The following is a 144,179-nucleotide window of genomic DNA, read 5'->3' as shown; positions in this document are numbered from 1 at the left end:
TGAAAAGATGCATACGGCTGCTGCCCACGTGTCAGAGGTAGCGTGGGTTGGCTTCATTCTCCTCAATCAGAGCGGGGATCGGCATTGGTGGAGAGGAAGCGTGATGCAATCGGGCAATTGGACGAGCTAAAAGTCAGAAGAAAAAGGGAGAAAATGCATAAACAAAATACAATAAATAAATAAACGCCTGACATGGCATAAATAAGCCTAAACCTGCTTATATAGGTCATCTTCAGGCATTTATTAAAGCCTCGTGTGGTACCTAGGCCCCCCCCCCCCCCCACACACACGTACGCAGGAGTTCGGACCTGGCGTACGACTCTGGAGGCTCACAGGAACATATGCATTGCAAATTGAAATTACAGACGGATACTCAAAGGTCCCTCCAGCGCCGGGCGCTGAGCACACAAATAAAGGTGCGTGATGAAGAATGAAGGATGGGCTCGTCGTGCGGAAATTAATTAGGGACGTGCAGAGAGACGAGCATATGTTCCGTACGGCGGACCAGAGGAGGCGCCACGAGGAGGCAGTTCGAAGTCGATCCGACGTTCAATACGGACTTCTGATTATTGAATTGATGTGTTACAGCTATAACAGTTGCTAACAGGTGTAATGAGTCAATTATAGAAAGGACATTGCAGCAAGAGTTTAGGGAAGGCCGTTTCCTTTTCCTGTTCCAGCATGACTGCGCCCCTGTGCACCAACTCCAGTGACCTGCATAGAGCTCCGACCTGAGCACCAACTGACCAGCTTTGGAATGAACTGGAACAAGCTTTCTTGACCAGGCGTACAAATGCTCTATTAGAATTCCCACAGACCTTAGACCACAGAATTTAGACATGCCCTCTTCTCGGGAGTGTAGGATGACCTAAAATGCGTCTATGTAGAGAGATCACTAGGTTTTCGGACAGACCCTTGTGCTTAGCATTTCCCAGAGGAACTGTTCCTGTAACTATCTCGACCAGGATAAAGCGGTTGATGGAAATGAAACAAGGTAACATACAGTTAATTTGGATGGCACATGGGTGGCACAGCAGTCTAAACCTGAGTGATTATAAGCCTTAAAAAGGTCATGAAGGGATCGAGGTTTGTGGACGTCTCAGAGATTCAGAACTCTGAAGGCGATTGCAAAAATGACGTCTGTTGCGACCAATGTCAACAAACCTAAGTGATCATATGTGAGAGGCAGAATGCCAGCAATGACTTTCTATTACTAGTTAGCACTCAAGGTGCTGCATTTTAAACCAAGTGGAGCTTGTTTATGGATCTATTCGATCAGGTTTTTTTTCAAGCAACCCACATTTTGTCCGTGATTTTTACCGCAATCTGGTCCCACTGTGTTGAGGGTCTTGAGAGTGTTGAGGGTCTTGAGAGTCTTGAGGGTTCTGAGAGTGTTGAGTCTTGCGGGTCTTGAGAGTCTTGAGGGTCTTGAGAGTCTTGAGTTTTGAGTGTTGAGAGTCTTGAGGGTCTTGAGAGTGTTGAGGGTCTTGAGAGTCTTAAGGGTCTTGAGAATGTCGCGCAAGTACAGCTTGTCTTCTTTATGCGAGTCTTCTCTCTACGCATCTGCATCCTTTCCTTTCCAGATGATAGCAGAGCAGGCTGGCATATATCTTCAGCTAGGCCTCACGTCCTGTACGCCGCAGTGTCACTCACCCCCTTCCTTGTTTACTCCGAATCCGTCAACCCTCACCTCAACCCGGCCCTAGAAATCTGCGCTCGCTCTCTAGGACGCGTGATGTACATCGTTGGTAATCAGACAAGTTGGGTAACGTTGTCGTCGGTCTGCTATCGGTCTGAGAAACAAAACCATCCGGAAACAAGAAAAGAGTGAAAAAAGCTAAACAGGCTAATCTAAGCGAAGGCTGCAAGATCTAACGAGCGATGAGCGATCCGTTAGCCGCTTCAACTCTTTAACCAATTAAAACAGCAGATTGGAGGGCATATTTTAACATGCATGAAGTATAGCGGATTACGCAGGGCCAGACAAAATACCACGGCTAATTATGCGGTCGGCCACGCACCGCGTGCCGTGTCGCCGTCCTACCTTCTTCCATTTCATTTGCACATAAAACCCTGCCTTCATGACGGCGACACTTTTCATCTCGCGGTCAGAAACCCAAAGCTTTCAAGTGTATCGTTTTAATGAGGACAGCCAACGTTTGGAGCCATTTTTTGGACACGGTAACGAGCAAATCTAATTATTATGTCTGTTTTGTGATGTGTTTACTTGCTGTTAAGTTCCTCCCTGTAGCTAAGATCATGTGCAGCGCCGAGCGCTTCATATCGCTAAATCAAGATTTGGCTTCCAGGGTTGCGAGAAATCGCCAATTATTGGTGGACTTGCAGATTTTCAGGCTCAGATCACAAACAAACAAAAAACAACCAAGGATGGACTGTAGATCTGATCATCTGAAAGGAATTCTATTCTATTCTATACAATATATGGACAAAAGTATCGGGACATCACTTGTAATTACTGAATCCATTTGTTTCATTTACATTTACATTTAGCAGACTCCTTTATCCAAAGCGACTTACATTACAGATACAGTATACAGTCTGAGCAATTGAGGGTTAGGGGCTTGCTCAAGGGCCCAACAGCAGCAACCTGAACCTGGCAGTGGTGGGGCTTGAACCAGCGACCTTCTGATTACTAGTCCAGTACCTTAACCGCTAGGCTATGGCTTGGTTAAGCCACAACAACTGCTAACAAGTGGGCAGTTGTAGCCTAGTGGTTAAGGTACTGGACTAGTAATTGAAACCTCACTGGTTCAAGCCCCACAACTGCCAGGTTGCTGCTATTCTATTCTATAGAATTCTATTCTATTCTATACACTATATGGACAAAAGTATTGGGACGTCGCTTGTAATTACTGAATCCATTCGTTTCATTTACATTTACATTTGGCAGACGCCTTTATCCAAAGCGACAGATACAGATTACAGGTACATTATACAGTCTGAGCAATTGAAGGTTAAGGGCCTTGCTCAAGGGCCCAACAGCAGCAACCTGGCAGTGGTGGGGCTTGAACCAGTGACCTTCTGATTACTAGTGCAGTACCATAACCGCCAGGCTACGATTGCTTAGACAACATACTAACACATTACTGTGAGTCGCTCGGATTAAAGCGTCCGCTAAATGCCAAGAATGTAAATGTAGTGAAAATAAACTAATCAAGGTGGCTAACACGGTGCCTCATTTGCCTCACAGCAACAAGGTCCTGGGTTCGAATCCCAGGTGGAACGACCGGGTCATTTCTGGGTGGAGTTTTCTCTGGGTGTTCCGGTTTCCTCCTGGTCAGGTTCATTGGAAATACTAAGTACCAGTACTAGTCATACCAATTACCCTGATCGCATTACGTTTCACCTCTACAAGTATAACCCTCCACCGCTGACTGAGGAACTTCGCCTCTCCGACACGTGTGCAGTACACGTGGATCAGCCTTGTGTACGGAGAGCCACACCCTGATCAATGCATTATTCCTTGACTCAGCCAGTCATGGTGAACCCTGGTCCGGCTCATCCCACCCTGTGAACAACAGCCAATTGTTGTTCATGTACCTGCCCAGCCCAGCCGGATAACAGAGCCAAGATTCTAAACAACGTGTTTCTACTGCTGCACCAGTGTTGGGCCCTTGAGAAAGGCCCTCAACCCTGTCAGCTCGAGGGCTGCCGTACAGCGGCTGACCCTGCGCTCTGACCCCAGCTACCAAACAAGCTGGGATACACGGGATTGTCATTGTACTGTACACATGTATCTGTATATATGACAAATAAAGGTTTTCTTCTTATTATTATTCTAAACACACCCCCGTCCCAACTTTTTTGGAGTGTTTTTTTTTTTCGGGCACTAAATTCAAAATAAGTTTTGTTTCTTCTTTTCTTTCTACATTTATCAGTTAAATAAAGATTCAAGTGAATTAACAAAACACAGATTCTCTTTTTAATGCATTTTACAAAATGTCCCAACTTTTTTTGAGACTGGGTTAGTAAACAAGTAAGTGATGTGTATTATAATTATATTTTGGTTTCCATACAAACACTATTCCCTCACCACTAAAGCAAACGATATAACCTATATCCTACACTCAGTAGTTGAACGTCTCTCCTCCGTCCATCGTTTTTTTTTTTCTTTGATCCATAAATACCGCTGCAGATTCTGCAGCGCTTGCCAAAAGCGCAGCTCATCCAAACTCATTTGCAGCAAAGTCCATTACCATCATCACTTTCGGTGATGAATTCCCCGGGACGGCGGCGGAGCTCGGCGCAGCTTCCGCGCGTAATGACATTCTGCTTCTCTCTGGCAGGACTCCAGAGCAGATAGCTCACCCTAAACCGCCAGCCTGACAGACGACACTGGGGCCGCGGACGCCGCGAAGAGCTTAAAGGGGCGGGGGGTGAATTATTCTGAAAGGTTGATTAGAGACAGAAAAAGACAATTCAGCTTGTAGTGGGTGATTATGGGGTTAAGGTTAGGGTTAGGGTTAAGGTTAGGGTTAGGGTTAGGTGTCAGGGTAGCAATGTGTCAAGGTCAATACAGGGTTGGTTTTATTTCATTTTATTTAAAATGCACCCTGGGAGAATTATTTCAACCATGAGTGCTACCACCCACTGCAGGCCCAGCTTTGAGCCCTAGGCTGTGCCTGTGACCTTAATAGAAAGACATCTTGTACACCTGAAGTGAGAGAACTGAATCTTTCAGAGAAAGGCAAGCAAATCAGAATCTGACTATCACTGATCACTGATGGGAAAAATTTTAATAGAACAACGGACACAAGTGGCCAGACCATTTAGCCCAGTGGTGTCCAAACTTTCTTGTTGGGGGCCACAGACTCTTTAGTAATAAAACAAATAAAAATATAACAGAACTACTTGATTTACATTTACATTTTCGGCATTTAGCAGACGGCATCTTATCCAGAGCGACCTACAGAGGTGCCTCCATAGTAAACATTACTTTACTCTAGTAAAAGTAAACAACAGTCCAAGAACACAAATCTGCTGAAACCCTGATAGAATAAGAGCGTTAGTAAGTAAGTACAAGTCAGCTTAAGTGCTTAGTAAAGAGGTGATGAAGGTTTTTAATCATCTTTTAAAGACAGCAAGAGACTCAGAAGTTCAGAAGACTCAGACAGAAGAAGTTTGTTAAACCACTTAGGTGCCAGTACAGAGAAAAGCCTTAATGCTCGTCTTCCTTGAGATTTTGGTGAGACTAGTGGCTCTGAGGTTGCGTGGTACGGAGCGAGGTTTTATTAGACCTTGAAGGTAGCTTGGAGGGAGTTACAGTATGAGATTACAAGTAACTGGACCAGAATCTGGAACATCTTCCTGATGTAGAGGAGGAACCAGCACGATCTCGTCATGTTGGCTACATGAGAAGAGAAGGTCAGTTGGTTATCCAGGACAACACCAAGGTTCCTTACATTATCAGATGGTCTGATCTGGGAGTCACCAAGAGAGATGACTAGGTCCTGGGTTGGAGATTGATCTTCAGGATTACTAACAATTACTAATGATCCATCTATGAGTAAGATTTTGCCAGTTGCTCTCACCAGTTTATAATCCTAATAGAAAGATCATTAAACTTCTTTAACTTAGACATACCCACTTCCCCCTTTTCTCCCGATCTTTAGCATGTCCAATTTTTACCCAGTTGCATTATGCTTCCTCTCTACTGCTGACACACGCCCCGTCCAAAACGTGAGCAGTACTGGACTGCATCTTTTCACTTGCACGGGGCGAGTTCATATGCGGATCAGCTTTGTGGACGGAGAGCATCACCCTGATCACATTTATTCCTCAAGTCTGTGCAGGCGCAATCAATCAGCCAGGTCGTAGAGGTCGTAATTGCTATAAGATTACGACAGATATAAGGTCAGATATAAGGTCCCTATCCGGCTCCCACCCTGTATGAACAACAAGCCAATCGTCGTTCATGTAGCCGGATGGCAGAGCTGAATTTCAAACCGACAAGTTCGAACTGTCAGCTTGAAATGCTAGCGTGTTTTACCGCTGCGCCACCTGAGCGGCAAAGTTAATGTTTTGAGTCAGGGGGAAAGAAGACGGGGAGAGTTAGATTTGTTTTATGCAATAGCGACACCCAGAGTTCAAACAGTTCAAGCAGTTTTTTTTTAAACCTGCTTAATAGCGGCACGACTTTATTTTATTTTTAATATACCTTGTTTTAAATATGGTAGTTTGGACATCACTGATTCAGCCTGTCCTCAGTTCTTTTAAAGTTCAAACCCTAAAAAGCAGAAATCGGTGTCTCTCTGCCTGTGAAATAAGGTGTAAGGGAAGTTGATGGAATTCCACCCCAAAAAACACCTCTACTAAAATGCATTCTCCAGTAAAACCCGTGAACACAGTGAGTCTTTACCTGCTATCCTCAGGAAAGCAGACTCTACTTTGAGGTAAATGTCGTTACTATGGGTCTGTAGTTATTGAAAACCTAGTGATCTCTCTAGTTAGATGCATTTTACATCATCCTACGCTCCTGAGAAGAAGGCATGTCTCAATTCTCAGATGCCTTCAAATGCTGCCTACTGAGGTGCCCTATTCCAAGTGATATTCTATTTGAATAACGAGGTATCTAAAACTGTAATTTATGCACAATATTAAGTTTTTCATTGATGAAGGGATGAAGACGTTATATTTTTATTTGTTTTATTACAAAGAGTCTGTGGTCCCAAGTTGGCATATTTTTTGTACTCCATCTGGCCACCAACAAGTAAAGTTTGGACACCCCTGGGCTAAACAGACAGGCCACCTGTGTCTGTTGTCTTTTGACATCATAGTACTGGAGCTTTCTGTGACCTTACGTTTCATGGGGATCAATTTTAATTTTTCCCATTAGTGATCATTTTAAAAATGGTAACGGGCCGCAAATGGACATCCCTGATTCAACCTGTCCTCAGTTCTTCCATGGCTCTTACATGTAGGGTGAGTTATTAGCCGAGAAAATCCTAAAAGATAATCCAGAATCTTGGTGTTTCTCAGTGCCTGTAAAATACACGTGTAAGGGAAGTTGATGAACACCTCCACTAAAATGCATTCTCCAGTAAAACCAGTGAACACAGTGGGTCTACAAGTCTTTAGACACCATCCTCAGGAAAGCAGTCTCTAATACGGCTTAAATCTAGTCTCATCTCCAGTAGAATTAGTGCACAAGGGGGGTCTTAAGACGTCATCCACGATTACTTTGAGGTAAATGTAGTTACTATGGGTCTGTAGTTATTGAGAATCTAGTGATCTCTCTAGTTCCTAGAAGAAATCATGTCTCAATTCTCAATTCTAGATGCCTCAAAATGCTGCCTACCGAGGCGCCTCAATTCTAAGCGATCATCTGACTGAATAATCACGGAGCTTTGATTGTAATTTATGTACAATTTTAAGTTCGTCATTGACTGAGGGAGACGTTAGCTCGTCTCAGCCCGTCGGTTTGAACAGCCTGATGCTAACTCTGTTAGCTTAATAAGCTAAAACTGTGGAGTAGGCGGAGACTAAGTAATGTGTCTAAATATTCTGCCTTATGACTTCAATGTCAAATTAGAATCCTCTCTACTGAAGCAGCTGCCCAGGCAGGCAGTAGGCAGCAAGGCAGCTCGCTAGGTCTATATTTCCAACATACTACAAGCTAATAATAGCAGAGAGCTTCTTATGCTGCATTCTGTACCTCACGATAGGCTAGGCTGCACCTGGAAAAAGACAAGGTACTTGAAGGTGATACCTTCTTTCATCGAGGGAGTCTTCCAAGCAGCCAGAAGTGTCCTTTCGCTGGATCTGACAACCAGTGATGGTCACCAGGTGGGACGTGTTACATCCTAACGGTCTGGAACTCTAGTGAATTATTTGCTGATAGATATAAACAGCTGTTATTCTTGGTAATGGGAAGCAATTAGAAACATCTGCACACTTGGCGGTGAGCGATGCCTTCCTGAGCTGCTCGTCTCACAGATGCCGCATGGGAAATACGACGGACACCTGACCACGAGCTCGACGGACATCCTGTTCCAAAAGCGAATGCTAATAAAATAGAGAATAGAGTGACGTCTATGTAATCTTTTGAGATGGAACTACAGCCGCTCCTCTGAGGAAGCTTCTCACAAGACTGTAATAATTTGTCCTCATTCAGCCTAACATTCAGTCTCTATATCTGACCATAATACAGACACTTCTTCATGTGGTGTTCCATAGCTGATCAGCCATAACATTAAAACCACCTCCTTGTTTATACACTCACTGTCCATTTTATCAGCTCCACTTACCATATAGAAGCACTTTGCAGTTCTACAATTACTGACTGTAGTCTATCTGTTTCTTTGCATGCTTTGTTAGCCCCCTTTCATGCTGTTCTTCAATGGTCAGGACCACCACAGAGCAAGTATTATTTTGGTGGTGGATCATTCTCAGCACTGTAGTGACTCTGACATGGTGGTGGTGTGTTCGTGTGTGTTGTGCTGGTATGAGTGGATCAGACACAGCGATGCTGATGGAGTTTTTAAACACCTCACTGTCACTGCTAGACTGAGAATAGTCCACCAACCAAAAATATCCAGCCAACAGCGCCCCGTGGGCAGCGTCCTGTGACCACTGATGAAGGTCTAGAAGATGACCCACTCAAACAGCAGCAATTGATGAGCGATCATCTCTGAATTTACATTTACAAGGTGGACCAACTAGGTAGGAGTGTCTAATAGAGTGGACAGTGAGTGGACACGGTATTTAAAAACTCAAGCACAAGACACACTAACACACCACCTAATGATCCACCACCACTACCTAAATAATACCTGCTCTGTGGTGATCCTGTGTGGGTCCTGAGCACTGAAGAACAGGGTGAAAGCAGGTTAAAAAGCTATGTAGAGAAAACAGATGGACTACAGTCAGTAATTGTAGAAGTAAAAAGTGCTTCTATATGGTAAGTGGAGCTGATAAAATGGACAGTAAGTATACAGTGGGGTCAAAAAGTATTTAGTCAGCCACTGATTGTGCAAGTTCTCCTACTTAGAAAGATGAGAGAGGTCTGTAATTTTCATCATAGGTACACTGAGAGACAAAATGAGAAAAAAAAATCCAGGAAATCACGTTGTAGGATTTTTAAAGAATTTATTTGTAAATTATGGTGAAAAATAAGTATTTGGTCAATAACAAACAAGCAAGATTTCTGGCTCTCACAGACCTGTAACTTATTCTTTAAGAAGCTCTTCTGTCCTCCACTCGTTACCTGTATTAATGGCACCTGTTTGACCTCGTTATCTGTATAAAAGACACCTGTCCACAGCCTCAAACAGTCAGACTCCAAACTCAACCATGGCCAAGACCAAAGAGCTGTCGAAGGACACCAGGAAGAAAATTGTAGACCTGCACCAGGCTGGGAAGAGTGAATCTACAATAGGCAAACAGGTTGGTGTGAATAAATCAACTGTGGGAGCAATTGTAAGAAAATGGAAGACCATTGATAATCTCCCTTGGGGTCAAGATCTCATCCTGTGGGGTCAAAATGATCATGAGAACGGTGAGCAAAAATCCCAGAACTACACGGAGGGACCTGATGAATGACCTGCAGAGAGCTGGGACCAAAGTAACAAAGGCTACCATCAGTATACACACTACGCCGAGAGGGACTCAAATCCTGCAGTGCCAGGCGTGTCCCCCTGCTTAAGCCAGTACATGTCCAGGCCTGTCTGAAGTTTGCCAGAGAGCATATGGATGATCCAGAAGAGGATTGGGAGAATATCATGTGGACAGATGAAACCAAAATGGAACTTTTTGGTAAAAACTCAACTCGTCGTGTTTGGAGGAAGAAGTTTGCTGAGTAAACACCATACCTACTGTGAAGCATGGGGGTGGAAACATCATGCTTTGGGGCTGTTTTTCTGCAAAGGGGACAGGACGACTGATCCGTGTTAAGGGAAGAATGAACGGGGCCATGTATCGTGAGATTTTAAGCCAAAACCTCCTTCCATCAGTGAGAGCATTGAAGATGGAACGTGGCTGGGTCTTCCAGCATGACAATGATCCCAAACTCACCGCTCGGGCAACGAAGGAGTGGCTCCGTAAAAAGCATTTCAAGGTCCTGGAGTGGCCTAGCCAGTCTCCAGACCTCAACCCCATAGAAAATGTGTGGAGTCCGTGTTGCCCAGCGACAGCCCCAAAACATCACTGCTCTAGAGGAGATCTGCATGGAGGAATGGGCCAAAATACCAGCTACAGTGTGTGCAAACCTGGTGAAGACTTACAGGAAACGTTTGACCTCTGTCATTGCCAACAAAGGTTATGTTACAAAGTATTGAGTTGAACTTTTGTTATTGACCAAATACTTATTTTCCACCATAATTTACAAATAAATTCTTTAAAAATCCTACAATGTGATTTCCTGGATTTTTTTTTTCTCATTTTGTCTCTCATAGTTGAAGTGTACCTATGATGAAAATTACAGACCTCTCTCATCTTTCCAAGTAGGAGAACCTGCACAATCAGTGGCTGACTAAATACTTTTTGACCCCACTGTATATATTCAGTCAGATTATCACTTAGAATTAAGGCACCTCAGTAGGCAGCATTTTAAGGAGTCTAAGAATTTAGACATGCCCTCTTCTCAGGAATGTATAGGAAGTTTTAGATATTTCTGTCAGATTTTGGCTGGAGACGTACTTTCTGTGTGTGTTTCGAGAGTCTGTTTGTAATCCGTGGCGCATGGCGGTATTCCAGTTTACCGGGGGACCGGAGTGTGTATGTTTGTGTACATTCGTGTGTGTGTGAATTATAAGTGGACCATCTGCCAGATTCGAGGGAAGTCACAACAACACGCAGGTGCGCCGATATTCAGACAGGACGTGAATTAAAGCGATCGGTAAAGGCGCAGATTTACAAAGCGGCATCCCGGCGGCGGCGGATAAAAAGAGCTAAAGTTGCGCGCGTTGTCACGGATTTGCGGCGTACGACTTTCTCTCGGCGAAGCGAGTCGTTTTAGGGGCTTATTTTATAATCGCAGAAAATCCTGCCGTCCAACTCTTATACACGAAGGAATCGTGTATCTCGCTTGTGCTGTACGGTACGAAAGGCTTTCCGTTTAAACGCGACGTCGGCGCCTTAATATAGACGCATATGGCCGGCGACGTTGCGTTTACCTCCGAAGAATCACTGTTGTGTTTTTTTCCTTCCATAAACTGTCCTGCAGATGTTGGCGTAAATCCACGCCGCTTGACAACGCAATTACTTGCCAATCGGGCGCTGCTGTGTAATCCTACATCCAGAGGAAATCAAATTAAACAGATATGCTTATCTAACATATTCATGAGACAGAGGATAATAAAAAAAACAATAACAATAATAAAAAATACCTCAGATTTAATCCTAATATGCTTTTACAGGAAGGGACATGATTGCGACGTTGCGCTGGAGGTGTACTACAGTACAATACCAGGCCAGAAGTCACAGGATTAGTGGAATTTCATTTATTTATTTATTTATTTATTATTTAAATAACACAAAAGCAGATTTTATTATTGAAGGGCTGACCGTGCCATCTGTGCCGACTTTTTTATGCCTTCTAATACATCTTCCCATATTATAATAATGCGTAATAATGCATTTCATCATCCAGAGCTACCGAACAACTGCGACCGGCTTCTGTGAATTACATCTGAACATGTGTACGAATAAATAAATACATACACGACGGGGTTATGCAGTTTACGTGAGGACGCTTGAATTAAAGTAAAACCTTTTTTTTTAGGACCGTCTGCCTGTCAGGCCAACCAGTATAATTTAATCCACTGCATCTTTTTTAAACAGTTTGACTCTTTGTACCCCTGACATTTCGGATCCTTTATTATGTTTGATTTGATTTTAAATTCATATATTTGCCATTTTAACACATTAAAGTTTGAAAAAATGTAAAATGAGAAATTTTTCCAAAGAATTGCCATCCTGAATACTGTCCACTAAAATTCAGCTGGGTTTACAGTTGCAATCAGACATAACATTAAAACCACCTCCTTGTTTCTACACTCACTGTCCATTTGATCAGCTCCACTTACCATATAGAAGCACCTTGTAGTTCTACAATTACTGACTGTAGTCCATCTGTTTCTCTACATACCTTTTTAGCCTGCTTTCACCCTGTTCTTTAATGGCAGGTATTATTTAGGTGGTGGATCATTCTCAGCACTACAGTGACACTGACATGGTGGTGGTGTGTTAGTGTGTGTTGTGCTGGTGGTTTTTAAATACCGTGTCCACTCACTGTCCACTCTATTAGACACTCCTACCTCGTTGGTCCATCTTGTAGATGTAAAGTCAGAGACGATCGCTCATCTATTGCTGCTGTTTGAGTCGGTCATCTTCTAGACCTTCATCAGTGGGCACAGGACGCTGCCCACAGGGCACTGTTGGCTGGATGTTTTTGGTTGGTGGACTATTCTCAGTCCAGCAGTGACAGTGAGGTGTTTAAAAACTCCAGCAGCGCTGCTGTGTCTGATCCACTCATACCAGCACAACACACACTAACACACCACCACCATGTCAGTGTCACTGCAGTGCTGAGAATGATCCACCACCCAAATAATACCTGCTCTGTAGTGGCCCTGTGAGAGTCCTGACCATTGAAGAACAGGGTGAAAGGGGGCTAACAAAGCATGCAGAGAAACAGATGGACTACAGTCAGTAATTGTAGAACTACAAAGTGTATATATATATATATATATATACACCAACCAGGTATAACATTATGAGCACTGACAGGTGAATTGAATTAGGCAGCAAGTGAACATTTTATCCTCAAAGTTGATGTTTGACAAGGACCAAGTTGTGACGGCTAGATGACTGGGTCTGAGCGTCTCCAAAACTGCAGCTCTTGTGGGGTGTGTCCTGGTCTGCAGTGGTCAGTATCTATGAAAAGTGGTCCAAGGAAGGAACTGTGGTAAACCGGCGACAGGGTCATGAGCGGCCAAGGCTCATTGATGCATGGCTCACCGATCCAACAGACGAGCTACTGTAGCTCAAACTGCTGAAGAAGTGAATGCTGGTTCTGATAGAAAGGTGTCAGAATACGCAGTGCATCACAGTTGCTGGGCTGTTTTGGCAGCAAAAGAGGGACCAACACAATATTAGGAAGGTGGTCATAATGTTATGCCTGATCGGTTCCAGCACACTTGTTTCTCTTTGGACCGAACCAGAGCAGGGAAATGTTTACTGTGGAAGCTCTTCTGTAAGTGGCTTTGGATAAGAGCTGCTAAACACCCTGTTTACTTTATTTTCTGTGCATTTAAAGCCTGTTGGAGCTAAACCGTACACAAACGATGTAAAGTTAACATTCAGTAAAGCTCATTTCTGGATTAAGAAGAGGTCAGGAGGTCAGGCGTACTTGATTTGTAACTGCAACGGCATTTACATCAATCTGTCGCAACTAAACTGCGACTTTTACAGCTCTGTTAAAAATAATAATAATAATAATAAAAGATATACAGCTCTGTCCAGACGAGACCTTTTTCCTTTTAGTGTTTTTGATGTCTGGTTTTATTTCCAGTCGAGATAAAAGTTTATAACATAATATATACAGTATTATATTAGAACTGAATTATTTTCCAACTGAAGTCAAATTTCCAACTAATTCCAAAAATCTTGGGACAACAACAGATTGAGGCTCATAAAAGCAACATAAAATCTTTTACTACCAACTGACATTCTGCTTATAATGAAAATATTTTACAACGGCTCCTGTTTTTAGATCTCGCTCTATTTTATTTCATTTTATTTTATTCAAAAAATAACAATAATAATAATAAAACACCACCAGCGCCAGCAGCAACGCTCCTAACAGCCGTGTATTTACAGCTACAGCTATCTGCTCCCTGAAACAAAACCCCGTCCATATTTAATGCTAAGTTTTTTATTATTATTTCACAAGCATATGCTGGAACAGCTACGAGCGATGAAACCAGTTCCCGGGCGGAGTAATCAGCACCGCTTTGCATCTGCGTTTTGTTAAAAGAATCAGGCAGAGTGAATGTGACCTTAGTCAAGGGCATTAAGAGAACTAGCAGTGGTCATGCTAGCCTCCGGCCATGGCTGTGAATATGCAAAGCGCTCACGTTCTCTCTCTCTGTCTCTTTATATAAGTTTTTAAATCATAAACCGGCGAGAAAACGGTTGAGAAATATCGTAACTCGAGGGGGTGTGAGTGGACAGAGCTGGTTAGCATGTTAGCATATGGTTTGTTGGTGCTAATGTTAGCGTTTTCCACAATTTTTGTGAATTAGTTATTATCCCAAGTGGACTAAAATTATTACTAATGAAAAATGAGTAAAATATACTGTACAGCTTGTACTATCTATCTATCTATCTATCTATCTATCTATCTATCTATCTATCTATCTATCTATCTATCTATCTATCTATCTATCTATCTATCTATCTATCTATTTATATCCATCCATCCATATATCCATCCATATATCCATCTATTCATCCATCCATCCATCTATCCATTCATATATCCATCTATCCATCCATCCATCCATCCATCAACCCAACTATCCATCCATCCATCCATCCATCCATCTATCTATCCATCCATCCATCCATCCATCCATCCATCCATCCATCCATCCATCCATCCATCCATCAACCCAACTATCCATCCATCCATCTATATATCTATCCACTCTTCCATCCATCCATCCATCCATCCATCCATCCATCCATCCATCCATCCATCAACCCAACTATCCATCTATCCATCCATCTATATATCTATCCATCCATCTATATATCTATCCATCCATCTATATATCTATCCATCCATCTATCCATCCATTCATATATCCATCTATCCATCCATCCATCTGTCTATCCATCCATCTATCCATCCATTCATATATCTATATATCCATCCATCTATCTATCTATCCATCCATCTATTTATCCATCCATTCATATATCCATCCATCCATCCATCTATCCGTCCATCTATCTATATATCATTTATCTATCTATCTATCTATCTATCTATCTATCTATCTATCTATCTATCTATCTATCTATCTATCTATCTATCTATCTATCCATCCATCCATCCATCCATCCATCCATCCATCCATCCATCCATCCATCCATCCATCCATCCATCCATATTTATATCCATCCATCCATCCATCTATATTTATATCCATCCATCCATATATCCATCTATTCATCCATCCATCCATCTATCCATCCATTCATATATCCATCTATCCATCCATCCATCCATCAACCCAACTATCCATCCATCCATCCATCCATCTATATATCTATCCATCCATCTATATTTCTATCCATCCATCTATATATCTATCCATCCATTCATATATCCATCTATCCATCCATCCATCTATCTATCCATCCATCTATCCATCCATTCATATATCCATCCATCCATCCATCCATCCATCCATCCATCCATCCATCCATCCATCCATCCATCTATCTATCTATCTATCTATCTATCTATCTATCTATCTATCTATCTATCTATCTATCTATCCATCCATCCATCCATCCATCTATTTATCCATCCATCCATCCATCCATCCATATATCTATTCATCCATTCATCTATATATCCATCCATCCATCTATCCGTCTATCTATCTATCTATCTATCTATCTATCTATCTATCTATCTATCTATCTATCTATCTATCTATCTATCTATCTATCTATCTATCTATCTATCTATCTATCTATCTATCTATTCATCTATCTATATATCCATCCATCCATCCATCCAAGTAAGCAATATGAGGAAAGAGAAATGACTGTTAATGATTGGTTGACCTACTTGCTTTGTAAATGTATTTTGTAAACATAACCAAATTTTGAATTTGATGCCGGCAACACACTCAAAAAAGTTGGGACATGGCAAAATTAAAGTGAATAATTAAAAAAAACCATTCAAGACTGTTGCATTATTCCACAATATCAGGTGAATTGGTAACAGGTAAAAGTGTCATCCTTGGGTATGAAAAAGGATCCACTGAAGGCTCACCACTTTTTGTCAAACCCAAGTTAAAATTTACAATTTCTTAAAGCAAATTTTGAAATGTAGGTGTTTTACCATCTACCGTGACATTTCAGTTCACAGGGCAAGACCGGAGACCAGTGTTAGATGGGCGAGACCTTTGGGCTCTTAAATGGCATCTACGTTCAAAAGTACTTTGGAAAACTGTTGTCACTTAACACAGTCCACAGTCCACATATTACTATTATGCAAACACAATCCTTTAGACCTTGAAGGCTCATCAATCAGACATCCACCTAATCCTCTGTATCGCCCTACGAGATTCAGCACTGGCAGGTTAACAAGGGCATGACTTGCCATCTTTCGTCCACAAGCGTCCATGAAGTGCTTATGAAAGATGATTAAACAGAGGAGGCCGGAGAAGGGGCCAGTACGTGGTTCGAAGGGGTCTTGACAGACATATTTCCGCCCCCTCTGTGTCACGGCAGGATAATCGCACATGATTACAAGAGATCAGCATGATCGGCTGTCGCTGATTTTGCCGGCATCTGTCCGCGAGCCGCCGCGGATATGAATCACGCTACAGATCTACTGCCGCGCTGAAGAATAATCGCCGCACTTTTGACTCATCTTAATTCCGAAGATGATTCGCCATCTGTCGCGAGAACATCCCCGGCATTGTTCTTAAGGTGGGGCGCCTACGCTTGGATGCTTTCAGACTTCTACACTTGGTGCCAGTTTGCATCTTTTATTATTTTAACTGTTTACTAATTACATAAACGGTCGCTCTTCTAAAGAGGGTTCTGTAGGAATTTGGGCTTTCTTGGCCGTTCATGTTCCAGTCCATTCTAGAATTTGTACGCACTTCGTAGATGCTGTTATGTAATGCTTATAGTCAAACTAGCCTTATGTGTATGGGTTGTTGTTATATTTACATGACGAATGGGGTGAGAACACAGGTTAGCGGGTTAGCGGCCTCGTTCAAGGGCTCAGCAGTAGCTGGTTGGCAGAGCCGGGATTCAAACCCTAAGCTTGCAGATTGAGGAACCAGAGACCTAACCACTGAGAACTCCCAAAAACTGGAGCCCAAAACCCAAAAAGAATTCAAATTGTTTTCATTTCAAGGCTGCAGTAACAAACTGGACATGTTTTATACAGGTATGTGTAAAGTTTTCATGTTTTTACCACAGCCTTATGGGTCGCGGTGGGTCAGATTGCCCTGAAATCCCTGGACAGGACGCCAATCCATTGCAAGGCCATGGCCAACCGCCAATTAGTTTTCTCCTGCTGGAGACCCCGATCGCCTCAGAGGGGGGTATATTTGCCGGACATATGCTCCTTCCAATGACCCAATCTTATCTGCCTGTACTTCGGTAAGACCAGTCTCTGGTCTCTGTAGATGGATGGATGGATGGATGGATACTTATTAAGGAAACGACTTACAGTACTGTGACAGTATAGAGTCTAAGCAATTGAGGATTAAGGGCCTTGCTCAAGGGCCCAACAGTGGCAACCTGGCAGAGGTGGGGCTTGAACTGGTGCCCTTTCAATTACTAGTCTAGTACCTTAACCACTAGGCTACACCTGCCCTGTAAAGGCCCTGTTCAGGCTACTTACCAGGGTTCTCACACTGCATCGGAGACCCCACCCCATTTTTAGTCAGTTATTTTCCCACCCAGCAGACTTTAGTGGCTTTAGTATTTTGTCTCCTGCACTGTCTGCACTGCCCATTGGGACAGTGGTAGCCTAGTAGAGCTACCACTATCTAGAGCTTTGGTAGAGCTTTGGACTATCAACTGAAAAGTTGAGAGTTCGAATCCCAGCTCTGCCAGGCAGCCACTGTTGGGCCCTTGAACAAGGCCCTTAACCCTCCTTGGCGCCATACAATGGCTGACCCTGCGCTCTGACCCCAGCTTCCAAACTGGGATATGCGAAAAAAGAATTTCGTTGTACTGTACACCTATGTATATATCACAAATAAGGGCATTCTATTCTACTGTGCCTGCAGGGAGCGCCCAGCCGACCGGTAGCAGAGCTGAGATCCGAACTCGTGGAGTATATCCCGCTAGGCCACCTGCACATGGATTCTACTTAAAGAAATAATGCTACGATAGTACCATAGAAACAAACGTCCTAAATGATACTACTCGCTGAAAGCTCATTGCTAATAAACAGTAAATAAAAACGTTATTATTAAAATCGCTAGGCTTGTTTGTCCTGCGTTTCAGCGTTTTGACTGCGAATGGTCCCTGCATTTCAAGCGCGTTTCTGCATGGTTATTTCTGTTTAAATGTATGTGCGAATCAATTAAACGTGCCATAAAAGGCCGCCATAAACCGTGCGCCCAAGTTAATGAGTCTGACATTATCGCACCATCGCACCAGCTGGCATAATGAAGCATGTGTTGTTTGTCATAATATACGCCGCCACGCTTAGCAAGCCGTTCATTTTGTTTACAGTAGCAAACTTTGTTCCAAACTCTACACACGATGAGGAAGCAATTCACCTAGCTTAGCTTAGCTTAAGAGCATACAGCCTGGGGGTAGTGTCTGACGGTGAGCGCCTGTTGGCTGGGCTCAGCCCAAAAAAGGCAACGTGGGAGGATCGTGCAGACCCATCACCTGCAAGATCCTGGTTAAGGGTGCAGTGCAATACTTGTTGGGCACAGGACAGGGGCAAAAGGGGTCCTTGGTGATATCAACCTTGGCAGCGCAACATGGAATGTAACCTAACCTGTAAAATCACTGGGCTTAACCTCACTGGGGGCGTAACTCAGCCGGGCTCAGCCCAAAGAAAGGCAACGTGGGAAGATCGTGCAGACCCATCACCCACAAGACAAGATCTAGGTTAAGGGTGAAGTGCAATACTAGGGGCATAGGAAGAGGGTGAGGGGGTCCTTGGCGGTATCAACATTGGCAGTGCAAACTGGCTCTTGACATGTGGAATGTAACCTCACTGAGGGTGAAGGAGCTGGACTCAGCTCACTGGGCTCAACCTCACTGGGGCGTGTGGACCCACCACCCGCAAGATCCAGGTTGAGGATGCAGTGCAATTCTCGTTGGGCACAAAAAGGGGGCGAAGGGGTCCTTGACGGTATCAACATTGGCAGCGCAAACTGGCTCTTGACACATGGATAGTAACCTCACTGGGGGCAAAGGAGCTGGGCTCAACTCACTCGGCTCAACCTCACTGGGGGCGTAACTGGGAGGATCGTGTTGACCCACCACCCACAAGATCCTGTTTAAGGGTGAGGTGCAGTGCTTCTTGGGGTCCATGGTGGTATCGACCTTAGCAGGGCAAACTGGCTCCTGGCACGTGGAATGTAACCTCACTGGGGGCAAAAGAACCGGGCCCCTTCAACATCCCCCTCTAAGGGTCCCTCGGCTGTCCCCCTAAATAAGGTCAAACCTAAATTTAAATCTCCAACCAATTCTGCAGCTCATTCATCCCCCCCAGCCGTCGCCTACTCCAAAAGACAAAGTGAACCCTTCCGCACTCGCTCAGCCCCATCAGCGCCCAGCTGGCCACGCCACCCCGCACCACCTCAAGGTCACTACCTCCTTCAGTTTTGAGGGATGATGGGTAAAACCCGGCCGAGATCCCGCCTTCATCCTGGCCTGCTTTATTTTCCTCCCGGATAAGGGGAAGGGCATGGCGGACTCCCCGCCGCTCGGTAACTGCTAGCAAACGTCGCCTACCCTCGGAGGTGCTGACCCAAAGTCCCGGGGCACCTTGCTGCCGAGCCGAGGACAGGCAGACAGCTGTCTTCTGTCAGCCGGATTTGACTCAAAATGAGGGGAAAAGGGTAAGGTGAGTTTTGGTCGTATCTGAAGTAATTCGGTTTCTTTTATATACACGATATTGCCAAAAGTATTCACTCACCCATCCAAATCATTGTATTCAGGTGTTCCAATCACTTCCATGGCCACAGGTGTATAAAACCAAGCACCTAGGCATCCAGACTGCTTCTACAAACATTAGTGAAAGAATGGGTCGCTCTCAGGAGCTCAGTGAATTCCAGCGTGGTATCGTGATAGGATGCCACCTGTGCAACAAGTCCAGTCGTGAAATTTCCTCGCTACTAAACATTCCAACATAACAAAGTGGAAGCGATTGGGAATGACAGCATGAATGACAGCCATCAAGTGTTAGGCCACGTAAAATGACAGAGCGGGCGGGGTCAGCGGATGCTGAGGCGCGTAGTGCGCAGAGGTCACCGACTTTCTGCAGAGTCGATCGCTACCGACCTCCAAACTTCATGTGGCCTTCAGATTAGCTCAAGAACAGTGTGTAGAGAGCTTCATGGAATGGGTCTCCATGACCGAGCAGCTGCATCCTAAGCGCAGTGGTGTAAAGCACGTCGCTACTGGACTCTAGAGCGGTGGAGACGTGTTCTCTGGAGTGACGGATCACGCTTCTCCGTCTGGCGAACCGATGGACGAGTCTGGGTTTGGCGGTCGCCAGGAGAACGGTACTCGTCTGACTGCATTGTGCCGAGTGTAAAGTTTGGTGGAGGGGGGATTATGGTGTGGGGTCGTTTTTCAGGACTTGGTCTCGGCCCCTTAGTTCCAGTGAAAGGAACTCTTAATGCTTCAGCATACCAAGAGATTTTGGACAACTTTGTGGGAACAGTTTGGGGATGACCCCTTCCTGTCCAAGGTACATAAAGACGTAGATTAGCCAGTTTGCTGTGGATGAACTTGACTTGCCTCAACCCGATAGAACACCTTTGGGATGAATCAGAGCGGAGACTGCGAGCCAGGCCTTCTCATCCAACATCGGTGTCTGACCTCACAAACACGCTTCTGGAAGAATGGTCAAAGATTCCCATAAACACATTCCTAAACCTTGTGGAAAGCCTTCTCAGAAGAGTCACAAGACAGTCACAAGACATCAGACCTCCTCAGGAAAATCTAGGGGCAAAAATTAATTAGTCCGAAGGTTTTCGCCAAGCCAGAACATCAGTCTGCATCTCTCCTGCTTTGAAGAAGCTGCATAATTAATTTGTATATTACACAGTGACAGATGTTTGATTTTGGCCATAAAAGTAATTAATAAGCGGAGCAGAGAGAGGCAGATTGCTTAAGGATTATTTATGAAGACCTTAGTCTCCTCGGCGGAGGGCGAGGTTAGGGGAGTGTCGGCTCTACTTCATGCCCCATCTCTTCACCTCCTCTCTATCACAGATTTACTTTATTTAAACGAAGGTTCGTCAGGGGCTGATGACTCCCAAACACTTGCTTAGCCGCCAGATAATAACATTGTGAACTATACCTTTGGCTATATGGCCAACTGGAAGGAGGCCCCGGGGTCGAGGGATTATATCTCCCAGCTGGCATGGGAACACCTAGGGGTCCCACCAGAGGAGCTGGTAGAAGTGGCAGGGGAAAGAGACACCTGGGACACTTTGCTTGCACTGCTGCCACCGCGACCCTGAATGGATAACCCGGAACAGATGATGAAGATGACTATAGCGCACAAATGTACCGCAGTTGATCAACTCCCCCCGGGCTGGGCTCCCCCTAGCGAGCACGACTGGCAGTACCTGCGGCAGATGCTCGGCCACCTCAGTCTGCCGGGTGGGAAAAACCAGACTACAAAAAGTGTGTGGGGTCTTGGACGCTGTACAAGGACCCTGGTTAGTAGCCATACGCGCCTGTACGGAAAGTGTAGGAGCGTGGAGATCGGCGCAAGACTGGCCTCACGTGCGAATCCACCGAAGTACGGCAAATCTGAAGCCTGTACCACTGATATACACACAAGACTGGAATACACCCAGGACAGGGCATATTGTACCCAATCACCGACTCTCATCATCCACAGACGACCACAAGTAGACGACATCGCTCAAAATTTGATTTGCTTTTTGAGGTTCTGTGGCGCACTAGTTCCCAAAACTGAAAATATTTATTTGATTTATAAGACAGACAGACAGACGGATATAAATCTAATCTAATTTATTATATCCACGTGTTCCTACTGACTTTAAATTTTTTAAGGTGAGGAAACACTGAGCTATGAAGGTCTACGACTACAGTACGCAGATCTACACATCGTTACTCCACACTGTACGTAAAATTAATAAAGAGCCGTAAATTACCACATATTTTTACACTTCGGATTCAGAATCAATCTATCCTGCAGATAAATAGAGATATTAAATATAATGGAGGAGGCGATCATAAAAGAATACATTTGCATATTAATTTACACTTACGCTTTGTAATACACTCGTCCGCGTCCCTGTCAAACAACTATTGAGGAGAGTCGTCGATTTTAAAATTAAAGCGAATTTAATTTAATGCTTACTGCTCTTAGTCGACGTCTTTTGGTAAATTTATGACACTGAATTCAGTGGATATCATTTAAAAATCTGTGATTAATGCGATATTGGATTTTAGAGTTAATTTAATAACCAGTTTAACTTTTAATTGACTTTTTTATAATAAGAAGGAACGTTGGTGAGGATTTGATTTAATAAGTTCAATTACAGAGTTTTGACACAAAGTTAGTTGGGAAATGGTTTGGGTCCACTGGATTAGGGACAGTGGTAGCCTAGTGAGTAGTGCTTTGGGCTATCAAAGAATTGCCAACATTGGCATTGTGGTTCTGATTACTAATCCAGTAATTAGTAGGCACCAGACTAAGCATACCACTGGTGGACATATCATTTCCAAACCATGGAGACTCCAAAATCCTGTGGGAATTTGTGCTTATTGAGTCAAAATAGCAAGAGAGCAATCAGGCAATGTTTTTAGATGTGGGCCTGGGTCACAATCAGCACTACAAATCATCCCAAGTCTGTTTATAGTATGTGTTAGCAATGGGTGTGGCCAAAACCCCAGGCATCGTCTTGTATTTCACTGGAAAAGACGTCGCCCTGCAGTGACAGCCTAGTGAGTAGTGCTTTGGGACATCTATTGAAAGTTTGCGGGTTCAAATCCTATAAGTTCAAGGGTTCAAATAAGTGAAAGTTTATAAACTTTGAGAAGAAATGCGTCTGTGATGAAGATGGAGCTAAATATTGCTTTAAAATGGAAGAAAAACCATTAGCAACAACCCTAACCCTAACCCGTGACCATGAGACAAAGTTAGGGAGGAGAGATTGAGATGATCTGAACGTGTGCAGAAGAGGGATGATAGTCAATAGTCAAGTCAAATTTATTTGTATAGCTCGTTTTACGATGGACATTGTCTTAAAGCAACTTGAGACGACGTCGTTTAACAGGAGCAGATGAATATTCTGGGCCCCCCTTGACATGGGTGATATTATTCCTTGTTAATGTTAATGATCATAAGATTATTATGATTACAGTATTGTATGTTAATGAGTTATCAGGATGTTTTGTAGTCACCGTCTAAACTAAGGGTGTGTGGCGCCGGTCCTGGAGGTCTGGTGCTCTTATGTTTGTCGGATTTGCTGGCGTTGCGTGTCGGCCTGGGACCGGAGCTGCCCACCCCAACTATAGACAAAGGCGCAGAGCTTGGGGGTTCCAGGTCATTGAAACTTGTGGTGTTGGATGTTGGGTTGCTGTCGTTCTGCCTCTCTTGTCCGATCACTCAGGTTTTATGACTGTGGAAGAGGTGGGCACTGATATCTTATAATTAGGGGTGCCGGAGTCTTAAGCTACCCTCTGCAGAACTGATATTTTACTCTTAACAAATTCACATTTTAACCCGAGGTGGTTCTGACGGAAATCTGTCTACCCACCCGAGGTTAAATCCTGCAAGTCGAGACTGCTGTGCCAACACTGCTGCTCCTGCTAGATGTGACGAAAACCTGTTTAATTTAATGCTGTGTATGTATGATTCTATTCATTGAAATTATCCTCCAGGTACCCAAGGAGGATGGGGGTTCCTGCTGAGTCTGGTTACGGTTCCTCTCAAGGTTTCTCCCTGTATTTTTAAGTGAGTTTTTTTCTTGCCACTGTCGCCCTCGGCTTGCTCAACAGAATTGTTTGGTCTGTTGGTCCCATGGTTTGGAAAGGTATGTCCACCAATGGTATGCTTAGTCTGGTGTCTTCTTACTTTTGGTGGGTAGCACTGTCGCCTCAAGAGCAAGAAAGTCCTGGGTTCAATCCCCAAGTGGGGTGGTCCATCTCCTTTCTGTGTGGGGTTTGCATGTTAGCCAAGGACCCCTTAATCCCTTTCCTGTGCCCAACGAGTATTCCACCCTTAACCTGGATCTTGCAGGTGGTGGGTCCACACGATCCTCTCATGTTACCTTTTTTGGGCTGTGTTACACCCCCAGTGAGGTTGAGCCCAGCTATTTTGCCCCCATGGAGGTTACATTCCATGTGCCAAGAGCCAGATTGCACTGCCACCAAGGACCTCTTCGCCCCTGTCCTATGACCAACGAGAGTTGCACCGCATCCTTAACCTGGATCTTGCAGGTGGTGGGTCCATACGATGTTCTTACGTTGATAATGTCAAGAACTGACTGTCGCCCTCGGCTTGCTCAACAGGGGTTTTTGGTCTGTTGGTCCTGAGATGATGTCTATTGTAAAAAGCGCTATACGAATAAATTTCTTGATTTCTGGAACTGGACCGCCTGTCCTTCTCTGTCCCACTGCACGTAGCATCTTCATTCGACGCTAATATATTCTCTTATTTGACTTTTTAATAGGCTTTCACCTAATTACGATAACACGGATCCGAACGAGTGCTGAGACAGAGGAGAATCGAAAGGAGGTCATTTCGCGTTCTGCTGGCAGGCGGCCCGTTCCCGGGCGCCCACCGTCCCGTCGTCCCGCGCTAAATCCTTTCCCCTCGAACACGACGTCAATATGTTGATGCGCCTGCCTTTATTAAGACACTTTCCAACTGATAACAGGTCCTGCTGCGTGTTACCAACATAAATAATTAGTGTGGAGACCGAGGAACGGCAGGTGGCTTTTGGCACGGAGGAATAATCATACTTGATGTGGAGAATAAAGTAAAAGGAGCCATCTGTTCCCGGCGGGGAGACGGAACAGATACAGACACCAAAAAAAACACGTTAGCATATTGTCACTAACGTTATGAAATACACAGTTAATAATTTAGTCGTGGCTGCTGATTCGGGCCAGTTGTTTAACTGCTCACCAAACTGAGCCACGATGGTCATGTTGATGTTAGAACTGGGAATTATATGTACACCGACCAGGCATAACATTATGAGCACTGACAGGTGAAGTGAATAACACTGATTATCTCTTCATCACGGCACCTGTTAGTAGGTGGGATATACTGTATTACACAGCAAGTGAACATTTTAAGTTGATGTTAGAAGCAGGAAAAATGGACGAGCGTGAGGATTTAAACGAGTTTGACGAGGGCCAAATTGTGATGGCTAGACGACTGGGTCAGAGAATCTCCAAAACTTCAGCTCGTGGGGTGTGTCCCGGTCTGCAGTGGTCAGTATCTATCAAAAGTGGTCCAAGGAGGGCCGCTCAGGTGACGCAGCGGTAAAAACACACGCTAGCACAACGGAGCTGGGATCTCGAATACATCATTTCGACCACACGAACGACGATTGGCCTGTTGTTTATTTAAGGGCGGGGGAGTAGTAAGCTGGATAGGGTCTCCTCGTAACTGATGCAACTGCGACCTCTGCTGGCTGACTGATGTGTGATTGGGGTGTGTCTCTCCGTACACAGTGCTGATCCGCATCAGCACTCGCCTAGTGCAGGTGGAAAGATGCATACGGCTGCTGCCTACGTGTCAGAGGGGGCGAGGGTTAGCGTCGTTCTCCTCGATCAGAGCGGGGATCGTCATTAGTAAAGAGGAAGCGTGATGCAATCGGGCAATTGGACGTGCAAAAAAGGGAGAAAAAGCATAAACAAAATACAAAAAAAAGTGGTCCAAGGAAGGAACGGTGGTAAACCGGCGACAGGGTCATGGGTGGCCAAGGCTCACTGATGCACGTGGGGAGTGAAGGCCAGTCTGTGTGGTCTGATCCAACAGACGAGCTACTGTAGCTCCAATTGCTGCAGAAGTTAATGCTGGTTCTAATAGAAAGGTGTCAATACACAGAGCATCACAGTTTGTTGCGTATAGGAAGGTGGACGGTGGTCATAATGTTATGCCTGATCGGTGTATATGCTAATAACGGAAAATAAAAACCAAGGTCGTTGAGTTAGGATGATACTATAGACTGCAGTTAGCATTAAAATTCCGTACATTCCATACTGCACACGTGTCGGAGGGGGCGTGTGTCAATTGCGGCTCTCCTCAGTCAGGAGTGGAGGTCAACATCAGTAGAGAGGAAGCGTAATGCAGTTGGGTAATCGGACATGAGTAGATTGGGTGGAAAATTGTCTTTCCAAAAGTGGCAAGATGGCAGTAGGGGGGCTTGAACCAGCAACCTTCCAGTCAGAAGTCCAACACCAAGGAGCCGGCTAAAGTTTTTGTTCTGGTGGACACTGGGGTAAGAGTCAACCGAAGTTCCCAGTTACAGTTTGTAAAACCTCCACTACCTGATCCTGATCTGGGAACAGATCCCGCAGGTCCTTGGAGGCGTCCTTCCAGCCGAAAGGAAACCCTCCTTCGCCTCGGAGCAAAGAATCCATTACAGTCTGTAGCGGAAGATTTAATGGGCGTCATAATTTATCATGTAAACCCAAAAAGTGCTTCTTAATTAAGTACGAGCCCTAATGAATTTTTTAATTTGATCCCTGTAAGTACTTGGCTATGCTAATTGCAATATTCCACACATTAGTTATCAGCTATTGCCCTTGGCCATTTGCTTCACTCGGGAAGACGGGTTTTTTTTTTTACCTTGATACTAATCTAAAGTTCATTAACTCATCAAACCCAACTGAGCCGGATTTGAGCACGAGGGTGCGGTCGAGACCTTTTTTCCCCTGCTTTCAGTTCTTACCATACTTTTTTCTGGGATTTGCTAAGCTTTGACAGGTCAAATCCCAGTTAATATTGGTATTTACTGGTATAAGTGTAGAATGATGGCTCATGAGTAACCTTTACTAGGTTAATTGAACTTATTATAGACTTATCAGCCATAACATTAAAACCACCTCCTTATTTCTACACTCACTGTCCATTTTATCAACTCCACTTATCATATAGGAGCACTTTGTAGTTCTACAATTACTGACTGTAGTCCAGCTGTTTCTCTGCATGCTTTGGTAGCCCCCTTTCATGCTGTTCTTCAATGGTCAGGACCCCCACAGGACCACCACAGAGCAGGTATTATTTGGGTGGTGGGTCGATCTCAGTGGTGTGTTAGTGCGTGTTGTGCTGGTATGAGTGGATCAGATCTCACTGTCACAGCTGGACTGAGAATAGTCCACCAACCTAAAACATCCAGCCAACAGCGCCCCTTGGGCAGCATCCTGTGACCGCTGATGAAGGTCTAGAAGATGACCGACTCAAACAGATGAGCAATTGTCTCTGACGTTACATCTACAAGGTGGACCAACTAGGTAGGAGTGTCTAATAGAATGGACGGTGTCTGATCCACTCATACCAGCACAACACACACTAACACTTAGTGTCACTGCAGTGCTGAGAATGATCCACCGCCTAAATAATACCTGCTCTGTGGGGGTCCTGACCATTGAAGAACAGGGTGAAACAGATGGACTACAGTCAGTACAGGTTCTATATGGTAAGTGGAGCTGATAAAATGGACAGTGAGTGTAGAAACAAGGAGGTGGTCATATAATGTTATGCCTGATCGGTGTATTAATTATGAAAGAGTTCTGTATATTTATCATCATCCTCTTTACCCCAGTGTTACCTGGTTAGCACCGATCGCGAATTCTCCAAGACAAAACACATAATGCGACTATCTCTGGATCACGTCATGGGAGCATCAGCAGACAGATATATCTAATGCTCACTGAGAGATTGGACTTTGTCGAGATTACAGAGTTATAATCTCCTGTGAGTAAAATTACATGTATTTAGGCTGGGCTATTATTGTCATCGGAGCTTAAAACATGGTCGTCGTATGGAGCCGTTCTTAGCTTTAACCCCGGGATGAGAAGTAATTCCGCCGCGTATAATCCCCAGACAGCAGGTTAGCATAGCAGATTGTAACGACTTTTCACTTAATGGTACTTTAATACACTGTTTAATACACAATAAATCGTCTATTAAAACGGGAGCAGAAGGTGCATTACACTTACACTGAAAACCTCCTGGCCGGTGTCACGTTGAGTAGGACTCGTGATTTGGGACTCTGGATTAAATTTATTCAGCTGAATTTCTTATTGACGTTTCCTTCGGATGAAAAGTAAAGTCTACAAATGTCACATATGTCACACACAGATGGACTTGGATTCTGGCATATGGGTCAAAGGAAAACACCACATTGCTGGGAAATGATTTAATATTAAAACGATTAATTACTGCTATGATTTTATAGGGTGGAAACGTGAAGAATCATCATTCATTATACTATTCAAAAATGCAAGAAATAATATTTAGAATTAACAGAATTTCTGCATTAATTATTCAAAAATATGGTCTGGTATTTAATTCCTAATTAATTCCTAATTATAAAAGAAACATTCTCCCTAAATGAACACATTAAATTTGACAAAACATCTTTACTGAATATTAAATGCAATAATTAATACCAGATCGATCTGCAAATATATACATATACAGCTTCTATTATCCAAACTTCATGTGGCCTTCAGATTAGCTCAAGAACAGCATGTAGAGAGCTTCATGGAATGGGTTTCCATGGCCGAGCAGCTGCATCCAAGCCTTACATCACCAAGCGCAATGCAAAGCGTCGGATGCAGTGGTGTAAAGCACGCCACCAATGGACTCTAGAGCAGTGGAGACGTGTTCTCTGGAGTTCTCTTGTCTGACTGCATTGTGCAGAGTGTAAAGTGTGGTGGAGGGGGGATTATGATGTGGGGTCGTTTTTCAGGAGTTGGGCTCGGCCCCTTAGTACCAGTGAAAGGAACTCTTAATGACCCCTTCCTGTTCCAACATGACTGCGCACCAGTGCACAAAGCAAGGTCCATAAAGACGTGGATGAGCGAGTTTCGTGTGGAAGAACTCGACCGGCCTGCACAGAGTCCTGACCTTAACCCGACAGAACACCTTTGGGATTAATTAGAGCGGAGACTGTGAGCCAGGCCTTCTCGTCCAACATCAGTGTCTGACCTTACAAACACGCTTCCGGAAGAATGGTCAAAAATTCCCATATACACTCTCCTAAAACTTGTGGAAAGCCTTCCCTGAGAAGTTGAACCTGTTATAGCTGCAAAGGTTGGGCCGACATCATATTAAACCCTATGGATTTAGAATAGGACGTCACTCAAGTTCATATGCGTGTGAAGGCAGACGAGCGAATACTTTTGGCAGTATAGTGTAGTTAGCCAGGCAGCGTTAGCTTGACAGTGTTAACAGATTTTCTCAATATGGTAAAAAAAGAGGAACAAAAACAGATGGAGGATGAAGAGAGGAAGACCAAATATGCACTGGAAGAGCCAGCCAAAGAAATTAGGCATGTGGGCACTTTAGAACAGACTAAAACACTACACATGTACTGTTCCATCATATAGTGTGTCATTTTGTGGGGCCAAGCAAAGCTTATAGTACTCAAAACCTTCATTATATACTGTACATGGTGACATTCAAACTTTCTATATTCTATGTACTTGTGACAGTAGAATAAGTCTCAGAATTATAAAAAGTCCCATCCTTTTACCTCAGGGGACGACAGTTGCATCTCAATGGTAGACGGGCTTGAACAAGCAACCTTCACTTGTTTAGTTTGTTATCTATTAAGCTAATAGTGCCCATTAGTACAACACATTATACTGACATTACTAAGAAACGGGCGACACGGTAATACTGTGGGGTTTGATTCCTTGTCCAGGATGCCAGGGTCCTTTCTGTGGGCTGTGAAGTTGGTTTCATCTGGAGTGTCCAGTTTCCCCACACAAGTCCAAACACAAGCAGTTTGGCTACCAGTTGGAGCTACTAAAATTGCCCTAATTGTGTGATGGACTGACGGGTTAGGGTTAGGGTTAGGGTTAGGACCCTTGTCCGGGGCGTTTCCTGCCTTTAAGCCAATGGATCAGACCCACTGCGACCCTGACCTGTACAAAGCAGTGGTAAATACAGATATTTCTGACCAATTATATTTTTATTTTGCTCGTGCGTTAAAGTAATTGACAGATTCGTTTATGTTTAATTACCATTATCGTACTTATCATGGTCCACCCGGGGTCCAGCACCCACACGGAGTCATGTTTGCAAGCAAAACCCAGCTCTCAGCAGGGCCCGGTGTGCCTGATCAAGCTGTTCAAACAACTGGAAGACATCACAAGTTAAACACTCATTATTTTAATTCGATGCTAATCATGTGTTAATGAGACTAATCCTTGCAATGATTCAGGTAATTTGCTTAATGGCTGCCCTGAGTACAGATTACCACAATCAGTCACGTCTGATAAGACGCCTGTTGTCGCGCCGGGGAAGATGGAGAGGGGGGTTCTCAGGTAGTAAAGGGAAGAAAAGAAGTCCCTCGTCTCCTCTCAAGATGTCCACCGTTTGTCCTTTGTGTAGCCGGATACGTAACTAGTTCATTATCATTTCAGCGCACATACAGTATTTTAATCACATTTTACACCAGGCTGGTTTATCAAAGTTGGCTTTCTTTTATACATTCTTTAGTATGCAAAATCATTCTGACTCAAGGCCAGATTGTATTTGAATATTTTACATCTACATTGTAAATGTTACTGCAATAGGACGAAGAATTTACACAGTCGTCCTCCTGTATTGTGTCTTTTTTTGGTCAATACTGTCACTGTATAAATAAAGGTAATACAAGTGGTAATTTCAAGTGGTACCTTGAAACTCAACGTCAATTGGTTTTGGGACTAGCATTGTGTTTAAAAGGCATTAAAAGGTGAGTTTCAAGGTATTTTTTCCCATAAGGATGTATGAGAAACCCGTTAATGCGTTCCATGGTCCCATATATTCTAAGCATATGTAAAATAATGGGGTTGTTTTTGAGACTTATACACTGAAAATAACACAAATATAATATAAAAACGATAATTCTTACAATTTCTCAGAACCTTGAGCTGTAACACAAGTTTAAAAGTGAAACAGTGAGGAAAATCCAGGTAAACACAGATACATGTAAAGCTTTTAGAGTGAATCTGACCATTATTCCACACAAATGCAGATTTGTCTCATATTCACACTTTGATGACGTTTTACCGCACCGCTCAAAAAACAAACTGAACACATCGAGTTTAAGGATACACATTTCTCGACAAAGAGCGTTGAGTTTCAAAGATTTTGAGTTTAGGGGACGTCGAGTTACAAGGCACCGCTGTACTTACTTTAGTATTTTTGGCCAAAGAATCCAAGCAATTGAGGGTTCAAGAGTGGAAACCTGGCAGTTGTTGGGCTTGAACCAGCAATCTAGATGACTAGTACCCACCTTACCTTCCTTTCTGTTCCATGACCTTCCCCATACCCACACATCTTTCCCTTCCCCATACCCACTTTACCTTCCCTTCCCCATACCCACCCAACCTTCCCTTCCCCATACCCCCCACCCAACCTTCCCTTCCCCATACCCCCCACCCAACCTTTCCTTCCCCCCACCCCCCACCCAACCTTCCCTTTCTCATACCCACCTTCACTTCCCTTCTGTTCCCTTCCCCATACCACCCAATCTTCCCTTCCCTTACCAATACCCACTATATCCTTCCTACCTTACCTTACTCATACCCACCCAACATTCCCCATCTCATACCCACCCATCCTTCCCTTCTATTCCCTTCCCCATACCCACCCAACCTTCTATTCCCCTCCCCATACCACCCAATCTTCCCTTCCCTTACCCACCCAACCTCCCCTTCCTCATACACACCTTCCCTTCTGTTCCCTTCCCTTGCCCATACCCACCCAACCTTCCCTTCCGCATACCCACCTTACCTTCCCTTCTACTCCCTTCCCTTGCCCATACCCACCCAACCTTCCCTTCCGCATACCACCCAATCTTCCCTCACCCACCCAACCTTCCCTTCCGCATACCACCCAATCTTCCCTCACCCACCCAACCTTCCCTTCCCCATACCCACCTTCCCTTCCCTTCTATTCCCTTCCCCTCCCTTCTATTCCCTTCCCTTCCCCATACCACTCAATCTTCCCTTCCCTTATCAATACAAGTCAAATTTATTCATACAGCGCTTTTTACAATGGACATTGTCTCAAAGGAACTTTACAGAATTCAGGACCAACAGACCAAAAACCTCTATTGAGCAAGCCGAGGGCAACAGTGGCAAGAAAAAAACTACTAAAATACAGGAAGAAACCTTGAGAGGAACCAGACTCAGCAGGGACCTCCATCCTCTTCGTGTGACCTACTTTACCCTTCCTTCCCCTACCATCCCTTACCTTCCCCATACCCACCCAACCTTCCCTTACCTTCCCCATACCCACTTTACCATTCCTTCCCTTACCTTACTCATAACTTGATTTTTCCTATTTACCAAGAGGGTAGCCATGAATTGAACTATACAGCTATACGGCTACCAGGTTTATAAAACAGCTACTTGTTTTACTACTAAAAGCAGCACTGCTAACTCGCTAACTGCTAACCGAAACTAATTCCCTATAATAACTTAATAATACATCAGTGTTTATTTACAGGCATAACAGACGACTTTTTACTTTAGTAAAGTTCAATTTCCTCTTCTGAGGAGTCTACAAGAAAAGTCCCTTACGTTGACTAATTAGCGTGGCGTAATGACTCGCACGCGCTAACAAATACAAATGAGTTTTGCTTACATTTAACTGCCTCGAAAACAAATGCTCATTAGCGTCTTATGAGGGGTTGTTTGAATAATGCATAGATCTTGATTAACACATTGCAGCAACAAATTGATCATAATAAACAGCTCCTTAGTAATCTGTTTACTGCCTTCGTCGCGGCTTTACAACATAATTGTGATAATAATGAGAGCGACTACAAAAGCCGTTCGTTAAACGAGAGAACAAAAGAACACGGAGTCATCGGCGTCGACTGTCGTGAGCCGTATTAGCGTGAAATAAAGACCAGACCAGACCAGACTAGAGTAGATCGTTAAAAAAGTAAGAGTGCGGGGTTTATTGTAGGATAACCTATATTTCCATCTGTTAATCTGGCCCGAAACATGTTAAATACCCCTGCGACATCTTAGGGACACCTTTTAAAAGGATATTCTGCTCTAATACTCGTGCTTTGTGCTGGGCCGCGGCTTATAATTGTTTAGCGTGGTGAGTGACAATGGACTTATGTGGCGGATATGTCTGCCAAAGAAGCTTTAGCACCACAGATTGCCGCCCAGCTTACAGCTTGCAATTTTCTCCCAGTTGCCAGGGCTAAATCAAAATTTTTTTTAAAAGAGGGAGACATGATGCTATTAAATAAGTATATATATAATTTTTTTACATTTATTATCACTTTTAGTGTGACTGTTGGAATCATATTGGGTCTGATACCAATCTGGAGACACTGGGTGTAAGAAGGGAATGCCAGGGTATGCACTAGAGAGCTAGTCAATTAACTTAGGGTCCCAGTGACCTGGGTTCCATACTTTTTAGACGTTCTGGGTTTTTGTGTGTCCACATGGCTGTGGGAAATCTGATTTCCTCCCACCAAACACCCAAAAAATGGAATGAGTGGTGTTTGTTCCCCTACTGTTGACCAAATCCTATCATATATACAATAGCGGTGTAATTAGTAATCTGCATCATATGCAGCATCCTTCTAGCATTTGACGTTAGGAGGATGAACCCAAAGCTCTATTTTAATCTGCTCTAATAATGCCATGATGTGATTACTACATTGAGATCAAGATGCAAGGAAGACAGAGCATCACTGACCTTACCTTCCCTTCCCCATACCACCTTACCTTCCATTCCTTACCCTCCCTATACCCAACCAACCTTCCCTTCCCTATACCCTCCTTGCCTTCCCTTCCATTTCCTTACCCTCCCTTTACACACCCAACAACCCCTTCCCTTACATTCTACGTATTCACTTCCCCATACCCACCCAACCTTTCCTTCCCTTACATTCCATTCCCTTCCCCATACCCACCTTACCTTCTATTCCTGACATTCCCCATATCCATCCAACCTTCCCTTCCCTATACCCACCTTACCTTCCCTTCACTTCCCCATACTCACCTTGCCTTTCCTTCCATTCCCTTACTCTCCCTATACACACCCAACCTCCCCCTCCCTTACATTCCATTCCCTTTCACATACCCACCCAACCTTCCCTTCCCCATACCCACCTTACCTTCTATTTCCTGACATTCCTCTTATCCACCAACCTTCCCTTCTATTCCCTTTACTTCCCGATACCCACTTTACCTTCCCTTCCCTTCCATTCCCTTACCCTCCCTATATCCACCCAACCTTCCCTTCCAGTCCCTTACCCTCCCTATACACACCCAACCTCCCCTTCCCCATACCCACCTTACCTTGTATTTCCTGACATTCCTCATATTCATCCAACCTTCTTTTCTATTCCCTTCACTTTCCCATACCCACTTTACCTTCCATTCACTTGCCCATACCCACCTATTCTCTTATCTTCCAGTCCCTTTCCTCCCTATACCAACCCAACCTTCCCTTCCCTATACCCACCTTGCATTCCTTTCCATTCCCTTACCCTCCCTTTACACACCCAAACTCCCCTTCCCTTACATTCCATTCCCTTCCACATACCCACCCAACCTTCCCTTCCCCATATCCACCCAACCTTCCTTTCTATTCCCTGACCTTCCCCATACCCACCTTACCCTATCTTCCATTTCCTTACCCTCCCTATACTAACCCAACCTTCCCTTCTATTTCCTGACCTTCCCCATATCTACCCAACCTTTCCTTCGCCATACCCACCCAACCTTCCCTTTTGTTCCCTACCAAAGTTCCATACCCTAAAGTTCCATACCAACTTTACCTTCACTTCACTTCCCCATACTCACCTTACCCTATCTTCCATCCCTTACCCTCCCTATACCCTCCTTGCCTTCCATTCCCTTACCCTCCCTATACCCACCCAACATTCCCTTCCCTATACCCATCCACCCAACCTTCCCTTCCCTTCCCTTCCCTATACCCACCCAACCTTCCCTTCCCTATACCCATACCTTACCTTCCCTTCTATTTCCTGACCTTCCCCATACCCACCCAACCTTCCCTTTAATTTCCTGACCTTTTACATACCAACTTTACCTTCACCTCACTTCCCCATACCCACCTTCCTTTCTCTTACCTTCCCCATACCCACCTTACTATCCCTTCCATTTCCTTTCCCTCCCTATACACACCCAACCTTCCATTCACCTTACCTCCCTATACCCACCCAACCTTCCCTTCCTTTACCTATACCCACTTTATCGTCCCTTCCCTTACCTTTCTTTACTCATACCCACCTTACCTTCCGTTAACTTACCCATACCTACATTTTTCCCATTTACCAAGGCTGTAACCATAAATTAAACTTCAGGGGGGCAAAACTACCAGGGAATGAGGTGCGTCCTAAATTCTAAAACATTACCATTACTGAGCTATAAACAACTGATGGGAACACTGACGGATCCTAACATTATGCAAAGCTATTGAGGGGATTTTTACACCAGCATATTGCGTGGGGGCTGGGGGAATTTTGAGCATATCTGAATATTGGAGGGGACATATATATATATTGTGATTAAGTCTTTGCCGTCTCCCCACCAACCTACCTAGAGCATTTCTTCTCAATAATTAGAAAACCTAATTTTTAAAGAAGTCACGGCCCAGCGCTTTACATACAACAGATAATTTAACCCAACCTAATTACTCCCTTATACCTAGTAAATACTGCAGCTCATCAGTACATGACAACCTCATAGAGGAACAAGCCTCAGGGAAACACTGTAGTTCGTTTGTCAGAAACGAGAAAGTACCAGAGCTTCAACCTGCGTCACTTTCCATTCTTGCGTCCTCTGCATGATCCTCGCCGTTCCTGACTAGCCCGGAGACAAACGCCTGCTTAAAGAAGCCTGCGATAGCACACAGGCTGGACAAATGATTGATTCCTTTCTAATTCTTTCAAATAAGAGAGTGTGGAAAAGGAGGCCAGTGAGAGTAAGTTAAAGGGGAAAGTGGTTAACTATACCACCCTGTGTCAGGTAATCTGGTTTAGAGCTTAACCGGACGTGTCAGGCTGGATTAATGTTATGCTACACATGCTGGTACATGGGCCACTTTATTAGAAACACCATACTAATATTGTATGGGGTTCAACAGGGTGTTAAACCCTAACCCTAGCCCTAACCTCACCCTCAAACATCTTTTGGATCCACTGGAGGTCCGACTGTAAGCCAGACCTCATCAACCAACATCTGAACTCGCAACTTGCTAAGATGAATCCATGAATCAATAAAAGCAACATAAAGAACAAAAGAGGACAATAGCTAGTGGAAGTGCCAGTCTGCTTCAGTTGGACCCACCATACCCACCCAGGCTTGCCTTTCCTTCCCCATACCCACCCAGCCTTGCCTTTTCTTCCCCATACCCACCTAACCTTTCTTACCCTCCACATACCCACCCAACATTCCCTTCCCCACCCAACCTTCCCTTCCCCATACCCACCCAACCTTCCTTCCCTTCCCCATACCCACCCTACCTTCCCCATACCCACCCAGCCTTGCCTTTCCTTTCCCATACCCACCCAACATTCCCTTTCTTCTTCCATACCCACACAGCCTTCCCTTCCCCATACCCACTCTACCTACCCTTACCTTTCCCATACCCACCCACCCAACTTTGCCTTCCCCATACCCACCCAGCCCTGTCTTTCCTTCTTCATATTCACCCAACCTTCCTTTCCCTTCCCTATACTCACCCAACCTTCCTTACCCTCCACATACCCACCCAACCTTCCCTTCCCTATACTCACCCAACCTTCCTTACCCTCCACATACCCACCCAACCTTCCTTTCCCTTTTCCCATACCCACCCAACCTTTCTTTCCCTTTTCCCATACCCACCCAACCTTCCCTTCCCTTCTCCATACCCACCCAACCTTCCCTTCCCCTCCACATACCCACCCAACCTTCCCTTCCCCTCCACATACCCACCCAACCTTCCTTTCCCTTTTCCCATACCCACCCAACCTTCCTTTCCCTTTTCCCATACCCACCCAACCTTCCTTTCCCTTTTCCCATACCCACCCAACCTTCCCTTCCCTTCTCCATACCCAACCAACCTTCCCTTCCCTTACCCTCCACATACCCACCCAACCTTCCCTTCCCTTCCCCATACCCACCCAACCTTCCCTTCCCTTACCCTCCACATACCCACCCAACCTTCCCTTCCCCATACCCACCCAACCTTCCCTACTCCATACCCACCCAAACTTCCTTACCCTGCCCATACCCACCCAACCTTCTCTTCTCCATACCCACCCAACCTTCCTTACCCTCCCCATACCCACCCAACCTTCCCCATACCCACCCAACCTTGCCTTCCCCATACTCACCCAACCTTCCCTTACATTCCCCATACCCACCCAACCTTTCCTTACCTTTACCATACCCACCCAACCTTCCTTACCCTCCACATACCCACCCAACCTTTCCTTCCCCACACCCACCCAGCCTTGCATTTCCTTCCCCATACCCACCCAACCTTTCCCTACCCTCCCCATACCCACCCGAACAGCCATCAACCTTTTGGATCCACTGGAGGTCCGACTGTAAGCCAGATCTCATCAACCAACATCTGAACCCACAACTTGCTAATCACAGATGAATCCATGAATCAATGAAAGTAACATGAAGAACAAAAGAGGACAATAGCTAGTGGAACTGCCAGTCTGCAACAGGCAACCCACACAACACATGACTGGTACTACCCTGATATTCACACCTCTAATAAAATCCAATGTTATGCTGCCAATTGGGGCCATTTGGGTTCAAAATAAAGTGTAGTCATCATTCTGGTACATGGGCCACTTTATTAGAAATACCATACTGACACTGGATAGGGTTCAACAGGGTGTTAAAACACCCCTGAACAGCCTTCAACCTTGATGAACTGGAGGTCCGACTGTAAGCCAGATCTCATCAACCAACATCTGAACCTGCCACTTGCTAATCACAGATGAATCCATGAATCAATTAAAGCAACATGAAGAACAAAAGAGGACAATAGCTAGTGGAAGTGCCAGTCTGCTTCAGCTGGACCTGGACTGCTGCAATGCCTCCATTTTAACAGGCAACCCACACAACACATGACTGGTACTACCCTGATATTCACACCTCTGATGAAATCCAAGTGCTTGATTTTCTTAAGTGATTTTTTTTATCATCCCTCACAGATAAAATATATAACAATTATACCCAACAGTAACTCACAGTAATAATGAATTTGCATGTAGGTAATTTAGCAGACTTACAGAAGTGCTCTTATTTTAGTACAAATCTGCCAAAAACTTCATTTTCTGCCAAAAACTTCCCTATACCCACCCAACCTTCCCTTACCTTCCCTATACTCACCCAACCTTCCCTTCCCTATACTGCCAACTGCAAACCTACCTATATCCACCCAACCTTCCCTTACCTTCCCCATACCCACCCAACCTTTCCTTACCTTTACCATACCCACCCTTTCCTTACCTTCCCCATACTCACCCAACCTTCCCTTACCTTCCCCATATCCACCCAACCTTTCCTTACCTTCCCCATACCCACCCAACCTTTCCTTACCTTTTCCATACCCACCCTTTCCTTACCTTTACCATACTTACTCAACCTTTCCTTACCTTCACCATACCCACCCAACCTTTCCTTACCTTCCCCATACCCACCCAACCTTTCCTTATCTTTTCCATACCCACCCTTTCCTTACCTTTACCATACTCACCCAACCTTTCCTTACCTTCTCCATACCCACCCAACCTTTCCTTAGCTTCTCCATACCCACCCAACCTTTCCTTACCTTCTCCATACCCACCCAACCTTCCCTTACCCTCTACATACCCACCCAACCTTCCAGTTGAAAGATTGCATAGAGAGGATGTCCATGCCCTTCAGGACACCTGGTAAGAACGTCCCTCGAGGTAGGAAGCCATCCATCGCCATGCTGATCCAGTTATTTTGATGGCAAATGCCTTTTGTTAGGCCAAGAATTGTTCACTTGGACCAAGGATGGAGGACCAAGTATAGTGGCATATTAGCCAATTAAGAAATAAAAAGCGCCCAGGAGGTGTATAGCTAGCACACCAGTGCTGGGATTCTGAACTCTCAGAGTCGGCTGGGCGCACCCAGTAGGCACAATTGGCAGTGCCACTAATCTGCTGGGTAGAAAAAGACCTCCTTAAAAAGGGTGCAGGGTCTTTTGCGCTGTGTAAGGACCCTGGTGAGTAGCCCAAGGCACCGGTACAAGTGGAGGAAGCATGTGTCAGGCAAATATACCTTCCTTGGAGATTTTGCTTGCATACTGTGTACTTCATAGTACTCATACTTAACGTATTATAAAGTATGTAGAGTATGCCAATTTGAACACAGCCGGAATGGCATTTATAGCTCGATTGGAACCACAGTTAAACCTAAAAATCAACGCCACCCAAATCAATAGCCCTGCCCCCTATCATCCCATCTTCACCTTCACCTAACAAGTGTCTCCTCCGGTAAACGGCACTTTTTGTTTACAAATTAACACAATTTAGGTTGTGCCAGGTCCGATTCATCGTCCCGGGCGATATTTCTGAATTGGTTAAGTATCCAGTCATTCTAAGGGAATGAGGTGAAGGCGCGAGCTAATAGTTCATTTCTGGAGTCTCTTAACAGGGAAGCCAGAGCCTGGGCAAACAGCAGATGTGATGGACCAGTTTCAAATTGCACATGATAGATGCAAATTGCCGGCTTTGATCGCCTTCCAGCGTCCAATCCGAGTGCGAGAGAGGTCTTGATTTTCCTCTTCAAAACGTCGTATGAGCTCATTTTCCCACATGTGACAATTTCGTATAGATTACGACACTCTTGAAGACTAATTGTCTTATATATATAACATTAAAACCACCTCCTTGTTTCTACACTCACTGTCCATTTTATCAGCTCCACTTACCATATAGAAGCACTTTGTAGTTCTACAATTACTGACTGTAGTCCATCTGTTTCTCTGCATGCTTTGTTACCCCCCTTTCATGCTGTCCTGCAATGGTCAGGACCCCCACTGGACCACCACAGAGCAGGTATTATTTGGGTGGTGGATCATTCTCAGCACTGCACTGACACTGACATGGTGGTGGTGTGTTAGTGTGTGTTGTGCTGGTATAAGTATGATGGAGTTTTTAAACACCTCACTGTCACTGCTGGACTGAGAATAGTCCACCAACCAAAAACATCCAGCCAACAGCGCCCCGTGGGCAGCGTCCTGTGACCACTGATGAAGGTCTAGAAGATGACCGACTCAAACAGCAACAACAGATACGCGGTCGTCTCTGACTTTACATCTACAAGGTGGACCAACTAGGTTGCAGTGTCTAATAGAGTGGATAGTGAGTGGACACAGTATTTAAAAACTCCAGGAGCGCTGCTGTGTCTGATCCACTCATACCAGCACAACACACACTAACACACCACCACCATGTCAGTGTCACTGCAGTGCTGAGAATGATCCACCACCTAAATAATACCTGCTCTGTGGGGGTCCTGACCATTGAAGAACCATTGAGAAACAGAGGGACTACAGTCAGTAATTGTAGAACTTCAAAGTCCTTCTATATGGTAAGTGGAGCTGATAAAATGGACAGTGAGTGTAGAAACAAGAAGGTGGTTGTAATGATTATATATATATACACACATATATACTTCCTTACGCCGTGTAAGACCCCATGCCCTGGTCTTTTCCAGCCCAGCAGACTAGTGGTTGATTTTGTCTGCTGCAGCCATTGCCAATTGCGGCTGCTAGGGGGCGCTCAGCCTGAGATTCGAACTCTATGAGTTCAGAATATCGCACTGCACCACTGGGCGCCACGGATTCTGACAATTTAATCAGAATCTGCGTCAAAGAAAGTTTATCTACAGCCACCGATGTCCTATCCCAAAGGAGTCCTGTCCTGGGTCGTTCTCCATTAGCCGAACATCTCGAACAGCGCTCAAGACGAAGGCGTTTTCTAAACGTCAGCGAGCGTAATTACTCCGTTCGCTAATCGGCCTTGCAAAATTGATGCCCTCCTCTCGGTTAGCCAGCCGCGCACCATATCAATTATTTAGGCGGATTTGCCTCCGAATCCGTCACCGGCGCGTAGCTAGCGAGAAGCTTGTAGTGCCGCCTGGAGACACCACGGGGGTCGGCCCCCGGGATAGAGCTACTGTCAGGCTCGCGAGTCTGCTTCTTGCTTCTGTGTTCTGTTAGCATGTCTCTCAGAATTAGAGAGAAGCTTGTTATGGCCTGGATTCCTCCTGCCTCATGGGGTCTGTGTTCCACCTTGAGGTTTTCTGTAGAATAGTAAGTGAAGTGAAGTGAAGGCCTGGTGGAGCAGCAAGTCTTGAAGTAACAGGCATCTTCAGGTCAGGCCTCAACATCTGAATTTCCTTAAAGCTCTGCTTTCGGTTGGCCAAGGGCCCACATGTACCTTATTTGGACGTAGTTTTTTTTACATCAATTTATTACTGTTTTCTTGGTACCCACAGTACTCTCTACTCAACCCATGCAAAGCAGCTTCACAAAACATCTATCGGGCAAGACTAGGCTGACACTAGAATGGAACCCAAAAGGTGTTTCAGCCACCTAACACACACCAAGAAGCCTAAACATTAAGTCCACCTTCCAAATATGCTGACAAAACAACTTTGACCCACTAAGACATGGACTCTGGTGCACCCTGGCGGCATCTCCTCCCAGGTTAAATGACGCATGGTGGATCATTACCAGCACTGCAGTGATAATGACATGGTGGTGGTGTGTTAGTGTGTGTTGAGCTGTGCTGGTATGAGTGGATCAGACACCGTGTCCACTCACTGTCCACTCTATTAGACACTCCTACCTACTTGTTCCACCTTGTAGACGTAAAGTCAGAGACGATCGCTCATCTATTGCTGCTGTTTGAGTCGGTCGTCTTCTAGACCTTCATCAGTGGTCACAGGATGCTGCCCACTGGGCGCTGTTGACTGGATATATTTGGTTGGTGGACTATTCTCAGTCCAGCAGTGACAGTAAGGTATTTAGAAACTCCAGCAGCGCTGCTGTGTCTGATCTACTTATACCAGCACAACACACTGTAATGCTGAGAATGATCCACCACCCAAATAATACCTACTCTGTAGTGGTCCTGGGAGTCCTCACCATTAAAGAACAGCATGAAAGGGGGGTAAACACTATGTAGAGAAACATATGGACTACAGTCAGTAATTGTAGAACTACAAAGTGCTGATAATAAGTGGAGTAAGTGGAGCTGATAATATGAACAGTGAGTGTAGAAACAAGGAGGCTCCTACGGTGTATATGCCAAGGAACCACAAGTCTCCAAAAAAGAAAGGACCCATGTTGATGGATACTCAAGACACTGAAGAGTTCGTTAGTGTCCAAATCAACCTAAAAGTAAGAGAACAGAATAAGGTCAGTGTGTGTGTGTGTGTGTGTGTTGGCAGTAGATCCGTGGCAGCTGTTTTGTTCAATGTTTCATACTCTCAGTCCCAGCTGCCTTAAATAAGAATGAATATTGCAGGGGGTCCTTCGGCTCCGGACAGGCCCTGTCACGTACGCTGAGTATCAGCGCTCCTCCCTACGACACGAACTGTGAGGACGCTTTTTACCCTCTCTCTGCCTCCTGGAGACGTTCCACGGGGGCGCCTGTCCTATCGGATCTGGTCCCGAGAACATACCGAGTACAAACGGCGTCCGACGAGTCTCCGGAAGCTCGGGACTGCTGACATAGGCTCGGACGCTTCGGCCGGTCGGCTCGGGTGTTGGTGTGATGGTAAAACGTGCCCGCTGGCTGACAAGTGTGTGACACACACACACACAACGCTGACAGGAACGGTAGTGCGAGTGGACAGAAGCAACCGGTGCAGGGAGCTGGACTTACTGTTGAAGGACTGGGGGTCAATTTAAAGAGAAAACTGTAACTTCCAAAGATAAAATAAACACAGTATATTAAATATCGCAGACAAAATGCCAGACCTGTCTGCATGAAGCATGTTAAAAATATCACATGTAAGATCCTACTGTTAGGATGCTCCACAGGGTGCACATAACACACACACACACACACACACACACACACACAGCACAGAGTGGGTCTGCTGTGTTTGAAAGTGCTCTGTCCATGTTGGTTCAGCTGTACATGAAAAACAGATGCTGGGCCGTCCCAGGCGCCTCGCCCGTCTCCCGAGATCCATCACGGGAAAGAAAGATGCCATCTAAGCCCGTAGAATCACCGCGGAGACGCTCGGACGAAGACATCCGCAAGACGGCATGGCACGAATTTCCGTCACACACACACGGGCACACACATTCAAGACTACTGAACATGTGTCACATCTGTCCGCTACACAAAAACAGACCCTTAAAATGTTAAATACAGGATAAAATCACAGCACCGGTGCATTTAGATTTGGCTTATGCAACTGGAATAACAACATAGCTTTATTAAAGACTCGGATCATGGATCAATGGATGGATTGTTGGGTTTGGATGGTACGATAAATAATTTGGTGGGTTTGGATGGATGCATAAATCGATGAGTGCAGATGGATTGGTGGGTATGGATGGATGATGGATTGATGGACTGACGGATGAGTGGATGAATGGATTGGTGGGTATGGATGGATGGATTGGTGGGTTTGGATGGATTGACGGATGGATAAATCAATGAGTGCAGATGGATTGGTGGGTATGGATGGATGATGGATGGATGGACTGATGGATGAATGGATGGATTGTTGGGTTCGGATGTATGGACGAACTGCTGGGTTTATATGGCTGGATAGAGGGATGGATACATTGTTGGGTTTGAATGGATGGATGGATAGATTGTTGTTTTTATATGAATGGATGAATTGTTGGGTTCGGATGGATGTATTGGTATGTTTGGATTGTTGGTTTTATATGAATGGATGGATGGATGAATATATTGTTTGGTTCGGTTGTATGGATGGATGGATTGGTGAGTTTGAATGGATGGATGTATAGATTATTCGTTTTATATGGATGGATGGATTGTTGGGTTTGAATGGATGGATGGATGGATTGTTGGGTTTGAATGGATGGATGGATTGGTGGGTTCAGATAGATGAATGGATTGTTGGGTTTGAATGAATAGATAAATTGATGAGTGCAGATGGATTGATGGGTACGGATGCATGATGGAAGGATGGACTGATGGATGGATTGTTGGGTTCGGATGTATGGATGGATTGCTGGATTCATATGGATGGATTAATGAATGGATGGAAGGATGGATGGATTGTTGGGTTTGGAAGGATGGATAGATGGATGAATAGATTGTTGGTTTTATATGATTGGATGGATTGATCGATTGGTGGGTTCAAATGGAAGGATGGATAAATAGATTGTTATATTCATATGGATGGATGGATGAATAGATTGTTAGGTTTGGTTGTATGGATGAATTTTTGAGTTTAAATAGATGGATTAATGGATGGATGAATTGATTGTTGGGTTCGAATGAGTTCGAATGTATGGGCAAGCTGTAGCCTAGCGGTTAAGATACTGGACTAGGAATTAGAAGGTCGCTGGTTCAAGCCCCACCACTGCCAGGTTGACACTGTTGGGCCCTTGAGCAAGGCCCTTAACCCTTAATTGCTCAGACTGTATACTGTCACTGTAATGTAAGTCGCTTTGGATAAAGGCGTCTGCGAAATGTCGTAAATGTAAAATGTATGATGGATGGATGGATTGTTTGGTTTGGATGGATGAATGGATAGATGAATTGATTTTTGGGTTCGAGTGTATGGATGGATTCATGGGTTCAGATGGATGAATGGATGGATTGCTGGGTTTGGATGGATGAATGAATGGATTGTTGGGTTTGGATGGATGGATGGATTGATTGTTGGGTTTAAGTGTATGGATGGATTAATGGGTTCAGATGGATAAATGTTGGGTTTGAATGGATTAATGGATGAACTGATTGTTGGGTTTGGATGAATGGATGGATTGGTGGGTTCAGGTGGATGAATGAATAGACTGTTGACTAGATTGTTTGGTTCATATGAATGAATGAGTTGATTGTTGGGTTCGGATGGATGGATGGATGGTATGTTGGGTTTGGATGGATGGATGAATTGATTGGTTGGATTGTTGGGTTCATATGGATGAATTGATTGTTGGGTTTGGATGGATGGATTGTTGGGTTCATTTGATGGATGGATGGATGCATAAATTGTTGGGTTTGAATGGATGGATGGATGAATGGGTTGGTGGGTTCAAATGGATGGATAAATCGATGAGTTCAGATGGATTGATTGATTTTTGGGTTTGGATGGATGGAAGAATAGATTGTTGAGTTCGGATGGATGGATGGATGGATGGATTGTTGGGTTTAGATGGATGGATGGATGAATGGATTGGTGTGTTCGGATGGATGGATAAATCGATGAGTTCAGATGGATTGATCGATTGTTGGGTTTGGATGAATGGATGTATAGATGGTTGGGTTTGGATGGATAAATCAATGAGCTCAGATGGATTGATTGTTGGGTTTGGATGGATGGATGATTAGATTGTTGGTTTCATATATTTGATGGATTACTGGGTTCAAACAGATGAATGGATTGTTGGGTTTGGATGGATGGATGGAAAGATGGACAGACGCAACATCATGATAACCTGTACTTCATTTTCTTGACAGTAAGTGGTAGTGATGGGTCAGGGTAATTGTTTACAGACTATTAATCTAACACCAGTTTACCAGGAGCTAACAAAGCAAATAATAACCCAAAACATCAGCTACTGCGTGCTGCAAACTACAGTCGTTCTGACTCTAAGTCACAACTGTAGAAACTGTAGAAACTGAGCACCAAGGAGAATATTTCTGAGATTTGGTTTGCACTGTTTGTACTACATCACTTAACTGATAAAAAAGCTCGCGCAGTTCCAATCGCTGGTCTCCATATGCAAATGAACACACTTTCCACGGCCATCACAGATGGTCTGAACCAACAACACCTTCTTCTGACTCAGTCACTCGCGACGGTGTGATATTTCCACAGACAACTAAAATTCAACACCCCATTGGTGCATAAGCCGGTCTCCCTCTACTTCCCTCGCCTCGTCTCGTTCTCTGCCCGAGGAAGCCAGACGGACGTCGCGTATTGGAGAACAATTCGTCTCATGTTGGACGCTTGTACTGCTACATCTCCCATATGGCTGTTCGTAAGAAGATGGGAGGAATCCAGTGGTCCTTCTTTCATCGTTTACTGATTTATTCAGGCTTTGAAATGCTCAGACTATGAAATGAATTAATTATTAATATATATATATACGTATATATATATATATATAAATATATATATACACAGTATATATATATATTGCTGCTCACGCCTCCTCCGACCCATGCACAGCCCTTAATGGAACCCTTTCCCACCCATGCACTCTGCACAGGCACGCAGGGTCCATACGCAGCGTTTGAAGACCCCGTCCACATAGTCCGGACATCCCTCCCTGCAGTTCAGAATCTCAGAGCTGGTGTGCTAACAGAATATCCCGCTGCGCTGCCTGGGCCCCTAACTCGAGAGTTTTAATGTATTTAAGTTTTTATATATATTTATGTTTTTATACATATTTAAGTTTTTATATATATTTAGGTTTTATATATATTTAGGTTTTATATAGATTTGTTTTTATATATATTTATATATTTATATATGTTTTCATATGTATTTTTATGTTTTATGTATATTTATGTTTTTATATATATATTTAGGTTTATATACAGTGTATCACAAAAGTGAGTACACCCCTCACATTTCTGCAAATATTTCATTATATCTTTTCATGGGACAACACTATAGACATGAAACTTGGATATAACTTAGAGTAGTCAGTGTACAACTTGTATAGCAGTGTAGATTTACTGTCTTCTGAAAATAACTCAACACACAGCCATTAATGTCTAAATAGCTGGCAACATAAGTGAGTACACCCCACAGTGAACATGTCCAAATTGTGCCCAAATGTGTCGTTGTCCCTCCCTGGTGTCATGTGTCAAGGTCCCAGGTGTAAATGGGGAGCAGGGCTGTTAAATTTGGTGTTTTGGGTACAATTCTCTCATACTGGCCACTGGATATTCAACATGGCACCTCATGGCAAAGAACTCTCTGAGGATGTGAGAAATAGAATTGTTGCTCTCCACAAAGATGGCCTGGGCTATAAGAGGATTGCTAACACCCTGAAACTGAGCTACAGCATGGTGGCCAAGGTCATACAGCGGTTTTCCAGGACAGGTTTCACTCGGAACAGGCTTCGCCAGGGTCTTTATATTTAGGTTTTATAGATATTTGTTTATATATATATTTAGGTTTTATATATATATAATTTTGTTATATATATGTAGTTATGTTTTATATATATATATTTATTTTGTATATTTAGGTTTTATATATATTTAGGTTTTATATATATTTATGTTTTTATTATAAAAACAGAAATGAAGACGTCAGCCAGAGTTGATTAATGGCATCTTGAAGGAGCACCGTTGGTCTATAGGCTTCACCATAGTACCTCAGTCAGAATTGATGACGGCAACTTCCTTCTAAATGTGAGATGCAAATCAGACAGTTAATTAGAAAGCAGCCTTTGGTTTGGGAGTTAATGAATTTCAAAGTGCATCAATTATAAGCTAATTGGGTTACACGCCTGGATCCAGAGCAGTGCCCGACGAAGGGTACAGGCTTCACCGCATTCGTCTTTTATTCATTCCCTCCTCGTGTTTATAAGCTGCTAATGTATGGGAGGTTTAAGCGTTGGTCATTTTGAAAGCTCTGGTACGGCTTAGAAATAGAACTCATGGGTCATCATTGATGTAATGTTCAGTTACTTGTTTAAATACACAACCCAGTCCACAAATATTGGCAGATTTGGACGCATGAACAACATGGAAAACACTTGGAAGCATGTAAAACACACTAGCCCACCAGCGCTAAGATCCAAACCAAAGCGTATCCCAGCTCTTCTACCAGCCGTACGGCCACCTAGACGCAAACACGACTGACTAACGTCGGCAGAATGGGAGTACAGAAGGGTTTCCTCATCACTAGTGCAGTCATGGAGACGGGGAATAACAGGGATCAGTGCGTGATTCTGTACACAATACTGATTCCTGTATGTGCAGATGAAAAGAAGCGGTTTGCAACTACACATATTATAGAATAATAAAAAAATAATAAAAAATATTTAAAAAATAATAAATAAAATAATAAAAAACAATAAATAAAATAATAAAAACATACAAATTATTAAAAAAGTTATTATAAAATTTAAAATAACATTTCAGGAATTTTCTTCATGAATTACATTTATTTAATTAAATAAGAATTAATTAATTCAGTATTTTTAATTATTTATTAATTTTGATATGCTTGTACATAGGCAACATAAAAAAAAAAAATCTATGAGGAAATTTTTTTATATATATATATATATACTGTATATATATATATATATACTGTGTATATATATATATATATATATATATATATATATATATATATATATATATACTGTATATATATATATAAATATTCTAAAATATTTTGTTATAAATATAAAATATGTCCTCAAGTCTTTATCATGGCTAACATGAAATAATCAGCAGCCTCGGTCATTTCCATCCACCAGACCCATGTTTACATCGCACGCAGACCCGCGCCGACCCCGCCGAACCATCAAGTGGTGTCGGCCAGATGTGGCAGGACAGCCTTTAACATGTCACCGTGTTCTCGTACCAAAAGCATGACCTTCAGATAATGAGAGATGCCCGCGGGGCCCTATCGCATCCGCCACACATGTAAGCGCCTCTCGGTCTGCATCTCACCTGGTGCGCCTCGGGGTTCGGGTGCGAGAGCTATCGAGGGTCTTGCCCACCCCCCGTCTTGAGGATTTGTCTGTTCCAGCTGGTAAACAACACCAGAGTGAAGACGAACAAAAATATGTGGACAGGTAAAATTCACTCAATGTCCATTTAATCAGCTCCACTTACCATACAGAAGCACTTTGTAGTTCTACAATTACTGACTGTAGTCCATCTGTTTCTCTACATACCTTTTTAACCTGCTGTCCACTCACTGTCCACTCTATTAGACACTCCTACCTAGTCGGTCCACCTTGTAGATGTAAAGTCAGAGACGATCGCTCATCTATTGCTGCTGTTTGAGTCGCTCATCTTCTAGACCTTCATCAGTGGTCACAGGACGCTGCCCACGGGCCGCTGTTGGCTGGATATTTTTGGTTGGTGGACTATTCTCAGTCCAGCAGTGACAGTGAGGTGTTTAAAAACTCCAGCAGCGATGCTGTGTCTGATCCACTCATACCAGCACAACACACACTAACACACCACCACCATGTCAGTGTCACTGCAGTGCTGAGAATGATCCACCACCTAAATAATACCTGCTCTGTGGTGGTCCTGACCATTGAAGAACAGCATGAACAGGGGGCTTACAAAGCATGCAGACTTGCATGGACTACAGTCAGTAATTGTAGAACTACAAAGTGCTTCTATATGGTAAGTGGCGCTGATAAAATGGACAGTGAGTGCAGAAACAAAGGTGAACAGACGGCGACTATGAAAGATAGCAGATAATAGGGTGGTCCTATTGTTTTGGCTCATCCCTGTATTTCCTAATGAACCTTCAGCTCTATCATGCCTTATAAAAAAAGACACTTCAAGCCCTTGATCCGTTCTTAAGAGTGCGTCGAAGTTCATAACATTAATGGATGGAAGGAATCCATCAGACCGACGGCAAACATTCTCCGTAATGAAACTGATTGAATTGCAGCACTTTGGGTTTTAATAGAAGGTCCACATCATTAAATGGAAAAATGAAGGCCGTTCTGAGCCCGCTTTATTAAAGCAGCCAGCGCTCGTAGCGTGTGAGTTATGCACCCTGATGTATAAGTTATGCGCTAAAGTGCAGGAGAGGTGGAAAAACGAATAATCCTGCTCCTTGTATTGGGTGGGACGGAAAAGACGTGACCTACTCAGTGTCACTACGGTAAAAATGATTCCAAATTATAAATCAAACAACAAATATGATATCATTATAGATTTATTCACTGTATTAATCTGGTTACAGTCACCGTGGGTCTGGTGCCAGCCGGAAACACTGGGCAGGTGGTAAAAGAAGCAGCCAGTAAACCTTGTGCATGTTTTTGGAAGGTATAGAGGAAAACCGGAGAACCCAGAGGAAAGCCATGTGGACACTGGGACTAAATGCTAGAGTCCTAAAGTCCACTCCTACTTCACCCGGTGCCACCCGGGTCTTTTTTATTACAATAGTTTTCTTTCGCTCTCAATATTCAGCTTATCAGAGATTGATTTAACAATACAAGTGTGTTACAATAACAGTATTTTTATTATTTTTTTAATTATTATTATTTTATGATCAGACTTAATCCAAAACACTTTGAGCGGCTTTCCATCCACAACGTAAACACTAATCCGTTCAGAGCATATTTAACATCACTGTGTTTGTGTCAAAAACACACAGGGTTTGATAATAATTATTATAAATATTTAATCCTCTTCTATCCAGCTGTTTATCAATCTGTTTTAATAATAATAATAATAATAATAATGATAATAATAACAAAAATAAAAAAATTATAAAAATGCTGATAATAATAATAATAATGATAATAATAATATTGATAATAATAATAATAACAATAATAATAATAATGATAATAATAATAAAAAAGATAATATAATAACAATGATAATAATAATAATAATGATAATAATAATAATGATAATAATAACAATAATAATGATAATAATAATAATGATAATAATAACAATAATAATGATAATAATAATAATAACAACGATAATAATAATAATAACAGTAATAATAATAATAACAATAATAATAATAATAATAGTAACAGTAATAAAATAATAGTAATAATAATAATAATAATAATAACAGTAATAACAATAATAATGCAGGGCAGATGGGATACCTTTTTTGTCATATATACACACACACACATGTACAGTACAGTGAAACATTGCATCCATATATCCCAGCTAGTCTGGAAGCTATTGCCAAGTTGACACTATTGGGCCCCTGAGGAAGGCCCTTAACTCTCAATTGCTTGCATGCCATTTGGTCTGAACTAAGCTGCTTTGGATAAAAACATCTGCTTAATGCCATAAATGTATAACTGTAAACATCACAGTGAAGGAATTGTTAAGGCATAGCGGTTAAGGTACCAAACTAATAATCAGAAGGTTGCTGGTTTTAGCCCCACCATCACCACAATGACAATGTTGGGTCCCTTAACCGTCAGGGGATCATATTGTATTCAGTCATAATTGTCACTTATTTGGTCACTAAATGCTATGATATCTAGGGAGTAAAGTTGTCAAATATATTTGGATATGTGTAAATACATTATCATAACTTATATATATAAATATTCTCTACAGCTGCGTAGATCTGGCTATACCGATTACCAGCAGTAGAACTATAGAGGTCACAATATAATCTCAAAACAAAAGATTATCCTTTAGTTTGAATAACAGGGAGTCAGACTGATCAGAAACAACCTATTTTTTTTGTGCTGTGCAGGTATTCAGCTTTATTTCTGCTAATATTTACGTTTCCTCTAACCATACTTGGAAAATCAGTACACAGGGGCGTATCAGCTCTAAGCTCTGTCTGCCAGTGTCCATTCCACTGCTCGCTGACCGAACGTCTGTGCTCTCTCCTATTCACCCAAGATCAAGTATTTATAATCACTGGATTTTATATCCACCAAAACAGCTTGGGCCCATCAGCAAATTGTGACGGCATATGGTATAGGTTTATGATTCATCTGGCACTTGCATAGCAATGAGGGCTCATCATCCGTTGGCAAACAGGGAGAAAATATCATAATGTTCAATGATGCCAGCGACAGGGAAAAGGTGCGTAGGAAGGCTGTGTTTGCTCAAAAAACTTGGAGCAGCTGAGGTAGTAAAGCGCTCGCTCAACTCCAAGAAACCCCAACCCCCCCCCCCCCCCCCCCCCCTCCCCCTCCCCCTCCAAACCTACCACCCCGATCCCACACTCCCGTGGCCAGGCTGGAGTTCGCTCCAGACATCCAGACATCCTGAGCTGGACCAATCTGGGGATGAACGTTCGTGGTTGACACGAATTAACAAAGAAGAAATGGGACGTGCGGTTTTGGATTCCAGCACTAAAATAATATAGAAGCACTTTGTAGTTCGACAATTACTAACTGTAGTCCATCTGTTTCTCTACATGCTTTGTTACCCTCCTTTCATGCTGTTCTTCAATGGTCAGGACCCCCACAGGACCACCACAGAGTAGGTATTATTTGGGTGGTGGATCAATCTCATCACTGCATTGACACTGACATGGTGGTGGTGTGTTAGTGTGTGTTGTGCTGGTATGAGTGGATCAGACACAGCAGTGCTGCTGGAGTTTTTAAATACCGTGTCCACTCACTGTCCACTCTATTAGACACTCCTACCTAGTCGGTCCACCTTGTAGATGTGAAGTCAGAGACGATCGCTCATCTATTGCTGCTGTTTGAGTCGGTCATCTTCTAGACCTTCATCAGTGGTCACAGGACGCTGCACACGTGGCGCTGTTGGCTGGATGTTTTTGGTTGGTGGACTATTCTCAGTCCAGCAGTGACAGTGAGGTGTTTATAAAGCATGCTAGTTAGCCTGAGCTTACTTTAGCTACATTTACCAACAGTTTAGGTTATTTACGTTCAGATTTAACATAGATCTTAAAGTAAATAAATCTAATTAGCGCACTAATTACTAATTACAGTTTAATTAGTAGACATAGCTAGCTAAGCAATGTCAGCAGAAGTTCACAAATAAACTATTATAGATTGAGTAGCTAAACATGTAGCAAAAATATAGCAAATAGAATAATAGCTGTGTTCAACAGCAGCTAAATGAGTAAAAATACACCATAGTAACTTTGTTTTCATGCAGGTAGTGTTAGCAATTAGCTATAGAGTTTTACTTGTTAATTTATTTAACAGTAGTCAAGACATATGAGCTAATTAGCCTAGCTGAAGTTTTTAGTCTCAATCAACACTCAGCAGCTAAATAAGTAAAAAATACCATAATAACTTTGTGTTTTCATGCAGGTAGTGTTAGCAATTAGCTGCCAACCCAATTGGGAGCTTCTGGCTGCATTTAGCAGCTAGCGAACTCTGAAAACTCTGTTTTCCTACAGCAACAAAATCAACTAGTCAACTAATTTGCCACCTGTTTTGGTCATGAAGTAAAACTAGGGAGGTTTTAGTATTTATATATTATTTATTTATCAGTAAGGCAAGTGTGATAGTTAGTCTGAGCTTACCTTACCCACAGATAAAAAGCTAGCTAAGCATGCTAATCAAATATTATAGCTTGAGTAGCTAAACATACAGCAAAAATATAGCGAATACCATAATAGCTGTGACCTTATACTAGATAGAGTTGGCAGTTAGCAAACAAATGAGCAGCAGTCAATATATTAGCATAGCAGGAGTTAGCCCTGGCTAAAAGTTTTACTTGTTGATTTATTCAACAGTAGCCAAAACGTTATTAACTAATTAGCCTAGCAGGTGTTTTTATCCTCACGCAACATTCAACAGCAGCTAAATAAGTAAAAAATACCACAGTAACTTTGTGTTTTCATGCAGGTAGTGTTAGCAATTAGCTATTGAGTTTTACTTGTTAATGTATTTAATACTAATTAGCTTAGCAGATGTTTTAGTCTCAAGCAACACTCAACAGCAGATAAATAAGTAAAAAATACCACAATAACTTTGTTTTCATGCAGGTAGTGTTAGCAATTAGCTGCCAACCCAATTGGGAGCTTCTGGCTGCATTTATGGTCGCATTTAGCAGCTAGCGAACTCTGAATTTACCACCTGTTTTGATCATGATATAAAACTAGGAAGGTTTTAGTATTTATTAGCATCACTGGGTTTTAAAGGACGTTATTGTTTAAGCATTCGTGTCAGCTATGCACCATGTTGCACCAATTATTCTTTTCTTTTAATAATAAATGTTTATTAATGTATTTATTTATTTGGGTATTTACACCATGTTTAACACACACGTGTCATTTAATAGCAAAAGTAGGTCTTTTTAATCATATAAAACAAAAACCTTAAATAAAACCCTAAATAAATAAATAATAAAAAAAAGTCACTTCACGTAAGTCGCACCCAGGATGCGCGACGTTAGCCGACGTTAGCACAAATTTCCATAACATCTGTGCATGAATTCTAAAAGCTGTTCGAGCCTTTTCACCGCGCCGGGCTCTAAAACACGACGACAGGACGATCCCCTCCGGCCGCCGTTCCTCTCCGTGTTCATTAAATGAACTTTCCTGACCGGTGGCAAGGTGACCGCGCGCTCGCGTGTAGAAAGAGCGTAAACGCTCCTCGTTCTGGACTGGCCGAGAGGCTCCTCTGTCATTTTTATTGCCAGGTTGTGTGAAACCGAAGGCTGCGCGGTAGTCTCGCTCTGATGCTAGAGCCTTGGGTGAACAAACACATGTATGTTGGGTTTTTATATTAACAGACGGAGCTCCGAGCCGCCGGCGCTGAGGTGAGCGTGTTGGCGTGTAGGTCAGTCCGCGCCTCTCGGTCTTTTACCGCACGTACCGCGCTAAGCCTTTTTCATGAGGTCTGGTTTGTGTAGTAGGTGCAGGTATTATTACACAGGCTGATTTTACTGGGGTGATACTCATGGGTAAATGAGCAGAACTTGGGTGGGCAATCATGTGCCAACACAGAATACGCTGCAGGTATTGCATCATGCTAACATTAGCGACAAGGATGCTAGCAAAATGCAAAATCTGAGAAGAATCAGTCAGGAAGGACAAAAAGAGAGTAATTAGGCAGTGCTGCACACTGAAGCAGGTACACAATGAAGCAGAAAGTATGTAAAGTCCTGCACGGTGAAGCATTTAAAGTGTAAAGTCCTGCACGGTGAAGCATTTAAAGTGTAAAGTCCTGCACGGTGAAGCATTTAAAGTGTAAAGTCCTGCACGGTGAAGCATTTAAAGTGTAAAGTCCTGCACAGTGAAGCATTTAAAGTGTAAAGTCCTGCACAGTGAAGCATTTAGAGCGTAAAGTCCTGCACAGTAAAGCATTTAAAGTGTGAAGTCCTGCACAGTAAAGCATTTAAAGTGTAAAGTCCTGCACAGTGAAGCATTTAAAGTGTAAAGTCCTGCACAGTAAAGCATTTAAAGTGTGAAGTCCTGCACAGTAAAGCATTTAGGGTGTAAAGTCTTGCACACTAAAGCATTTAAAGTGTGAAGTCCTGCACAGTAAAACATTTAAAGTGTGAAGTCCTGCACAGTAAAGCATTTAGGGTGTAAAGTCTTGCACACTAAAGCATTTAAAGTGTGAAGTCCTGCACAGTAAAACATTTAAAGTGTGAAGTCCTGCACAGTAAAGCATTTAAAGTGTAAAGTCCTGCACAGTGAAGCATTTGGAGCACACATTCCTGCAGAGTAAAGCATTTAAAGTGTAATGTGAAGCATTTAAAGGCATGCACAGTGAAGCATTTAAAGTGTAGTCTTGCACAGTGAAGGATTTAAAGTGTAAAGTCTTGCACAGTGAAGAATTTAAAGTGTAAAGTCTTCTTCTTTTTCTTCTTCCTCGGCATTTGTTCAGTTCGGTTTACACATTTAAAGTGTAAAGTCTTGCACAGAGAAGCATTTAGAGTGTAAAGTCTTGCAAAGCATTTAAAGTGTAAAGTCTTGTATACCAAAGCATTTAAAGTGTAAAGTATTGCAAACCAAAGCATTTAAAGTTTAAAGTCCTGCACACTGAAACATTTAAAGTGTAAAGTCCTGCACAGTAAAGCATTTAAAGTGTAAAGTACTGCACACTAAAACATTTAAAGTGTAAAGTCTGGCACAGTGAAACATTTACAGCATAACATCCTGCACACTGAAGCATTTTAAGTGTAAAGTCTTGCACACAAGCATTTAGATCATAAAAGCTTGCACAGTTAAACATTTAGTGTAAAGTCATACACAGTAAAGCATTTAAAGTGTAAAGTCTTGCATAATAAAGCATTTAAAGTGTAAAGTCCTGCACAGTGAAGCATTTAAAGCGCAAATTCCTGCACAGTAAAGCATTTAAAGTGTGAAGTGAAGCATGTAAAGTGTAAAGTCCTGCACACTGAAGCATTTAAAGTGTAAAGTCTTGCACGTAAAAGTCATCGCTAAAATATAAAAAAACCACTTACCAATTTGCAGATCTGGTTTCTGTTGGTGTTTGAGTGCCAACAAAATATATTTCATTATTTTTTCCTTAAAGTTTACAATTTATTTCAATTTAGCTGCATTTTAAGGTCCTAACTGCTTAATTTTAAAGCCCAGGAAGCATTGAGGTTCTTTTAATGACCCTGCTAATGTTAACCAACAATTTAACTCTTCTTCATTCACATCACTCATGCTATTTTGTATTCCATAACTAGTTGTGGCCTTCTAGTGGTGGGAGGAAAGTATAATGCTGTGCTAGGCTAAGTCTACATCCTATTTCTTGTTTTTTTTTAGCTGTAAAGTAAAATAAAGCTACCAAATAAGTTTTTATTTACTTAAATGTTATGCTAGCTTTGATATGATAGCTTGGCTATTGTTATTAATATTTGCACTTTTTGATTGCCTGCTTTAATGCATAATTGTCACAGCCCAACCATTGTGAGGTGTAATTGGCAGTGCGCTCTTAGTGCTGGTCCCAAGCCTGGAAAGAGTAATAGGAGAGTTGCATCCAGGTCTGGTATGTAAGCCAATTCTTTTAACCCATGTGACCTCTTTTAACCAATGCAACACCTTTTGGGTTCTGTTCTACTTTAAATAGAACTACTAGTACTACTAGAGTAATCCTTCCTACTTTCACTTTTCTAGGGGCCCATTGGCGCAGCAGTGACAGTGAGGTGTTTAAAAACTCCAGCAGCACTGCTGTGTCTGATCCACTCATACCAGCACAACACACACTAACACACCACCACCATGTCAGTGTCACTGCAGTCCTGACCATTGAAGAACAGAATGAATGGGGGCTAACAAAGCATGCAGAGAAACAGATGGACTACAGTCAGTAATTGTAGAACTATAAAGTGCTCCTATATGGTAAGCGGAGCTGATAAAATGGACAGTGAGTGTAAAAACAAGAAGGTGGTTTTAATGTTATGGCTGATGGGTGTATAATCTGATGTATGATAAGCCTAAGGACGAATGTGGGAACGTTTGCAGATTACAGCAGGACGAGTGTTTTAACGAATCATTTTAGACTGAAGCGGGACGAGTTAAAGTCTCGCAGACTGAAGCGGGAAGGTTTAATTAACAGAGCTTAGCGGACTTGGCAGGACGAGTCGTGTTAACAAAGCCGTACAAAGTAAATGAAGAAGTGGGTTAATAAAACTCCAGACCTAAAGAGAAAAACTGTGTTAAAAAGCTTTACTAACAGAAGCAGAATAAGTGTGTTAATTAAACCCTGAAGACTGAAGCAGGACGGAAGCAACTGTACAAAAGACGCAGATGAAGGAAAGAAGAATGCGAACTACAGCGGGGAAACTGTACCAACACAATAGTCTAGTAGAGAGAGAAACAGAGATAGATAGATAGATAGATAGATAGATAGATAGATAGATAGATAGATATAGATAGTTACATAGATAGATAGATAGATAGATAGATAGATAGATAGATAGATAGATAGATAGATAGAGATAGATAGATAGTTACATAGATAGATAGATAGATAGATAGATAGATAGATAGATAGATAGATAGATAGATAGATATTTATAGATAGATAGATAGATAGATAGATAGATAGATAGATAGATAGATAGATAGATAGATAGTTACATAGATAGATAGATAGATAGATAGATAGATATTTAGAGATAGATAGATAGATAGATAGATAGATAGATAGTTACATAGATAGATAGATAGATAGATATTTAGAGATAGATAGATAGATAGATAGATAGATAGATAGATAGATAGATAGATAGATAGATATTTAGAGATAGATAGATAGATAGATAGATAGATAGATATTTAGAGATAGATAGATAGATAGATAGATAGATAGATAGATATTTATAGATAGTTACATAGATAGATAGATAGATATACAATAGATAGATATATAGATAATAGATAGATAGATAGATAGATATTTATAGATAGATAGTTACATAGATAGATAGATAGATAGATAGATAGATAGATAGATAGATAGATAGATAGATATTTATAGATAGATAGATAGTTACATAGATAGATAGATAGATAGATAGATAGATAGATAGATAGATATTTATAGATATTTATAGATAGATAGATAGATAGATAGATATTTAGAGATAGATAGATAGTTACATAGATAGATAGATAGATAGATATACAATAGATAGATATATAGATAATAGATAGATAGATAGATATTTATAGATAGATAGTTACATAGATAGATAGATAGATAGATATTTAGAGATAGATAGTTACATAGATAGATAGATAGATAGATAGATAGATAAATAATAATAATAATAATAAAATAATAAATAAAACATTTAAATAATTTTTTGCATGTTTGCCAGTTAAATAAAGGTTCAGATAAATCAACAAATTCGAGTTTTGTGTTCATTGCATTTTAAAAAATGTCCCAACTTTCCTAAAAATGTAGTTTTGTACTATATTATATTGCCTTAACTGGCAAAAAAGCGCAAAGAAATGTATCAAGTCTATCTGACCTAGAAATTGGCAGGAGGGTACGAATTACAGAATCATGTCCATTTGCCTTGCCACTATGCTGTTGGCTGGATATTTTTGGTTGCTGGACTATTCTCAGTCCAGCAGTGACAGTGCAACCAGCACAACACACACTAACACACCACCACCATGTCAGTGTCACTGCAGTGCTGAGAATGATCCACCACCTAAATAATACCTACTCTGTGGTGGTCCTGACTTTTAAAGAACAGCATGAAAGGGGGCTAACAAAGCATGCAGAGAAACAGATGGACTACAGTCAGTAATTGTAGAACTACAAAGTGCTTCTATATGGTAAGTGGAGCTGATAAAATGGACAGTGAGTGTTAGTTTTAATGTTATAGCTGATCGGTGTATATATACACACAGATAATTTAATATAAATCGGTTTAAATTGGTACAGAATGAGTGACCACAGTCCGGCTAGTGAAAACATACATTTATTTCATACAAACTGATGAACAATAATGAAACATGTACAAAAGCTGCAGAGCATTAAATATTTAGCACAAGGGAAACAATAACTGCATTGAAGAATTAAAGCTGGAGTATTTATGTCTGTTAAAATAAATGCAAAGTTTGTGTACAATAGTTTGTGTCTGCAGTACAATTTCATGGCAAAAATTAAATAATATTAATTAAAAATAATCATATATTTAAAAGCAGTTCAGTCATAATTAAAATCACAGCATTACTAATTACTAATGTGCACTATATGGACAAAAGTATTGGGACACCCCTTTTAATTACTGAAATATTGTGTTCCAGCCACAACAATTGCTAACAGGTGTAATAAATCAATTATACTTTGCAGCAACAGTTTAAGGAAGGTCCTTTCCTGTTACAGCAAGCAAAGCTCAGTCTAAAGAAACTCCTCTCTTGCTGTGAGGCGACAGTGCTGCCCACCGAGCCACCGACACACAGACGTCAGTCTATATTTTATTTTAATACTGTTAGAAGCTTCTGGTCGGGGGTTCAAATACTTTTGGACATATAGTGTGTATTAAGGTCTACTTTAAGGTGCATATTTTGTCAGCATTTATTGCTGTCTTTAAATAAAATTTTTATAATATTAATAACAATATTAACTGATTTATTTATCATTATTATTTATATAAAATATTATACAAAATATAAATTTATTTATATAAAAATATTATACAGAATATTTATTTATTTATATAAAAATATTATATACAATATTTATTTATTTATATAGAAATATATAAAATATAGATTTATTTATATAAAAATATATACAATATTTATTTATTTATATAAAATATATAAAATATTTATTTATTTATATAAAATATTATATCAAATATTTATTTATTTAAACATAATAGAAAATGTATATTTATTTATATAAAAAATTAATGTTTTTGCCATGAATTTTTGCAATTTTGAATTGAAATGGATATAAAATTATTAATCATAAAGCTGAAATTGCATGCTGATGGTGCTCATAAAATTGACACATAAAAACGTTTAAAAATGTGTAAAAAATGTGCAAAATAAAGATAAGCACTTAAATGTACCCACCAAATATATATATATATATATATATATATATATATATATATATATAAACGTGAACAAAAAAAGAGAATTAACACGACTATATAAAAAAAATGTATGTAAAATAAGATGTAAAATAAAAAATATTAATTATTAATAATACCGTATATTTTGTTCTTCTGAACAGTGCATTAAAGAGGCCGGGGAGAGTCTGCGCTGCTGAATGTGACGTGCCGAGAATACGAAAGCTGTTTGTTTTCAGGTGCTGTGCAGAAAGCCGTGTTTTATGTGCCGACTGTGTGAAGAATGTGTGTTAGAAGCTAATTAATGAGGGTTAATTAATGGCAGTTCTACTCTTTTCAGCAGAGATGTTACAGAGTTTAAGAATAATGAATAACTGCACGTCGTACTCTGCTAGTAATAATGATAATAATAATAATAAAATACACAGGTCTGGTGGACGCAAGACGCAAATGTGTTGTTTATTTTGTTTGTTTGGGGTTTGAGGAATTAAATCCCAGCCTGTAAGGTCCAGACGAAGAAGACAAAGGGATAATTAAATCAGCGGGCACGTGCAATACCCCTACCGGATGGCGCGCTGGCCGGGCACTGGCGCGGGCACTGGCGCGGCACCCAAGCCCCTCTTCCGGTCCCCCCTGGAACTTGATGGTTGTTGAACTTATTTTTAGTGTCATTTGATAAGCTTCTCGGCCCGCGCGGAGACATCCCACTGACCCAGCCACTGGTCATTGTCTATACCGCTTCCCGTCAAAGCCGGCGCGCTTTGTCAGATTTCCACTCGAATATCCATTTTGCGTCTGAAGTAGCGGATCGAAAGTGACTGGATCGTTCGAGCCTTTTTTTCCCCTCTTGCTTTTCTCTCCACCCCCCCAAACCCTGCGGCGTTTTCATCCGTACTGGGATCGTTTCTCGAACGGCGTCATGACAGCGCGATGGACGCATGGACGTGGGCATAAAACCTATACGTGTGCTGCTCGATTTCTGTAGGTTGGGCACAGGATCTGATGATATTTGTATATAATAAACCAAAGTTATTCGGTCATAAGTGCTTTTTTATCATTTAAAATAAATGGATGGACGCAGGTAGGGTCACAGGCCTATTAAAGGCAAGCAGAAGCTTCATGCTGATGTCCACCATAGAGATGGGATTGACCTAGCGTTCTAAGAAATCATACTTCTACAATGGAAAAAACCCCCAAAAAACAATGGCACCAAGGTCTGGCAGTGTCTGGAGCTCAACAGTATCTCCGGCGCTTTGCTCCCGGGCGTCTCGGAGTGAATAACGCTCTATTAATTTCCTGGTGATGGAAAGGTGTCTTTACCGAACTAAAAAGCGAAACGGAACTGCGAGCGATAACCTCAGGGCATTCTGTCTACAATTTGTCATGCATGTGCACTCCTGTGCGTTAAAATGACAGGACCGCCGGTCAAAGACGTCCCGCTAGGCATGGGCCCGCAGCGCGAGGTCTGTCCGAGAGGCGCCAGACTTCCTCGCACTCGCCCAGCCGACTGGGATTTTTTTTTTTTACGTGTTTATCATGGGATAAAAGTTCTTTAGATGATCTGAAACCCGAATACTGAAAAACTAGGCACTTTTTACGATCTCAGTCTCAGAGAAAGCATTTTAAGGCAGGTGGGATGGAACCAGCCGATTAAAAACGATCAAAATAACATAAATCAGATACGTGTTGTTTATCGTGTGTATAAAAAAGCAGGAATTCTTGATCTCCTCGCTGATATTGTTGCCGTCCACAGTTTCTGATATCAGTCTGGTTAGCGGTGTTGTACTCGACTGAAATTGATACACCGTCCCTGCAGAAAAACATAAACAAATAAAAATACAATATTAGAAACACAAACCCAGAAATTTTCATATATATATATATATATATATATATATATATATTTTTTTTTTATATTCCATCAGATTTTATTTTTTTTCTAAATAACAGACTAAACAAAACTTTTTGTAACAGGTATTTAAATAAATATTTATAATAATACATAACTTTAGTAATTATTATTGAATTATATAATTAAGTAATACAAAACTGGCCCTATAAATATTAAAAATAATAAAAACAAAATCGTCTGAGATAAACACAGTTTATTTTTTTCATGTAAATATCAAATTTTTTAATTTAAACCTTATCATTTTATTTAAAGTTGCAATAATTTCATTTAATTATTTAAAGTTTCAGATTGTTTTAAAATATTCAATTATTTCCCATTTCAATCATTTCATTTAAATATTTAATTATTTAATTATTTAATATTTAATTACTTTATTTTAATATTCAATTGTTTCTTGTAAAATTGTAATCATTGTAATCATTTGAATCAATTTTCATCAAGTTTTAATTGTTATATTTAAAGTTTCAATAATTTCATTTAAATATTTACATTTTTCTTATTTAAATATTAAATGCATTCTGCTAACCTTTTAAATATATTATTGAAATATATAATTTTTTCACATTTCATTCATTTTATTTAAAGATTTAATTATTAAATTTGAATATTCAATCATTATATTTGAATATTCAATTGTTTCTTTTAAAATTTCAATCATTTGATTTAAAGTTTCAATAATTTTATTTTAAATATTTTATTTTAAACATTTTCATCATTTTAAGATGTAATTATTTAATTAAAATATTTAATCATTATATTTTAATATTCAATTGATTCTTTTAAACTTTCACTCATTTTCCTTAAACATTTTAATTGTTTAATTTAAAGTTTCAATAATTTCATTTAAATATTTAAATATTAAATAGTTTCTTTTAATCTTTTAAATATTTTATTTAAAGTTTCAGTTATTTTATATCAATATTCAATAATTTCTCGGTTCATAATTTTATTTGTAGATTTAATTATTTAATTTAAAATCATTTTATGTTAATATTCAATTGTTAATTTTTAACTTTCAATAATTTCATTTAAATATTTAAATACCTTGTTTCTTTTAAAATTTCAATTATTTTATTTATTGTTTCAATTTTGCTTATTTAATGTCTCAGTTATTTTATTTTAATATTCAATTTTTTCCCATTTCAATATTTTCGTCTGAAGATTTAATTATTTAATCTAAATATTTAATCATTTTATTTTAATATTTAATTGTTTCTTTTAAAATGTTATTTATTTTATTTAAAGTTTTAATTTTTCTGTTTAAATATTTAATGGTATTTTTGTACAACACAAATATGTTTTCTCCAAACAGTAACATAATCTGTTACAAACATCTGACTCTCATTCTGTTCTGTTTTCTGCAGCTATACAGAAGTGAAGATCTAGAGATCTGAAGATCTAGAGATCCGGTGATGTTCTACTGTTATGACCTGCTAACAGAACACAATACAGAGCGCTGGGAAACCTCAACCAGAACTACTGGCACCAAGAGGGAGCTCTCACACTGTTTATGAACTAACCACACACACACACGCACACACACGCACACACACACACACCGCTGTATTGTGGAGATGAGGCCTCACATACTTCTGGTCGTGTTGTGTACACTATTATTCATGTGTTTTGTAAAACCAGTGACTCTAAATCCCAGTGTGGCTCCAAACGTCTTTTGTTTTGATAGTAGAAGTCTGTGCTACAACTGAACAACATCCTGACAGCATTAAATACAGCACATTGCTAAAAGTATTTGGACACCTGTAAAACGGAAATGTACTTAATCTTCCCCAAACCTTCTAAAAGCATGCAAGATGTGCCCTGCCTGCTATAAACAGTCTCTAGGTGTGGGTGAGTGGACGGCTAAGTGTGGGACTTAAGATTTACCCATCTACACAGACTTGACTGGTTATGTCTGAGGTTGGCAGAAGCCCTGTGATAGACTGGCACCTTCCCTGCCTGCAGTGTTTCACAGTGGAACCAGACACGCCGCTACCCTGACCAGGATGAAGCGGGTGAAAAAGTTCTCATAATAAAATTGGCCTGGGGGCTCCGCAGTGGCCCTTGCTGAGGATTCAAACCCTGGATCACAGCAGTAGTGAGTTAGCAGCACTAAAGCCAAAGTTACCAAAGCAGGTCATTCTGGTATTCATATCCGTTTTGGCACCCTAACACAACTCTCATGTAAGTGTTAATAAAACATCTGTTATATGCAACAATTGCTAACCGCCGTAATACATCTGTGATACAAGGGAAATTACATGCTTTTAACTCTGCAGCAACGGTTGCTGCAGGGAAGGTCCTTTCCATTTCCTGTTTCAATTATTTTATGTAAACTTTCAATTATTTCAAGTACTTTATTTGTTTATTATTTCAATTATTCCATTTAAAGCTTCAGTTAATTTAATCAGTTTCAATGATTTCATTAACATTTTTAATTATTTTATTTAAATGTTCAATTTCAATAAATCCATTTAAACTTTCAATTATTTTAAGTTTCAATTATTATATTTAAATATGAATTATTTTAATCATTTAATATAATAGTTTCAATTATTTTAAGTTTCAATTATTATATTTAGATATAATTATTTCAATTAATTTATTTTATTATTAATTATTTTCATTATTCCATTTAAAGTTTCAGTTGATTTATTTAGTTTCAATTATTTCATTAAAATTTTAAATTATTTCCTTTAAATGCTAATTATTCAATTTAAAGTTTCAATTATTTAAAGTTTTAATTATTATACTTATTTATTTCAATTATTTTATTTAATTATTTCCAGTATTCCATTTAGTTTCAATTAATTTATTTAGTTTCAATTATTTAATTCAAATTTCCAATTATTTCAATTATTTCATTCTTATTCTTTTGTTTAATGTTTTAATATTTCAATTACTTTATTTAATTATTAATTATTTTAATTATTCCATTTAAAGCTGCAAATAATGTATTTATTTAATCATTTTATTAGTTATTATTAATTAATTCTTAATTATTTCATTTACATTTTCAATAATTTTATTAAGTTTTATTTATTTCATTTAATTATTAATTATTTCAATTATTCCATTTAAAGTTTCAATCATTTTATTTAAATATTAAATTTTTTCTTTTAAACTTTCAGTTCTTTTAATTAAAGTTTCAATTATTCTATTTGACATTTCAATTCTTTCATTTGAACTTTTAATTATTTTATTTACAGTTTCATTTATTCAATTTAAAGTTTCAATTAAGCAACCATCAAGTGTTATAAAAACATCTGTTTTATATATATATATGTAATTTGGCACAATTTCTTGTCGGATGCCCTTCCTGACACAACCCTTCGATTGTATCCGGGCTTGGGACCAGCACTAAGGGTGCACTGATACATGTCCCCTTAACAGCTAGTTTTATGTAACGCCACACACCTTCTGTATTTGTGAGCCAAGTAGGGATTCAAACCCCCAAACTCACTTTTAGCTTAACGCCACACAAGCTCACTGTTATTATAAGAACTAAAAATAATCATTTTCCTCTAAACTGGTCCTGAAAAGTCGTCTGAAGTTGGACTGAAATTCTGAGTCATAGCAGAAAAAAACCTGCTCGGCTCTTAAAGCCATGAATAAGATGGTTGTGAGATTTGCCGTCGTTTGCCCCACTTTCACAAGCGCAAAAGTACGTTGGAATGAAACTCGGCATCTCCGCCGGCTTCTCCCGTAAGCTGCGCGAGGCGGACCCTCTGCGCTAGCTCTCGCTCTGTCAACAAATAAGGCACGTCAGATGCCGTTTTGGCCGTGGCCGACTGCGCCGTTAAGTTGACTGGATTTCCGGAGCTTTGGTGGAAGCACCGGGTAAAGCCGGCCCCGTCTCCGTGCGCCGGCCGCGAGAGCTGACCAGGTGCGGCGCAATACGGTCAGGCCGGCTCCAAGCCGCTCGCTCCAACGTGGCAGCAGGCTCAGATTTGGCAGGGCCCGGCGTGCTCTGTGCCACGCTGAGCCTAGACGGGCACGGCCCACCTGTGCCAACCGAATAGAAGTGGGTTCAGGATGCCGCGGTGAATTCGTCAGATCGACGACTGAATGGTCGGGTGGGTGGGTTTTGTTTTTATCTTTTTACAGGAGCTTTATCCTGGTCAGGGTTGCACTGACCTGTAATCACACACCCCAAACAGGACGTTTTTCCAGTGTTCCATTTATTTTGTTTCAATTTTTTCATTTAAATTTTATTTTCATTTGTTCACTTTAAAGTTTCAATTATTTTATTTAAATATAATTTTTTTTAATTATTCCATTTAAAATTTGAGTTAATTTATTTAGTTTTTCATTTAAATTTACAACTTTTTTCAATTATTTCATTTAAAATTGTAATTATTTTATTTAATGTTTCAATTATTTCATTTTAAGTTCCAATTATTTCATTTAAATTTACAATTTCCATTTCAATTTATAATTATTTTATTTAATTATATTATTTCAATTATTTAATTTAAATTTTTAATTATTTCATTTAATTTTTTTAACATTTCATTAAAAATTTTAATTATTTTATTTAATGTTTCAATAATTCCAATTAAAGTTCCAATTATTTTATTTAATTATATTAATTCAATTGTTTTATTTAAATATCAATTATTTCAATTTTTTCATTTAAAGTTTCAATAAATTTATTTAGTTTCAATTATTTCATTAACATTTTTAAAAATTATTTTATTTAAATTTTCAATTATTTTGAGTTTCAATGATTTTATTTAAATATTCAATTGTTTCTTTTAAACTTTAAGTTATTTTAATTCAACCCGGTTCCGAGTGTCAATATTTAGGAGGAGTGTCCCAATACTTTCGTCCATATAGAGTAGTGTATATACTACCGGTTCTACCTATGTCCAGTTACCCCTGGGTGTGTTTCCACCTGGACTCCAGTGTTTCCGGGTGGCACCGGACCCACAACAATCCCGACTAGAACAATAACAGTCCAGGGGTGTCGCAGAAGACTTTTATTATGTCGATTTTTGGACTGATCTCTGTGGCATCATGGCACACAGTACTAATGGCCATCAGGCTTCAGCCAGGAAGTCACGCTCTGATTCTGCCCGGCGTTTCGGCGGCGGTCCAACAGACTCCATGTGTGATATTGCATCTCATCTTCCACTAAACCCAGACTGTAGAAAAAAGCTTTGATTTCCCTGACGGTGAGGGTCCCTCTGGAGCTGACTGGCACTTTCTACCCTCTGTAACAGTGAGATGTGGAAGCAGAGGGCAGATCAGGGCTGCTGGTCATGAGCTGGACGATAGCACAAAATCAGACCCTGATTTTAGTTAGAACCTCTTGGTCAGATGATTTTTTCCAGTGTTCCCAGTGTTTTGTGGCTAATCGATGTTTCCCAGATGTCCACATACCAGATTTTGGGTACTGGATGCCCTTCCTGATGCAACCCTCTTTTCTATCCGGGCCTGGAACCAGCACTGAGAGCGCACTGACCTCCTAATGCTTTTCCTAATGGCTCAGCCACCTTCCTCCTCTTTCTCCAGACTTATCCATCATGTCTGTCTAGATACCTGACCAGCCAATAGATTGCTAGCATATTTTACTGATGTGCCAGCTGTGCCACCCTACCCTGACCAATACCCTGACTAATACACTGAGACCAATACCCTGACCAATACCCTCACCAATACCCTGACTAATACACTGAGACCAATACCCTGACCAATACCCTGACTAATACACTGACCAATACCATGACCAATACCCTGACCAATAGTGTACCAATACCCCAGACGGTTCAGTCACAGTATGGCCGCATGACAGCCAGCTAAAGCCTCTAAGCACCGTCCTCTGGTCGTACGAGAGGAAACGCGGGCCGTGTTGGCCGAGCGCGGGCACGCACAGACGGCACGAGCGGGCACAGATGGCACTAATGGACAAGAGGAATCCAACAGAGGGTGCGGGACCGAGCCGCAGAGGAAGCGCCTTTCCAAATAGTTGCAGTGGAAGCCAGACCCCTGTACGGTTCGTCAGCGGGGCTGCTGCAGAGCTTCAAGCATGAAGGATTTAAAGTCATAAAATAATCATGACAAAGGCCGAGACGCTATTTATTAATAATAATAAATAAAAAAGCACTAGTTTAATGTGCCCTATGACTTTTTATTTTTTATTCATTATAAATTTTTTTTGGGACACTGTCATTTTTTGTTTAATTTTCTTTAAATTTTATTTAAAAAAACCTAGTTTAATGTGTCACATGACTATTTTTGGGACACTTAATTATATTTAACTTCCTTTATTCCTTTATTTTTTTATATTTTATATATAAAAAAACTACTTTTATGTGTCCTACAACTGCGTTTTTTGAGACACTATTTTTAGTTTATTATTATTTATTTTTTATATTTGATTTTACTAAAAAAAAAAACTAGTTTAATGTGTAATATGACTATGTTTTTGGGACACTGTTATTTTTATTTTATTATTATTCTATATTTGATTAAAAAAAAAAAAAAACTAGTTTAATGTTTCCTACAAACTGTGTTTTTGGGACACTGATATTTTTATTTATTTATATTATTTTTTATATTTGATTAAAAAAACTAGTTTAATACTTTCAACTTCGTTTTGGGGACAATTTATTTTTATTACATTTTTTTATATTTGATTTACAAAAAAAAAGCATTAATATGACCTGCAACTGTGTTTTTAAAACTGATATTTTTATTAATTTTTTTATATTTGATTATATTTGATTAAAAAAACCTCTAGTTTAATATGACCTACAACTGCGTTTTTGTTTTTACGTTTTTGTTTTTAAGACGCAGTCGTAGGACACATTAAACTAAGGTTTCTTTAATCAAATATAAAAAAAAAAAAATAATAATAATAGTGTCCCAAAACTCTTTTTTTAATTAAATATAAAAATAAATAAAGAAAGAAATAAAAGTAACAGTGTACCCAAAAACGCAGTAGTAGGACACATAAATTTTTTTAAATTAAGTATAAAAAAAAGGGACACATTAAATTATGTTTGTTTAATCAAGTATAAAAAAATAAAGAAATAAAAAGTAACAGTGTCCCAAAAATGCAGTAGTAGGACACAATAAACTAAGGTTTATTTGATCAAATATTAAAAAAAAACAAAAAAAACAGTGTCCTAAAAATGCAACTGTGGGACACATTTAACTAGGTTTTTTTAAATCAAACATAATAAATAAAATAATTAAATAAAAATAAGTGTCCCAAAAACGCAGGTTTTTTAATCAAATAAAAAAATAAAGAAATAAAGAAAACGCAGACATAAGACACATTAAGACACATTTTTTTTTTGTGTGGGGTCACGTGTGATTTGGACTCGGGGAACGAGCGAGTCATGCGACAAGGCCGGTGATAATTGGAGAAAGCTGTCAGGATGGAGCACCGGTGAGTGTTTGCAAGAGTCCTGCCATTTGGATAAGCCAAGCCTCCCGTGGGGTGGAGCGCATTAGAGCCAGTGATGAGACTAAGGTGGGCAGAAATGACCCTGGAAGCAAGCAAATAAAAGGAGGATCCACAAGGCTCGGTCATTTCCAAAGATCGGTCGTGGCTCCTCACTTGGTACCAAACCTCATTAATTGTCAAACATTTCTCAATGCAAGAAGGCAAACAACTGAGGTATTTTACCATCTACCGTACATAATATTGTCAAAAGATTCAGGAAATCCGGAGAAATCTCAGTCTGGGACACTTCAACCTCAAGTGCACCTTGATCACAACATCACAAGCTTGCTAATGACCGGTCGGGCGCCTAGACGGACGATGACTGACTAGTCTGAGGGAGGGAGGGCCGTACGGATTCTACATAGCTGCTGCAATGGGGGATTATGCGTGACTCTCCGTGCGCGATACGGGTCTCCATACGAACCGACCTCATGCAGGTGAAAAGAAGCGGTTGGCTGTCATAGGTGAGGTGTGGAGGTCTGCAGCAGTAGAGACAGAAATACTGTACAATCGGAAACCTGAGGGGGGAATGTTCGCATCCCTACTTCAATAACTCATGCGGCTTGTTTATATACTGGGAACGTTAATGGTGCACTTTATGAAACTGGGCGGTCTTTTAAAGTAGATTAACGCCGTTTGACTGACAAATCTTAAAATTACGACACCGAAAAGTCGGTAACATAAACCGACCTTTCACGGCGACGCTCGGTGGAAAGCACGGACGATAAAACATCTTGTTGCGTCTACCGAGAAAAATATGCTTATGGAGCCGCGTGGTAATTTAAACAGTAAATAACGCCATCGCTGCGCGGCCGCTGCGGGCGGTTCGTTTATGATTATGGAGGAGCTGTGGGGCTTTATGCAGACTACAGCTGTGAGAATTGGGTTAATGTGACCTGAGCTAGTCAGACAACGTACCGGTCGGAGGGTGGAAAGTGCACTTACACACACACACACACACACACACACACACACACACATAATATAGCAGGTGTGAGAGTGTGTGTCGGGCCGGACGACACACTCGCGGAATGGAATCGTGTTAGATGTGGGATAAACATGAGAGAGAGTGTGTGTGTGTGTGTGTAAGTATTACAAGTGACGAGTGTATTACAAGCGCAGGGAATCATCACTTATTTTTATAATGAAAAACATTGTGTCAAAAGTATTCGGACACCTCACTGTGAGTTCAAAACCAATTGTTAATTAGAATTAAAATAGAGTGACATCTGTGTGATCTTTTAGCTAGAACAGGCACTATTCTGAGAGGGCTTCTCACAAGACGTATGTGAAGTATGTGTGTGGGGATTTGTGCCCTTGATTGATGTTACGGTTCATTCCAGAGCTACTCAGTAAGGCTTTTTTCATGTCTTTATAAATCTTGCTGTGCACAGAGGACACAAGGCCACAGTCATGCTGGAACAGGAAAGGACCTTCCCTAAACTGTATAATTTTCTGCATATCATTGGTTGATTACACCTGTTAGGAGTTGTTGTGACTAAAACTCATTAATTCAATAATTAGAAGGGGCGTCCCGATACTTTTGCATATAGAGAGTCACGCACTGCTCTCCGTTATGCACCGTCCCACCTGGCAGACGGGAGCCAATCTAGTGATCTCAGACTGTGGGAGGAAACCGGAGCTCCCGGACGAAACCCACACAGACACAGGGAGAACATGCAAACTCCGCACAGAAAGGACCCGGACCGGTCCGCCTGGGGATCTAACCTAGGACCTTCTCGCTGTGAGGCGACAGTGCTACCCACCGAGCCACCGTGCCGCCCGGGATAAAAATAAATAAAATCATAACATTTAATCAATCATGTGATTCCATTTTTAAATTTTTTAATAATGGTCGATCGATCGATGGATTACTTTATTGATCCCCGAATATTTTCCAGCAAGTAAATTCATCTTATACAGTTTATTACTTTTAATCAGATCTTATTCTTCATTAAAATTCTGTCCTCAATGAAAAACAAAACACGTTATCTTGTGGTACGATGTTTTCATCTGCTGCCGCCGAGCGGGAACACAAACGGTTGCCATGGCAACCGATATTATAAATAAATAAAATGGCCTCGTTGTTGTGTCTAGCAGTGAAAGAATTTTTGAACGTTGATCAACATTCGCCAAAGTTCTGGGTCTCTTTTTTTTTTTGAAGCACAGTCAGTGTATTTTGTGGCAAAATGGTTTCTACACTCACTGTCCATGTTATCAGCTCCGCTTACCATATAGAAGCACCTTGTAGTTTTACAATTACTGACTGTAGTCCATCTGTGTCGCTACATACTTTTTTAACCTGCTTTCGTCCTGTTCTTCAATGGTCAGGACCCCCACAGGACCACTACGGTGTAGGTATTTATTTAGGTGGTGGATCATTCTCAGCACTGCAGTGACACTGACATGGTGGTGGTGTGTTAGTGTGTGTTGTGCTGGTGTGAGTGGATCAGACACAGCAGCGCTGCTGGAGTTTTTAAATATCGTGTCCACTCACTGTCCACTCTATTAGACACTCCAACCTAGTTGGTCCACCATGTAGATGTAAAGTCAGAGACGATCGCTCATCTATTGCTGCTGTTTGGGTTGGTCATCTTGTAGACCTTCATCAGTGTTAACAGGATGGCTGAACTGGCTGAACTGTTGGCTGAATATTTTTGGTTGGTGGACTATTCTCAGTCCAGCAGTGACAGTGAGGTGTTTAAAAACTCCAGCAGCGCTGCTGTGTCTGATCCACTCATATCAGCACAACACACACTAACACACCACCACCATGAGAAAGATCCACCACCTAAATAATACCTGATCTGTGGTGGTCCTGACCATTGAAGAACAGCATGAAAAGGGGTTAACAAAGCATGCAGAGAAACAGATGGACTACAGTCAGTAATTGTAGAACTACAAAGTGCTTCTATGTGGTAAGTGGAGCTGATAAAATGGACAGTGAGCGTAAAAACAAGGAGGTGGTTTTAATGTTATGGCTGATTAGTGTATAAGAGATAATATAATTTTATAATTATATACTGTATAAATATAAATATATAAATGTATATATATATATATATGAGATAATATATATATATATATATATATATTTATTCATAATAAAAGAAAATTCATAATATGGGAATTATAATTTATATATATGTATATATAAATATTAATAATAGTAATAAATAATTTAACGTACATATACAAAACAAAAATATAATAAAACTAAAGGACTACAAGATTAAATTGTGCAATTTAAATATAAATACTCTGCATCTAAAAACAGAACTACATGCAAATACATTCATTATTTCATCATTTCAGGACGATTTGTTTCCTGTTCATTTCAAGCTTACATTAAACACTGACATTAAACTAAAAAGAGAAGCCTGAGGAGAAAGCAGGTCCCCCATTACCCCCCACAGTGGCAGCACAGTCATGGTTTCTCAGAAATGACAACACTTTGGAAAACCCATAGCACGACGGCGTCCGTGCATCCTCTACATGTAATGAAGTGCTTTCTCTGACTGGCGTTACACGAGCCCTAAACGTCTCTATTTGGAGTGCACGGGGGCGCGCTTTCCCCCCTGAACCCAAACATAGGATGAGGTCTCAGTCAATCTCATTATCAAAACACTATTTTTTTTTCCTGGGGGATCTGATGGGCGTCTGACGGCGGGCGAGCGCGTTCGTGTCGGCGTGTGGACGAACGTGAGCGTATATGCTAAATGGAGGAGGGGCGGCTATGAAATAGAGGATGACAGGGAGTAATTATTCTAATGCGCTACATGGCAGACTCGAGCGGAGGGCCAGGTCGTTATGGCTGACACGCGCTGGATTCTGCAGGGGCGGCCGTCTCTCTCGCGCGCGGGTGGGTGACTCGGACCACCGGCGGGGTCACCGCTACGACTGCTAGGATAGGTGATGGATCGCTATGAAGGCTAGGGTTAGAAGTGTTTAGCCTTATTAGAATCCTCTCTACTGAGGAAGCTCCCTAGGTAGGCAGTAGACAGCAAGGCAGCTCACTAGGTTTTAAGACAGACCCATTTTGACTGAAAGTATTTGGACACCTGTTCTTTATCTTGTTGGACGTACCATTTCAAACGCATGGGTATTACTATGGATTTATAAGACCCAATTTTTAACCTTGTGGAATGGCTTTTTGGAGATTTTGGAATGCATCTACTGGGATTTGTAGCCATTCTTGAAATGTGAGCATGCGTGATGTAAGTCTAGCCTGCAAACAACGTTCCAATTCATCCCAAAGGTGTTCAATAGGTTTTTTTTTTTCACATTGGCACAGGAAAGGACCTTCCTTATAACGTTGGCACAAAGTGACACCCCCCCCACACACACACAATTTGCTCCTAATTTAGTCATCTTCAATTCCCTCTTGTTAGAACCACACCCTCCGTGTAGTCACTGGTCACATCTGGACCAGACAGCAGTGGACGCAACTGTACTGTGGGAATGAATTTCCGACCTTTTCCCTCCCTTACGGGCACAGCCAATGGAGCCTGTGTGGGCGAACGCCCGGTCGATAGCACAGCTCAGATAAGAGTTCAGATCTCAGCTTTGGTGGGCTAGTGCAGTTGGCTGAGGGTTAACCCATCAACCTTCTGATTACCAGTCCAATACCTTAACTACTAAGCTGCTACTGCCCTTAAGCTAGAGTCTTGGACCCCAAATATCACAGCAACGACTTATATAAGGAACATACATTAATTTCTACCTACAAATGATACTGTATAATGTAAGATTGTTATTTTTCTAATGACTTCCGGCACTACATCGAATCAGGAAGCTGTTGAAAGACTCGCTTCCGGCCCTGGTTTAACCGTCAACGTTGCTTTTATTTTAAACATCCTCACTGCAGATGCTTCCTCTGTGATTTCCTGCCAACAAATGTGCTTCTGAGAAGAGCGCAGCTAAGCTGTAAGAGCTAAGTGATGGCAACGGAAACTGTATTTTGTTTAGGCAAGCGAGCCAAACGATGATGTTCTACTTTTATTTAATAACCGCAAGTGCGTTTCATCTCAGCAGTGCAAGAAAATTCTACAGCTACCGGTGCAGGTCATGGTCATGATGGTCATGTGAAAAATAAAATAAAAAAGTGTAAAAAAAAATTAATTAATTAAATTAAAAATATATAAATAATAAAAAAAAAACAGGAGAATATATAAAAAAAATAAACAATAATAATAAAAATATTAATTATTTTTATATTTTTATTAATAATTAATTATTAACAATAAAACTAAAGAACTATAAGATTATGAATGTTTTCTATGAAAAAAAAATCACTGATATTAAACTAAACTGGGAAGTCTGAAGAAAAAAGCAGAGGTTTTTTTTGGCAACACGACTGACGACGCTTCGGAAAACCCATAGCGTCTGTAGAGCCTCTACGTGCCAGTATATAGACCTATAAGTGCCCTCTCCGGCATATGTCTCTATTTCGAGTGTACATCACATGATTTTAAATACTGTCTTTATAGCCAAGCAAATGAAGTAAGAGAAAATATTTAGACACACACATACGAGATATACACACATACAAGATATACACACACACACATACGAGATATACACACATACGAGATATACACACATACAAGATATACACACACACACATACGAGATATACACACATACAAGATATACACACACATACGAGATATACACACATACAAGATATACACACATACAAGATATACACACATAGCTGGGGCTAGCAAAACACCAGCCCTGACCAGCTAAGGCCTGACCACCAGTTTTCATGTGTAAATAAATGTGCAGCTATTGTCACCCTCCAGACACCCAAAGTTAGTCCATTTGTCAAAGGAAGCATGTGTTAGCCTGCAAGGTGCCTCACAGTTCTGTACTGGAACTTTGTCAGTTTAGTTCTTGAGGTGGGTAAATGTAGGTAAATAATGGATGCAAATGCAGTGTGATCTAGTAAAAATGATTATCACCAGCGCCTGTGTTTATTATCCCTCATTGAAACCATTATTAATTAATTAATTATTATTATTGTAGTTGTTGATATGATTATTACTATTATTATAATTGTTATTATTATTATAGTTGTTACTATTATTGTTATTACTATTATTTTCTTATCTTTATTATTATTGTAATAATTATTTTATTATTTTTAATTATTAATATATTATTTAATACTATTATTATTATTAATGTTTTTATTTATTTTTTATCATTATTATTATTTTATAAGTAATCTATTATTTATTATTATTATTGTTAATATATTATTAATAATATTATTATTTAACATCATTAATATTGCTGTTGTTATATGACTATTATCATAATTATTATTGTTATTATTATTATTTTATTATGAATAATATTTTTACTGTTATTGTTATTTATTTATCTTTATCATAATTACTATTGTTATTATTATTGTTATTAATAATATATTATTTATTATGATTATTGTTATTCTTTTTGTTATTATAATTATTGTTATTATTAGTATCATTACTACTACCACTACTATTATTATTATTTGTTTTATTATTATTATTATTTATTATAATATTATTATTATTATTATTATTATTAATACTATTATTCTTATTATTGTTATTATTATAACTGTTATCATTATTCTTATTATGTTATTATTATTATTTTCAACAATTGATCTCACTTCCAGGCAACCATATGAGTGTGTTTCTCCAAAACATCCTGTCTCTGTTTGGGACTGCAAGCCGTATTAATGGCTCATGTACTCTTACTCTAACTGTATCTATTTTTGCTGACCGTCCTCCTTCTCTTTTAACTCTTCTAAGCACAATAATCTTTTCCACTGAATCTGCTGGTTCTTCTCATGAAGTTAGACTTGATTTGCTACATGCTGAACATAGCCTGAACACAGACCCAGGTCCTGAACGGAACTAAAGGCAAAAGAACACACTAACACACACTAACACACAACACCAACGATCTCTGTCCTCTGATTCTCTTCTCCTTCATTAGCACTGGTTCGTATCACACTCGGTGAAAGTGCTCACATGTCATCAGTAGTTTCATCTTTTATTGTTTCCTTCAGTACAGACTGAGTAACCTTCAGAAACCTGCTGGCCATGCTCTTACGTCTTAATTAAAGACGCTGATGGTCATGGATAGATTCACTACTTAATTTGAGAAGACAGAGAGGTTAGAATTACAAATCTGCCTCACATACAGCATACATACATTGTGCATTGTTGTGCATTGTGCGCCCTAGACGGGGCGGCAATTAATAGCAGGGCTTCAGCCATGTGTCCCTCAGACACAGCTAGTCCGATAGAATAGAATCTTTATCATCACTATACACAGGTACAATTAAAATAATCCACAGAATCTCTCCGATAGAGGTACACATCTATATCTATATCTGACAACTTTGAGTTAAAGGATAATAAGGTAGCCACTAGTTAATGATCTATGGGACACTTTGACCTATAACTCATTAGGACTCACATCATCGTTACGTTTAGAGTTTAGAGCATTAGCGCCACATCTATTCATTATAATGATGAACAGCATATTGATGAACTGATGACATCTCTTAATAAGCCGTATCGTCACATGCCAGGTTAAAGAGATGAATCTCTAACAGGGCGGTGATGATGAGCTTTTTTAACATCCCTATAAAACACCTTCACTGGGATTCGAACCCTGGATCGAACCAGATCGCCCTGTACAGTTAATACATACACTAATGAATATATTAAAGGCAGTTGCAGTGATCCATCACACTTAGGGCAACTTTTATTATTTATTATTTATTTACTTGTTTTATTTATGTATTTTACTTTTTACATAGTTTATTTTATTTTTTATTTTTTTTAATATTTATTTATTATTACATATGTATTTTTTATTTATTTTGATTGTTTATTTATTATTGATTTTTTATTATTTATGTATTTTAGTTTATTATTTATGTATTTTATTTTTTATTTATTTAGTTATTTATTATTTATTTATTGTTTATTTATTTATTTATTATTATTTATGTATTTTATTTTTATTTATTGTTTATTATTTATGTATTTTGTTTTTATGAATTGTTTATTTATTTATTTATTTTATATTTATTTATTATTATATATGTATTTTATTTTTTATTTATTATATTTATTATTGTTTTTTATTTATGTATTTTATTTTTTTATTTATTGTTTATTTACTATTTATTTATTTATTTATTTATTATTATTTATGTATTTTATTTTTATTTACTGTTTGTTTATTTATGTATTTTATGGTTTTTATTGTTTATTTATTATTATTTATTTTTTATTATTTATGTATTTTATTTCTATAGATATATACTACAGTATATGTAACATGTATAAATAATATGTAGTAATATGTAATAATGAGACCTTTACTTGGACAGCACAAAGATGCAGTGGGTCCGATTCCCTGGCTGTGTGGGGTTTGCATGTTCTCCCTGTGTCTGCATGGGTTTCTACCAGATGCTCCGGTGTCCTTCCACAGTCCAAAGTCTTGTCAGGCCAACTGGAGCAGCTAAAGATTGCCCAAAGTGTGATGAACTGGCAGCCTGTCTGGGGTGTTTCCTACCTGTCGCCCAATGAATCAGACCCACTGCCACCCTAACCAACATCTATCTATCTATCCATCCATCCATCCATCCATCCATCCATTATCTATCTGGATAAAAAAGCAAAGAAGCAAAAGACATCACAATACACAAGCTGAACCCTAAAAACCAAATTCACGCACCAGTCCAGCCCACAAAAAATCTGACATTAACAATAATTCTACTTAATTACGGTCGAGACCCCCGGTTCTGTCCTGGACGGCTTTTTTGATTTTAATAGGTAATGAAGAAACACTGCAGACGGGCCGGAGCACTTAAAACCAGATAAAATCAGATCTGACTGAATCGAATCAGGGAGACACCATGATGTGATGAGAATAACCAGCTCCAACGAGCAGGTACCAGCGCGGTTAGATGTAGCGGTGCGTCACTGCAACGAATTATAATCCTGTTGATGAAACGGACAAAAGTATTGGGACACCCATTGTAATATTTTATTTCATGTGTTGTACTCAGCCATGCCAATTGCTAACAGGGGTAATAAATCAATGATATAAAGGAAACTACATGCATCCAACTTTGTAACAACAGTATGGGGAAAGCCCTTTCCTACTCCAGCACAAAGCAAGCCCCGATCTCGACCCCACTGAACAGCTTTGGAATGAACCAGAACATCAATCGCTTTATTAAAGGCTTTATTGACCATCCAAACAAATGCCCTTTTGACTGAATGGGCACAAATTCCCACAGACATACTTTAAAGTCTTGGGATCACTTAATTTTAAAAGAATATGTGGTTTGGGCACGGACTGGGGTCCGGTATCTAATCCTGTTACCCCTGTGCCGGGCTGTACGAGATGTCTTGCTGCTCGCCACATGTTACCGAATTTACCAAATTTTCTAATTTTTTAAAATGTATTTATGCATTTTGTTTATTTTTTATTATTTATTTGTTATTATTTATGTATTTATTATTTAATTATTTATTATTATTTATGTATTTTATTGTTTATTTATTGTTTATTATTGATGTATTTATTATTTAATTACTTTATATTATTTATGTATTTTTTATTAAATTTTGATTATTTATTTATTTATCATTGATTTTTGTATTATTTATGTATTTTATGTTTTTATTTATTATTTATTTATTATTGAGTTTTTTATTATTTATGTACTTTATTATTTATTGTTTATTTATTATTATTTATATATTTTATTTCTTTATTTAGTTCATTTGTTATTTATTTTTTATTATTTATGTATTTTATGTTTATATTTATTGTTTATTTATTTATTATTATTTATTTTTATAATTTATGTATTTTATTTCTTTATTGACTTTATTTATTTATTCTAATCCTGTTACCCCCGTGCCAGGCTGTGCGAGGTGCCACGCTGCTAAACTCGCCACACGTTACCAAATTTACAACCGGCACCGGCAACCGCACAGACATCTGCCCTACTTTCTGTGACCCGCGTACCCAAATACTTCGAATTAAAGCAAATAAAAAAACTAAAGTGGGCGGAGTAGGTGGAATGTGGTTCAGTGAGCGAGGGGCCGGCTGGTGAAATGAGGAGGCCCGAGCCACCGTTAAAGCTGTCACTTCTGTTCTGGGGCTGAGGGGCCTGAATGGAAGTGTCAGGCCTCGACGTACAGCTTGTTAGAGGAAATAGGGATCGCCCGATGATAGCGATAATGAGGGTGCTGATCTTACCTACGTGGCCCCTCTAAATTGTCCCGCCCCGCCCCCCTCGCTCCCCAAAGCAGCCAAGCACAGCAGAATTTACACACCAGCTACTATATATACTGTATATATACTGTACATACTTATACTTTATATAATCAAACTTTTATAAGCTTTTCTCCTGTGGTGTGACAGCATGTTACACTTAAAATAATAAGAACTAATAATAATAATTTTAAACATAGGTCAAACGTAACATTTTTATCAGCAACACAAATGGAACAATAAAATAAAATAATACAATTCTGATTAAAAAGTCTCTGTTTTCTTTTTATAGTTGAATTATTCAGTGTTTTAAAAAAACACATGACTGGATTAACCGTACCTTCATAAGTTATTTTATTTATTGTTTATTTTTATCATTTATGTATTTTATGTTTTTTTTTTTGTTTTTTTTTATGTCTTTTAATTTTATTCATTATTATTTTATTTATGTATCTTATTTTTGTTTATTTCTTTTTATTTTTTTTCTTAATTATTTATTATTGATTATTTTTTATTATTATTTATGTATTTTATTTTTATTTATTTATTTTTGTATTTTATGTATTGTTTTTTATTATTTATTTATTTATTTATTGTTGATTCATTTCTTATTACAACATTTTGGTCCACTTATCTTCTTACTTACATACTCATCTACCTGCTTACCAATCTACTTACTTACCAACCCATCTACCTACTTACTTACTCACCTACAAACTAATTTACTTGACTTATCTACTTACCTACCTACTAACCAATCTACTTACTTACCAACCCATCTACCTACTTACTTACTCACCTACAAACTAATTTACTTGACTTATCTACTTACTTACCTACCTACTAACAATGTACTTACTTACCCATCCACCTAGTTACTTACTCACCTACCAACTTATTTACTTACTTACCGACCCATCTACCTACTTACTTACCTACAAACTCACCTACAAACTAATTTACTTGACTTATCTACTTACTTACCTACCTACTAACAATCTACTTACTAACGTCCCTATCTACCTACTTACTCACCTACAAACTAATTTACTTCACTTACTTACCTACCTACTAACCAACCTACTTTCTTACCAACCCATTTACCTACTTACTCACCTACCAACTTATTTATCTACTTACTTACCTACTAACCAATCTACTTGCTTAACCATCTACCAACTTACTCACCTACCGACTTATTTACTTTCCTACTTATTTACCTACCTACACACCAATCTACCTACCTACTCACCTACAAACTAATTTACTTACTTACCTACTAACCAATCTACTTACTTACTAACCTACCTATCTACCTACTTACTCATCTACAAACTAATTTACATTACTTATCTACTTACTTAAGTCATTTATAACCTTTTCTTGGATCGAAATGTTGTTGCCATCTTTCCCCCATTGGGTGGAACTCCACACATATTCATCCACAGGTCATTGCTGCTGGTCCATACTGACCAGTAACACAAGGTGTGTCCTCCCTGTAGCTATCTATAGACTATTAATGCCCGTCAGTGATGTACTGGGATTTCATGTACTGGAAATGTCATGAAGCTGCTTCACCGTATCCCGGCCTGCTTTCAGTTTGAGCACTTTTATTATATCGATCATTTTTTGTTTGTTTTCCAGGCGACTTCATTAAGACGCGGCTCCTCCACTAGCCACTCAGCGCCCGCGGTTCCGTCCAAGCTCGAGCTGCGCCGCGGCTAAATCTGGCCATGTGTGTTCAAATCTCGATCTGGCTTGTGTGTGTGTGTTTGCGACCTGAGGGACTCATCCCGCCAGCCCGGCGACTTAATCTCTAGCTTTCCCTCCCTCTCTCTCTCTCTCTCGATCTATCTCGACTCCCGTCCTCCGCCAGAACGCTCAGCGCCCGTGCCAGCGCCGCTACCCCCGTCCGCCTCCCTCCTCCTCCTGCGACGGCGCTCTTTGAGAGCTGCGATGCGTCTCGCTGCCCGCTCACGGACGCTTAATTAAAATGCTCCTGGCGCAGCGTCGATCTGACCGATGGCTGTTGAATTAAGAGATCGTCACTGTGGGCCGCTGCGTTTGTTTTATTTTTTGGATTTGGACGCTGACCCGACGTGATGATTCCTTGTGGCGGAAATTGAAATGTTCACCATTTAAAGATACAATTTGCATCATGACGGCGCTGCCCTTAGGAGGCTCGATCTAATAATGTCATCTAATACAGTGTTTGTTATATGGACGGTGATTTTAATGAGGTTTAATATATGCTGAGGCTACGCTGGAGCGATCGTACTTCTATATATATATATATATATATATATATATATATATATATATATACATATATATATATATATACACACCGATTAACCATAACATTAAAACCACCTCCTTGTTTCTACACTCACTGTCCATTTCATCAGCTCCACTTACCATATAGAAGCACTTTGTAGTTCTACAATTACTGACTGTAGACCATCTGTTTCTCTGCATACTGTTTTAACCTACTTTCACCCTGTTCTTCAATGGTCAGGACCCCCACAGGACCACTACAGAGCAGGTATTATTTAGGTGGTGGATGATTCTCAGCACTGCAGTGACACTGACATTGTGGTGGTGTGTTAGTGTGTGTTGTGCAGGTATGAGTGGATCAGACACAGCGCTGCTGGAGTTTTTAAATACTGTGTCCACTCACTGTCCACTCAATTAGACGCTCCTACCTAGTTGGTCCACCTTGTAGATGTAAAGTCAGAGACGATCGCTCATCTATCGCTGCTGTTTGAGTCGGTCATCTTCTAGACCTTCATCAGTGGTCACAGGACGCTGCCCACGGGGCGCTTTTGGCTGGATGTTTTTGATTGGTGGACTATTGTCAGTCCAGCAGTGACAGTGAGGTGCTTAAAAACTCCAGCAGCGCTGCTTTGTCTGATCCACTCATACCAGCACAACACACACTAACACACCACCACCATGTCAGTGTCACTGCAGTGCTGAGAATGATCCACCACCTAAATAATACCTGCTCTGTGGTGGCCCTGTGGGGGTCCTGACCATTGAAGAACAGCATGAAAGGGGGCTAACAAAGCATGTAGAGAAACAGATGGACGACAGTCAGTAATTGTAGAACTACAAAGTGCTTCTATATGGTAAGTGGAGCTGATAAAATGGACAGTGAGTGTAGAAACAAGGAGTTGGGTTTAATGTTATGGCTGATCGGTGTATATTTTTTACACTCGATAAGTGTGAGCAAGTGAGAACCCATCCTCCCTCTATCGGTACCAGTAGGTGAAACGCAGCCCTCGAATTAGCAGTCCCGACAGTCCGGGTGCCCTGACTTTGCTCTGTAAGGCACGTCGGCGGGGTTAATGTATGTTAATGTATCATTCATAAAGGAGCTTGTTAGCGAGCCGTTTGTAGAACACGACTTTGAAATACAATAGCAGGCCCCGGCGAGCCAGTCGCGCGTCACCGAGGCAAGAGAAGCCGGGCGGGCGTTCAAAAAAGAAAAAAAAAAGAGCCGGCGTCGCCTGCTGTCCCCGGCCGTTCTTTTCCGGAAAAACTCCACGGCAGATGTTGTGGCGCTAAGTTGGCTCTGAAGTGCCTCCCCGGCTCCCGGATCTCCCCAAAAACACAGTCAAAGTGCATTAGATCTCTTTATTTGTGCCCGGGGCGAGTGCAGCAGTGCAGCTGTGTCCATCCCCCGCTCTACCTTTGGTGTCGGAGCCCCTCGGGCGCTAAAATGGGAGACCGGTAAGAGAAAAAAACACTACAGCTGCCGAGAGCGCGACAGTCTGGCTGGCTACAGGCGGTGTGTGTGTGCTGAAAGAAAGGAGGGGTAGATTTGAATGAAACAGGGGAACGTCGGGGGCCCCAGGGTCCCGGAAGCGAACAGATGTCTGCGACAACCTGCTCCCGTACACCTGTACGAGTCCTGGAAGGCCGGCGATCCAGCGCTGAAATATTCATGACCCCGGAGGGTTCCTGTCGGCCATCAAAGCCCTCGTCTCTCTCGCTCTCTCTCTCCCCGAGCTTTGATAGCTCTCGCGTGGGCCCGGCGCACCTGATCGAGCGCTTTAAAGTCGAGCCGAGGTCCGGGTGAGTGTGCCGGGGACCTGTTTGGAGGACTGCGCTGTCTCGGATGGCTCTCCCGTGTCAGGATTTGTGTTGAGCAAGAAAAAACAAACGTCAAAAGTGGAATCAAGCGTGACTGGAATATCGTAGCGGAAAATAAATAAATAAACACTGATACGAACAATAGAAGGACAGAATCCGACACAAAGCCACTGAGCCAAGAAGATACCAGTGGAACACTGAACAAATTAAATCCTACATGGCAAAAATTTATTATTATTATTATTATTATTCACATTATTACTATTATTATTATTATTAATATTATTGTTATTATTGTTATTATTATTATTATTACTATTCCTATTATTATTATTACTATTCCTATTATTATTATTATTATTACTATTCCTATTATTATTATTATTTATATTATTATTATTCCTATTATTGTTATTATTATGCCTATTATTGTTAATATTATTATTCATATTATTATTATTTATATTATTATTCATATTATTAATAATATTATTATTAATATTATTATTCACATTATAATTATTATTATTAATATTATTATTCCTATTATTCCTATTATTATTAGTTATTACTGTTATTAATATTATTATTATTGTTATAATTATTAATATTATTATTATAATTCCTATTATTATTATTGTTATTATTATTATTATTGCTGTTGTTATTAATATTATTATTAATATTAATAGTATACTTAATATTGTTATTATTGTTATTATTATCATTAATATTATTGTTGTTATCATTATTGTTATTATTGCTGTTATTATTCTTATTTATATTAATAATAATAATAATAATAATAATAATAATAATGGGTCATGTTCATGAGTCTGACCTCACAAGTGTTATTTTGACTGAATGAACACACACTTCCTTTAAAGTGACGTTTTGCATTATCGTACAGAGAACGAGCAACTCCAGGCCTCATACTGCATGTACTAGAACAGAGTGGCTTTATAGACACAGAGCGCATGTGCTTGTCTGGCCTGCCTGCAGTTCGGATCTGTCTTCTATTGAAACTGTCCGGCGCATCATTAAGAGAAGTCTCTCATCTCCTAGTCTCTTATGAAGTGAGAATGGAGACGAATTTCTACTTGCAAAAACACTGACACTCTATTCTTTGTACTTCCATCAGTAAAATAATAACAGATCAAGAGATGTCCAAACCAATGGGGAAATCAGCCAGGAATCAGAACATCTTTTGCAACTCAAGACAAATCAGTTCTGTTCTCCTGTAACATGAGACAGAAATACAGTGGTAACTCGACGTCCCCTAAACACACATTTTTGAAACTCGACAAGAAATTTGTACCCTTAACCTGAGCGTGTGCAACTGCCAGAGTGGTAAAACACTGAGACGAATGAGACGAATCTTGATTAGTGTGGAATAACCATCAGATCCAGTCTGAAAGCTCCACGTGTATCTGTGTTAATCTGGATCTTCCTCACTGTTTCGCTTTTAAACTTGTGTTACAGCTCAAGCTTCTGAACTTTTATATTATATTTGTGTTATTTCAGTGTATAAGTGTCAAAAACAATCCCATTATTTTACATAAGCCTAAAATATATGCAGCTCCACGGTATATGCAGGTCCACACGTTTCCCAAACCTCCTTATGGTAAAAAATACCTTGAAACTCAACGCCTATAAAACTCGACACCACTCCCAGAACCAACTGACGACAGGTTTTAAGGTACCACTGTAATCCAGACTCACTCTAGGCTAGACGTTGAGACGTTGAACAAGGAGCAATATTTATACGAACAGTAGAAAACAGGATGCATTGTGCTGTCCAGTTCTGTGCTGGATGTTTAGAACGAGTCTGATTTATTAGTCCATGCAGCTGAATCGGCCGCGGCCTGCCACGTATGGGTGTGAGCGTCACATCCTGATCTGAGTGTCTGCAGCTGTTGTGTGATGCACATACACACACACACACACTCAAGTTTCCTCTTTCTCAGTGCTGTGTGTTTGTACCAGGCTGTGTGTGTGTGTGTGTGTGTGTGTGTGTGTGTATTGAATCTGTGCCAATTTGAACAGGAAGTGTGTAACCTCGATGCATAAGGGTGCGTGTAGGCAAACCTCAGCAGGTTTTAGTGGCCTACCTTATCGGCTCCGGTGGGCCGCATGAGGGAAACTCGGTCGTACTGCCTCCGGAGTAAAGCCCACAGTGCATCGAGACGGCCCTGAAAGAAACACCACATTAATGTGTTACAAAATGAGTAACATGTTTTTGGTGGGGTTTGATTAGAGGAAGTAGGGATTTGAAGTTGGGTGTATTGGGAAATAAAAACAGGACCTCTATGTCAAACTAATTTCAATGTGCAGTTACATTCTATTTAACAATAATAAATAATAAATGAGGTCAGGAGTGGAGGTCAGCAGCAGTAGAGAGGAAGAGGAATGCAACAGGGTAATTGGATACGACTAAATTGGGAGTAAAATTATAGACAAATGCAATAATAAAAATAAAAATAATGTTAATAATAATAATAATATTGTTAATGATAATAATAATTAAAGAAATTATAATAATAATAATAATGTTAATGATAATAATAATAATATTGTTAATGATAATAATAATAATAGTAATAATAATAATAATAATACTGTTGATAATAATGTAAATAAAAATAATAATAAAAATAATAAAAATGTTAATAATAATAAAAAACAATAAAACTGTTATTATTAATAATAATATTAATAATAATAATAATAATCATAATGTTAATAAAAAGATTAATAATAAAAATAATGTTCATATGTTAATGATAATAATAATAATAATAATAATAATAATAGTGTTAATAATAATGTAAATAAAAAATAATAAAAATAATAATGTTAATAATAATAATAACAATAATAACATGTTAGAAATAATAATGTTAATAATATTAATATTAATAATATAAAATATATATATATATTTTTTTTTTTATGTTATTTTTAATAATTAAAAAATGTTAATAATAATAAAAATGTTAATAATAATAGTAAAAATTTTAATACTAATAATAATAACAATAATAATAATACGTTTTGATAATGTAAATAAAAAATAAAAAAATAATAATAATAATAAAAATGTTTATAATAATAATACAAATAATAAAATTGTTATTAATAATAATAACATTGTATCATGTGCAATATTTGGACACCCATCTAGTTTTAAAGACTTGCCTGTTAGGCCTAACTGACTTGTAGGGACTCTGAAACTTTGTTCCTACAATAAACAACCATGGGCTCCTTTAGGCAATCGACTGAGAACCGGAAAACCATTCTAAACAATACAATTACCAAGCAGGGAAAGGATGTGACCAGTTTACACAATTGTGTAGTACAGTTGGGACATGACAAACACTTCCTGTCTAGTTCATGACACCATAATTTAATACCACAGCTGATGCCAGTTTTAGGTAAGTAATAAAAGATCTCACCTTGATGGGCGTGTACCATTTAGTTTCGGACTGATGGTAGGAAGCTGCAGGAGCCGAGGGCTTTTTGATCATCGGCTCTTCCATTTCTTCTGGTACTGAGACCACTGCGTTCTTGGCCATCTCCAGTCTCGCACCCTCCTCTGTCGAGCCTTTCTCGCCCCAACGTACCTAGTGAGCAACGGATCGGGTCATTACGCTGTTTATATCCTTTATATTTACAGAAGGAGGATGTGGGTCCCTGTGGAGTCTTGTTTCCCTCAAAGTTGCTTGGTCCTTGGTTTGCTTAACAGCATTTTTTTGGTCTGTTGGTCCTGGATGCTGATTGTAAAACCTGCTATACAATCTACAATATGTGTGTAACAATGTATGTATATATATGTCTAATAAAATGGTAATAATAATAATAATAATAGGGCACCTGGTTGGCCCACTACTGCTGAGATGTTGGGATCCGAATGCTCAGGGTTTGAATCTCAGTAGTGCCATTGACCGATTGCACTATGTCCGAAAGAGGGGTGGTCGAAACAGCCCAGCCATTGGTAGGTGCACTTGTCGGTGAGCTCACAGTGCTGGTCCCAAGCCCGGATAGAAACAGGAGAGTTGGGTCAGGAAGGGCGTCCAACTTAAAAACTAACTAGGGGATTCCAAAATACTTGTTTGCTTGGTCCTTGGTTTGCTTAACAGGGTTTTTTTGGTCTGTTGGTCCTGGATTGCTACAGGCCTCCTTCGCTGCTTTAAGCGGGAAGAAAGAATACAGGTTGATCTGGGGCGCACCTCTCCCCAGGTCCTTCAGAAATGGAAATGCCTGTCTGGGCGAATAATAGCGCCGGGCGTCAGCTCTGTACGCTCCGGGTCTGGTGTCGCCCCGTGAAACTCCTGGGAAAACCCAGAGGCGTCCGTGAGAGGAATCACAGAGACGCCACCTCACCGAGGGGCCGTGCGGGAGGTGTAGCGGAGCGTGGCGAGGCTTTCTTTTGAGGGGTAGACGGCGGCGAGCCGGGCATCACGGCCGGACGAGCGGGGACGGCGTGGCGGAAGCTTAAGCTGGCGCTGCAGATCCGAGTCTTTTGTTATCAAGGTAACTTTTACTGGCAGGAGTCCGTCACGTCAGAGGGATCAGTCAAGGTGGCCTCGATCTGAGGAGACTTCTGCTCAAACGTAAGACTGACGGCCGGCGTCTTGACACTTCTGTTGAGTCCTCAGAAGGAATACTTGATGATTTATAAACTTAATTAAAACATATTTTATTCAGGCTCATGTTCCACCCAAGAACACTTTAAAGAAACTCTTAATGCATTCTATAGAGCTAGTTTGTTTATCTATTTTGTTCCTTCCATAGGAAATGCCCCCCCCCCACACACACGTAGCTTTTATAGACTATTTTAAGGACTTTCTTTATCCTACGGTGCTCTAAAGCAGGGCGACCCACATTTTGTTTATTTTTACCGTGACCCAGGCAACACAAATGTGACATATTGGGTGGGACTAGACGGAACAAGAGTGGTGGACACACATGCAGAGATGACCCTGACGAGACTCAAATTCGAGACCTCATACATAGGTGCCGGTTCCTCCTGTACAACATCAGGAAGATTCGACCATTTCTCTCCAGGGAAGCTACCCAGATTCTGGTCCAATCACTTGTAATCTCACGGTTGGACTACTGCAACTCCCTCCTGGCAGGAGCTCCCATGTCCACTATTAAACCCTTGCAGCTCATTCAAAATGCAGCTGCCCGTTTGGTTTTTAACCAGCCCAAACGCTGCCACATCACCCCACTGCTGCCTCATCACCCCACTGCTGCGTTCTCTTCACTGGCTTCCTGTAGCTGCACACATTCAGTTTAAAACACTGACGCTCGCCTACAAAGCCGAAAATGGACCAGCCCCAAGCTACCTTCGAGGCCTAATCAAACCCCGCTCTGTACCACGCAACCTCCGAGCCACTAGTCTCGCTCGACTTGAGCCTCCATCCAGGACTAAAGGAAGACAAGCATCAAGGCTCTTCTCTGTTCTAGCACCCAAGTGGTGGAATGAACTTTCTCTGTCTGTCCGAACATCTGGGTCTCTTGCTGTCTTTAAAAAACAATTAAAAACTCACCTTTTTACTAAACACTTAAGCTGACTTGTACCTATTTACTAACATTTTCCATTTCCCAAAAAAAAACGCGGCCGTTGGTTCCAACAGGTTTCAGCAGATTCGTGTTCTTTGACTGTTGTTTACTAAAACTTGAGAAATGAAATGTTTACTATGGAAGCACTTCTGCAAGTCGCTCTGGATAAGAGCGTCTGCTAAATGCAGAAAATGTAAATGTAAATACATAGGGGTCGCTATGAAGGATCTTGTCCGCATAACGTTTTTTATCCCTCTTATTTATATCAGGGCTTGGGACCGGCACTAAGAGTGCACTGACAAGTGCACCTCCCAATGGCATCATGTCCGGCCATCAGACGCCCGGCCGGCTGATATCACTGCTGAGATTCAAGTCCTGGATTTCCATATTTAAGCAGTGGTAGGCTAGTGTACTTTACCGCTGTGCCACCAGAGCGTCAATCCCCTCTGTAGCTTATAAATTCATGTACAAGAGCCACAATTCGTCTTCCCATCCCCTCCGCCAGCACCCAGACAGCAGGAGACACTGTTGCTGAACACATCTACCTGACCTCCTCTCTGTAAGTCATGACCAGTCGGGACTGTTGAGCTCCCGGCCAGACGGGGAACCTCAACGAGACTCAAACTCGAGACCTCAATGTATTTTTGTTTATGATTTTCTCCCCTTTTTCTCCCTTTCAGCGCGTCTAATTGCCCGATTGCGCCGTGCTTCCTTTCCACCAATGCCGATCCCCGCTCTGATTGAGGAGAACAAAGCGAACCCACGCCCCCTCCGACACCTGCATTTTATCACCTGCACTTTGACGAGTGCAGTGCAGCTCAGCGTTGTGTGCGGAGAGACACACCCTGAGAGCACTCTTTTCCCATCTCTGTGCAGGCACCATCAATCAGCCAGCAGAGGTCGTAATTGCGTCAGTTATGAGAGAGAGACCCTATCCGGCTTAGTCCCACCCCTATCTGAACAACAGGCCAATCGTTGGGACCGGCACTGAGAGCGCACTGACTGAATGGGTCTCCCAATGGCTAGACTAGCAATATAGCAAAATGCTAGCAGTTTTAATCGTAATAGATCCAAGTCTAAGGGGAGAGTTTTTACCTCCATGCGTCTGATTCCACCGGCTCCTCTTCCTCCGTAATAGGACGCGTCGACGGTGGGCCATTTCTTCTTAGGTGGTGGCGTCTCTTCTGGTTTCTTGACGAGGAAAGTGAACGTGTTCATTATCAACCAACCGCACAATTCCATTTACATATAGAGATCCACACACAAATGGGTCTGTCTGAAAACCTAGTGAGCACCCTACTGCCTAAGTAGGGAGGATTCTAATAAGACATCAAGACATCACACTACTATTATTGCGGCAATGACGTCAACGCAGGTATTCAGACAGACCTGATATACACCGATCAGCCATAACATTAAAACCACCTCCTTGTTTCTACACTCACTGCCCACATTATCAGCTCCACTTACCATATAGAAGCACTTTGTAGTTCTACAATTACTGACTGTAGTCCATCTGTTTCTCTACATACCTTTTTAACCTGCTTTCATTCTGTTTTTCAATGGTCTGGACCCCCACTGGCATGGTGGTGGTGTGTTAGTGTGTGTTGTGCTGGTATGAGTGGATCAGATACTGTGTCCACTCACTGTCCACTCCTACCTAGTCGGTCCACCTTGTAGATGTAAAGTCAGAGACGATCGCTCATCTATTGCTGCTGTTTGAGTCGGTCATCTTCTAGACCTTCATCAGTGGTCACAGGACGCTGGCTGGATATTTTTGGTTGGTGGATGATTCTCAGTTCAGCAGTGACACTGCTGTGTCTGATCCACTCATACCAGCACAACACACACTAACACGCCACCACCATGTCAGTGTCAGTGCAGTGCTGAGAATGAGCCACCACCCAAATAATACCTGCTGTGTGATGGTCCTGACCATTGAAGAACAGCATGAAAGGGGGGTAACAAAGCATGCAGAGAAACAGATGGACTACAGTCAGTAATTGAATGGACAGTGAGTGTAGAAACAACGAGGTGGTTTTAATGTTATAGCTGATGGGTGTATAAACCCTAGAATAATAAAGTAGAAGCATCTATGTTGTACTTACAGGTGGTGGTGGTGGTGGAGGTCTTTGTGGAGGCGGGTCTTTAATAACCTGTCGTGATACAAACAACAGTTTCATTATTTCCCTGTAGTCGGCCTAATGAATGCATTCAGGACGAGGCCGAGTCGAACCTCCCTGTATCCCTGTACGCGCTCGATTACAGGGCCGCGCTTGTAAACCAACACGGCAGGCCCCCGATGCAAAATAAAGGAAGGCTCGATACCGACGTGTCGACGAGTGGGGGGGGGGGGGGGGGGGGGTCTTCGGGGTGAGAGCGGCAGCCCGTTTATCTCTTAATTAATTGGACGAGGTTCAGCGCTCCCCTGCGATCCCCCTCCGACCGTAAACTCCTAAGGAGTTAATTAGCTCCGATGATATGCAGGAGGGAGGCGAGGGCTGCGCTCCAGACCCCGTCTGGAGGAGGACGGCCTCGTCCCCGGCGGAAGGGGGCCGGCGCGGGCGGGCTCGGACGTATTTTCGGATCACTGAGCTGCCATTGGGCTACACAAAGAGTGTTATTATTATCGATAGGTGTGGTATCACTTAAAATTGGTTGATTTAGTAATAAACATGATAGATTTTAGCTTTAAGTCGTCTCAGAATGACGACAAATGAGCGGACAGTCTTAAGAGTCTTTGCGGGACTCAAAATAATTGTCCACTATCGTGTGCGGAAAGATTAACAGCTAAAAAATTATAGATTGTCGGCATGTAATGCCAATTTCAACAGCTAGGGGCAGCAGAGTGTTTTAAATCCTCTGGTGAATGGCTGATTCTTTGAGCAGAGCTAATGGCTAACAACATTAGCATGTAAAAATGACATCCAAATTAACTGTCCACTAGTGTGTGCGGAAAGATTAACAGCTAAAAAATTATAGATTGTCGGCATGTAATGCCAATTTCAACAGCTAGGGGCAGCAGAGTGTTTTAAATCCTCTGGTGAATGGCTGATTCTCTGAGCAGAGCTAATGGCTAACAACATTAGCATGTAAAAATGACATCCAAATTAACTGTCCACTAGTGTGTGCGGAAAGATTAACGGCTAATAAATATAGATTGTCGTCATGTAATGACGATATCGATAGCTAGGGGCAGTAGAGTGTTTTAACTCCTCTGGTGAATGGCTGATTCTCTGAGCAGAGCTAATGGCTAACAGTATTAGCATGTAAAAAGTTACGTCCAAAATAACTGTCCACTATCGTGTGCGGAAAGGTTAACGGCTAAAAATGATAGATCGTCAGCATGTAATGCCAATATTGACAGCTAGGGGCAGTAAATCCCACTTTCACTATTTGCTCGGAATGTTTGCGGATTATACACATCGATCAGGCATAACATCATGACCACCTTCCTAATATTGTGTTGGTCCCCCTTCTGCTGCCAAAACACCTCTGACCCGTCGAGACATGGACTCCACTAGACCCCCGAAGGTGTGCTGTGGTATCTGGCACCAAGATATCAGCAGCAGATCCTTTACCTCCTGTCCATGAAAGGGTGTACATGGTCTGCAACAATGGTGGTAGGTGATACGTGTCAAAGTAACATCCACATGGATGACAGGACTCGAGGTTTCCCAGCAGAACGCCGCCCAAAGCATCACACAGCCTCCGCCGGCTCGCCTTTTTCCCATAGTGCATCCTATCCTGGTGCCGTGTGTTCCCCAGGTAAGGGGTGCACACGCACCCGGCCATACATGTGATGTAAAGGAAAACGTGATTCATCACACCAGACCAGTTCCGGTGCTCACGTGCCCATTGTTGGCGCTTTCGGCGGTGGACAGGGGTCAGCATGGGCACCCTGACTGGTCACTGTGTATTCTGACACCTTTCTATCAGAACCAGGATTCACTTCTTCAGCAATCTGAGCTACAGTAGCTCGTCTGTTGGATCGGACCACAGGGGCATCAGTGAGCCTTGGCTTTACCACCGTTCCATCCTTGGACCACTTTTGATAGATGCTGACCACTGCAGACCGGGACACACCCCACAAGAGCTGCAGTTCCGGAGACGCTCTGACCCAGTCGTCTAGCCATCACGATAACCCTTGCGCTTGCTGCCTAATATATCCCCCCCCACTAACAGGTGCCGTGATGAAGAGATAATCAGTGTTATTCACTTGTCACCTGTCAGTGGTCATAATGTTATGCCTGGTCGATGTATGTACGTATCCTATGGCTCTTCGAAAAGGACAGGCCAGTCATATGCATTATATACTGTATAATAATAAAAAATGATCCATTCGAGTTGATTATCTGCACTCTGACACAAACATCTGTATCGACGACGAACATATTTTTAGACCGAACCTCTGGCTGGAGGATTAGCTCGTTTATCGAGTAATTAAGTCCGGGATTAAAAATTTACCCAGCATATTGTGGGATAAACAGAGCATTATAGAAATGACACGCCGAGCCGACACGCCGCTCTTCAAACTACCTGACGGACAGATGTGCTCGGGACGCGCTCGGAAATTCGGTATTTTAATTAAACCCATAATCACTGTAGCCGCCCGACACGTGGCGCCGGAGGATCGACCGATAGGACGGCGCCGGGCCCGGCCCGCGTCCCCATATGGCTTCGGGATAATCGTCTGATTGGAGTTGATGATTCGTCTTCTCTCGACACACCATGTTGTGTCAAGCTGTTCCCCAGATTAAGACGATCGCAGATGTGGCAGCTAGCGTATTCCTAAATGGAAAATAATGCCCCTCCGTCGCTGTTTATGCATTTTCTCCCCTTTTTTAGCGCGTCCAATCGTCCGATTGCGTCGTGCTTCCTCTCCACCAATGCCGATCCCTGCTCTGATTGAGGAGAACGAAGCTAACCCACGCCCCCTACGACACGTGGGCAGCATGCCCCATGCATTTTATCACCTGCACTTTGGCGAGTGCAGTGCAGTGCAGTGCAGCTCAGCGTTGTGTACGGAGAGACACACCCTGACAGCCCCCTTTTCTCATCTCTGTGCGGGCGCCATCAATCAGCCAGTCATGAGAGAGAGACCCCATCCGGCTTAGTCCCGCCCATATCTGAACGACAGGCCAATCGTTGTCCATGTGGCCGCTCAGCCTCAGCCGGCAGGCAGAGCCGAGATTCGATACGATGTATTCGAGATCCCAGCTCTGCGCCACCTGATTTACAACAACTGTAACTGTATGCACAAGCCCATTAAAAAAAAGTTAGCACAGTTGGAACAATCTACATACAACCCCAAATCAGAAAAGGTTGGGACAGCATGGTAAATGCAAATAATAATAATAAACAACAGAGTTTCTTACATTGACTTTGACTGTTATTAGAATGCAGACAGGATGAACCTCAGATTTTCATTTCATTTATTAATAAACATCCATTCCTGCATTTCAGGTCTTAACACATTCCAAAAAAAGTTGGGACGGTAAAGCATTTACCACTTTGTAACGTTGCCGTTCCTTTTCACCACACTTAAAAGACGTTTTGGCACCGAGGAGACCAAGCGGGTTGTATTTTGTCCCATTCTTACTGCAAACACGTCTTAAGATCCTCTATTGGGGACAGGTCAGGACTGCAGGCAGGCCAGTCCAGTACCCGTACCCTGTGGTTTTGCATTGTCTTGTTGAAAAATGCATGGACGTCCCTGGAAAAGACGACGTCTTGAAGGCAGCACATGTTGCTCTAAGATCTGAATGTACTTTTCTGCATTAAAGCATCACAGAAGTTTAAACAACCTTTCCCAAGGGCACTGACACACCCCCATACCATGACGGACCCTGGGTTTTGGACTTGTTCCTGATAACAGTCTGGATGGTCCCTTTCGTCTTTGACCTGGAATGTTTTATCTGACCACAATACACGTTTCGACTGTATGATGGTCCATCCTAGATGCCTCCGAGCCCAGAGAAGTCGACGCCGCTTCTGGACATGGTTAACACAAGGCTTCTTTTTTGCACAGTATAGTATTAAGTGGTATTTGTGCATGTAACTCTGTATTGTAGAGCTTGATAAAGGTTTACCAAAGTAATCCCTCACCCATGTGGTCATATCAGCTATTGTTGAGTGGCGGTTCTTGATGCAGTGCCGTGTGAGGGATGGAAGATCACGGGCGTTCAGGTTAAGCTTGCGCTCTTGGCCTTTACGCACTGAAATTCCTCCCGATTCCTTGAATTGCTTAATAATATTCTGCACTGTAGAGGGAGAAATATGCAAATCCCTTCCAATCTTTCTTTGAGGTTCATTGTTTTTAAACATTTTAATCATTTTCTCACAAATTTGTTGACAAACTGGAGATCCTCTGGAGATCTTTGCTCATCCTGGATGCTGCTTTTGTACCAAACCATGATTACAATCACCTGTTTGGAATCGCATCATTATTTCGTTTTTTCCACCTCATTACTAGCCCTAAATTGCCCCGTCCCAATTTTTTTGGAATGTGTTCCAGACCTGAAATGCAGGAATGGATGTTTATTAACAAATGAAATGAAGTTGAGCAGACAAAACATGAAATATTTTTACTGCGCCAAAATTAAGACCAATCTGGCAACCCAGCGACAGCACGTCCCATAAAAAAGCAAAAGCAGGGAGGGTGAGCGAGGACATCCGAACACTTCTGACTTCTGAAAATCTGGCTGGGCTTAAATATTAACAAAGCACACATGGCCCCTTCAGTTCCGCCGCGGGTCCCTGGTGGAGGGGAGCCGCGGCTCTTCCGCTAAGACGAACCGGAGCCTGGTCCAGACATGCTGCGGGGGGTTTACATTTTAATGCTTCTGTTGGTTTTCCAAAATATGCTTGCGTCTCGTTCTGGACGAGCTCCCGCCGGGTCCTCAAAGAGCGCCGGCGCAAATCATTCGGGGACTGAACTTTTTCTACGTGTGCCATCTGTATGTGCACGATGTGGACAAAAGTATTGGGACGCCCTGCTAATATGTGAATTCATGTGTTTCAGCCACAACAGTTGATAACAAATAATAAATCAGTGATATAAAGGAAATAAGTGAATGACAAAATAAAAAAAGAATGAATACATGCAAGAATAAATGAACGGATGAATAAATGAATGTAATAACAAATGAACAGATGAATAAATGAATGCATGCAAGAATAAATGAATGGATGAATGAATTAATACATTAAAGAATGAATTAATTAATATATAAATAAATGCAAGAATGACTGAATGGACGAATAAATGAATAAATGAATAAAAGAATAAATTAATGAATACATTTTCTTCCTCCTTCTAAAACAGTAGGTAACTTGGCTACACTAAATTTCCCATAAGGTATGACAGTGAATAAATGAATGAATAAATGAATGACTAAATGAACAGGTGAACGAATGGATGAATGAATAGATGAATAAATAAATGAATAAATGCAGGAATGGATGAATGAATAAATGGATGAATGGATGAATAAACGGATGAATGGATGAATAAATAAATAAATGAATAAACGAATGAATGGATGAATGAATAAATAAATAAATAAATAAATGAATGAATAAACGAATGAATGGATGAAGAAATGGATAGATGGATGGATGAATGAATGGATGGATGAATAAATAAATAAATAAATAAATAAATAAATGAAATGAATAAAGGGATTGATGAATGAATGAATAAATAAATGAATGAATAAATACATTAATTAATGAACAGATGAATAAATGGATTATCACAAAAATGAATGAATGAATGAATGGATGGATGAAATGAATGAATGAACGGAAGAATGAATGAATGAATAAATGGATGAAATGAATGAATGAACAGAGGAATGAATGAATAAATGAATGAATAAATGAATGAACAGATGAATAAATGAATGAATGAATAAATGGATGAAATGAAGGAACAGAAGAATGAATGAATAAATGAACAGATGAGTGAATGACTAAATAAATGGTTGAATGAATGAATGAACAGATGAATAAATAAATAGTTGAATGAACAGATGAATGAATAAATGGTTGAATAAATAAATGAATGAATTAATGAGTTTATTAACATATTAATGAATGAATGAATGAATGGATGAATGAGTGAATTAACATATTAATGGATGAATGAATGGATGAATGAACGGATGATTGAGTGAATTAACATATTAATGAATGAATGAATGGATGAATGAGTGAATTAACAAATGAATGAATGAATGAATGGATGGATGGATGAATGAGTGAATTAACAAATTAATGGATGAATGAATGGATGAATGAATGGATGAATGAGTGAATTAACAAATTAATGGATGAATGAGTGAATTAACAAATTAATGGATGAATGAATGAATCAATGGATGAATGAGTGAATTAACAAATTAATGGATGAATGAATGGATGGATGAATGAATTAATTAACTAATTAATGAATGAATGGATGGGTGAACAGACGAACGAACGGATGAATGAACAGATAAATGAATAAATGGTTGAATAAATGAATATGGAATAATGAATGAATGGATAAATGAGTGAATTAACTAATTAATGAATGAATGAATGGATGAATGAGTAAATTAACATATTAATGAATGAATGAATGAATGAACAGACGAACGAACGGATGGATGAATGAACGGATGGATGAATGAACAGATGAATGAACAGATGAATGAATGAACGGATGAATGAATGAACAAGTGTCCGGGTGAATTATATAGACCTGTTGTACAAAAGTATTGGGACACCCCTTCTAATTTCTATAAAATCTATGATATAAAGGAAATGATCTGCTTCAAACTCTTAGATGCAGCAACAATTTGGGGAAGGCCCAGTGACACAGTCAGTCAGAGAAAGCTACAGGCGTGTGATCCGTCATATAAAGTGACTCACCACAGTGCAGCAGAGAGGCCAGAACCACCACATCAGCACCAGAGCTAGAATCAGGAACAGCACCAGTAATATAATGGCCACCACCGTACCGTCCGACTGATCAAAGAAAAAAAACACATTCCTTTTAGTTGTTAATATTTACATTTAGGGACTGTGAAATATTTATTTTAATACTTAAAAGACATGACATACATTTATTAATCAAGATTATTTATTTACAATAAATAAAATTCAGTATTAATATCATTTAATACTTATCATTAAATCTTAGCGGTGCTACCAGCCGGTTGGGCTTCTGCATGGATTGGCTAATGTAACTTTCTGGAGCTGTAACATCTGTTAAGGGTGCAAATACTTACACAGGTCGATGCGGTGATGGTAAAAGGACTCGTGATGTAAGAACCGCCGCCGTTCAGGCTGATGAGGATTTCCAACACTCTGTCAGAATAAAATAAATTAATAAATGAATAACAATTACAATATAAATAATAAAAAAAAATCTTCATGTTAATATCAGTTAGTTTCATTTAGTTTACATCTTAAGTTATAGTACAACACTTCACCCAAACACATAAAACATTCATTCACTCATTCAGTCCTTTATTTATTCCTTAATTTATTTATTTATTTATAAAAAAAATTAATTCACTCATTCATTTATTTATTAATTCATTTATTTACTCAATTATTTATTTATTTATTCATTCATTTATTCACTTATTTATTCCTTTATTTATTAATTCATTTATTAATTAATTTATTCATTCATTTAATTATTCATTTATTCATTCATTATTAATTTATTTCTTTATTTCTTTATTCATTTATTGATTCTTTTGTTTATTCATTCATTCATTTATTAATTTAATTATTTAATTACTTATTTATTCATTTAAATATTTATTTATTCATTTAATTATTTATTTATTAATTCATTATCAATTAATTTATTTCTTTATTTATTAATTCATTGACTTATTATTCATTTATTTCTTAATTTGTTTATTTATTTATTTATTCATTAATTTATTTCCTCATTTATTCATACATTTATTATTCATTCAGTCATTTATTTATTCATTAATTTATTAATTCATTTATTTATTCATCTGTTTAAACCCCCACTTTATTCTGGTCTGGGTTGCGGTGGGTCCAAATAATTGGGTGAAAGGTGTGAAACACCCCAGACAGGTCACCAGTCCCCACCAGGCTGTGGGAGGAAACCGGAGCACCCGGAGGAAACCCATGTGGACATGCAGAGAACAAGCAAACTCCACACAGATTGCCTGATGGGGAAATCAAACCCAGGCCCTTCCTGCTGTGAGACGACAGAGCTACCCACTGACCTATGCCCCTTTTAATGACTTATTTAAAAAGGAGCATAAACAAACAAGCTGCTTCCACTCTATCAAACACACATACAGTGAATGACGTTACCAGGCTTTGAAGAGTAAAAAAAAGCTTCACGCTGAGCTTTCCCGACTGTCTCATTCCATCCGATCTGAATAAGGAAGGACGTGTTTAAAGACAGGAAGCAGGAATCTCGTCACTATTTACCGAGGACGGTGCAGGAAGGTTCCTGTAATTAAGCCACTAATGATGAACGGCATTGTAATTTCCATACGTCCGTTACACGAGACACAATTACTGAGGAGCTAATGAGAATCCACCACCACGGAACGACTGAGTGAGCGTCTGATATCAACACCAGGAGGAAGTGAAGTTCTGTCGTTTTATTTTATCATAGTGTTAAAGACCATGAGAGACACACGCTTCTGTTCCGCAGACGGACGCTTTAGTGGCGGAGTCAGACGGTCGAGGTGTTTCTGAACATCTGTATGATAACAAATATAAGAGTGACCGTGTCCAGGTGTATTATTTCTTAATTAGACGATTCAAGAGCCGCAGGAGGATGTAAAAAAACCTTATCTTTTATAACACAACGTAAAAAACTAAAGGTCACGTAAAGACGCATCACTACAAACTTATTTATTATTTATTCATTCATTCATTTGATAATGTATTTATTTAATTATTCATTCACTCATTCATTTATTTATTTATTCATTCATTTACTTATTTTTTCATATATTTAATTATTCATTCATTCATTCATTAATGTATTTATTTATTTATTAATGTACTTATTTTTTCATATATTTAATTATTCATTAATTCATTAATTCATTAATTCATTTATACATTTATTTATTTATTCTTTTATTCATTTATTCATTCACTTATTCATTCATTCGTTTATTTACTTATTTATTCATTCATTTACTTATTTATTTATCTACTTATTTATTTATTCATTTATTTACTTATTTATTAATGTAATTATTTATGCATTTACTTATTTATTCCTTTATTCATTCATTTACTTATTTATTTAATTATTTATTCATGTACTTATTTATTCATTTATGTATTTATCTACTTATTTACTTATTTATTCAAGTATGTATTTATCTATTTATTTACTTATTTATTTATTTATTCATTCATTTTCTTAATTATTTATTCATTTATTATTTATTCATTTACTTATTTATTTATTCATTCATTCATTTACTTATTTATTTAATTATTTACTAAATTATTTATTTATTTATTTATTAAATTATTCCTTCATTTATTTATTTTCTTATTTTTTTTTATTTTTTTTTTTTTTTTTATTTATTCAGTAAAAACTGTTACTTCTTTATTTATTTATACATTTATTCATGTATTATTAATTTAGTCATTTATTTATTAATTTATTTTTCTTTATTAATTATTTTATTAATTAATTAAATTATTCATTTATTTAATTATTCATTAATTTGTTTATTAATTCATAATTTTTTAAAATTTATTTATTTATTCATTATCTGTTTAACCATCGCTTTATCCTGGTCAGGGATGCAGTGGGTCCAATTAATTGGGTAAAAAAACTGTTTCTGTTGGATTGAATCAATGATTTACGATTCCTTTATACAGTAATCCCAAATACATACTGAAGTCAAATTTGGCTTATTCAAGTCGGCCGTCTTTGTTTCCGGCTGTAAATTGCTCGGGTGCTTCGTTAAAAGGCTTCTTGCATGTTAACTAGGCGCGTCCGCTGAACAGCAGACAGGAGAGGCTAATTTAGCTGACACAGTCGGTACATGCAAATTGTGAGCAGGCCGTTAATCAAGCCGGATACGCGGACGCTGAACGGACGAGCGGCCCCGAATACGTGCTGGCAAATCAGAGCGGGCGGAATCTTGTGGTGATACTGAAATCCTGTGCACTCCTGAGAAGTAGGCATGTCGAAATTCTAAATTCTTAGATACTGTAAAATGCTGCCTACTGAGGTGCCTTAATTTTGAGAGATAATCTGGTTCAGGGAATGAAGGATATTCCACTAGCACACCAGCGCTGGGATTCTGAACTCCATGATTGGCAGTAGTCTGCTGGTTGAAAAAAGAACAGACTAAAAAAAGGGGGCAGGGTCTTCAATTCTGTGTGTAAGGACCCTGGTTAGTAAAGTCAGTGAGTGACTCTCCATGCATGAGACTGGCTTCACGTGCGAATCCATCAAAGTACGGGCGAATAAGAAGGGGTCGGAGGGAGTGTGTGTCAGGCGAATTTACCCTTCATTACCTGTCCGCTGGCTTTTGTTGTAAACAAACAAGCTGCTTCGGGAGCTCAACAACAGGGATGTGTTTATAAGACAATACATTGATGCTCTTGAGTTAAGATTGTAGGTTGTAGGGCGCTCGGGTGGCATCTGATTGGGTGTCTATACAGACATGATTGGCTGTGGCTCATGAGCGGGTGGGGACTGAGAGAGAGAGAGAGAGAGAGAGAGAGAGAGAGAATGCCACACTCGCAGATGCAGGTGCTTTGTGAATACGATTGTCAGGGCACGGTGAATTATTTAAATGAGAACGTGGAGAGGGGAATCGCCGCATCTGTCGCGCATCCTTTCAGAGCCCTCTGCCAGATGTGTTTACTCGCCGCCCATCGTGGCTAACTACTTAATGGATCCTCGTCGCCAGCCAGGAGTTAATTAAGCAAACAATTTAAATAATAATCACATACAGAGGTTCCGCTGTTACAACACGCGGCATTATAGTCTCGCTGCATAAGCTCACAGATACGTACAGCGTGGGACCGGACGGGGATGTGGTGGGTGGGGGGTGGGGGGGGTGGGGGGGGGTTAGTGCTTGTCGATAACACAGCTGAGATTTCAATCCAGAGCTTGAGATCTGAAGTAGTGCATCTGCCCAGTGTGTCACCCGTGTACCAGTTTCCTGACGTCTTTACTGTCTTTACTGTACACATTAAATTGTTACTTTTTTTAAACGCAGTGTTGTGCATTTGTGCTTTAATAGGTCTCGCTGATCGATTTGTACGGAATGTGATTCGTCTATTATTAACATTGATAAAAAAACACACCATCATCGCTATTATTATTATAATTATTATTACCATTATTAGTATATTACCATTATTATTATCGCTATTATATTATTATTATTTGTATTATTATTATTATTGTTGCTGTTATTATTACTATTGTATTATTATTATTAATATTATTATTTATATAATTATTATTATTGTAAATATGATATAAATTATTATTACTATGAATTATTGTTGGCATTTATCATAATTCTATTTTTTTGTTAATGTAATTATTACTAGTGTTATTACTATTAATATTTACAATAATTGTATTATTATTGCTATTATTTTATATTATTATTTTATATTGTTATATACTAAAAGGAAATACCTGCATTATTATTATTAAATGTCATTTATTAGTAGTATTTTTACTAACTTAATTATTATTAGTTAATTACTTCTTTTTCATCCTATTAATATTTATTATTATTATCATTATTATTATCATTATTTCTGTTATTATTATAGTTATAATTTATTATTATTATTATTATTACTATTATTTCAGTTATTATTATTATTATTATTTCTTTTATTATTATTATTATCATTATTGTTATTTCTGTTATTATTATCATTATTATCATTATTATTATTATTATTTCTGTTATTTTTATTATTATTATCATTATTATTATTATTATTGTTATTTCTGTTATTATTATTATTATCATTATTATTATTATTATTATTTCTGTTATTAGTATTATTATTATCATCATTATCATTGTTATTATTATTTCTGTTATTATTGTTATTATTATCATCATTATTATTACTATTATTGTTATTATTATTATTTATTTATTTTATTATTATTATTATTACAGTAAACAGAACCACTACAGCAATCAGCAGGAATTAAAACACCATTTACAGATGTTTAACAGTCGGGTTGAAAATGTTCTGTCCTTCCGGTACTTTTTATTTATTTCAGCAGACTGGAACGATGGCAAACAAGACAAAGTGACTAATGCTCCCACTCCACCCCCCTTATACAACCCCTACACCCCCCCCCCCCCCCCCTCCTGTGTACTCACTGTCCAGCATACTGAAGCACTGGCGCAGGACACAGCACGTAGTCTCCTCTCACTGAGGTCGGCTTCACTTCTACAAAATAAACAAAGAGGATTCATGAACTGTTAGAGCCACGCTCGCTGATCCCTCAGACACGCAGAGATTGAGTCCAGAGGCTGATTTTTATTACAGTAAACCCGAGCGGTCAGTGGAACTGCCGACAGGATCAGTGCGGCTCAGAAATCCAGACCAGGATGTGTGGGGGAGTTTTCCTCTGAACAGCTTCGTTCTTTACACTGTTCAGGCTGAAATGGGTTTTAAACAAGCAAAAGAACATATGAGTTGGAAGAGTTGGAAGCTCGGCTCTGCTACCGGTCGGCTGGGCGCCCCCCGGACACAATTGCCGATGCCTAAAGCGGACAAAATTGGCCAGTAAAGTCTGCTGGGTGGAAAAAGACGCGACTAATAAAGGGTTGGGGTGTCTTTGTTGTTGTGTACGGACCCTGCTTAGTAGCCCGAGGAATGCAGAGGTGAGTGCAGTGAGTGACTCTCCATGTGCGAGACCGACCTCACATGTACGCGCAAATAAGAAGCAAGTCGTATGATCTGTGGACTCACCGTGCATTTGACCGTCCAGCTTGAAGATGCACAGGATTCCCTCCGTGTTTCTTGCCGCTCTGAACCCGTTGCCACTTAGAACCATGTCAAAGGACTCTGGGTAATGAAAATCAGATGAGGGCGTAATGAGAAGCATGCCTGGGCGCTGACCCAACACGCACACGCACACACCCACACCCCCACACACTCAGCAAAGAAACTGGATGCTCACGGTTCACACAGGCGCTGGACGGCTCCACTCTAAAGATCTCTGTGCACGACTGCTTCAAGATCTGCAAAAGTGAATCAAACAGAGACCTTAGGGACCGTCAACAAAGATGAACACACATCCTTTTATTTATCTACATAACATACAGTGCCTGGACAAGGTACTCAACTCGGCCCCTCCCCAAATCCCAATTTTGCTTAGCCGATTAGGACCCTGATCGCGTCCGAGGAGGATCTACATTCGCCTGACACACGCTCCCTCCAACCCCTTCTTATTTGCCCCTACTTCGATAAATTCACGACACCAGTCTTGCGCATGGAGAGTCACTCTCAGATCTCAGCAGATCTCAGCATTCCTTCAAGTCTGTACAGGCGCCTCGAGCTACTGACCGGGGTCCCTGAAGATCCCGCCCCCCCCTTTTTTTTTAGTCCGGTCTTTTCCCATCCGGCAGACTAGTGGACAATTTTGTCTGCTGCAGGAACTGCCAATCGTGCCTGCTAGGGGTGCCCAGCTGACCAGTATGTATATATATATATAAATCACGTCCGAGGAGGGCATATTCGCCTGACACACGCTCCCTTGACTCCTTCTTATTTGCCCATACTTACACGTACATATATAAATAATTTATAGTTAATTATATTTATAGTTATTTATATACAACTTATTTATAATTTTTTTATAATTTAAAATTTATTTATTTATTTGTAATAATATAATTTATATATAAAAATATACATTGATATAATTATACTTATATATAATTTACATAAAATTTATTTATATTTTCATAATTTTTAATTTATTTAATTATATTATTTATTTATAATATCATTTATATAATAATAATAATATAATTAATTTAATTATAACTTATTTATTTATAATAATATACTTTATATTATGAAAATATTTATATATATTTATATTTATATAATTATACTTATATATAATTTTTCTTTTCTTATAATTTATAATTTATTTAATCATATTATTTTATTTATAATAATATAGTTTATATTATAAAATAATATAATTTATTTATTTATTATATTATTTATTTATTTTTAATTCTGGTCCGCATATCTGATTTAACTAGACGCCCTTCCTGACGTAACCCTTCCATTTTTTTGCTTTTTCTGTTTATGCCCCCCCCCCCCCCATTTTCCTCCTAATTTAGTTGTACCTAATTACCCGATCATATTCCCGCCTTTACTGTAAGCAGAGCCATCACTGGCACACGCCTCCTCCGACACGTGTGCAGTAGATGACCACTTCTTTTCACCTGTAAGAGGCGGGTACATATGGAGATCCGTATAGCACATGCAGAGTCACCGACCAGCCATTAGAGATCGTAAGCGGCCCGCAGCGGTTACGATGAAACCCTGTTTAGTTGTTGTCCCGACCCTTATAGACAAACAACCAGGTTAAGGACCCGGACAAGACCGCCTCCTAGTGGCTAGGCTGTTCAGCCGCAAGCCAACAGGACGTAACTAATCATGACTGCGTAGACTCACCGCTGGCCGACAGCACCGCTGAGATTTGAACCCTGGATCGCAAATACTACGTATCCGAGTTTCGTCTGTATCGTGCCACCATGCTTTCAACTTTGCAGCAACAGTTTAGGGAAGGACCTTTCCTGTTTCGGCATGACTGCGCCCTTGTGGACAGAGCAAGCCTGAGCTCAGTCCTAGGTTCCCAGCTCTGAAAGGTACTGGAACATCAATCGAGGCTTTCTTTTGACTGAATGGACACAAATTCCCAGTCTTGTGAGAAGCCTGAAAAGATCTAGCTGACACAGAAGTCACACAGTTTGTATTTAATACAACTGTCCAGATACTTTTGAAAAGGTTTGAAAAGTAAAGTCTTAGATGAAAAGGGGGGGAAGGGGGGATTTTTGACGCCGTCGTATCTGACAGGTTCTTTATGAATCGGAAAGAAGACCGTCACATATACTGCGGTATGGGCCGTTATGCAAAAACCATGAGCCGTCTCCGGCTCTAATAGAGCCACCAGGCTGCCATTATCATATAAAAAGCCTGTCGCTCGTGTAAATCAGCGGCGCCCGATCCGCTGTGGCGGGATATACGGCGATGGGGCGATAGGAGTCGGCGGCGGCCGAGACGGGGCTCGGGACAGAAGTGGCGGAGAGATGGAAAGAGAACTGATTAACCGCGACGTGCGATAAACAAGCCAATCATTAGATAGGAGAAGTAAACACCGCCTCGTCCTGGACCCCGGACGCTCTATTATCCGAAGCTCTTCGCGCCGTTATGGGATGTTTACTCGGAGAGTTTGACGTGCGCACGGGTTCGGACGTTGATGAAAGAATTAAGCTGTTTTTATCGCCCGAGAAGAACGCCGGTTCTGATAGATGTGCTTCTGAACAGGTGTGGATGGAGACGACGGGCGGGTGTAATAAAAGAGCGGCGAGCGCTTACTGAGAGGGTTCGCTCACTTTTAAAGTTACACACTTCGATTGAGACAGATGACGCCGCCGATAAAATAAGCTGAGTGCGCTAAAGCAAGTTGATTACACACACAGAAATTCACTGCAGCGTTTCAGATGAATACCAGGGGTCTTCAAAAAGTTCAAAAAGCAGTGTGAATGAACCGTTTCCTTGCTTAGAGCTCGAAGCAACTTACCGAATTAATAATTCCCTTGAGGGCCTGAAAACCATCGTCGACTGGAAACACTTGGTCCACGGAATCGGCGACATCAACCAGCTGTTGGCGAGAACATGAGAAGGTTCAAATGAAGCCAGATATGAGCCTCACAAATAGAAACGTTGTTTCTGGCGTGTCATCTCCGTTCCTTTATCTACAACACGTCTTTTAAGGTAAGGGCCGAATAGCAAAAATGTTCATGTGGGTTAAAGAAGACTGGCAACATATTTCAGGGTGCAGAATTTGGAGGAGGGCAGCCTCTAAATGTCTATTTCGGTGGTTCTTAGATTCCATCTGACCAACGGGACACATTTCCTCTCAGCATAATGTAAAAGCTTCGTTTATGCTCCTGAACTTGGCAAGAGACCAGTGTTCCATGGGTGTATAATACTCCCAGTCGCGCTGGTTCTATTTAAACGGGCACAGAAAAGTCACCAGCTGTAGTCAATCCTAATACTGGATTGGGGGTGGGGGTGGGGGTGGGGGGGTGTCACAAAGCTAAATGAATTAATTTACTAAATTCACTTAATCAAACTGATCATTCAATGAATCAAATTGATTATTCAGTGAATTAGACTAATCATACAGTGAATCAAACTGATCATTCAGTGAATCAAACAGATTAATCAGTGAATTACACTAATCATTGAGTGAATCAAATTAATCATTCAGTGAATCAAACTGAGCATTCAGTGAATCAAACAGATTAATCAGTGAATTACACTAATCATTGAGTGAATCAAATTAATCATTCAGTGAATCAAACTGATCATTCAATGAATCAAACAGATGAATCAGTGAATTAGACTAATCATTTAGTGAATTAAACTGATCAATAAATGAATCAGACTAATCATTTAGTGAATCAAACTGATCATTCAATGAATCAAATTCATCATTTAGTGAATCAAACTGATCATTCAATGAATCAGAATGATCATCCAATAAATCAAAGTGATCATTTAATGAATCAAACTGCGCATTCAGTGAATCAAACTGATCATTCAGTGAATCAAAGAGATTAATCAGTGAATTAGACTAATCATTGAGTGAATCAAATTAATCATTTAGTGAATCAAACTGATCATTCAATGAATCAAACAGATCAATCAATGAATCAAACTGAGCATTCAATAAATAAAACTGATCATTCAGTGAATCAAACTGATTATTCAGTGAATCAAACTGATCGTTCAGTGAATCTAACTGATCATTTAATGAATTAAACTGATCATTTAATAAAGCAAACTGATTATTCACTGAATCAAATTGATCATTCAGTGAATCAAATAAAACATTAAATAAATCTAAGTGATCATTCAATTCATCAAACTGGTCATTCAGTGAATTAAACTAATAATTTGATGAATCAAACTGATCAATCGGTGAATCGAAATGATCAGTCAATGAATCAAAGAGATTATTCAATGAATCAAACTGGTCATTTAATGAATCAAAGTGATCATTCAGTGCATAGAAATGATCAGTCAATAAATCAAATGAATCGTTCAATGAATCAAATGATCATTCATTTGCTTTAAGTATAAATCACTCTCTACGTTATGGGAGTTTAAAAAATCTGTTCTAATCCCAGTTCTACCAGGGTATACAGTACATGTTTCTTACACGGGTCACTGTAAATTCAGAATCCCAACAGGTTCCCGAAAGTACTCCATACCTGATTCTTGTCGTAGTCGTTCACACCGACGCAGTAAACTCGAGCACCGTATTTCCTCGCCGTGTTGGCCTGCATACAAATACCAGAATACCGTTAGTATGTATTATGATTTGAATGCAGTTAGACAAGCTATGTAGCCAGAGTGCAAATAAATCTACAAAAACTCAGTTAATTACAAAAAAACTCATTATTTACATTGTGTAACAGGTGTGGACGAGGTAAACAACACTGTGTTATGTCTGCTGGCCTCAACAGACAAAACAAAGCACGAGAACAGCGGTTTACAAAGAAAAGCATTTAAGCCGCTCAGGTGGCGCAGCTGTAAAAGTACGCTAGCGCACCAGAGTTGGGTTTCTAGATGCATCGTATCGAAACTCAGCTCTACCTTTCCGACTGGGTTGGGCGGCAGTATGAACAACGTTTGGCTGTCGTTCAGGGTTAGGGGTAGAGTCGGAGCACAGGTCCTCATAACTGGTACGACTGCGGGACCTGCTGGTTGACTGACGGCGCCTGCACAGGGCTGAGGAATGACATTGAGAGGGGTGTGACCCTCCGCGCGCGGTGTCTCTCGGTGTATGAACTCGGCTCGTGCGGGTGAAAAATGCAGGCTGTACTGATTGCGTGCCGGAGGGGCGTTCTCAGTCAGCGGCAAAAGGGTCGAATCAGTATAGAGGACACGATCAGGGTAATTGGACACGATTAGAATGGGGATAAAAGCATTTAAAACGCATCCAAAACATTAACGTTTATATTCACAGCATTTAGAGGGCATTTAAAGGGCAAGTGTAGCCTAGCGGTTGAGGTACTGGACTAGTAATTGAAAGGTCGCTGGTTCAAGCTCCACCACTGCCAGGTTGAAGCTGAACTGAAGCAACTTACAATTGTGACTGATCATACTGCAAGCAACTGAAGGTTAAGGCCCTTGCTCAGGAGCCCAACAGTTACCTGAGGTGGGGTTCGAACCAGCGATTATCTGATCACTAGTGCAGCACCTTATCCACCATCTACAACTGCCATAATGAACCTGTTGGTAGGTTCACGAATTAACAGTCTATCTGGTTGGTTTACTATTTTTAGACAGACAGCCTGACCCAGACAGTGTGGTTGTAGTTTTAGGTTCTGTCCAACACTCTGTCCTTACCTCCTTAAAATGATGGACTTAACTGAGCTCTAAGGCTCGTCCCTCAATCTGAGCGTCTCTATTACCGGTCCCACTGTTCTGAATGTTAAGAGGATTAGAGGACAGTCTCTACCATACCACACTGACAAACCTTACAAAGAGACTAGGTTTACAGATGAGTGAAATCTATCTTGTTTTTAAGAGTCACAGTGATAATAAAAAAAAAAAAACAGTGCCCACCTCTACCACAGTGAGCGTGTGGATATACTCGTCAAGCTTCCCGTCCGTCAAGGCGACGATGATGGTCGATGATTTTGTGGTTTGATCTTTCATTTGATCACACGCCTGGAGAAACACACAACAGGATAAACACCTGAATTTAGGATTCTTATAAATGATAAATAATTTTATTATGAATTTATGTCTTTATTTATGTAACGAATTTGGTAAATTGTAAGAAAAGTAGAAGAACTGCTACCATTTTTATTCCTTCATGCATGTACGTATCACCTGCAGGTCTGACCTTACTGAGTTTCTTCAATCCTTCATTTATCTCCGCTCTGGAATAAAAACGAGGCCGCTGTTAATTAGTAACCCTGCTCATAAGTTTGTGGACACGTAACCATGAGCTCGGATAGAAGTATAGTGTTGGCCCCCACTGTGCGGACGTCGTCGCCTACTTTGTTCTGGGAAGGGCTTCCACAACAATAATAGAAAAAGTGTCTGATCGTTCAATGAATCAAACTGATTATCCACTGAATCAAGTGAATCGTTCAGTGAATCAGATTGATCATTCAATAAATCAAAATGATCTTTCAATGAATCAAACTGATTATCCACTGAATCAAGTGAATCGTTCAGTGAATCAGATTGATCATTCAATAAATCAAAATGATCTTTCAATGAATCAAACTGATTATCCACTGAATCAAATTGATCTTTCAATAAATCTATTTGATCATTCAATGAATCAAACTGATTATCCACTGAATCAAGTGAATCGTTCAGTGAATCAGATTGATCATTCAATAAATCAAAATGATCTTTCAATGAATCAAACTGATTATCCACTGAATCAAATTGATCTTTCAATAAATCTATTTGATCATTCAATGAATCAAACTGATTATCCACTGAATCAAGTGAATCGTTCAGTGAATCAGATTGATCGTTCAATAAATCAAAATGATCTTTCAATGAATCAAACTGATTATCCACTGAATCAAGTGAATCGTTCAGTGAATCAGATTGATCGTTCAATAAATCAAAATGATCTTTCAATGAATCAAACTGATTATCCACTGAATCAAGTGAATCGTTCAGTGCATCAGATTGATCATTCAATAAATCAAAATGATCTTTCAATGAATCAAACTGATATCCACTGAATCAAGTGAATCGTTCAGTGAATCAGATTGATCTTTCAATAAATCTATTTGATCATTCAGTGAATCAAACTGATTATCCACTGAATCAAGTGAATCGTTGAGTGAATCAGATTGATCTTTCAATACATCTATTTGATCATTCAATGAATCAAACTGATTATCCACTGAATCAAGTGAATCGTTCAGTGAATCAGATTGATCTTTCAATAAATCTATTTGATCATTCAATGAATCAAACTGATTATCCACTGAATCAAGTGAATCGTTCAGTGAATCAGATTGATCGTTCAATAAATCAAAATAATCTTTCAATGAATCAAACTGATTATCCACTGAATCAAGTGAATCGTTCAGTGAATCAGATTGATCGTTCAATAAATCAAAATGATCTTTCAATGAATCAAACTGATTATCCACTGAATCAAGTGAATCGTTCAGTGAATCAGATTGATCGTTCAATAAATCAAAATGATCTTTCAATGAATCAAACTGATTATCCACTGAATCAAGTGAATTGTTCAGTGAATCAGATTGATCGTTCAATAAATCAAAATGATCTTTCAATGAATCAAACTGATTATCCACTGAATCAAGTGAATCGTTCAGTGAATCAGATTGATCGTTCAATAAATCAAAATGATCTTTCAATGAATCAAACTGATTATCCACTGAATCAAGTGAATTGTTCAGTGAATCAGATTGATCGTTCAATAAATCAAAATGATCTTTCAATGAATCAAACTGATTATCCACTGAATCAAGTGATTTATTCAGTGAATCAAAATGATTATCCACTGAATCAAGTGAATCGTTCAGTGAATCAGATTGTTCATTCAATAAATTAAACTGATCATTCGATGAATCAATCTGATCTTTAGTAACCCTGTTCAAAAGTTTGTGGACATATAACCATGAGCGTAGGTATAGTGCCGACCCCAGTTTGTTCTGGGAAGGTTTTCCACAACATTCTAAAGTGTCTCTGAAGGAATTTGTGCCTATGAGGTAAGAACATGGGATATAGGCAAATCAACATCACTGGCTTGGCATGGAAAGTAAAAGGTAGCAGGATGACCTGAAAGCAGCAGGAGCAACAAGAGCTCTTTTTATTAAAAGCAATCAAGAAAAATGGAAATCACGTGGAAAAATGTTCCTCATTTTTTCTTTTTATGAGAAGAGCTTGTGTTGCTCCTGTTGTTTTCAGGTCATCCTGTAATTTTTTTATTACATTTTTTATGAAAAGAGCTCTTATCCACTTGTTGCTTCTGTTGTTTTTTAAAGAAAAAAGCTCCTAATGCTCCTGTTATTTATGAAAACAGCTTTTGTTGCTCCTCTTATTTAATGAAAAAAATCTCTTGTTGCTTCTGTTGTTTTCAGGTCATCCTGCAAGAGCTCTTGCTGCTCCTGTTTTTGTTTTATTTATAAAAAGAGCTCTTGTTTATCCTGTTTTTTTTTTTGAGAGCTCTTGTTGCTCATGTTGTTTTCAGGTCATCCTGCAACTTTTTAATTACGAAAAGAGCTCTTGTTGCTCTTGTTTCTTTTTTTTAAAAGAGCTGTTGTTGCTCCTGTTGTTTTTAGGTCATCCTGCAACTTTTTTTTTTTTTTTAAGAAAAAAGCTTTTAATGCTCCTGTTTTTTATGAAAAGAGCTCTTGTTGTTGCTCCTGTTGTTTTTAGGTCATCCTGCAACTTTTTTAAAGAAAAAAGCTCTTAATGCACCTGTTTTTTAATAAAAAGAGCTCTTGTTGCTGCAACATTTTTATCATTAAAAGAGCTTATGTTGTTGCTCCTGTTGTTTTCAGGTCATCCTGCAACTTTTCTCTTATGAAAAGAGCTCTTGTTCCTCCTTTTTTCTTTTTATGAGAAGAGCTGTTGTTGCTCCTTTTGTTTTAAGAAAATCTCTTGTTGCTCCAGTTGTTTTTAGGTCATTCAGCAATTTTTTTTTTTTAATGAAAAGAGCTCATATTGCTCCTGTTTTATTTTTTAGGGAAGAGCTCTTCTTGCTCCAGTTTTTTTACATCAAGAACTGTTGTTGCTCCTGTTGTTTTCAGGTAGTCCTGCAACTTTTTATTATGAAAAATCTCTTGTTGTTGCTCCTGTTGTTTTCAGGTCGTCCTGCAACTTTTTATTATGAAAAATCTCGTTGTTGCTCCTGTTGTTTTCAGGTCATCCTGCAACTTTTTTTCTTATGAACAGAGCTCTTGTTTCTCCTGTTATTTATTTATGTATTTATTTCTGTTGTTTTCAGGTCATCCTGTAACTTTTTTTTTTTTTTTTTTATGAAAAGAGCTCGTTTCCCCTATTTTTTTTTCTTTTTATGAAACAATCTCTTGTTGTTGCTCCTGTTGTTTTCAGGTCATCCTGCAACATTTCTCTTATGAAAAGAGCTCTTGTTTCTTCTTGTTTTTTTTTTTTATAAAAAGAGCTCCAAGTTCCATTAAGACCTTGTTGACGTGTTATAATAACGTGGTATGAAGAAATATCAGAGGCTTGGACTGGACTAAGCCCTGACCTGAACCCCTCTGAAGAGAGCAGTGGGGAGGGTTCCATATTAACGTACATATCCAACAAGCTCACGGTCAGGTGTGTATGTGTGTATAGTACATTTACTTCTGTATGACCAACAATGCTTTAGAATGAAGATTCGGATCATGTGACCGTACCTGTCTCCAGTGAGCGGCAGGATCACGTCGGCGCTCGACGAAAAGACGATAAAGGAAACCTTGAAATTGGGGCTGAAATGGAAAACGATGATAGTTACTGTACAATAGTACGACATAGACGTCATTTAAGTCATTTAGCTTTTAGCCAATTAGCTAACAGTGGCCAAAGTAGTTAGGTAAGTTAAAAAGTAACATACTGGTTTATATTATGATGTCTGGACAGCAAGTGCATCAAAATAAAAAAGAAATACGGTAGAATACGACATATTGTGACACTTCTTCTGAAATCTGACTCGTATTTAGCCAGAAGCTAACACAGATCGCTAGCCTGCTATTATTTCATCTTCGCGTTTTTACAACCGCTACATCCAGTCAGGGTCGGGAAGGTCAGGTTTCCACAGAATCACTTAGCGCATAGCAGTGACACACCATAAACAGGATGTCAAACCATCACGGGGACCCAGCCTTCCCCCCTTTCTCAGACGTAACCGATCAGACGTGGGTTAGCGTAATTTACAGCCAATCACAGAGAACGTGATGTTGTTTATTCACTCGCTGCATGTTTTGAAAGGCGAGAGAAAACAGAAACGTCAGGACTAAAGCCACAAGTCCTCATAACGTCATACCTGATATGATTTAAACACTTAAACACTTAAACACACACACACACACACACACACACACTCACAGGTCCCGTCCCAAATGACCATATATGAATAGAAAAGCTTACTTTAAAGGAAGCGAGTGGACAAGAATGTACGGTCAGATATGGGTAGGGGGAGCTGGTTAAGGTACTAGACTTGTAATTAAAAGGTTGCTGGTTCAATTCCCACCACTGCCAAGTTGACAGACACCAAGGTAAAATTATAGCAATCTAGACACACTTAATAGTGAACGATGTAAATCGTGTCAGGCCAAAGTGAGCCGTCAGACAAACTATGAAACACCGAATGAGGACAGCTTGAGATTTTCATGTAAACAACAGACAGTGTCCACAGTATGATGAATAAAAACGTAACAGTAAGAAAGTGACGAATTAAAAATAGGCATGCATGTCTGTATATATATATATAAATATATATATATATATATATATATATATATACAGTATATATATATATATATATACAGTGTATCACAAAAGTGAGTACACCCCTCACATTTCTGCAGATATTTAAGTATATCTTTTCATGGGACAACACTGACAAAATGACACTTTGACACAATGAAAAGTAGTCTGTGTGCAGCTTATATAACAGTGTAAATTTATTCTTCCCTCAAAATAACTCAATATACAGCCATTAATGTCTAAACCACCGGCAACAAAAGTGAGTACACCCCTTAGTGAAAGTTCCTGAAGTGTCAATATTTTGTGTGGCCACCATTATTTCCCAGAACTGCCTTAACTTTCCTGGGCATGGAGTTTACCAGAGCTTCACAGGTTGCCACTGGAATGCTTTTCCACTCCTCCATGACGACATCACGGAGCTGGCGGATATTCGAGACTTTGCGCTCCTCCACCTTCCGCTTGAGGATGCCCCAAAGATGTTCTATTGGGTTTAGGTCTGGAGACATGCTTGGCCAGTCCATCACCTTTACCCTCAGCCTCTTCAATAAAGCAGTGGTCGTCTTAGAGGTGTGTTTGGGGTCATTATCATGCTGGAACACTGCCCTGCGACCCAGTTTCCGGAGGGAGGGGATCATGCTCTGCTCAGTATTTCACAGTACATATTGGAGTTCATGTGTCCCTCAATGAAATGTAACTCCCCAACACCTACTGCACTCATGCAGCCCCAGACCATGGCATTCCCACCACCATGCTTGACTGTAGGCATGACACACTTATCTTTGTACTCCTCACCTGATTGCCGCCACACATGCTTGAGACCATCTGAACCAAACAAATTAATCTTGGTCTCATCAGACCATAGGACATGGTTCCAGTAATCCATGTCCTTTGTTGACATGTCTTCAGCAAACTGTTTGCGGGCTTTCTTGTGTAGAGACTTCAGAAGAGGCTTCCTTCTGGGGTGACAGCCATGCAGACCAATTTGATGTAGTGTGCGGCGTATGGTCTGAGCACTGACAGGCTGACCCCCCACCTTTTCAATATCTGCAGCAATGCTGACAGCACTCCTGCGCCTATCTTTCAAAGACAGCAGTTGGATGTGACGCTGAGCACGTGCACTCAGCTTCTTTGGACGACCAACGCGAGGTCTGTTCTGAGTGGACCCTGCTCTTTTAAAACGCTGGATGATCTTGGCCACTGTGCTGCAGCTCAGTTTCAGGATGTTGGCAATCTTCTTGTAGCCTTGGCCATCTTCATGTAGCGCAACAATTCGTCTTTTAAGATCCTCAGGGAGTTCTTTGCCATGAGGTGCCATGTTGGAACTTTCAGTGACCAGTATGAGAGAGTGTGAGAGCTGTACTACTAAATTGAACACACCTGCTCCCTATGCACACCTGAGACCTAGTAACACTAACAAATCACATGACATTTTGGAGGGAAAATGACAAGCAGTGCTCAATTTGGACATTTAGGGGTGTAGTCTCTTAGGGGTGTACTCACTTTTGTTGCTGGTGGTTTAGACATTAATGGCTGTATATTGAGTTATTTTGAGGGAAGAATAAATTTACACTGTTATATAAGCTGCACACAGACTACTTTTCATTGTGTCAAAGTGTCATTTTGTCAGTGTTGTCCCATGAAAAGATATACTTAAATATCTGCAGAAATGTGAGGGGTGTACTCACTTTTGTGATACACTGTATATATATAACACTCACTGTCCATTTTATCAGCTCCACTTACCATATAGAAGAACTTTGTAGTTCTACAATTACTGACTGTAGTCCATCTGTTTCTCTGCATGCTTTGTCACCCCCCTTACATCCTGTTCTTCAATGGTCAGGACCCCCACAGAGCAGGTATTATTTAGGTGGTGGATCATTCTCAGCACTGCAGTGACACTGACATGGTGGTGGTGTGTTAGTGTGTGTTGTGCTGGTATGAGTGGAAAAGACACAGCAGCGCTGGACTGAGAATAGTCCACCAACCAAAAATATCCAGCCAACAGCGCCACGTGGGCAGTGTCCTGTGACCACTGATGAAGGTCTAGAAGATGACCGACTCAAACAGCAGCAATAGATGAGCGATCGTCTCCGACTTTACATCTACAAGGTGGACCGACTAGGTAGGAGTGTCTAACAGAGTGGACAGTGAGTGAACTCCAGCAGCGCTGCTGTGTCTGATCCACTCATACCAGCACAACACACACTAACACACCACCACCATGTCAGTGTCACTGCAGTGCTGAGAATGATCCACCACATAAATAATACCTGCTTTGTCAAGGTCCTGTGGGGGTCCTAATCATTAAAGAACAGGGTGAAAGCAGGCTAAAAAGGTATGTAGAGAAACAGATGGACTACAGTCAGTAATTGTAGAGCTACAAAGTGCTTCTATATGGTAAGTGGAGCTGATAAAATGGACAGTGAGTGTAGAAACAAGGAGGTGGTTTTAATGTTATGGCTGATCGGTGTATATGTATATATATGTATAGGGGGCGCCACAGAAAAACATTCATGCCGACTGCCACGCGCTTCCTGACACACAGCTCTATATGATCCGGGCTTGGGACCAGCACTAAGAGTGCACTGATGTCTCCCACAATGACTAGGTTCATGTACCACCTTCATGCGCCTTCAATATTTGTGAGCCCACCAGGGATTCGAACCCACAGAACTCAAGCTTACCAATGACATGGCCACATAATAATTCATATCTTGTGTTCTCGTGGCGTTCCTCGCACCCAGATATCGATTCCACTTAATCAGACAGTTGTTCCTTTTGAGGAGCTTCTGTTACAGAAGCTGACATTTCTCCGAAAAACACGTCGGGTTTCGGGCCTCGCTCGCTCACAGCCAGTCAGGTCTCAGGACTCGGAGCATAAGGAGAGGTGCTGCTTTTTCGCACTTGGCTGACACGTCCAAGCATGTCATCGCTCCCCACAGATTATTCAGAAGAGCCACGAGCAATATGTTCAACCAGGCAAAGACATTCATCATCGTATTTTGGATTTTCTGGTGCGATTAAGGCACACGGATATGAAAAGTCAATGATTAGATTTAGTGAAACTCAGAGGAAAGAAATATGTGCACATTCGATCCAGGGTTTGAATCCCAAGCGGCGCTATCAACCGGCCGGGCGTCTACATACAGACATCATCGGATGTGTGTTAACATTTACATTTACATTTTCAGCATTTAGCAGACGCCTTTATCCAAAGCGACTTACAGTACTGTGACAGTATACAGTCTGAGCAATTAAGGGCCCAACAGCAGCAACCTAGCAGTGGTGGGGCTTGAACCAGCAACCTTCTGATTACTAGTCCAGTGTCTTAACCACTAGGCTACGGCTTGCCCTGTTAAGAGGAGGGAATGGTTAAGGATCTGTAATGGATTGGCGTTCTGTTTAGAGTGTTACGCCAGTGGTGCTATCAACCAGCCGGGCGTCTACATACAGACATGGTCGGAAGTGTCTAAAGAGGAGGGGGTTGGTTTAGACCCTGTAATGAATTGGCGTCCTGTTCCCAATGTGTTATGGCATTGGTGCTATCAACCAGCCAGGCGTCTCCATACAGTCATGATTGGATATGTCTAAGGAAGGGGGAAGGGGGTTAAGACCCTGTAATGGATTGGGGCTTAGTTCAGAGTGTGTTGAGACAGTGGTGCTATCAACCAGCCGGGCGTCTACATACAGACACGATTGGATGTGTCTAAAGGGGAAGGGATGGGCGATGGCCGAGACCCCTTAAACACATCCAATCATGTCTGTATGTAGACGTCCGGCTGGTTGATGGCACCACTCCCTGTAATGGATTGGCGTCCAGTTCGGAGTGTGTTATGACAGTGGTGCTATCAACCAGTCAGGCATCTACTGTACATACAGACACGATTGGAAGTGTGTTTAGAGAAGGGGGTTGGTTTAGACCCTGTAATGGATTGGCGTCCTGTTTAGAGTGTTACGCCAGTGGTGCTATCAACCAGCCGGGCGTCTACATACAGACATGATTGGATATGTCTAAGGAAGGGGAAAGGGGGGTTACGACCCTGTAATGGATTGGGGTTTAGTTCAGAGTGTGTTACAGCAGTGGTGCTATCAACCAGCCGGGCGTCTCCATACAGACACGATTGGAAGTGTGTAAAGAGGAGGGGGTTGGTTGAGACCCTGTAATGGATTGGCGTCCTGTTTAGGCAGTTACGGCAGTGGTGCTATCAACCAGCCAGACAGTACCCTATGCTGTTTAGCTAACCGCTATGCTAATTAGCTAGTCAACAAACTGGTAGATCTATAAATAGAGCACTAACTGCAATGAAAATCTGATGAGTCACTGTAGACGCTAACAGTAAAACTGGACTTATGTTGCTTAGCTAAGTGCTAGGCTAATTAGCTAGTGACAAACTGGTAGATCTATTAACAGAGCACCAATTGAAATGAAAATTTGATGAGTCATTGTAGACTTATGCTGTTTAGCTAACTGCTAGGCTAATTAGCTAATCACAGAGTGGTAGATCTATTAATGAAGCACTAATTAAAATTAGAATTTGATGAGTCATTGTAGACGCTAACAGTAAAATTGGACTTATGCTGTTTGGCTAACTGCTAGGCTAATTAGCCAGTCACAAACTGGTAGATCTATAAATAGAGCACTAACTGAAATGAAAGTCTGATGAGTCATCTTAAACTCTATGATCTTTAGCTATCTGCTAGGCTAATTAGCTAATCACAGAGTGGTAGAGCTATTAATAAACCACTAAATAAAATGAAAATCTGATGAGTCACTGTAGACGCTAACAGTAAAACTGGACTTATGCTGTTTAGCTAAATGCTATTAATAAAGCACTAATGAAAATTAGAATATGATGAGTCATTGTAGACGCTAAAAGTAAAACTGTACTTATGCTGTTTAGCTAACTGCTAGGCTAATTAGCTAATCACAAACTGGTAGATCTATTAATAAAGCACTAGTTCAAATGAAAATCTGATGAGTCATTGTAGATTTATGATCTTCAGCTTACTGCTAGGCTAATTAGCTAGTGACAAACTGGTAGATCTATTAACAGAGCACCAATTGAAATGAAAATCTGATGAGTCATTGTAGACTTATGCTGTTTAGCTAACTGCTAGGCTAATTAGCTAATCACAGAGTGGTAGATCTATTAATGAAGCACTAATTAAAATTAGAATTTGATGAGTCATTGTAGACGCTAACAGTAAAATTCGACTCATGCTGTTTAGCTAAGTGCTAGGCTAATTAGCCAGTCACAAACTGGTAGATCTATAAATAGAGCACTAACTGAAATGAAAGTCTGATGAGTCATCTTAAACTCTATGATCTTTAGCTATCTGCTAGGCTAATTAGCTAATCACAGAGTGGTAGATCTATTAATAAACCACTAAATAAAATTAAAATCTGATGAGTCACTGTAGACGCTAACAGTAAAACTGGACTTATGCTGTTTAGCTAAATGCTATTAATAAAGCACTAATTAAAATTAGAATATGATGAGTCATTGTAGACGCTAAAAGTAAAATTGTACTTATGCGGTTTAGCTAACTGCTAGGCTAATTAGCCAGTCACAAACCGGTAGATCTATTAATAAAGCACTAGTTAAAATGAAAATTTGATGAGTCATCTTAAACTCTATGATCTTTAGCTAACTGCTAGGCTAATTAGCTAGTCACAAACTGGTCGATCTACAGTATTAATAGAGAATTTATTGAAATGAAAATTTGATGAGTCATTGTAGATGCTAACTTACGCTGTTTAGCTAAATGCTATTAATGGAGCATTAATTAAAATTAGAATATGATGAGTCATTGTAGACGCTAACAATAAAATTGGACTTATGCTGTTTAGCTAAGTTTAGCAAGTGCTATGCTAATTAGCCAGTCACAAACTGGTAGATCTATTAATAAAGCACTAGTTAAAATGAAAATTTGATGAGTCATTGTAGACTTATGATCTTTAGCTAACTGCTAAGCTAATTACCCAGTCACAGAGAACTAATTCCACACTTAAAAATTACGCTACTCAAGAATATTAGCATTAGCAAATTAGCATTTTAGCAATGCTAACAGCGTTCCAGCTTAAAACGCCGTGTTTTTAAAAACTTCCACGCCTCTCTTTATCATTTATGATTGTAACAATAAAGAACTAGCAGCTCTGAAGCGTTCCGGCGTAGCGTCGACCAGGGAGCGCCTCGCGAATCCTTGTTGTGCTAATGATTTAATTAGCATTTGATACAGCCGGTCCATCCAACACCGAACAAAGGCCCGGAGAACAACGGGCGAGAGGGGAGAGAGGGACGGGACCGGGGCCAGCGGATTCCACATGGTACGACAGGAGAGTGTCAAAGTCGGGAGCAGACCGCGCCGCCTCTCGCGCTCCGCAGCACATTCGCCGCTTCTCCTCGCCGTTATGTGCGAGGGATAAGTGTGGCGTTTGGACGGTTTCGGTGCAAATGGCCGTTCTCACAGCCCAGAAGACTGAGCCTCCTGCCACCCACTACCACCTGCTCTCTTTTGCTATTTTCTCAAGCAGACTGCTTTCTTCTGGCTGGGTCGTTACCGTCTGTACTGGCACGTATATCGTGTCCGCGTTACGTAAGTTCAACATTTATCCGCCGTTTTATTTATTTATTACTATTTTTTTTATTATTAATTCATTCCACATCTCCACACAGACCCACCCCTCGATCCAGAGTCAGATCCAAACCGGATGTGCGGTTAGCTGAGCGAACAGTGCAAACCGCTATCATAAAAATCAAAGAAATAAAGAAATAAACAAACAAAAGGTCACGAAAGGTCGTCTTACCTCACAAATCGCTCCACCAGATTCTCCACGAACTCGTAGATCTGAAACCAATTAGTCGTAATGCTTCCAGATCTGTCGGGGGAAAAAAACCAAGCATCTTAGTAACACCAGCAAACAAACAAACACTTTCTACACTCACTGTCCATTTTATCAGCTCCACTTACCATATAGAAGCACTTGGTAGTTCTAGTTCTACAATTACTGACTGTAGTCCATCTGTTTCACTCTATTCTTCAGTAGGTATTATTTAGGTGGTGGATCATTCTCAGCACTGCAGTGACACTGACGATTCATGGTGGTGTGTTAGTGTGTGTTATGCTGGTATGAGTATGATGGAGTTTTTAAACACCTCACTGTCACTGCTGGACTGAGAATAGTCCACCCACCAAAAATATCCAGCCGACCACCGACGAAGGTCTACAAGATGACCTCAAACTCAAACAGCAGCGATAGATGAGCGATCGTCTCTGACTTTACATCTACAAGGTGGACCGACAAGGTAGGAGTGGACAGTGAGTGGACACTGTATTTAAAAACTCCACTCATACCAGCACAACACACACTAACACACCACCACCATCAATCGTCAGTGTCACTGCAGTGCTGAGAATGATCCACCACCTAAATAATACCTGCTCTGTAGTGGTCCTGTGGGAAGAACTGGGTGAAAGGGGGCTAACAAAGCATGCAGAGAAACAGATGGACTACAGTCAGTAATTGTAGAACTACAAAGTGCTTCTATATGGTAAGAGCTGATAAAATGGACAGTGAGTGTAGAAACAAGGAGGTGGTTTTAATGTTGCGACATAGTTGAAAAGCAAGAAGTGTCCGTTCTATTTTGAAACGTATACCAATAAAGCCGATGGTGGATATTAATCTGATGCGCAATTTGCACGATGGCTATGATTATATGTAATTGCAGCCGTTGTGCAAATTGCGCATCAGATTAATATCCTTAACATATACAGTATATGCCTCTATTCTACTGTATGTTTATATATAGTAAGGGGGTGGGGCTTAAGAACTGCGATGGATTGGCACCCTGTCCAGAGTATTTCAGTGTTTCCTGGATGAAATGGATCCACCGCAATCCTGACCAGGATAAAGCGCTTGATCAAGATCAAAATGACTATTATTTAAAGAGCAGCAAGAAGGTCCTGGATTTAAGTCCACGGCCGGGCAGCCAGTGTGCTTTCTGTGTGTGGTTTGCATGTTCTCCCTGTGTCTGGGAGTGTCTCCTGCCTTTTGCTCATCGAACCGGATCGACGATTGGCTCGTCTGTCGGGTTGGATGGCGCAAGGGATTTCTCATAACGGATGCAATCTGCACAGAGACGGGGGATAATGGAGATCAGTGCGTGACTCTACATACGCGAGACTGAGCCACATACGAACTCTCGTGTGTTAGTCAAGGCTCTCCTCGGTCAGAGTGAAAGTCAGCAAGAGTAGAGAGGAAGCAAAACGCTATCAGGGAACTGGATATGACTAATCTAATGAATCTTGGCTCTGCTACCGGCCGGCTGGGCGCCCTCTACCAGGCACAATTGGTTAAAGCCTGCAGCAGACAAAATTGGCTTCCAGTCTGCAGGGTGGGAAAGGCCGGACCAAGTCAGAGTCGCGACCCGTAAAAATGGGTGGTGCGAACGCCCCCTTGTGGAGGCTTTATGTTACATCTTGTATTCCACAGTGGGACCAGATTGTACAGGCTGAGAGTAGCTAGAACAAAAGTTGAAAAACTCTGGACTATGGGGTGGGGTGGGGTTATGAACGCTGTGTGAGGACCTTGGTTGCCCAGGGTGCCTGTACGGAAAGTGGAGGAGCGCTGAGATGGGGGGCGTGGCTCTCCACGAATCCGCAAATCCACCCAAGTACAGGAGAATAAGAAGGTTGGTGGACTGTGCAAACATCTCCAAAGAGGGAGTGTGTGTCAGGCGAATATACACCCTCCTTGGACACCATCGGGGGTCCCCAGTAGCGGACTGGCTATGCTCATTTGGGAAAAAGGGGGTAAAATGCATTAAAAAAAGAAAAGAAATGAAGGTCTTAACAAGCTGAGGAAACACAGATCAGTTCCCTTATCTGGTCATTTCCCTGGTCAGGGTGGTGACCAGCTGAAATACCCAGAGAGGTCACATCAAAGAGATCAAAGATAATCACCAAGCTAAACATCCACAAGCACAAAATGCATCCAGCCAATGGGGACTAGATAAAAAAATCATGTCTGTGTAGATGCCCAACCGGCCAATAGCACAACTGGACCAGCCATAACATTAAAACCACCTCCTGTTTTTACACTCACTTACCACATAGAAGCACTTTGTAGTTCTACAATTACTGACTGTAGTCCGTCTGTTTCTCTGCATGCTTTGTTAGCCCCCTTTTACCCTGTTCTTCAATGGTCAGGACCCCCACAGGACCACTACAGAGCAGGTATTATTTAGGTGGTGGATCATTCTCAGCACTGCAGTGACACTGACATGGTGGTGGTGTGTTAGTGTGTGTTGTGCTGGTATGAGTGTCCACTCACTGTCCACTCTATTAGACACTCCTACCTAGTCGGTTCACCTTGTAGATGTAAAGTCAGAGACGATCGCTCATCTATTGCTGCTGTTTGAGTCGGTCATCTTGTAGACCTTCATCAGTGGTCACAGGACGCTGCCCACGGGGCGCTGTTGGCTGGATGTTTTTGGTTGGTGGACTGTTCTCAGTCAAGCAGTGACAGTGAGGTGTTTAAAAACTTCAGCAGCGCTGCTGTGTCTTATCCACTCATACCAGCACAACACACACTAACACACCACCACCATGTCAGTGTCACTGCAGTGCTGAGAATGATCCACCACCTAAATAATACCTGCTCTGTTGTGGTCCTGGGAGGGTCTGTGGGCACAAGGGTGGCACAGTGGCTCAGTGGGTAGCGCTGTCGCCTCACCTGGGTTCGATCCCCATGTGGGTAGCACTGTCGCCTCACCTGGGTATGATCCTCAGGTGGGTAGCAGCTGTCGCCTCACCTGGGTACGATCCTCAGGTGGGTAGCAGCTGTCGCCTCACCTGGGTACGATCCTCAGGTGGGTAGCACCGTCACCTCACCTGGGTTTGATCCCCAGGTGGGTAGCACTGTCGCCTCACCTGGGTTCAATCCTCAGGTGGGTAGCACTGTCGCCTCACCTGGGTACGATCCTCAGGTGGGTAGCACCGTCACCTCACCTGGGTTTGATCCCCAGGTGGGTAGCACTGTCGCCTCACCTGGGTTCAATCCTCAGGTGGGTAGCACTGTCGCCTCACCTGGGTTCTATCCTTAGGTGGGTATCACTGGGTAGCACTGTCGCCTCACCTGGGTTCGATCCCCAAGTGTGTAGCACTGTCGCCTCACCTGGGTACGATCCTCAGGTGGGTAGCACTGTCGCCTCACCTGGGTCCGATCCCCAGGTGGGTAGCACTGGGCATCACTGGGTAGCACTGTCACCTCACCTGGGTTCGATCAGGTGGGGCGGTCCAGGTCCTTTCTGTGTGGATTTCTGGTTTGCATGTTCTCCCCGTGTCTGCGTGGGTTCCCTCCGGGTGCTCCGGTTTCCTCCCACAGTCCAAAGACTAAAAACTGTCCACGACGACTGTGTTTGACATTAAACTTCTGTCATGAATGTAACCAAAGTGTGTAACTTATGACGTCAAAATCCTAATAAATAAACAGTGGGGACAAATTCCCACAGGCATTGTAAGAGCTTTGTCAGAAGAGGTGGCAATATGATGAAAAACTGATGTCAGGGTATGTCCATACGGTCTGTTTAGTCCAGCCAGCTCCAAATGGATGTGTCCAAATACTTTTGGACAGACTGTATATGTGTTACAAGTAAGAAATGATAATCGGACTGAAGTAGATCGACAGTAAAATGCAAGTTCAAGGTAAAAATCGAGTCGTGCTAACCTGTCCACGACGAAGTAGAGGTCGTAGGCTCCTCGGCAGGATGCGTCCTCTTCCTCCTCTGCCCGCAAACACGGGCTCAAAGCGAGCAGAAGAAGCGCACCAACAACGAGCCAACTTTTCTCCATCATGATCCCGAGTTTTAACTCAGTAGCAATGCAACATATAAATAAAAGTACAGGGTTTTAAATAATGATAGTTATAATAATACAAAAACAAGCAGCAAACCCGCGGTGACGCGCTTAAGTGCAAAGATCAGCGCCTGAACTGGAACTAGAACAACGGCGGCCCGATTACATCTATCATCTAAATATTTCGAAATAAAGCTAAAAGTCCGCCCTGCACACGCATCTACACGCCGCCGTCATTTCCTCTTTGCATCATTCTTCACATTAGTCGCTGTTCTTGTTTTCCGGAGCGGAGAAAATCCGGCGCAAATAACACGACAAAGTTCGCAAACGCTCCACAACTTCTGTTCACTTCAATGGGAAGCCAGATATTGGTGGTGCGCATGCGCGGGGCAGATGTGAACGTGGAGGGAGCGGGGCTGAGAGCGGAACGCACACCCAAACAGCTGGATGAGTGTTTCAGATATTTCATAACACACAGATACCCTATGCGGGGAAAAGTATTGAGACACCTACAGGGCCCCCTAACCCGCATTTTTTTTACAACCCCAAATCAGAAAAAGTTGGGACAGGATGGAAAATGCAAATACAAAAAAAAAAAAAAAAAAATACAAAAAAAAAAAAAAAAAAAAAAAAAAAATCAAGGTTTATTTGTCACATACATAGTCATACACAACTGGCAGTGAAATGCTTTTGTGACTGCTCCGCCACAGTAATTAAAAAATCTACAAAATAGTTAACCCTTTGATGCACAACCTGGGTCAAAAGTGACCCAACTGAGTTTTTATTTTCTATATCTTTGCAATAAATTAATTTAGTCATTCAAGCTTCCATGAATTTTTCAATTAACTTGTTTTTGATCATCACAAATCCTTATTTCAGTTTTATAATTTTTAATAAAAATCAGTTTTGTATCACTACCCTTCTAATGCACAACATGGGTCAAAAATGACCCTTATGTATTTACTATGGAATTTGACAGGAACTACTGACATTTGTAAGTGTTTGTAGTCAGAAACGTATTTACTGATCTTTTGAAAGACAACCAAAGATTAGGCTCTTGAATCTTGAATATGTCCAATACTATTTGCTTGCTAGCTGTTTACATATTCTAGTATAGATAGCTTTTATTAGCTAAGACAGCAAATACATGAATAACTGACAAATGTGCATATGAAAATATTCTTGAATGGATGAATATGGGTCATTTTTGACCCATGTTGTGCATTAGAAGGGGTTTGTTTAGCTTGTGCATCAAAGGGTTAAAATATATATTATATAAAAAAATATAGAAATGTTTTTAAATGTAAGAATGTAGAAACATTAGAAAAATTAACAATATAATTAAAAAGAGTGGATGTTTTAGCTGGAAATATGATGAAAAACTGATCAGGGTATGTCAATACGGTTTGTTTTGTCCAGCCAGCTCACGGTCATGTGTCCAAATACTTTAGAAACATTAGAAAAATTAACAATATAATTAAAAAGAGCAATTAAAGTGAACAAGTGTGTAAAGTGACAAGCAGTGCAGAAACTGTGCAACATAATGCTATACAGATGTGATTAGTACACAGATACCAATCTACTGTATACATATACATACATATATATAAAAACTGTATACACACATACATATGTACACATATACAGTGGTATGTAAAAGTTTGGGCACCCCTGATATTTTTCATGATTTTCCTTTATAAATCATTATGAGAAAGGGTTAAGGTGGCCAATTGCAAGTGTTTCTCCTCTTTGCATCTTCTCTGAAGAGTGGCAACATGGGAGCCTCAAAACAACTCTCAAATGACCTGAAAACAAAGATTGTTCAACATCATGGTTTAGGGGAAGGATACAAAAAGCTATCTCAGAGATTTCAGCTGTCAGTTTCCACTGTGAGGAACATAGTGAGGAAATGGAAGACCACAGGCACAGTTCTAGTTAAGGCCCGAAGTGACAGGCCAAGAAAAATCTCAGATAGGCAGAGGCGAAGGATGGTGAGAACAGTCATAGTCAACCCACAGACCAGCTCCAAAGACCTACAACATCATCTTGCTGCAGATGGTGTCACTGTGCATCGTTCAACTATTCAGCGCACTTTGCACAAGGAGAGGCTGTATGGGAGAGTAATGCAGAAGAAGCCTTTTCTGCGCACACGCCACGAACAGAGTCGCTTGAGTTATGCTAAAGCACATTCGGACAAGCCAGCTTCATTTTGGAATAAGGTGCTGTGGACTGATGAAACTAAAATTGAGTTATTTGGACATAACAAGGGGCGGTATGCATGGCGGAAAAAGAACACAGCATTCCAAGACAAACACTTGCTACCCACAGTAAAATTTGGTGGCGGTTCCATCATGCTGTGGGGCTGAGTGGCCAGTGCAGGTACTGGGAATCTTGTTAAAGTTGAGGGTCGCATGGATTCCAGTCAATATCAGCAGATTCTTGAGAACAATGTTCAAGAATCAGTGACAAAGTTGAAGTTGCGCCGGGGCTGGATACTTCAACAAGACAACGACCCTAAACACTGCTCAAAATCTACTAAGGCATTCATGCAGAGGAACAAGTACAACGTTCTGGAATGGCCATCTCAGTCTCCAGACCTGAATATTATTGAAAATCTGTGGTGTGATTTAAAGCGGGCTGTCCATGCTCGGAAACCATCAAACCTGACTGAACTGGAGATGTAAAGAAGAATGGTCCAAAATACCTTCAACCAGAATCCAGACTCTCATTGGAGGAAGCGTTTAGAGGCTGTTATTTCTGCAAAAGGAGGATCTACTAAATATTGATGTAATTTTTCTGTTGAGGTGCCCAAAATTATGCACCTGCCTAATTTTGTTTAAATAATTATTGCACACTTTCTGTAAATCCTATAAACTTCATTTCACTTCTCAAATATCACTGTGTTCGTCTGCTATATGATATATTTAACTGAAATTGCTGATCCGAACAACCAATGATTTATAAAGGAAAATCATGAAAAATATCAGGGGTGCCCAAACTTTTACATACCACTGTACATATACATATAAATTAGATTGTGCAAGTTGTGTAAATTAGTCCCGAATGCTATTTTCGTTGAGGACTCGAATAGCTTGTGGGGAAAAGCTTCTTCTCATCCTCTCCGTTTTGGCTTTTAGAGCACGAAAACGCTTCCCAGACCGTAACAAAGAGAACAGTCCATTACTGGGATGACTGGGGTCCTTTACTATCCTCCTGGCCCTTGTCCAGCACCGTTTCCTGTATTACCCCTTTTCCACCGACGCGGCACGGAGCCCGTTCCGGTTCCCGAACTTGATTTTGAACCGGTTCCGCGTGTTTCCACCGGAAAAAAAGAGGTTCCAGACAGCGAACTAGCGGGCCAATCTGGCACCACAGAATACTTGGTTTTTCAGCCCGAACCGTGACGTCCATCTGTGGGCGTCATGTTGTACAGCATAGCGCGTTAGCAACAATGCGAAAACCGCTTAACGTGAAAATAAAGCGTGAAGCTTTTTCAATTCCCCGAGCTGCATAAACACACGTGTAAATCCAGCTAAACACAGATACATGTTGTATTTTAGACTGGATTTGATGTTTATTTCGCACAGATGGATGTTCTTGTTGTGGAACTTTAGTGATGTTTCACCGCTTAAGCTTAGCGCTGAGCTAATCGGCTATTTGCGCCGAGAGTCGAGGTGAAAGCGAAGCGCAAAACGCTTCTCACGTTAATGAACTAAATAAAACAACAACTGCGACAAATACGTCACGTCTTCTTATCACCGATAGTTAGATCGATGCTTTTTACATAAAAACAAACATCTGTAACAGCAGCACAAATGCTCGCACATAATCCACACACTCCGCCATGTTATTACTGCTCTCAACTCTTAGTAAATAACGCCCACTGTTAATGACGCTGCATGGTTCTCAAAAACTGGTGGAAACGTGCGTCGGTTCTCTACAGAACACCGAGGTTCAGAGAAACCTGAACAGAACCGGTTCAAGAACCATGGTTTTTTTTGGTGGAAAAGGGGTATATATGGACTGCAGGTCAGGAAGCTCAGTCCGGATGATGCGCTCAGCTGAACGCACCACCCTCTGGAGAGCCTGCCTATCCCTGCTTGGTGCCGTTTCCGAACCAGGTTGTGATGTTTCCCGTTAAGATGGATTCAGTGGTGCAGGTGTAGAAGTTACGAAGCACCTTGGATGGTAGTTTGAAGTCCCTTAAACGCTTAAGGTGATAAAGACGCTGACGGGCCTTCTTTGCCAGCGCAGTGGTGTGGCAAGACCATGACAGGTCCTCGGAGATGTGAGGTACTCCAAGGTACTTGAAAACTGTCTACTCTTTCCACTGCGGTGCCACTGATCATAACGGGGTGGTAGTTCCTCTCCTGCTTTATGCTGCTGTCCACTATCAGCTCCTCTGAAAATGTTCTTTACATTTGACTTCCTTTGACTTTGACTTGATTGCAGACAGTTTGAAGCAGACATCTCGATTATCCCCCGTCCCTGATGCAAATCGTCTGTATAGGCGCCCAGCCTGCCTGTAGCAGAGCTGAGCTGAGCTGAGCTGAGCTATTACACTTTCCACTCTTCTGCAAAAGCTTTTGTTTAAGATTTAGGAGTGTGTCTGTGGGAATTTCCAAACTCCCTGAAAATATATAGGATACTGGCAACCCCTGCCTGCAGAAATTAGGATCGGCTCTAGCAGGGCATCTCAGTTTCACAAACAAAAGCAGGTTTGCCGGACAAGGAGCTGGCAAATCTGAGAGGAATGAACCGTAATATATAGAACAACATCCACTTGGAGCGAATTAACAGTCACAAGGTCATCTGCGCCTCCGTGGCCCCTTTGTCAGCCAAAATGGAAACGCAGAAGGAGTCCAGGAGGAATCTCTGCCCCAACAACTTTCTTATTAATACTCCCATTGCTTAACGGTAGTGACTCCCTGCAGTTACAGTTTAACAGAATCACAGACCAAAACAAAGCTCTTATCACTGTCATCCAGCACCGGATGCAGGTTAATCAGTTATAAAGAATCCGTAAGGATATTCCACGATGACAAACTTCCCGTTGTCGTAGACGTGTCGACACCTGTTGGCATGATTCCAAGGTGATCTGTTCGTTGCTCAACACACCCACACCAACACGTATACCCCCGGGTTATATCATCTTATAATAGTCAGGAATGTGATTTAGTGCCAAAGTAAATTCAGTGACATGATTGCTGGGTTCCCTCCGAACCACTGGAACAGCAAAGGGCGTCGACTTTTTTTGTCCTATTCATCCTATTCATGTGTTAGATATCGCACACGTTCGATGACAAATAACTGAAGCCCACGTTTAGTCTTGCTTTCCTATCCTGCATCTGAAAAATATTATACGCCATCATCACTCCTGCATCTAAGTGTAAGGTTCGAATCTCGGCTGTGCTACCGGTCGGCTAGTGTAAGGACCCTGATCAGCCATAACATTAAAACCACCACCTTGTTTCTACACTCACTGTACATGTTATCAGCTCCACTTACCATATAGAAGCACTTTGTAGTTCTACAATTACTGACTGTAGTCCATCTGTTTCTCTGCATGCTTTGTTAGCCCCCTTTCGGGACCACTACAGAGCAGGTATTATTTAGGTGGTGGATCATTCTCAGCACTGCAGTGAAATTGACGATTGATGGTGGTGGTGTGTTAGTGTGTGTTGTGCTGGTATGAGTGGATCAGACACAGCAGCGCTGCTGGAGTTTTTAAACACCTCACTGTCACTGCTGGACTGAGAATAGTCCACCAACCAAAGCGTCCTGTGACCACTGATGAAGGTGTACAAGATGACCGACTCAAACAGCAGCAATAGATGAGCGACCGTCTCTGACTTTACATCTACAAGGTGGACCGACTAGGTAGGAGTGTCTAATAGAGTGGACAGTGAGTGGACACGGTATTAAAAAACTCATACCAGCACAACACACACTAACACACCACCACCATGTCAGTGATACTGCAGTGCTGAGAATGATCCACCACCTAAATAATACCTGCTCTGTAGTGGTCCTGTGGGGGTCCTGACCATTGAAGAACAGCATGAAAGGGGGCTAAAAAGATATGTATAGAAACAGATGGACTACAGTCAGTAATTGTAGAACTACAAAGTGCTTCTATATGGTAAGTGGATCTGATAAGGAGGTGGTCATAATGTTATGGCTGATCAGTGTAAGATATATAAACGTTTCTTTCAGCAGTTTTTTTGCTGGGTGTGGGAACCAAGCTGGTTAGCGGTTTGGTTATTTGCAAATCCGTTACAGCGCAATTGTTGTTCCTGTTGTTCGGAGGTCCTGTCGCAACTCTGAGAGTGACTGCTGACCGCTGAGTCAGAGTGCATGATGTAAACGTGTGGTGCACCTGTCTGGGGACGACATGTGGTCCAATGAACTTCCCTGCACTCTGGTCCCTGAGAACTTTTGCTACTCGTTGCACCAAACGTTCCAAACCAATAGCATCAGAACGGTGTGTTTTAGAACGTATCCAGGTACGTTAGGTATTGTAGTTCTACAATTACTGACTGTAGTCCATCTGTTTCTCTGCATGCTTTGTTAGCCTCCTTTCATGCTGTTCTTCAATGGTCAGGACCCCCACAGGACCACCACAGAGCAGGTGTTATTTGGATGGTAGATGATTCTCAGCACTGCACTGACATGGTGGTGGTGTGTTAGTGTGTGTTGTGCTGGTATGAGTGGATCAGACACAGCAGCGCTGTCACCTCACTGTCACTGCTGGACTGAGAATAGTCCACCAACCAAAAAAATATCTAGCCAACAGCGCCCCGTGGGAAGCGTCCTGTGACCACTGATGAAGGTCTAGAAGATGCTGATCAGTGGCGCCTGAGCAGAAACGTGGGCTGACTCTCCGTGCGCGATACGGATCTCCATAAGAACCTGATTATGACGTACATCATTTGGACAAAAGTATGTGGACCCCCCTGACCATGAGCTTTTTTTTTTCCTTTTTTAAAGAGATTCCATTCCAAAACCATGGGCGCTAATACGGACCGACCTGTTTCTTTGCAGCCACAACAGGACCCACTCTTTTGGGAAACCTTTCCACAATACTTCAGGTGGCTTACATGGGAGCTTGCTAATTCGAATCTCGGCTCTGCTGTCAGCCGGCCGGGCACCAGTGCAGACGATGATTGGCTTGTCCGTGGGAGAGAGGGAGTCTTCTGGACTCCTCATAAGCCTGGCAGAGACGTGGGATGACTCTCCGTGCGCGATACGGATCTCCATAAGAACTTCTCATTATGATATACATCATTTGGACAAAAGTATGTGGACCCCCCCTAACCATGAGCTTTTATTATTATTTTTATTTTTTATTTATTTTTTTTAAGAGATTCCATTTCAAAACCATGGGCACTAATACGGACCGACCCATTTCTTTGCAGCCATAACAGTACCCACTCTTCTGAGAAGGGTTTCCACATGATTCTGTGGAAATTTGTGCCCATTTAGAAAGCCTAAACGAGCATTTAAGAGATCGGGTGCAAATATTGGACCATGAGCCTTTTATACACCCCATTCCAAAACCATGGGGATTAATGTGGACCGGCTCCTTTCCTTGCAGCCACAACAGGACCCACTCTTCTGGGAGGGCTTTCTAAAAGATTATGTGGAAATTTGTGCCCATTTAGAAAGCCTAAACGAGCATTTAAGAGGTCGAATGCAAATACTGGACCATGAGCTTTTTAGACACCCCATTCCAAAACCATGGGGATTAATATGAACCGGCACCTCTTCTTGCAGCCACAACAGGACCCACTCTTCTGAGAAGGGTTTCCACAAGATTCTGTGGAAATCTGTGCCCATTTTGAAAGCCCAAAGGATCAAGAAAAGAAGAACTGAGACGACAAGACTGGGTAACTAGAAAACTAACACAACACACCAATGATGTGTGTGTTAGTCAGCGCACACTTTGACACCCTCAAGCCGCATATTACGCTTACAGGCTTACATTGTTTAGGAATTTCCTTACCATTTCCTGGTGTGCAATATTGACGTAATTAATGCAAACCACAGTGATGTAACCACTTAATTCTGATTATGGATGCGTCTGGGCCAGAACTTACCCCAGAAAAAATGGGCACAAGGCCCTGGACAGGGGTGCCGATCCATCGAAGACTTCCACACACCTATAAATTGACTTACTTTAAACCTAGATGCAATTAGGATGAGTCAATCAAGCCAAGCCGTGTTGGTGGACGGGGAAGGAGGAACCTCGGAGTATCTAGAAGACACCTATGCAAACCCAGACGGGAATCATAGACGGGGATCGGAGGATCCCAAAGACCTTGGAGTCTGAGTATGACGACGGAAGAAACCCTAAGAGGACCCAGACTCCTCCTCATGGCCTAAAGAACACAGGTGAAAAGCACAAACGTTCCGATTCAATATTCGGAATTCCCATCATCATATCCAGCAGGAGCGATACTGTTGGCATGGCGACCTCGAACCTCGGGTGGGCAGAAAGGTTCAGGTCAGAACCACCTCGGGTTAACAAACTAGGAGGTACGTCAACCTGAGTGATCGCACGAGAGAGGCAGAACGACAGCAACCCGTCTGTGTGACCCTGAACCCCCCAGGTCCTAAGGGAATCGAACCCATTACATCCAGATGACCCAACATATAGTATAGACAGAACATTGCAGCACGTCAGGATGGACTGGTGAACTGTCCAGGGTGTTCCCGGACCCACCGAGACCATCAAACTTCATACACCACATACACAGACTACATGGACGAAAGTATTGGGACGCCCCTTCTGATTAATGAATTTGTGTGTTTCAGCCACAACGATTGCTAACAGGTGTGATAAATCAGTGATATAAAGGAAACTACTGTGTATGCTTCTAAGTTTGCAGTAATAGTTTAGGGAAGGTCTTTTCCTGTTCCTGAAGAATGGCCTGACCTCAGCTCCGGAACATCATCTGAGACCCGGCTGTACAAATGCTGTTTTGACTGAATGGGCACAAATTCCCACAGCTCTAGCTGACTCACTAACCGCTTATCCAACCAGGGTCACGGGGGTTGCTGGAGCCTATCCCAGCTTCTCAACGGGCGCAAGGCACACAGCAACAACCTGGACGGGGCGCCAGTCCATCGCAGGGCAGACACACACACATTCCCCTTATAGGGCAATTCAGTGTCTCCAATTAACCTGACTGCATGTTTTTGGACTGTGGGAGGAAACCGGAGCTCTAAGAGGAAACCCTCGCAAAGGACCCGGACCGCCCCGCCCGGGGATCGAACCCAGGACCTTCTTCCTGTGAGGCGACAGTGCTACCCGCCCCTGATCACATATAGACCTCAGTCTATTTTAACAGCAGTTGTTTTTGAAACGGGACGTCCAACAAGCGCATGGTGAGGTGTCCAAATACTTTTGGCTATAGATCTAAATGAAGGCTCTGATGACTCTGAATCAAAATGCATTTCGAAACAGACACAGTCACGCGCATAACGAACGCATGAGCGTTTTAGTTTTCTGCTCTCGATTGGGGGGGGGGGGGGGGGGGGCGAAAGTTCTACTTCGGTTCTTCCGTCACGGGCGCTACGACGCCGTGAATAATCGGAAGCGACACAGAAAACAACTGATCTAATTGCAAAATTCATTCAGGTGTTGAAACTCATTAGGAGTAAAGTTCCATGACAAAACAAACGCCATAGAGTCGATTGGATGCGGGAAACGCCACGGCCACGCCCTGAGATGGGGAATGCTGATGCTACGTATGAGTGCCCCCAACCAGATAACAAATATTTGTTGGGGATCAAAACCTGGGTTGGTACATCCTATCTAGGTAAAAGTAGAGGGGGGGGGGGGACGGGCAATTGTTGCGATGATGGCCAAGGTGACCCGTTCAATGGGTAAACTAAAGCTTAAATAATGAACATGAACAAGTTATCTGTCAGTTTGCCCTCACAAATAACTCTGAACATGGAGAGAGAGAGAGAGAGAGAGAGAGAGAGAGAGAGAGAGAGAGAGAGCAGCTTTACCATCAATCATAAAATTAAGTAAAGTTTCACACTAACAATTTAATTCAGTCTTCATCAGCATTTTATTTTAGGTGCAGCAGATCCAACTAGGGTTGCCAACTGTCAGAACTGGAAATAAAGAACACCCTGGAGGAGGGCATAAGGTGGGGGGTGGGGGGTGGGGTGGTGTTGGTAGGCGGTTAGGGTTGCACCTATATTTAGTTTTATTTAGGCTGTTTAACATTTATTATTTTCATTCTTCATAATAATAAATCAAAACCATATTTTAGGCAAAACAACATAAAGAACATCATGTAAAAAATTTTCTCAATAGTGTAAACAACGTTTGTACATAATCCATCTTCACACTGACATGCAGCCCCGGTTCTGGACTGCGTCGCTTAGGGGGCAGTGAGAGAAGTGCCGGACCTGCTTGTGTTACTTTACTTTCGCCCTACACACGGCGTTACTAGGACTAAAAGTGAACACTACTTACAATAATAACCGAACCCCTTTTAATTCCAACGGTAGCAGCAGTTTCCTTCTGTTTCATACATATCACCCCGTCTCAGTCTAATCTGCAGCGTTTCTCTCCCACCGATAAATATACGGAACACCTCGTTTAGTTTCCAAATAAGGAACGATTACGTGTGACGCGGGCACGTAAGTGCGAGCCCCTCCGGAAGTCATTCAAAATGCATTACAGCTCGTGCGATACGAAAAAAAGAGCTTTAACATGAGTCTATGAGAGCGATCTGGGGCGATTCTGAATCGGAGCCTGATCGCCTCGAAAGGGCCGGTACTGTACGGAACACAGCTCGACGCTGATTGGACTACGATATTCCGAGACAAGACAGACTCCAGAACAGTCACAGATAGTGACTGCCCTAATGAACGAGCCTAACGACCGCCCTAATGAACGAGCCCCCCCTGAGTATAAGGCATTGGGGCGTGCATTTGCCCCTCAGATTTGCCCCTCTATTGCTGCAGACTTCCACTCCTGACCTATGAGGGTCATATCTAACGAACGCCCCCTCCGACACGTACAGAAGCTGACCGCCGAGTGCGTCTTTTTACCCGAGATTAATGCGCCAAACTATGTTATCCTCCGATCAGCAATTATGAGGAACCTTACAGCGCCCCCTCCCAACAGTCGTCCGTACATGCGCCGACCACCCGAGCACGGCAACCATTCCGTTCTTACGTTTGGGTAAAAACAAAGCCCGAATTGAATAAAACCACCTCATTATGACAACCATCCCCACCATCATCACCATCCCTATCATTTGTGGTAACAAATATATCCTGGTCAGGGTTGCGGTGGGTCTGATTCCTTACTTGAAAGGTAGGAAACACCCCAGACAGGTCGCCAGTCTATCACAGGGCAAAACTAGTTGCATCATTTGGTCTGACTGCACATCTTTGGACTTGTAGGAGGAAACTGGACCGTCCCACCTGGGGATCGAACCCAGGACCTTCTTGCTGTGAGGCGAAAGTGCTACCCACTGAGCTCGGATGGCACAGCTTGTAGGCCACTGCTGAGATCTAGGGATCCAGGGTCGGGCGTCTGCGTGAACATTAGTACCCAATATCTGGGGGGGGGGGGGGGGGGACCAAATGGACTAAACGATGCTGGACAGGTCACGGACAGACATCCATCACCGACACCCGTCATCGTTTAAAGCAGGCAGGTCCTCGACGCGAGTCCCGGCCCGAATCGGACCCCCGTGTCACCCCCACTTCCTTAGCGTGTCTCCTTTCATCTGTCTTATCTGGCAAGCGCGATGAATTTCGCCCGAATGGACTTAATGGTCGCGGCGTCCGGACCCGTCAGGCTAATGAGAGGATTCTGCGGAGTGCCTGCGCTCTCCCCTCTCTCGCTCTCGCGCCCACAACGAGAGGAGATCAAAGCGGACAGGGCTGCGACGGGGAAGATTGACCTGTGAAGAAGACTCAATCAGGACAGTTAATGGGCGCTGGCTATGGAGAGTGGGTGGCTGGGTGGCAGGGTAACGAAAAAAAGGGTGCAGGAGGTGTGGAACTGAGGAGAACTGAGCCAGTCAGTTTGTGATTCTATGGGAATTTGTGCCTATTAAGTTAAACAAGGATTTTTAATCATTTCTTATCACTGTCGCCTCACAGCAGGATGGTCCTGGGTTTGATTCCCAGTTGGTTCGATTCCCAGGTGGATCGATTTCTTACAACTTTTTGTGTATTAAGTTAAATAAGGATTTTTTTTGAAGCACTGTCGCCCCACAGCAAGGAGGTCATGGGTTCAATTCCCAGGTGGAGCGGTCAGGGTCCCTTCTGTGTGTTCTGTGTTGCATGTTCTCCCACAATCCACCTTCTGAATGCCTTGTATAGATATGTGCCTATTAAGGTAAACCAGCACTTGTGACGTGTCCCAAAAAATCTGGCTCGTAAATGACATTCTAACAACAAGAACAGCTAGAAGGTCCTGGGTTCGATTCCCAGGTGGAGTTGGCATGTTCTCCCTGTGTCCTCCCACAGTCCAAAGACATGCAGTCAGGTTAATTGGAGATACTATGGTTCCCTTAGGTATGAGTGTATGAGCGTGTGTGTGTGCCTTGTGATGGACTGTCCACCTGTCCAAGGTGTTTCCTATAATTCGCCCGGTGCATTGGACCCACCGTGACCCTGACCAGGATAAAGCAGTGGTTAAACTGACATGATTTTATACATCTGTTACCAGTGGGTGTGGTTGACACAACTAAAATCAACTATGAGAACAGGTGTCCGTATGCTTTTGGCTATATGGCATCAAAGCAGGCACAAACACTTAACTGTATGGCCGAAAGTATTTGGACATCCCATCATAGACTGACCTCGGTGTGAGCTTTTCAGCTAGAACAGCCACTCTTTTGAGAAGGAGTGTCTGTGGGAATTTGTGGCCCATTCAGTCAAAAGATGACAGCATTTGCAAGAAAGCCTCGACTGATGTTCCGGTTCATTCCAGAGCTGTTCAGTCAGGGCTGTGTGCAGGCCGCTGGACTTTCTTTTATTTTGGAGGAACAGGAATGGGCCTTCCCTAAACTGCTGCCACAAAGCCGGAAGCATATACTGTGATTTCCTGTATACAGTAAAATTGATTCATTACACCTGCCAGGAACTGTCATGGCTGAAAAAAATGAATGTAAAAATTAGAAAGGGGCGTCCTAATACTTTTGTGCACCCAGAATGATGGCTCATACCAGGTCCTCGGGATCCTGGTGCGATCCATGAGGTGCCCACAAGTGTGCCCCTGTGCCGTCTATGGGAAAGCTGGCATATTATAACAGCAGGTCTACACAGCAGAAGAACCGACCTCCGGAAATAAACACTTGTGGGATCCGAATACTAAATAAAGCGCCCGGCGAACTTAGTCATGAGCATCCGAAAACCTTCCTCAGAACTCGGCGTTACTTCCGACTTCTCAGTCACAACAAGCGTCGAGTGTATTAGTGGAAAATTCTTCACAGGTTTAGTCATCGTTCCTCATTGCAGAATCACCGCGGGAAAGGGGGGGGGGGGTGTTAAAGAGGCACGTCGTTTACATGACTTGTGACTGCGCCAACAGCGATTCGGAAGCAGTCGCGCCGGCCTGATGCAGCTGTCGGTATAAAGGAACGTGTAGGATTGAACAATGACACGGGGGATAGCGGACTCTCCGTGCGCGATACGGATCTCCACGTGAATCCGCCTCTCGCAGGTGAAAAGAAGCGGTCATGTATTGCACTCGTGGGGGAGGGGGAATTAGGAGAAAATGCATTAAATAAACAGCAAGTTGGCGGCCCCTAGTGTTCGACACTGGTATGACAAGTCGTGTTACCTTGCTGACACAAATAAACAGTAGGAAAACAAGGAGTATTTATTTAAACTTTGTAAAATTCACACAAATAAGAATAAACAACAATATTAAATATTTTATGACATTTAATTACGCACAAATTAAACAAATTAGCCAAAGAATCCAGCCTGCATGGGGCTAAACTGTTAGCTTTCCATGTTAGCCTCATAGCTCTAATACAAAACTCCCTTCACACACCAAACATCTAAACTATTGTGTTTATGTAGTTTGAGGCCAGTTTAAAATATTTAAAATAAACATTTAGGAACATTTTTCATATTTCACTTTATTAAAGTAATTTATCGTATAAATATTTATTAACATGTTATTGTAAAGGCAAAGCTAAATGCTAATTAGCGATTTACTTGCAATTGGTACAGCTACAAATTAGTTAAATTAGAGACTAACGATTAATTAATTAATTAAAACAGCGAGTTGGCGGCCCCTAGTGTTCGACACTGGTATGACACGTTGTGTTTTAGTATTTATATTTAGTATTTATAGCTTTTATTTATGTAAAATTCACACAAATAAGAATAAACAGCAATATTAAGTATTTTATAAAATGGTTTACACACAATTTAAACGAATTAGTCGAAGAATCCAGCCTACATGAGGCTAAACTGTTAGCTTTACATGTTAGCCTCATAGCTCTAATACAAAACTCTCCTCACTCAGCAAACATCTAAACTGTTCTGTGTTTATGTAGTTTGAAACCAGTTTAAAGTTGTCATATTTGCATATTTGACTATATTAAAGTACTACAATGTGTAAATATTCATAAGTGGGTTAATAAAATGCCCAGCATTGATGGTAGATGGTAAAATATGGCAGTTTGACTGATTGATAATTCTTTCCATAATGTTAAGTACGGTAGATGGTAAAATATCACATTTTGACTGATTGATAATTCTCTTTATAATGTTAAGTACGGTAGATGCATTACGTCTACCATCTATCCTTTCAGACGTTCCATTGACCAAATTAACTGCATTTTGTAACCATAAACAAATAAAAAAAATTGATACCTATAGTACAGTGGTCCCCAACCACCGGGCCGCACAGGGTCATTTATCACTGGGCCGCACAGAAAGAATAAATAATTAGAGATTGATAGAAAAGCGGTTTTCACTGCTTCCATTTCGGGTGTTATTGTCTCCTATCACCCCTAGGTGGGAGCAGAGTCTCGTTGCATCGAAAAAAGCTCATTTTCAATAATTTGTGAGCAGTATGGTTAAATACTCTCGCCTCCGCCGGGCCATGAAATTATATCTTATATGAAATTGGTCCGTGGTGCAAAAAAGGTAGGGGACCGCTGCTATAGTACACTCAAAAAATGGTAGGACAGAGGTATGTTTGCTCCTGTGTCCCATCACTTTCCCTTTTAATGAGACTTTTGAATGGTTTGGGAACTAAAATTGCTAACTGTTTACATTTCGCAAGTGGAATTTTCGCCTGTTTTTGCTTGATATTTTATAGTATTTAGCAACTCTTTTATCCCAAAAAAGTTAGAAACGATCAAATCTTAAAATAATTTACAGCTTTTATCTTTTTAGCTGTCACAACATATTGACATTTTTTGGCACTTTTATTGATGTTTTATTGATGATATTAACTGATCATTCTTTCCATAATGTTAAGTATGGTAGATGATAAACTATTGCATTGACAGTTTTTTTGACTGATTGACAATTCTTTCCATAATGTTATATGTGGTAGATGGTAAAGCATTGCATTAAGTGTTTTTATTTTTACTTATTGATCATTCTTGATATTTCTCTCCATAATATAATAAAATAGTGCATTGACAAATGTTTTTTTACTTATTGATCATTCTTTCCATAATGTTAAGTATGGTAGATGATAAAATATTGCATGGACAAATGTTTTTTTGACTGATTGATTCTCTCCATAATGTTAAGTACGATAGATGGTAAAATATCACATTGACAAATGGTTTTTCTTGTCTGATTGATAATTCTTTCCATAATGGTAAGTACGGTAGATGGTAAAACATCAAATTAAGTTTTTTTAACTTATTGATCATTCATTCCATAATGTTAAGTATGGTAGATGATAAAATATTGCATTGACAAATGTTTTTTTGACTGATTGACAATTCTTTCCATAATGTTAAGTACGGCAGATAGTAAAATATTGTGTTAACAAGTGTTTTTTTGACTAATTGATCACTTTCCATTTTGTTAAGTGCAATAGATGGTAAAATATCACATTGACAAATGATTTTTTTGACTGATAATTCTTTTCATAATGTTATGTATGGTAGATGGTAAAATATTGCATCAAGTGTTTTTTTTTTTTGATGATTGATAATTATTTCCATAATGTTAAGTATGGTAGATGGTAAAATATTGCATATTTTCCCCCCCTTTAGTAGGACTACAGACTAACCGTGGAACTGTGGAGCACTTAGGTGTTCACACACACATTCACATTTAGTTATGGCGGTGGGGGGCAGAGGGGGTAGCTGCTCTTTAGTCACTTTGACAAGAACGCCACCCCAGATCACTTCTGAAGTGCTGGAAGTATCTACAGAATGTGACAAAGTGCCCAGACAGCGAGGGCTCCTGCTCGCTCACTTTCCTGTCCACTCGCCTGACAGCTGTCATTTTCGGTACCCCACGTCAACCCCCTGCCCCCCTGCACCGCCTGTGCACATTTTCCCGCTTTGTCGTACCTTCATTTTGGCGAATATGTGAACAGTGAAGAAAAACGCTGTCAGTGTTGATCAAAGCACAAGTGGGGAGGAAATCTGTGGACTAACTTTTAGGTGGATGTGCACCTAAAGGGCGGGCCTGCCTTGGCAATTTGGCATTTTCTCCCTTTTTCCTCCTAATTCAGAGTAGCCAATTAGTCTCCCACTGCCGGGGATTGCATCCGAGGAGGGTATATAAATACCGATTCTTTGTTATTCGCCCCATACATAGATGGATTCGCTCGTGAGGCCAGTCTTGCGCATGGAGAGTCACTCGCTGATCTCCGTGTTCTTCCACTTTTTGTACAGGCTACTCTGAATGCTAACCAGGGTCCTTACACAGCATCAAAGACCCCAACCTTTTTTTAATCCGGTCTTTTCCCACGTCTTACTTTAGGCACTGCCAGTCGTGCCTGCTAGTGGGCGCCTAAACTCGGAGAGTTTTTTATTTCTATTATTTTGTATTAGGTACAAAACAACTCATGAGGTACCAATTGTGTGTTCTGCTTTGTCGTGGGAAGAGTACAAATCCAACGAATCCCAAATGAGACCCCCCCCCCGCCATCCCGACTCAAACAGATACAGATTATCCGCCATTACGCCACGACGGTTGTTTTCATCCATCTCAAACGGCCAAAGCAATCGAGACGCAGCCACATCTGCAGCGGTCGCTGCTCTGCCTGGACCGCCACCAACGCAGCACATTTTTCACACAGATGGACACGCGCACCTTTTGCGTCGCCTTTTCGAAATGCCAATCATTTAGCGCCTGGTCGCATCAACATGAGCAAACGCAGTGGGTGGCTGGAATTGAGGCCCTTTTATAGGGTAGGCTTAACAGGAACAGTCAAACTCGCACCAAATCATGCCAACTCGTCGACTTCCCATGCTTCATATTTAAAAACACTCACGTTTTTGAAACAATCATATTTATTTTTCTTGGGTTCTTTGGGGTTTTGGGTCCTATTGTTAGGAAAGAGACTCTGGGGTTTGTTGTTTTGAGAAAGAATCTGATGTCTGAATTTCCCAGACATGTTTAAAGATTTTAAAAGAATATCTTCTTACACGCGGTTAAATATTTATGATCACTGGAA

General features: G+C 41.0%; 1 protein-coding gene across 1 annotated transcript; it reads right to left on the bottom strand.

Annotated features, from left to right (window-relative positions):
• Window positions 1–60,452: 60,452 nt before the first annotated feature.
• antxr2a (ANTXR cell adhesion molecule 2a) lies at window positions 60,453–126,526 on the bottom strand. Its single transcript, XM_063017657.1, has 17 exons — window positions 126,396–126,526; window positions 122,475–122,546; window positions 114,595–114,666; window positions 111,027–111,108; window positions 110,789–110,893; window positions 109,429–109,497; window positions 107,730–107,810; window positions 105,087–105,147; window positions 104,876–104,971; window positions 104,281–104,350; window positions 99,160–99,238; window positions 98,801–98,896; window positions 91,990–92,037; window positions 90,977–91,072; window positions 87,769–87,936; window positions 86,425–86,505; window positions 60,453–62,349 (listed from the first exon to the last, which is right to left on the bottom strand). The coding sequence occupies exons 1-17, from the start codon at window positions 126,521–126,523 to the stop codon at window positions 62,311–62,313; spliced, it is 1,443 nt and encodes a 480-aa protein (XP_062873727.1). The 5' UTR covers window positions 126,524–126,526; the 3' UTR covers window positions 60,453–62,310.
• Between the last annotated feature and the right edge of the window lie 17,653 nt (window positions 126,527–144,179).

This window comes from Trichomycterus rosablanca, chromosome 21 (genome assembly GCF_030014385.1).
Source record: "Trichomycterus rosablanca isolate fTriRos1 chromosome 21, fTriRos1.hap1, whole genome shotgun sequence".
Lineage (NCBI taxonomy): Eukaryota > Metazoa > Chordata > Actinopteri > Siluriformes > Trichomycteridae > Trichomycterus > Trichomycterus rosablanca.
Note: the sequence above shows the minus strand (reverse complement) of the source record. Positions and strands in the feature narration are given on the sequence as shown.

Excerpts from the sequence above, each read along its gene's own strand:
- antxr2a (XM_063017657.1), bottom strand. The coding sequence starts at position 126,523 with ATGATGGAGAAAAGTTGGCTCGTTGTTGGTGCGCTTCTTCTGCTCGCT. Across the intron at positions 104,972-105,086 it reads GTCCAGCGCCTGTGTGAACC|AGTCCTTTGACATGGTTCTA; the intron begins GTGAGCATCCAG and ends TTCATTACCCAG. Across the intron at positions 91,073-91,989 it reads CTCCACCACCACCACCACCT|AAACCAGAAGAGACGCCACC; the intron begins GTAAGTACAACA and ends TTCCTCGTCAAG.